Genomic DNA, 144,179 nt, shown 5'->3' on the forward strand with positions numbered 1-144,179 from the left:
GACTATGGTCTGTTATTTTATGAGTTGTTTCGTCACACATCTGTTGCGTCGTGTTTACGCTATATCACAACTTAACTTAGCAGTTTAGGAACCAAAGTCAGTTTATTTTTGCACGACTTTGCCTTCAATAACACAGACATGCCTTAAAATGAAGTAAGATGCAGTGTTTTTAACCTTCACAGATCACATAACTATTCTGGCATAGCGACAATACTGGGAGCGAGGAGAACAAGAGATGCATGTAGGGACAATAAACAAATAAGAGTCGTCCTATGTTGTGAAATTCAACATGAGTCTTTGTCCTTTGTCCTTGAGCGTGAGATAGTTCTGAGGAAGTACATGACAGAAAATGTTTGCAGTGACATAAAATAGAGAAGTGCCTTTTTTTAGGACAGCAGAGGTGTGTAAAGGAACGATATGAAAGCAGTAAATGCAACATTACGGATGCAAACTGCTGTAATAAAAAGAAAAAGGGAGAGATGAGTTTCAAAATGTGTGGATTTGTTTTGAAATGTTGGACCGTTCAAGAAATGACAGAAAGTGAGGGGTGAAAGAGAAGGCGAGGGTGTAACATGCAGCAAAGGCTCAATGTGGAAATCAAACTGGCCACATTTACAGGGCTCTGATACTCGAATACAAATAACTCGGGGGGGTCACGTGGAGCCATGGACTGCGAGAGATTTTGGACGCAGCCATAATTGAGGACATTATTCTCTGTGCAGTTTCACTGATTCCATCTAATAACAGTTTTAATCACACACACAGTAACAGAGTAAATGAACGGTGAGAGAGAGAGTTTGTACTCAACGCTTCACCTCTCTGATACGGTTTTGTTAAATTTCCCACTCACTGTCACATTAACGAGTCAAATCACCTGTGTAATATTGTGTGTGAAGAGTGAACCAACAATACACACAGATTACATTTGAATTTAAAGAGGTGCCAGGTTTCTTTACCTCCACCCCTCAAACACAGGCTCATGATGAGGAGACTATAGGACTGACATGCAGAGTTTATCGTGGCCAGTTTCCTCTCTGTTTTATTAATTTTAACTCCGTACACTCATGGCGTCCGACCCCCCCCCCCCCCCCCCCCCGGGTGGCACAGCTTGTTCTCTGTGCTGCACTTGTTTTGCTCAAGCCTGAACCGGCCAAGGACAGTTCTTCAAAGACACACGCTGCCCTCTGCTGTCAAACACGCAACATGCACACTCGTTCCTCAGTCTCTGCGCTGATATTAGTGAACATTAAAAAAGAGAAGGGAAAATGGTGGTGGGAGGATAACGGAGTCAAGTAGGCATCTCTGTTCTTTCTGTTGCCATCTCAGCTCTTTAAAACCCCTGATAAATTGAAAAAAAGAGAGAAGAAAACGTGCCTGCTGAGTGGATCTATCTGCCGTACCTCACAGGGTCAGGCAAGGATCGGAAATGTGGGGGATTACTTACTAAGCTGGGTTTGTTATCTAGACTGACAGTTCTCAGCAGGATGTACCTCTAACAAGGTGCTTTTCCTTTTTCTTATAAATTTAGGATTATACGGAAAATCTGGGGCCTGGAGGTGTTATTACAATTCTGCTCAGAAGCAGCATTTGGTTAGGAAGTGACTGCAGCCGCAGAGAGAAACAGCATTAGGGAAATATTTAAACAAGTCCCTGATCCACCGTTTAATTTTAGCTTTGAACCAGTTTAGGAAAGTGTTTTAAGAAGCGCGTGGTGTCTGTGACAAGTTTTATGGTTGGCCAAAAGAATCCCTTTGTTTAACATTAAGCCTGTTTGGACACTTACAGGACTTTGTGTGTTCAGTCTCACAGATCAGACCCCCCCCCCCCCATTCCCACCACCACCACCACCACTCTGCCCGGAACAGAGGCAAAGGAACAGGAACTGAACATGAGCAAGAACAGAGACAGGACGACAGGAAACAACAGAAATAGAAAGCAGCACTGATATAAAAAAGAAAAAAAAGAAAAGTCCTGTTTAATCACATACACAAAGGAGTGTGTGTGAAGAACAGACACAGACTTAATGAGAAAGACTATGTTAAAATGGTGTTGCGATGAAAGCCCATGTTAACTACGGTCAGATAGATGGAGACCAGTAGTGTGACTGTAGGCCAACGGGGGCTCAAATCTTGTTGGGATTCAGGTCCCTGGGTGAAAACAGAGCTGAACGGGGGGGAAAACCAGACTAATCAGACTTGTCCCCATCCTCCTCGCGGTGGCTGTCGACACCCTCACGTGACGCCTTCTCCTCCTTGGCCAGCTGGGCTTGGGAGGCCAGCAGGGAGGAGAGGGAGAAGAGACCGGAGGAGGTGGTGACAGCGGGGAGAGTTGGCTGGCTCAGGCCCAGAGGCAGTGGGGTCATGGGCAGGGCCAGGCCCTGGAGCTGAGACAGCTGGTGAGCCTGAAGCTGCTGCTGCACACAAGACAAAACACACACATACGCAGACACACACACACACAGTGATACTGTAAGAAATACTAAATCTGCAATTCACAGACGTGATATAAATCACAACTGGTGTTTAATATACGACACGTGAGGCGCTAAGAGCACAATGGAATATATCCTAGACAATCTGCAGCACACACAACTTATTTATCATAAATGCAAAACATCAGAGAAAGGGAAATAGCGGAGGGAGTAACATGGTGTTAAAATTAAAATGTCCATAATCCAGCAGAGGACAGACACGGCAAAATTGTGACTGACTTATAGTAAAGTGATAAGTCAATCGACACAAAAGGCTGCTATTGTGATCATTGATTACAGATTAAAACTTGAAGCAATAAAATAATATTAAATGCATAGCATTAATGCGCCAGAGTCACAAAAAAACACAGTGATTACTTTCTTTTAAATAAAATATTGGGTTGGGCCACATTGTGCATGTCAAAGGTGGCATATAAATGAGATTAATACAAATTATAATATTAAAAACTACTTGTATTCAACATAATTGAAGTACAGAATGTCATCATCAACATTCAACGTTTGTAAATGTAAAGACGGTCATTTAAGAACACTACAGAATGAATTAGAGCTGAAACAATTAAACGATTCATCAATTATATAATTATAAGATACATGTATTAAATTAGATTACTAAATTAATCGTCAACTATTTTGATAATCGGTTTAAAGCTTTTTTTTCATGATTAAAACAAGATTTCTGATTGTTTTAGCTTCTTATATGTGAACTTCATTTCTTTGCCCCACATAAATAAATCATTAGAACTGAATCATTTTGGTTTGTGGACAAAACAAGACATTCGAGAACATCGTCATTTCCAGGTTTGAAAAACACTGATCAAGTTTTTTTTTTTACATTTTATGGACCAAATGATTCATCTAGAAAATAACCGTCAGTTGCAGTTCTAGAATTTATCTGACCAATAACTGCACTATTCTACCCATCACAAAACTGCTGTGTTGAGGCTGCAGGCGGGAGCATCTTACCCTTATGATGGAGTTCATCTCCGGAGGGGTGACCTGCTTGGCCCTCTCTATGGCTGCCAGTACCTGCTGCTGGTGCTGGAGATGACGGAGGGGAGGAAGGATGGGGGGAGGGCACATGAGAGAAGGAAAGTGAGGGAGACAATAAAAATGAGGCAGAAACAAGGGGAGGAGGGTTTGTGGGGAGAGGGGGTTGAAAGGTTAGATCAATATCAATAGTTGCAACAGAGGCCCAACAACGCTCCCTAGTGATGCACACATACACACACACACACACACACACACACACACACACACACACACACACACACACACACACACGCACACGCACACACCCCAACAAACCACTCACTCACACCATTCAGCTATTCATCCAGACACACACACGCACAAAAAAGCCTTATGTGACACTGGTGAATGGATGGTCGGCTGGTGGGCAGTAATAGGTGGAGGTCAACCCCCTGTTGGGCAGATAAGAGCATGGCTTATCTGAATCACACAACCATTTATTACACTGACAGACACAAACACACACACACACACACACATATAAAGGAAAAGAAGAGTGGGAGGGAGGGTTAGAGGGAAGGGAGGGGAGTGAGACGGGAGGTCAAAATGGAAGAGGGGAGCACACTGAATATGGTCGAACGTCAAGGTGGTGGAGGGAGAGAGGAATAAAGAGAAGGTGATGGGGGAGAAAAAAATACAGGAAGCCACAGTGATGATGAATGATGGGTGGAGGAGGGAGAAGGGGAACGGGAGAAACTGAGCGAGGGGTCACAGAGGTGGAAAGATAATGAGTCAGGAATGAGGGTGATCTCATTCAGCGCTGTAAGGAATAGGGCGGCAGGTCAAGGGGTTAGTGATGTGTGTGTGTGTGTGTGTGTGTGTGTGTGTGTGTGTGTGTGTGTGTGTGTGTGTGCACGCGCTTACCTCCTGAGATAGGTAGGGGAGGATTTGTGCGCAGATCCCGTTCAATCTCTTCACTACCTCTGCCTGTGGGGGGAGATTTAATCAGTTTAAGGGCAATTATAATTCAATTTGATTGTCATTATCAACAAATCCCATGAAAAGTTCAACCACTGAGTTACAAGTCAATATAATTACATTTTTTGAACCCTATTAATTGCTTTTGTGTCTGTGTGTGTGTGTGATGTTACTTTTTCCGTGGAGTTTGTTTTAGAGCCCAGAAATCAAGTTTGAAAACTCTGCGGCTGTGTTTAAGTCAAGACCGACTCCATCTTTATGCATAAAGAGACTTACAGCTCAATCAGTCCCCCTTTACATTTGTTGCACATGCAAGGACCCGTATATCAACACCATTCAGCGAGAACAGAATCGAGCAGCGGCAGTAAAAGAGGTGCCAGATATGACGCTGAACTGCAGTGAAGTCGCTGTGGAAAAACCTTTTATTGTTTCACAGCTCTGATTGTTGGCAGACATCACGGGCCATTTTCTACTTGTGTTCAACAATGACAAGTGATGGAATGTGTTCATTCTTTTGTTATTATCATTATTATTATTATTATTATTATTATTATTATTATTATTATTATTATTATTATTATTAACAACAATGGTTTTGGAACGCGCAATATTTTTCTGATGGCAAACTGAAATGAAGTGGAAACCACACCCACAGGGGTTGACGAACAGCCTTCACTGCCTTTCTCACATAATACACTTTGACATATCACAGTAGAAAAACCAGTGGTGTAGATAATACAATCTACAATGGCTGAATTCACAGTTGAAGCGCTGCACATTGTGGAAAAACCCATGAATCGGAGAATATTCTTCTCAAGAAACAACAACCTGCTCTACGCTGAACTCTGACCTTAATGGAATATCTAGCCTGATACTGCCTACTGGGTTTCCATTGATTTTTATTTACTTTGTATGCTATATAACAAGACCTTTTTTAGTGTGTAAAATCTAAAACAGATATAGGAAACTGGAAACCCTCCTTTACAGTATAAACTGTGGAAGTACCATCCATCCATTATCTACCGCTTTATCCTCCACTGGAGGGTTACTGGGGGGTGCTGTGCCAATCTCAGCTGACGTAGGGCGATAGGCGGGGTACACCCTGGACAGTTCGGAAGTCCATCACAGGGACACATATAGAGACAAACAAGCATTCGCTCACACTCTCACACCTAAGGTCAATTTAGAGTGACCAATTCACCTGACCCCCAAATCTGCATGTTTTGGACTGTGGGGAGAACATGCAAACTCCAATGCAGAAAGGTCCTTGTTCCAACTGGGGCCTCGAACCTGGGTTGTGGAAATACCATGCTTTGAATATTGCATGTAATGAAAGTCACACAGTTGTCACACACTGGAGAAGAAGCAGGGCTGGAAAAAGGGATCATGTCCAGCATGCACACACACACACGCACAGACAGACACAACATCCACTTCATGTGTCCACAGACGAGAGCAATAATCCAAACAGACGACTATGGCCCAGCACATCCAGTGCCGTACAAACAGGCCTAAGAGAGCAGGTCTGTAGCCAAAACAATCTGAAGACTCTACAACCCAAGACTGACATTTTAACGTATTAGAAATGTACCGTCTTTTATTTATGTATTACCTTCAAGGGGTTTTAGAGCGTTATGTCATAGTTGTATGTAAAACTTTCTAAAAGTGCATTTGTTAAAAGCCATGTTATCATTTTAAAAGCATTTTCAAGCTGTGTGACATCAGAGACTAGAAGTCAGTGGTATCTGTTTGTACTATTGCATCAATTCTAGAGATAGACCGGTATGGTATTTTCAGGGCCGATACCGATTATTAGTAGTCAAGGAGGCCGATAACTGATATTTGGAGCTGATGCACCTTTGGCAGCAAAAGTGGAAATATTGGTGTCAACATTTTTTGAATAATACAAACACCAACACTTAACTTAATTTAAATGCCTTTAAGCCTATGTTTATTAAACAGCTTTTCAGATTTGCAACATGTTAACATCTTTATTTTAAAATTCTAGCAAAAATTGCAGGAAGCGCCCAGGGTCAGCAGCATCTCTTATAAAGTTAACTAAAATCTAAATAAATAAATTGATCTCTTATCAGTCGTCTGATTAAAAAAAAAAGGCAGAGTAAAAAAAACATTTTTAAATTGTTCCACGTCATTACATTTTCTACAAATCAATAATGTATGATGTAAAAAATGACCTTTCTGATTCCAGTGTCTGGATAATACTTAGGTAGCGTTGTGTAGTTCCCGTCATGACTCCACACACACACACAGGCTTTGTAAACATAGACGATGCTTGTTAGCAGAGTGAACGTATTGTTGCTTCACAGCAATCTCTGACTGGGAAAATATATTACCAGGCTCGTCTCTTAAATCCCCATTATATTAAAATTGACGTTCAGCGATTCGTGACACAATTTCCCTGGGATGAGGAGCGTCTGCTGTGACCTTTCTGAACCCGGGCACGCTCGCACGCACACACACACACACGCACGCACGCACGCACGCACGCACGCACGCACGCACAATCACGCTTACACATACAGTATATCAGCCATATCAGAAATCCCTTTATCACCTCATTAATTAAGTTGCTTGTACTTGATATGCTTTCTCGAAACTCTCGGAAGCATGCATGCACGCACACATATAGGCGTGCATGTGCACACATGCACACTACCCCCCAATCGTTCTCACATACGTCTATTATCACATTTGGTTGGTAATCATCCAATCCGTGTGAGATATGCAAAGCAGCAGTAATTGTGTTAGAGCCTAATTTGTGGCACGATGAGGAGAGAGGGGCCCTTGTAACAGTCATTAGGCATGCAGAGCACAACTTCCCATCAAGCGCTTCACTCTTATCCGCTCATCATCACACACACACACGCACGCACGCACGCACAGACACACACAGAGAGAGACAGACATCTCCAAAATGTCTGTACGTGACAATTATCTGGACATAATGCGGAGTTCGTGTCTGAAACACACTTCATTCCAAAGACTTTTCTGATTCTGCACTACTTCTCGTCTACTGGGTCAAGGGCAACTGTAGCATGGAAACATACGGTGTGTGTAAAAAAAAAAGGGGCCACAATGCAAGCGGTGCCACTCTATGTCAAAATATAGATGCAGGAGGAGGACCCATGGTTACAGGGAGTGAAAAGCAGAACTAACAAAGAGAACACAGCAACAATACAGCTCAATTCAACATATTCCCAGTTCAATCTACAGCTCAACTTTGCTTCTCCTCAACACACACACAAACACAGAGAGAGAGAGAGAGAGTGAACAGAATAGAGGGGCACTTTTTGAATTGAGTAGGACAGAGTGATCAAGAGGGAGCAATTGAACGCGTGAGCATGTGAGAGAGAGAGAGGAAGCGAGGGAAACAGAGACAGAGGTGGAAAAACGAGGAGGAGGAGGAGCAGTGGAGGAGGGTAGATCTGCACAATAGGCCTAGACATGAATGCTCCTCGACACTCATTTACACACATCCCCTTCAATTTCAACTCTCTAATGGAACACGCAACTCTTTGCACCCACTCATATTGTGCCTGTGGAAAGCATGTACACACACGCGCACACACACACACAGCAAATGGCCGAACTGAGATGAACACACACACATGCTCACACCACGTATCCTTGTGTGTGTAATTCATCACACCCTTTTTCCTTTATCTGACAGAGATAAAATTCAGTGTGTGTGTGTGTGTGTGTGTGTGTGTCCCGCATGTATCTCGGTGCCTGTGCCTCGTTTCCTACCTCAGAGTTTGTGTCGGTGCATAAATGTGAAGATCTTTAAATCATGGAAGCTGCTACTTCTTTCTGTGTGTGTGTGTGTGTGTGTTTCAATTTGTCATAGCCCACTCGGTTCTTCCAATATGGCTGTCAGCATGGGCCGTCAATCATAAGACAGTACGTGTGTGTGCGTGTGTATGTGGCAGAAGCAGACGAGGTCAGCGATAAGGGCTGGCCCTTCGGAGACCCATCGTTCTTTCCCTCCTACAGCCTGATCATAAATTACTTCCCCCTGCTTCAGCCACAAAAACTGATGTATGGGCACCTGCTCAAGCAAAGGCTTCCTTTTCTTTTCTGTTCTGTTTAAAGTGGCTCCACAGGATACAAGTGCAGTGTCGGCACAGGATTTGGGCAACCTTTTTGCACATTGGATGGCTGAAGTATGATGTTTGTTTGGCTGGTTTTCTTAGTTATAATACAAATAAATGTTCTAAGTAAATGAATATTGAATTGGCAAGCAATTATCACGTATCTGAGAATAAAAAGGTGTAAATGCATATGAATGTGACCAAGGCAAACATGGTCATTTTACTGCAAATGTTTTTATTTCCCAGAATTCTAAATAATAAAATGGACTGACTTACTGTATAAAAATGTCCATATTCAGTAGAAATTGAATACCGACTTTAACATAGACCAAAACTAATCTGAAAACACACAGAGCTGCAGGTGACATTGAAACATTTGAGATTATTTCTGCAATTCACACCTGCCAATCAGTGAGCTGCAAATGTGCAGAGGTGAAATTGGGTTGGGAATGCACAGCTGTGACTGCATCACAAAGTGTGAGAAGAAGTTATCTGGTTATTTATGTTCAAGGTTGTGGAAGTAAATGTCTTGTTTTTCTTTGCTTTCATAGATCATGTTAGAGGCGGGCAGCTGGAGCCCCTTTCAGGCAACAACACAACAACTAATTATGTTAAAGTATTAAATATGTAGCACATCTGTTTGAACCTGACTGAGCTCGACATGCGTCCTATGTATTTTTTGTCCGACCCGACCTGAACCCGGCATAGTTAGATTAAGCTGAAGCATACTCTGCCCCGCTAAGCAGGTGGTTGTTGGCCTTTATTTAAGGTTAAGACAAATGACAAACGTTGTTGTTGTTATATATATATATAGGAGGAACCAAACACCAGCCCCATGAACAAACACATGCACACACACCTCTCTAATTGAACTGTAATTGCAGATAACCATTGACATAATTCAAACAGAAACACTATCAATCACGCATCCGAAAAGTTGCTGTCCACACCACAATTGGTGCGCTAAAGGAATTGGTTTTTAATGAATGGTCTTGATTGTTTCTCCACAGTTTATATTGTCTAAAGGCAGACCTGGTAGACAGCTGCAAACAGGTTACAGGATGTTGTAAGATTGATATGATAACCATAAGCAAATACGTCACATTATCATTTACTGTTGCACCTTAGGCATGGTATGACGGGGCATTTTAGTGGTTTAACCTTGAATTTTTTCACAGTACACCTTAAAATCATTATCATGCCGAGAAAAGACCGATGATTTCCCGCTCACATGTTCAGAAAATTATATTATTATACATTTTGTGATTTCTCATATGAAGAGTGCAGTTGGAGATTGTCTGCTCAAAGCAGCAGGAAAATCCCTAGAACCTTCAGGTGAGGGGAGGCACCTGAGGTAGGACGCTCTCACTCGCTATACATTTTCAAGAGATTTTCCTGTTCTTTTACCATAGCAAAATAAAGTTTTTCATACATAACCAAGTCATTCAGGAGACTGATGTGGATTAACACACTCACCTGTTTGTGCATCTCGATATTAAGCCCGTAAGACATCTCATAGTACTGAAAAAGACAAAAAGGAAAGTTACATCAACAAATGTACCAAATCTTTATGATACATCAGTACAGTGTGACAGTGTTAACTCCATTATGGATGATAAATAATAATTCAGGATATTAATTATATGCTTGTTGAAAAGCAGAATTTAATAACCTGGAGATAATTTTGAGGATTTTCAATCACGAAGTGAGAAATAAGGTGATTAAGTGGAAACTTGGGCACGGGTAATTATTAACACAGAGTGGAGTTGCAACCCAAATGACACACCTTCAACACGGTTACTCGTTTAATCATTCAGATCGACAAACAAACGGAAAGGCACACAGCTACAAGTAGTAAAGGGAACTGTGTGTGCGTGTGTTCAGTGTTAATGAGAGGGCCACCCTCTAGGTGTCAACCCTGTTAATCACCCACTCTGTCTGCAGGGGGACTGGCTCTGTCTCTGGAAAACAAACAGCACACAGCTCTCTCACACGCGCACACGCGCGCACACGCGCGCACACGCGCGCACACGCGCGCACACACACGCACACACACACACACACACACACACACACACACACACACACACACACACACACACACACACACACACACACACACACACACACACACACACACACACACACACACACACACACACACACACACACACACACACACACACACACACACACACACACACACACACACACACACACACACACACACACACACACACACACACACACACACACACACACACACACACACACACAGTAACTGTTTGTGTCCATGTGGAAGCTCCCTAAAGCAATTACCGCACTGGGGAAATGGAGGTGCTGCCGCTGGCTGGAAGAGTGGGGCAACCTGATATGCTATTAGAAGACCAGAGGCAGGAGGGGATTTTTGTAGGGATACAAGGCTGAGCTTGCCACTGATGGAGTGGAAGTGCGATTAAAAGTGTGTGTGTGTGTGTGTGTGTGTGTGTGTGTGTGTGTGTGTGTGTGCGCGCGCGCGCATCTGTGAGTACAAAGGAGCAAGTGAACAAGGAGATATTGGTAGAATCCTTTTGTTCTTTTTCCGAAATCACCCACAAAAATGTATGCATTTTAAAAGACACACTTGCATTAATCACCATAGGGGAAAGTAAAACCTTGTTTGTGCCACTGTATCAAAGAACCAAACATTCAAATGCAGTGGACATAGTGCAATCATACAAAACTTTAAATCATTTGATGTCCAACCATTTGTGGTTGCTGCCTTGATTTGTTGTCATGGTAACCATGTGGGAAGTCAGCCAATACACATTCCTTGGCTGACTTTTTTTATGGTAGAACTGCAACTTGGAGTTATTTTCATTAGTGATCAACTATTTACTTGATTGAGTCTCTGGAGAATATACAATCTTCTGCAGCACCAATGTGATGCATTCTCATTTACCTTGAGTTTTGAGATTAGATCATTACTGATGGAATACTTTATTTATTCAAACACCAGCATGCTGGACTGAATTTTGATTTTTTAAGTCGTAGCCACAGCTCTCAACAATAAGAGTGTGTGATGTAAGCCTGTTTATCTCGAATGAGCCTCAGAAATGGAATCATCAACTACTCGGTAGGTTATACAAACACTCCAGGAGTGGCTGCTCTATCTGGACTGCTTTTGTATTTCCGTAAGGTGATGTGCACTAGAAACTGAATCCAAATACCAAACGCTACTGATGTCACTAATGAGAACTCTCAGTCTTCCTTTCCTTACTTTGTGATGATAATATCAGCCTGCAACCAAACATCACGCTGCACCATTTACCCAACCATCAAAGAAAAGTCCTTCTGTGGCGAACAACCAAATATTACTCATTGGAGAGGTCAGTAAGGACAGCCATAGGTCAAATGAATCACGGGTCAAACTATTTCAAAAGGTCTGTTGCTGTTTCAGACTGCAAAGATTGAGTGATTGATCTTTACAATTTTTTTTTTTTTTTAAACTTGCTTTTCCCCCCTCATGTTCAAGACAATGCTTGAATTTTTTGTATAAAAAGTGACAGTCATGCTGTCTTTGTGAGCGGGAACAGCTCCAATCAAACTGACAATGCTTGAGTGAGTATGAGCGTGTATGTCACACACACACACACGCGTGCAAGTGTGTGTGTGTGTTTGTTGTGTGTGTGTGTGTGTGTGTGTGTGTGTGTGTGTGTGTGTTTGCGCGTGTGTGTCTGCTGGCTGGCTAATGGTGGAGAGAGCAATGCGGTGGCACAGATTAGATGAGATTAAAGCCAGTCAGAGGATCAATTAGAGGCAAACATCAGACAGCTACACAGCCATGGCCAGCAACAATGAGATTAGTCCTGAGGTGGAGCGGAGAGTGGTGAGCACATCTGCGTTTTCAAATGTGTGTGTGTGGAGAGAGACAGAGCGATAGAGAGGAGGAGGAAATAATGGTTGAGAGAGGAACACACACACACACACACACACACACACACACACACACACACACACACACACACACACACACACACACACAAGTTTGTGTTGGGGGTGGGTGGGGGGGCGGGGTTTGTATGGATTAAAAGTTGAGTTAAGAACTGAGCAGAAAATAAGAAAACTCCAGGGTGTTGGTGGAGGGGGATGGGGAGCAGCTAAAAATTATTTATTTGCAAATAAACATCCATGGACGTCACAGACACACACACAGCTTACTTACCATGATATAATGGCGCTGCATCTCCGACTTCTCGCTGGCCAACTTGTCACATTCAAGCTTCAAACTGCGGAGAAAGGTTGGAGGAGCACAGCGTTAGACCTAGTTAGTCATCTTGACAGTCATCCTCCCAAAGTGCTGACACCTGATGACTTCTCCCCTCCTTCATCATCATTACCTCCACTTCCACCAACAGCACTGTCATCACTTTCATCATCACTTCAAGCCTCATCACTGCCACCACATTTAGCATCATCAGCACCACCTCCGCCGCCGTCATCCTCTCAGCCCCGATTACCGTCTTTATCATCACCACCGCCACCTCAATAATTATCATCATCATTACCATCGTTATCATCATCGCTTGTACTAGTCAGCAGCAACTTTGTCATCAAAACTTGGCCAGGCGTCAGTTGACAAGGGTCAAACCTGTTCCAAACTACAGAGCCTAAATCCTAGCTTTCTAATTCAGGGAAGAAGCAGTGAAGTAAAAAGTCTATATATAGCAGCGGAACGTTTCCTGTGACCCAGTCCCTCCAACAGCCATTAGCTGTAATCACGTCAGAACTGATGATATGTGAGGCGACAGGACAAAGGAGGACGCGTCAAAACGTCAACCTGATCGCTGAGTGAATAAGACAGAGATTGAAAGAAAAAAAACAGAGGTAAAAAAAAAAAATCCCCATGATGCCTTTGATTGAAACAGCCAGATACATCATGCAGGTCTCAGAAGGCAACATCTGATGAGTCTCATATCACCTAAAGATATGCACAGGCACACACCGGATACGTTTATATTTAGGGTAGGTCTGACAAACCTGTTTGATGATGTGTGTATATTTATGCAGGGATGTTCTCAGCTGTCTGCAGGAATGACAGCCCCATTACAGCGAGCGCTGCATGAATCTTCATCGCTGATAAGTCTTAACTGCTCGACTGAACACGACGCTACCAACAAACCATAATGTGAGCTACTATCTCGAACGCACAGTATTTTTCCAGGGGTTCTATAATTACTGCAGCTGCTGCAGTGTTGGCTGGAGTTAGCTTCAGGATTGGTCATCTCTATCTGAACTACACAGTTTGTCATTAGTGCATATGAAAACGATGACGCATAAATAACTGTGTGTTTTCCTTTTTGTGTAGGTGATGCATTTTTGTACTTTATTATAATTGAAAGAACTGATTCCACATTTACCAAATTGTTCAAACCATTAGAATTGTTTCCATTCGATTTATCAATACAAGAAAATCTTTCTGTTTTTGCACCAGAGATTAGCAGGAGTGTTAACTCTGTCACATCCCTGACCTTTGCGTTAGGTGTCATTAATGTACGTTTTCAGCAGTTCACAGATTACAAAAGGTCAACAGGTTTTTTTTTGGGAAGCACTAAAACAGCTAAAATGCACCGTTAAGACAGCAGGTAAAACGAGACACTCGGAGCGTGTGTGTGTTTGATTAGAGCAGCGTATAAACTGATATTAAAATGATTACCTAATTAATCTAACAGCACATGACATATTTTAGGGTTTGCGTCATTAATGATTAGTTACCTTCACCGAGGCATCAGGAAATTAAAAGCAAGCATTCTAAAGGATAACACTTTTTTTCAGTAGACGCTTGTCTGCATTTCAATCAAAGCCAAAAGATATGGTAAAAAAAAAAAATATATAAAAAAAAAAATATATATATTTATATATATATATATATATATATAAATATATATATATATAAATATATATATATATATATATAAATATATATATATATATATATATATTGCAGTTATTTTTATAGACATAATTATGATAATATGATCCACAATTGGTAGGATTGGTCATTTTTGCATCTTAACTGTCAAGTTCACAATAAAACACCATCAAATTCATGATGTTATGATGATTTTTGGAACCCGTCAGAGAGACTTTGGGCACTTTTGAATTCAGACCTGCAGAATTTCATCGTTACCCTAGTCTTTCAATGTGGGATATTGCAGAAGGCCGTATTGTGATTTTGATTTCTAGATATGAACCAGCTTTCCATAATTCAAAGAAAGCACTGAGAAAATATGTGTCCTGTCAGTTCAACTTACAGTTTAGGAGATTATGGCGGTTACAACATGCAACGGATACCCAACCTGATCAACTGCTCAGGAGATGGGACATGTTTTGTTTTTGTTTGTTTGTCGTCTGTGATGAGCGGTTTTTATCTGCCACCTTCTTCCTGTGTGTGAATAAGCAGCCTCCACTTATCCAAAACTGCCACTGCCCTTCCCTCCTACATTAAACCCTCTCTGCTATCCCTGTGTTCATGCGTAGGCTGTGTGGTGTGGTTGTCATGACAACAGGCCTCCCTGCTGCCAGCCTACCTGGGATTGGCTTTGTGCCTTCTCTGATTGGTGCTCAGCAGCCCCTGGGCCTGCACCGCTGCTCTCAAACGACACTTTGATGGAGTTTTATTGCCGAGTCTTCCGTCTCTAAATCGTTCCTGCTGTCATCTTTATTTTGATTTATGTATTCCCTGATCTATTTATGCATGTGAACGAGGGGAGGGGGAGGGGGGAGGAGGTGAAGAGGGGGGTGGGAGGAGGAAGACTGTGACAGCTACAATGCTTGCTACTATACCCGAGGGAACGCCTGCGGTACATTTGCCTTTTAAAGGCTTCAGCATCAGACAAGCACAGTACAGCGACAGAGCGCTACAAAGCCCCATCTGTAGTTCCCAAGCCCCCCCCACCACACCCCAACCTATCCCAGCCCCACTCCTGAGTCAATAGGCACTGTATGCATGTTCTGTATGCTCAGACAAAAAGGGTCTTCTTTCAACTGAGCCCTGCCTCTCTGAAGAGGGTTAAACGGTGCTGCTCATCGTTGTGGGAATTACAAAAACCAAAGGCAAGGAAAAAGACACACGGGGTGTTATTGCAGCTTCAAAATCCTCCACAAACAAGAGTGATCAGACCAGAGCAGGGATTTCGCACACAATATGCCAGGCTTTCATCTGCCTTCGCCTGTCTCTCAGCAGAGGCGAGCCTCTGCGAGGTTCTCAGAGAACAGGTACAGAAGAACAAACCCAGCTCCTCAGGAAGGAAAAAGGTCTTCAAAGTCTAACATCTTACAAAGACAGGATCTCTCACTGAGACGAAGACCCTGTGGTGTGGCGGTGTGGTGGTGCCCACCCCCCTCCTTTAATGTCAAAAAGATGAGTTACAATCAGATGAGGTACTTCAGTGGTGCCTCACCCTGCACTGTGGCGGAATTTTGGCTGTAAAAAAGATCTACAGCCACGGGTCACTGAGATTAAATTAGGTATGAGTCAATAAAATAAAACGAATAAAAAATAAAAAATAAATGTTTCAGTGTTTGAGTTAAAGTGAAGGGGGATAAAGGCAGCTTTTCTTTTTTATCACAGTCAACTGCTGATAAGCAACCTTTTTTTATTTCTATTTTTATTCATTTACAATTATAATTAAAGTATAATTTTCACAAGTTCTGAGAATAAAAGGCAACAGTTCCTATCCCGAGGAAATTCAATCTTCTCCATTTAAAACCAAAGCATACACTGATGATTCATTAGTGATTTATGAACAGAAACATATGTTACATTTAGAATTGTATTGTATTGTATTGTATTGTATTGAGAACTGACCACGATTTCATGATAAACTAGCCTACGCTGTCGGGGGCCGACAGCAAGGGGTATATCCGCGAACTTGTCCAATCCTCAACTTTCCAATATACCCAAAGTATACGCACTCGCACCTGCCACTAACTGTTTTAATTAATTATTAATAAATTCAACAAAATAACTGTTAAATATTATGATATAATGCTGACTACACTTTATACATGTTCAAAGTATCCATATAAACTCGATATTGAACACAGAATACCTGAACTCATAAATTTCTCTCTAGTTTTTAATAAAACAAGTAAACCTATTATACCTTGTTAAATACTATGAATATTAAAATGCTAACCACACCTGCCATATCTTCAAAGTGTCCAAATTTCATGAAAAAGCATACACTATGTTTATTAAATTTCATGAAAAAGCAAACTTTCCATTCCATTCAATAAAGAAATGGAGGCTTAACTATTTTTTATTTGATGATTAATAAATGTATATTATAATGTAATAGATATTATGAATAAGTGCTAAATAAACCCATGATATCCTCAATGTGTCCAAATGAGCTCAATAATAAAAAAAAATGCCTAAAAAAACTATTTTTTCTGTGTTCACTAAAGTTAACCAGTTAACTTACTATGTAACTAATACCAATCATAGCCAAAGTAATAATGATTGTACTTGTAGATAGTTGTTACATGAATCATTGTACAAAATTTGAAGGCAATATCTCCATCAGTCTGGAAGATAAAGCCGAAAATGTGTTTTTAGCATAATAAATTAATTAATTTGCTAATTAATAATAAAGCTACAAAGATAGGGATAATTCTCAGGGGGTATGTGATGCCCATGCAAAATTTGAAGCCAATGCCTGCAATACTTTGGAAGATACAGGCGAAAATATGGTTTTTATATCATTAATTAATTAATTAACTAATTAATAATAATGGTAGACAGCTCAAAATCAATAGGGATCATTTACAGGTGGTATGTGATGCCCATGCAAAATTTGAAGCCAATACCTGCAATACTTTGGAAGATACAGGCGAAAAAATATGTTTTTTATATCATTAATTAATTAACTAATTAATAATAAAATTTAATCTCAAACGCCTTTCCAGTTATCGCGTTAACGGCTAAAATCTGCGGACGCGCGAGATCGATTCCATAATACCCGCGCGCATTTCTCGCGGATATAATAATTACTATAATAAGTTGCTATAGCAAAACAAATCTTAGTAGGCTTGATATTCAGTATGAGTACATGTTGAGAAATTAAGCCTTCAGTATATTATATTTTCATTTCTGGCTAAAAATGTGGCAGGTTCTTGTTGCCATACTGCTGCTCATTTCAGATATTCAACTTCAATAATTAGGAGCAAAGGTTGAGCCAATTACGGCCTGGAAATATACGTGTTTCTTCAACAAAAAAAAAAGCCATGCTTATCAGGCTGCTGTCTGGAAAAAGCTTCTTGCGGTTATGCGTGTGTAGAAATAGACATGGGTGTTTCTGTTTGCACCTGTGGTATTGTGCTTGGAGGAACTGAAACTCATCCTTGATCCTGTCACACGAGTCAGAGGTTGTAAATTTCAGCTGCTGCGATGAAGCCTGCCAAAGAGAAAAACAGGAGAGAAGAAAAAGTAAGAACCCAGTGATGAAGTAATGACAATAATAAGGATTTAGATGTTAAATGTTTTCACACATATGACATGTTTTCTGCTTAGGTGGATAAATTGGTAATTTCTGCAGTTACTACCACAGTAATTGTCAAACAGCTAGGCCCTTAGCATGTGTGGTGCAGCAGTGAAAAGGGTCCCTCATCGAACACTGTTTTACTGCGCCACGTTCTGCTTTTTCATATACCGGTCAGAACAGATATAAAATGTCCCCGAATCAATGTTTTTATAAAGGCACTTTTATTTTGTTTACCTAGGCAATATGTGATATTGCTTTTATTTTATGCAGTTTATAACAGTTGAGACAATTCCATCTAAGCATGGATAAACATTTAAAACTTCAATGTCTCCATTTGTCATTCTGTCTTGCAAAGCAGACTGGACGAGATCATCCTTTGCACACCTTAGATTAAAGCAGAAATCAGTATGAATCAAATTGTTTTGAATCGAAAATCGATTTTGAATCGAATCGTAGCCCCAAAAATCGGAATCGTGAGATAGTAAAAAACTCCCACCCCTAGTATATTCGACATCATGTTAATGATGAGGCAGCGCTATCTTGTCGTATCCTGTAATCAGGGTTAGATGTGAAAGAAAATAAACAACATGAAACACAACTTAATCTGCAGTCTGCAGTTTTTAATCAATGCAATCTGCAATATTGTAAAGGCTGCAGTGTAATCTTTCCATTTTGGATCATTTTTGTATCAGTGTACTGTGTAGTGGTTACTTTTACATTTCCAGTCCCGCTAGGGTTTAGATCTATAACACAGTAGTTATTTAACGACAGTTTGCCTTAAATTATACATCAAACTGTAACAGCAATATCTGTGAGAAAAATCCCAATTACATATTTTTACAAAATATTGCCTAAAACCGCCAATAAATATAGTTTTTTTTTATTATTATTACTAATGTCCCTTATTGTAATCAGAACACAAAGGAAACTTAAATGGAATCAAAAACTCAAGGTGTTTAAATACTCAGATCAACCCTTCTACACGTTACTCTACAAAGGATGGACTTAAAACTGCTGATGCTAACCCATAAAAGCTGCGCAACATTTAAGAAAACCTGTCTCTGACCAAACAAGCAGGCATTTTGATGATGCAGAACACGGAGGTAGGAACGCCTACCCACCTTGAGAAAGCTGTGTATAATGAGCTACCATAGCCACCAGGTAGGGTTAATGTTAGATAAAACTGTACTAAACGCCACTTGTTTGCTTTCAGAACTTTTCTCTTGGCGTTGTCTGACCTGAAAATGATCCTTCTGCTTAGACTAAACGTTGCTTTTATAGCTCTTATTGTAATTCTGTCCACACAACTTTCTCAAGGCCTGGCTGTGTGCACACAGCAAGAATCAAACCCAAATAGGGACAAAATCTCATTATTTCTCAGCAGGCTGCATAATGGGTCAGGTGGGGGGGGAAGAAAAATCGACATTTTCCCACTATGATTGAGCGGGCATAAAAAAAAAAAACCCCATCAGAAATCTGATTGCAGCACTTACGGGAAACCAGCCTGCTGCTGTTAGGAATGACCTGTCACTTTGTACTCTGCTCCCCATGGCATGTCACACAGCTTCATTTTTAACTACAAACAGGCTGCTTTGCATTCACAGAACTATGTCCAGAGAATATGCAAAGCAACAGGATTGCTTCAGGTTGTAGTAATACACCTTTTTGAATTTTTTGACTCTTACATGCGTAGGACTGGGGGGATGAATTCCGACTAAATCTTCCCACGGTATAGATAAAAACACATATGTATGCTTGAAGAGATTCAGTAAAGGTTGTAGGAGAAAGGCTAACAATTGGAAGGTCATTCAAACACACACATGGTGACAAGCACGGTGACCTGAACCATTACACGTTCAATTATCGTGAGAAGAACTGACATATATCAGGCTGCCACCACACACACACACACACACACACCAACCTCGCTGCTGCTCGGAGACAGAACCTTGACCGTAAAACAGAATAACCTTTTTCCGTTATCTCTCCATCCACTGTGCCATAGACCAAACTCGGCAAACAACAGCTCGGCTATATGGCTTTGTGCCACACAGAGACTGTGTCAACACAAAACACTTAGCTACAGGCAGCCATGCAACCCACACAGCAAAAACTGCTCCTTTCCCAACGCCAGAAGAGGACTTTGCCTTCCATTTTTTTGCCCTGGTGAGTCATGTTCACTGTCACAAAAACACTGGAAACCAAAGTGTAGGAAAACAATGTGGGCAGAGGCAGAAAAACACAACATAAGAAAGCGCAATAAAAATCATGAAATAAGAGGAGGGTGGATACACCTCAGTCTTTTCCTTTAGTCCTTTTAAAATGAAAGAGGCAACTGAAAGATTTTAGGTTGGTGCTCGTCAGCATCTGATATAACGCAGAAAAAATATTTAATTTGCACATTCACCTAGGTGTGAAGTTTGCAAGATAAGAGATGGAGCTGATAAAAACCTGTCTAATGCCGAGTTATTTGACTCAGGAGTGAGTGATGACTGTCTGTCAGTCTCCAATTGCAGACAAAATCCAGATGTTAGCGTTATTGGGTTCTTAGACCAGTGGAAATATCTTATGAGCTTTGTCAACAAACAGGTTGCCCCCTGGGCAGGAGGAGGGTAGCGCTGGTGCCCTAGTTCAAATTTCCTCCCTGCGGAGTACAGAATGTAAAAGTTTAAAATACCAAAGTTTCTCTTGATCAACAGCCCCAGGTTGTGCACTGTGCCCCCTGGGACAAACAAAAGGAGGCAGAGGAGACAGAAGAGGACAAGGACAAGGGAAAGGAGGGCAAAAGAGGGATACGGAGAGAACTTATAAGCTACAACATCATAAACCAAATCATGGGATGTATGAGAGAATGCTAATGACTGTAAATCAGTTGGACTAGTACTGGCAATGGCTCTGTTCTGACCAAAGAAACATGCACTTCTTCACGGAAACTCTGACCCATACGTATGTGAATTAACAAGAGGGGGGGGACTGTGAATGCCACATTATACTTCTACAACTGCATAATGCGTTATCCAACTGCGTAACCACGGAGACCCCTCGAGTCTTCATAGTTCTCCGTCATAGTGCCGGATACGCACTGCAATTTACAGCCCGATCAGTAGGGATCGCTAGGCAAGGTTGTTGTGCTTCTGGCTACTGTGAGCAATGGCGTCCGAGAGAGAAAGACTGTTGCTGTTGTTGTTGCAGCAGCTGAATAACATTGAAACAGTGGCTGTTTCTCACCTGAAATTAATATTTTTCTGAGTCCCGGAACGCAGTTTTAAGATAATTTGAGGCGAGAAATTAGCCATTCAGAGTATAAACATGTAGTTTGTGTCTTTAAGTACGACGTATTTATAGTTTGGCAGCGGTGTTGTCGGCGGTGATCAGCTCCGCCTCTGTGGACGCTCGGTGCTCACAGTGGCCGGCACAGAGCAGCGTTAGCTCAGCCTGTCCTGAGGACCAATCGCAGCCCTTGCCGTCTCCGTTGTCCCTTGACAGAGTGACGGAAAACAATATTTTGTGCAGCCGGAGACGATGGAGACGCTCTCCGACAGGCTCTCCGGCAACGTAGAGGGTACTCCGTAACCTATGTAGAGCACTTTACGCAGTAGTATAAATTGGGCTTGACTCCGATAAATTGTTTAAAATGATACCTCTGACTGAATTATTACTGCTCACAAGAGGACTTTGTTTGCACAAGTGGACGAGAGGTGGACCAGACTAAAAGAAACCATGTGTTGATCAATGTTAATATCGCAGCTGTGACTACAAATAAGTTAAGGACTTAAAAGTCTTCTTCAATGGCACATGATGTCAACTTAGTAAACAGCTGGCCAAATCCCAAATCTCAGGTTCTTATAGAAGGAGTTCAGCTTCTCATGGGTGACTTCACAAACAGGCGCCACTTGGTTCAAACCTGTACTTTGAGCTGTCAGTGTGTAATGATCACTCAGAGCAGATGCTAATAACAGATCTGAAGGGGTCCATGTAATGTCAGACTGAGATGATGTTGGAGTTGTTGTCAGGACAGTTCACATGTTGTGTAGCATGTTAGTGACATACCAATGCCGTCTCTTCGACAGAGACTGTATCTGAAGAAAGTCTTAAAGGTGCATTATGTAATAAATCTAAAGCAACTGGCCATAAAAACATGTCACAGAGACTCAGGAGTAATGTTCATATAACATACTGAACTCACCAACAACAACAGTACAGCCAAAATATTTGCATTAAAAGAAATATTTTGAAATCGTGTTTTGGCATGTGGCGCCACCTACCACAGTCTACCAATCATTTCAGTCAATAGAGTCTCAGCTGCAGAGCAAACACGGGTTGGTTGCTAGTTACATCAGAAAACGAAACCTAAAAGACCTCGGTATTTTGAATTTGAATGTAGTAACCGTTTTTGGCCACATTCTTACATATGCCACCTTTAACTTGATTTTGTGAAATCAATAGCTAGTTTCTAATGAACCAAATCATAAAATTTGATTAAAAAAACATATCAAACTTATTTCCTGCAAACCAGTACTGACTTGAAAACAAATTAAGTCTCAACTTATAGTTTGTGGACTTTCAAGTCATCGTCATAACAGCTGGTAAAAGACCTTTGCTGTATTTGCTGTTGAGAAATTGCAGAAAATTGAACATTATGCAGAGCCTGAAAGCAAGTTTTACAACTGGCTATGAGGCCAAAACTAATCCTGAACAATTTTCTGCTACTTAAAGGCGCCATATGTAAGAATGTGGCCAAAAATGGTTACTACACTAAAATTCAAAATACCAAGGTCTTTAGGTTTCACTTTCTCTGCCATTGTAGCTCAGACGCAATTGGCAACCTGTGGTTGCTCGGCAGCTGAGACTCTACCAACTGCAATGATTGGTAGATGGCGGTAGGTGGCGCCACATGCCAAAACATGATTTCAAAACATAAACATGATTTGCGGTCTGCAAAAGATTTTTTTAATGCAAATATTTTGGCTGTACTGTTGTTGTTGGTGAGTTCAGTTTGTTATATGAACATTATTCCTGAGTCTCTGTGACATATTAGGAGGATTTTATGGCCAGTTGCTTTATATTTATTACATAATGCACCTTTAATGTATTTCATACATGTTTGTTTTATTCATTTTTATTGTATAGCAATATAGTTCATGCTTTTCTTGTGTTGAGTGGTAATGTGCCATGCCTTGTTAATACTACATTTAAATCTAACATTATTGCAATATCTCTCAGGAAATATCAATATAAAGGCATTTTCCCAAAATCATCACCTCTAGCTAAAATCTCTCAATAATTCCCTTGTGTCAAGCCGCGTTAGATTTTAATGTGACACGGAGTAGGACGGAGTAGGAACGAACTAAGAAGTCGTTTTGTTATTAAAAACATATCAAATAGAAGACTGACACGCAATAGCTCTCTTCGAACAGTGCGACTGTCGAATTGTTTTGCAAATGACTGGGAAAAAAATATGATTGAGATTCATCCAACAGCAATCCTTAATCTAGTTCTCTCGGTGGAATCCGGGACGCAACGTCAAGCACTGCAGGAGATTTAAAGGCAATTTTCACAGTGTTTCCCTGAATGTTTTCCCATTACACACACACACACACTCAGACTATGTGGGCCTCTCCCAACTCGATGCCACACACACACACACAGCTAACAATGTTTATTATCTCTCACTCTCTGTCAGTGACCAAAACAAGGTGCTCTACAGGGGCCGTAGAGCCCACAACAGATGGACGCCCATAATGTTAATGAAATACTGCCGTAATATTGTGACACATGCCATCTGCTGTGACAAAAAAGGTGCCTGCATGCTGCGAGTGTGAAAATGTGTTTGTGCAAGAGAGAAGCTCGGCCAATGTGTGTGTGTGTGTATATATATATATATATATATATATATATATATATATATATATATATATATATATATATATATATATATATATATATATATATATATATATATATACGACAGAGGAACAGCCTAGACAGTGTGAACGTGATGGAGAAAGAGACACAAAGGTGTGTGTGTCTTTGTGTATCTGTGTACAGAGTGTGTGATACGCCTCTATGTATGACTCTTGGCTGCCAGAGGAACTAATATTCACTGCCATGAATCATACACAATCATACTATAGCCCACAGACACTTTCTCACATGCTACATTTGCATAGTGGACGCACACATACACACACACTCACACGCCCCGTACACGCACACGCCCCGTACACACAAAGAACCTAAATGTAGGACAATCTCTAATTTGATTCTGCCCTGCTCCTTTGAGACGCAATTAAAGCATTAAAAAGCTTTGTGTGCTGGTGAGGCAATTGAGACAGTCTTTGCCGAATAAATGGGATTCATCGTTTCAGGAAATTGCTGCCCCACCCCCATCCCCCACCCACCACCCACCAACAGTCCTCATTACATACACGCACGCACACGTGCACTGCACACACACGCACACACACACACACACACACACACACACATACATAGAAGTGTGCACAGACAAACTCTTCCCCATCCTGGCCTCATCATCCGGTCCAATCCATGTGAAATCTACTGTGAAGTATAATGTCTTTTTTAAATAAGAATCAGGCTTAGGCTGTTTCTGCTATATATCTGTCAAAGGGGAGACCGGGGAGGTTGGCTTTACACAGACACATAAACACGTGCACACACACCGCAGTGATTAGACACCCGAACAATTCAGGAATAAAGTGCACATATTCAATGAAATATTAAGATACAAATAACACACACACACACACACACACACACACACACACACACAAACACACAGACCAGCACATTAACGGCGGGATACATCGGAAAATATCCTCCTCTGTATAAATCCTGCCTGAGGGTAGTTGCAGTGTGGGGATTGTATTTCCTGGAGCACTGCCTGACTGTTTACATCTCAGTCAGTGTGTGTGCTGGGGGCAGGGATTGAGTCTTGGCATTGTAACCACTCACTAATGACTGGATGTTATCTCACTGCCACTTTTAAATGAATGTAGAAGATCTACACTGATGAACAGTTGGCCTATTTTTCAATGCCAGCCCGTTTGTGTGCTCCATAGCAACAATCTCAAGGATGCCATTTGAGCGTCCGCCTCCTCTGTCCATCGCAGACTCCTCCCTGTGCCCAGTTTGAGTGGTGAGGACAGACGAAGACACATGATTATCGATTATTACTCAAGAATACTGGATTTCCTCAGTGACTGAAAACATGGGAGTTTTGTCTGCTGATTAATATTTACTTAATTGAATGAATGCATGTTAAAATAGTGTATTGACAATTTAAAACGAAGAAAAAACAACTAACAACAGATTTGGAACAGTATTTTTTGAGTCTTTGTCTCAATGTGTAAAAACTGGCCAAAAAATGCAAGCGTTTTTCCAACTCTCTCCTCTCTGGCGACAAAGACGCTGATTCTCTGGCTTCCCGCAACAACGCGAGTGAAATTACCGTAATAACCACATGTCAGCCTTGATGTCCAACTTCTCATCTTTCGGAAACAGTTACCATTTTTCCGATAGTGCCAACCGTCGTTTAAGTATTGCAATGCGGTGTTACAGGGTTAAATATGAAGCGTTAAGACACACCACAAACTATTTTTTGTTGAATATTTTCATTGTTTCTTTGCTCCACATAAAGAAATCATTAAAACTGTGGTCAAAACAAGACATCTGTGAACGTCATTTCCAGGTTTGACAAACCATGAACTTTCTGACATTTTATGGACCAAAGGATTAATCGAGAAAATAACCGACAGATTAATCGAAAATAATAATAATAGTTGCAGCTCTACAATATACACCAATATGAGTTTTAAGCCATACCGCCCCGGCCCTACTAAGACTATACACAAATACGGTCTTCCACAAATCCTGAGACATACAAACATCACAAAGAAAGCAATTTTCTCTTCTTCCGTGTTGGCTGTGCCACTGAGCAACAGCTCATCATCACTAGATCTGGACTCCAACTGTTTCTTCCTGTGAGAAAATTAATTCTGGTGCTTATTATGTATCCCCTTAATTGCATCACACTTAATATGAATAGTAAGGGTGTGTGTATGTGTGTGTGGAACGTATCCTCATTTATTTATTTGCAATATCGTGCTGGTTACTTGCATTTCCGTGATGCACTGTGGCCTCTACTGTGTTGGAATAATTCATCTCAACTCTGAAATGTAAAGTGTCAAAAAGGGAAGTTGCCAGTCTTTTATTATTATTATTATTTCCAGCCCATTTCCTCCCAAATATACAGTTCCTCCCTTGCAGAGCAGAATTGACACAATGAGAGAGGTTAATTATTTGAGAGAACAAAACATGTGGAGAATGTGTTTAACATGTAGACAAACGACTCAAAAAGAAAAATCCACCGAGCCAGACGTTGCAAGCCTAAGCTTCTGGCTAATACACCAGCATCAAACAAGATCACATCGTCCATCTAAGAATAGCTCCAACCAAACAGTTCCAACTAAATATCCATGATTAGTGTTTGGACTAAAGCCTGTGTGCCCAGTGATCTGAGAGAGGGATGGGGCTAACTGGCCCACATCCAAGCTCACCCTGGCCAACTCCGTCTGGGCCAAGTACACCCTGCAATGTTAGCTGATTTGTTTGTGTATGTGTGTGTGTGTGTGTGTGTGTGGGTGAAGGAGGCTAAGAAATAGGATTGTCTCTTCAGCCGCTCAGGACAGGGGCTTTAGAGCGCAGGGAGAGCATAATCCTGTTTGGGCCAGGAATTTGATTTTGATTATTATCTCTGACAAACCCAGCCAAGGTTTACCCCCATTTCTGCACTGTTATTCCCACAACACACACACACACACACACTGCAGACCAACAGATTTGACCTCGTTAAGATGCTTTAAAGAGGATTACGCTACTTTTATCACTTCGAGCGAAGTGCCCTTGCAAACATAGGCTTGGCGTGGCTCGCCCCCTCTGCAGGAAGCCAGCTGAGCGCACACTGCAAACACACCAGCATGACATTTCAGCCACTGAAATCGCAGATGCACAAAAATATGTAGCAGAGTCTGCCCACAAACACAGGCGTGTACACAAACACAAGGTGGGAGCAGGCATCCCATGACACAACATACACACACACACACACACTATCAAAGGGGGGAAAAGTGCCGAGATTGCAAAGCCAAGGGAAATGGGCAATTTGTCAAGAGTGGAAAGTGGTGAGGCTGACACGGCTCTGGGTTTGGAGACCATGGCTGAGATTAAAGCCAGCCTCACAGAAGGGGGGCTTTAAGATTACACCCAGTACGGTTGTGCGGATGATTGATGCCTGCTTGTAAAAACCAAGGTTATTACTTACAACACCCGGCGAACAAGGGAGGAGCGGGGAAAGGAAGGGAAGATTACTCCCAAAGTTCGCAACAAATAAGTGGATAATGAAAGAAAAAAGCTGGAGTGCTGGAATGTGGCCGACACCAGGGAACTTGTGTTTAATTTGCTTGACTGAGGTGACGGCACTAAAGTTCTTGTGTGCGCACGTGTGTGTATATACAAGATATTGCAATATTTTCCCCTGATTGCAGTCATTTAATTTTGATAATCGGCAAATAAGTCCCAATGTAATATTTACATTAAGCTATGATATAATTAAACGGCTGCATGTTCCAGACCCTGCTTAGACCTGGTGTTTACATTATACTGTAAATGTGTCTCATCTGTGGTAGTTTGAGGATGCATATGGCCATGTTTATGAGCATGAATGATCAAATCATCCTCAGGACCAATTAGAGCCTCCTTCACTGACATCTTCTGATCAGCACAGTACTGCCGCAGACAAGATTTCATTTTTTCCTACTTAAAATCATATTTTATCATACAGCAGTGTGAGTAGAGCTTTCATTCCCCCCATCGCTCCCCATCACTGGTGTAGACACGCACACACACACACACACACACACACACACACACACACACACACACACCCACAGAGACAATCACACAGGCAGTGGACACATCTGTTCATTCAGACTTGTTAAAACATAATTTTGCTCTTGCAAACAAACATGACGTCAGTGTGTGTTTGAATACAGGGCAGGGACTTCAGCGCTCACCTGAGGAGACGTGCCCAGGACGCATTTTATTGCCAGGTGTGAACAGCCATAATTAGCACTGTCCACATTGGATCAGGTCACTGAAGACAGAACAGGGGCATAAGAATGTCAGCGTTTTCCAATTTAATTTCTTTGAATGTTTTTTGTATCCTTTTTACTCCACTGTGACAGTAAAAATGAATATCTTTGTTTTTGACAAAACAAGACATTTTTGGAAGTCCTGATTTTCAATTATTGGGAAAGACCAATTGTGAAAATACAGAACAGATTAAGCAATAATGAAAATAATTGGTTGCTGCAGCCCTACACTGGTTGCACTTTAAAAAGCAGAGCGCCAACTTCACAGCAGGGTGATAGCAATACCTGCCAACGTGTATTTTGAATGCCCCCCTCCTGAACAAACACGCTAAGTGAGGGAGGTTTTCATGGTCTTGCTTGTGAATCCTCACTGTCTGAATGGGATGTTGGTGGTGATGAGGTGACGTATTGTTCCAGTAGAGGCCCCACTGTTCTCAGGCACACAAACACAGCAGCTAATTCTCTTGTCTGGACTGGTGCAGTGCCTTACGCTCTGGCAGATCTAGGGGCCCTTGTCAGGCGGTCCCAATCAGGCAGCCCCCCCCGTTGAGCTGCTTTGTTCCAGCCCATCGCACCGTTCTGCCCGAGGGAAGCACTAATACCCCCACCTCCCACACACTCCTGAATACTGATGCAGCTACTCCGCTCTCCACACACACACTTGCTCGCTCACACACGCTCTTGTGTGCCTGCGTTAAGGTGCATGTAAACACACACAAGCTCATTAATATTTTCCTTTTTTCTCCCTCTTCCACTGACAACATCCTTCAGTCAGCGTGTCTACACATACACACACACGCACACTCACACACACACACAAATACATTTTAAGATTATTATGCATAGACAACCAAAGGCCCTCCCACACAAACAAAGCTGTCAAATGTGTTATGAATTTATAACATGACAACCTATACTCCACCCAACCACCACTGTGCCTGTTAATGCTGTGCATAAACACGCACACGCACGCACACACAGTTAATCCCTAACCATAACTAGTTAATGCCTAACATAAACCATTGCAGAAACAAAATTAACATCTTAGCCCTAAACAATTCCTAAGAAATTAGGTTCTGCCTCATTAGGACCAGGACTCCTTGAGGACTACTGGTCCTGACAAGATTAGAAAGAGGAAACAAATACACAAGTGCACACACACATGCACGCACGCAGACATCTGTAGCTTTGGCAGACGGAAACACGACCAAAAACCTGATACAACTCGGCTGACATCTGTTTTTATTTCTGTTGTTTCTGGTGAATTTGCTGCAGTGCTTTATGTAGGGCGAAGTAGGCCGAAGAGGAAAACTGTGGACACATAATGAACATACAAAGTATAGCTTATTTCAAAGCTCAGCTTTATATCATTTACATTTTTCTCAAAACTGTTCTGTTTACATATCAAAATGTTTTTTTAATGCTCCTCTGGTATAAACAATGTGTGTGTGCTCTTCTGCAGCTACATACACTGAGGCTGTATAATGTGATGCAACAAAAAACATCAAACTTCATGAAATAAAGCTCCTTTGTGGAAAGTAAATCGGAATCATTTGAAAACACGCGGCTGTCCCATAAAAGCTTGTCAATATGATCCCAATCTTGTCATGTTGACAAATTACACTTGTTACGTTTACGACGTAAACAACCTCTCAATTTCTTCTCAGAGAGCCACTTGGCAGCAATGCAGTAAAACAGCTGGATCACATAGTCTCTCTGCGTGTAGAATAAAAAAACAGACCCATTTCACAGATCATACGCTATTTTTCTCCCAACCAAATTCAGGGGTTTGGAACGGGAACGTCTTAATATATTTGCAAGTTTACAAAACATGTTATCACAATGACTTGGAATGGGGGCGGGATCTATTCGGACCTAGAATAATGTTAACACAAGTGACATCATCCATAAGAATCTGAACTCATAGACATCACCTACAGCCAGGCATCTATTGGATGATAGCAGCTGTCAATCATACTAGTTTCCAATATATATGTGCCATACTTTCTTCTGAATGATAACGTAATTTACGACATGTTTTTTACAAGCCTGTCACCCCCTGGTGGCTAACAATTGATTGTTATTACTTCCGTGTTAGCTTAGACGTCCACTTTCCTATATAAGTCTATGGTTTCAAACGGCATATACAAAGGTAAAAACACACAGAGACTTGTGAAAATATTTTTCATTCATTGTGCATACTCAGCAGGATGATGGGTAGTCAGTCCCATGATGCATTTGGACTGTGTTGCGACTGTGAGCAAACACCAAATTAATTCCAGACAACCTTTCTGTCGAATAAAGTTTTGAGTGACGCATAAGGTAAAAAAAAAACAAAAAAACAGTTATCTGACACTTTGGCGATATATATCAATGCACACAATCTATGAAATAGAAGTTGACATAATAACGTTTGCAAATATGCCTATACAGGCTGCAAAACCTCAGAAAACTATCCTTGTATTATTTCTTGTTACATTAAATTATTTGATTATCCAATATCACATCACAATATTGCAATGAAAACATTTTATAAACACATGGCACAAATTGTATCCACACTGCCTTATGATAGCTTTTTATCTCATTCCTAACTACAGCTTGCTATCGTGACCGATTTCTTGAATCGATGCGATTCCAATTCATATGGTTCCGATTTGATTCAATTACGAATCCAACTTGATATTGGTTAATTTAGCGATATTTTGGTTTCTAATATTTTTGCTTTGTTGGAAAAAGAGAAATTCACAGAACTAATGCTGCAAAAAGTACAACATTTGGATTGCTAACCTGGTGCGTCACTTAAAATACATAGAATGTTTACTCAAAAGTAGTTACATTAATGCACATTAATTTGACCTCTCAGTGAAATTCTACAAACTCAAACGTGAAAACCTGTTGAAAAAATGAAAGCAATCCAGCCAAGAAGCGCATCAGACAGTTTGACGTCATTACCAAGTTGTGCAGCAGAGGGTGCTGTGAGCGCAACTTGGCCTGCATCCATGCCCTCTTTGCTCATTAGTAGACAACAGTGTTGTGTTGTGTTGCTGTGCCAATCGAGGACACAAACAAACTAAATGAGCAGACAATCACAACAACAGAGCATCTGAAAAGCAGTGTTAGGAAGTATTTCTGGTTCTACAACCACAGATTGCGATGTAACAGACAAATCTGCGGACTCAGCTGTTGGTTTAGCTGTTAGCCCCACTGGAGCTCACACAGATCTTTGCAAGACTTGAGCGTGATAGTACAGGACGTACAGGGGACACAGGGAATTGCATATAGGGCAGTGAGTGTATACAGACACTCAATGCAGTATTCACCGTCAGGTGAGGACACCGCCACAACACTGAAAATACATAGTCATAGGCTAATTGGTGCGTTACTATGACAATGCAGCATAAAAGCTGACATTTTAAAAAAATAAAAAAATCATGGCGCAGAAGAGTTTAAAGAAAATGTCTGCTGCAGCAGACAAAAACAGCAAAACACATACCGTGTACCTGCCATAACAAGTTTGATTGGCTTTTTCTTTAAACATGCTATTATATTGTCCTCTTCTGCCATGGTTTAACCTGAATATTTGTTATTAAAAAAGGCATTTTCACATTTTATTTGTGTGTTAATGCACTGGACATTTGGTTAACCCTTGCACAATGTTACTGATGACCTGTATGACAACTGCAATAGACCGACACAGGCTGAAAGTGGATAATCAAGTGGGTCCCCCCGCCCCCCAAATTTAAAAGTCGAGGTGGAGTGGGGTACAAAAGTCTGATATCTAAGGGAAGTTAAAGTCGTTTTAATGTGTATTCATGTATCTCCTTGAGTCCCAATCAGTGAGGGACTGTGTGTGTGTGTGTTTTCAACAAGAGAAGGGCTGCACCAGTATACCCCCCCCCCCACTCCTCCTATTCAACCAACCCAAAAGCATTTTGACAATCATCCACTGTGGCCTTCCACAAAAATCAACATCACCTGTGACCCACGGCCTCGACTCTGCCACTCAAAGGCAGGGCCTCCTGTAGGGTGGGAGTGTTTTGGTGGGTGTAAAGGTGGTGGGGGGGGCACTCTGTTTGTCATGCTAATCAGCTGGCCTAACCTTAACGACCCAGACATCTGCTGGCCTGCGTGTGTCATGCCCCACATTCAATTTGTTCCCTAGATACAAAAAAGCAGATAAGACCCTTGAGGCTAGTAAGAATGTCTCTGTGTGTGTGTGTGTGTGTGTGTGTGTGTGTGTGTGTGTGTGTGTGTGTGTGTGTGTGTGTGTGTGTGTGTGTGTGTGTGTGTGTGTGTGTGTGTGTGTGTGTGTGTGTGTGTGTGTGCGTGCGTGCGTGTGCGTGTGTGTGTGTCCTTGTTAATATATGGTTGAAAATGCTTTTATTTCTATGCATGAACTGGAGCAATACTTGCCAGTCAAGAAGAGCTCAAGTATGTGTGCGTGTTCAAAGCCATAACTTCTTCTATGGGTCTGTGTGTGCACTAATATTCAGCACATACTCAGGCAGGCATTTTGCTCACACACAAACATGTGTGTGTGGGTGTGTGTGTAGAGGTGGGGTGGAGGGGTTTGTTTAATGGATGAGACAGGGGACCATGTATTAAGCTCCCCCCAGCTGGAGGCTTTAGACGAAAGACTGGGGGCTGTTCTGTTAATTCAAGTGGGCTTAATAATGCCTGTGCACCCACTGCCCCTGACCCTCCCACCACTATAGCAGATCTGGGAGGAAACACATGATAAAGGGAGACAAGCAGCAGGAGGAGGAGGAGAGGGAGGAGGAGGGAGTGTGTCCATGTGCGCGCGTGCGTGCGTGTGTGTGTGCAACCTGTGGCCATCTCAAGCACAGGCTCAGAGGACTTGAGAGATTTCGCCTCCATATTCCTTGTGCTACTCTCTCTGGCTTTGGCACCGGGGCCTTTCTGTTGCTCCACTTTCACGCCACAGCCAGCTTTGTTGAGGCTGCATTAGGATTAATCAACACCCAAACAATATGGCAAAAGCCATCAACTGGGTCAGGCACTGTGCCACTTTCAAATGAGGCCCCCCCCCTTTGCAAACCAACAAACTGTGTCCATAACCTGCTGCAGTGGATTAAAAGCTGCTCACTGGAGGGAAAGACACAAGATTCCCAGTTTAATTTTAACCATGGTCGTATTTGTATCTCAGTGGGACTATTGGAGAGGAATTTGGTGATCAACCACGTATACTGATCAAAAAGCATGGGGCTACTATTTAATCATCACATTCTTAAAAATACTCTGGGCAGATGACAGTCACAAGGTAGTTTGTGAGATTTAAATCAACATATTTTTAATTTAAATATAAATAAGTAGCATTTATAAAAAAGTAAATGTAAATTAGATGCTGACAGGTGCTATAATTATTCTTTATCATTTGTATTCTCCATAAAACCGTACATCAGTTACATTAGATAAATATTGTAAAATGTCCCAGTAAATAGATTGTATGATTTCACAGAAGACACAGTGTTATAATGAGGTTACAATTAGATGAGAAGAAGGAAGTTGAGCACAAGTCACTACCACGCCCTTCTTTTCTTCTGCTGCTGTAACTGAGATGTTTCATACATGAGAGCATGCTTCATTGTGCATACCGTTAGGGCTGGGGGTCAAAATATCAATTGGTATGGACATACCCATATATCAATATTTTTAATAAACAAATGAAGGCGCTATAGAGTAAACAGTCCCTGCCAGTTTCACTCGCCGGGTTTCACCATTTCATGTCTCCTCGCGGCGAATGAGGGAGACTTGGGCAGAAATTACCTGTCTGAAGAAGAGGGCGTTTACAGCCGGATAATGGCAGAGAAAGCTGCCCCATCAACGTTCAATACATAGACTTTATGCACTTTGTTCTCTAGGTTGTGAATAAATGGAGAAATCTATGTATCCCTATGCGATCGTCTTGCAATATATCGATTATCACAGAATCGTCGTATCGCGGTATTATTGGTATCATGGACCATCTATCGTATCGTGAGGTACCCTGTGATTCCCACCCCTACACATCGTCGGTCTAGAACCTTAACAGTAATGTTACCGCAGTGTGAACAAAGCAAAGCATAACAAAAACTGATTGAGTAATGACTGAGTCCGTTGGAGAGAGCTATCATCTGTCATTATGACACATTGCCGTTACTCTCTCACCCTCCAGCTCCTTATCTTTAACACTCATATCTATATGGGTGTCACACATTTTCCTCGTCCTCAGACCCTGGTGACAGCAGTGGCAGCGGCAGCAGCAGCAGAGGAGGAGCTGGGATTGAAAATGGAAGCTGTATGTAGAGTGTTTTTTCTGTGTAAAACCATGAGTAGGGAGTGAATACACTGCGATAGAAATGGACACGGTGGGTTATGACTCAACCAGCTGCAGTACTTGTGAAATGATATGCGTGGAATCAATTCAATGAATGAAGTTCACGCTCGGTGGGGATATGCTCCACTTAAGCTTGTTGATATTAGGTGTTTACTGGTTGACCCATTATGTCCGAGAGGACAACTTTAGCTGGTCATTAGCATGTCCAGCACCGTTCCCTGTCATTCTACCATCAATTCACATCAAAATAAAATATGTTTCCAATGTGTTTTCAAAGCTCAGTTTTACTCCAATACAATGTTGTATCCAACATCACGTAAAAGTACTGTATGAGAACCGTTAAGTGCCATAAGTGCATTGATCTCAAAGTACAGTGGTCAATAATTAGTCAGCCCGCGCTTCGAGATGATCTGTAATGCATGAGATCACATTCCAACAGTGTGAAGGCAAATGTGCCATTGAGGGACAGCTTACACAGCTGACTGTCGCATATAGAATGTCTCAAACACCTGATACCGAATATCTGAATATTGGAGCAGTTGACAAAAACAAGCCACACTCCCCAAAGACACAACAGAAACTGTGTGTGGGGGGATCATTTTGAAAGAGCAGCAGTAAACAGCACTCACCAGACATTATTGTCACACTCACACTCACTCACGCATTGAATCAGTGGTGGATGTTGGGAGTTTGTACTAGGGCTAGAGAGTCCAGGCATGTCTACTGTGAACTGAGGTTCACAGTAGACATGCCAGATATGTCTATGAAAGTCAACTCAAGATTTCAAAAACTACATTTCCTTTTCACCCATACATTAGAATGTTTTTTCCACCTTGCATTGTTTGATTTTCAGCTTCCTGAGGTAATTAATTCTAATGAAGACAAAGGGACAACTGACAAGTTGTATTTAAAGAACAGGCCTACAATTGTAGCCTGCTTTTGGATTTGCAGTCAAATTCTTGAAATGAATTTAAAAAAAGAAACCTAAATATTCTCCAAAGGTTATCTATTTTAAAGTTAAACATGTGGTCGGCACTGTTGATACAGCTCGCTCTGCTGACAAGTGAGGTTGTGACCAGAGGTTTCAAAACACTCGCATTAACAGCAGCACAAGGGCACAGAACAATCATGCTGCCACACAGACTGGCCCGCCAAAGGGCAAACCATTCATGTCACAAAAGACCTTCAGGTTCTGGTTTCAGCAAACAATCTTCCCCTTTCTGCAGCAAAAGAACTACCGGTAGTAGTGGCAACAAGAACTTGCCAGGGAAAAGAGCAGAGGGCACAGTCCCTGGCAACAAAACAACCCTCTTGCTGTTGTGTTTACCTGTGCTACAACTGCTTTGTTATATTTGCTATTATCAGAGCGAGGTAGAATTTCAACCAATATTCACAGGACCATGCAAGATGGCGTTGCACTAAATTTATCATTTTAAGTCAAAACATACTTCTTTTTTTCTGAGTCCTTGGCTGACAGTCAATGAATGTAAATGTTTCACCGATGGGATGAGAGCTCCTGTCACTGATGAATGCATGCCCTGGACTGAGTTTCCGTTACCATGGAAACTTGAGATTTAGGGAAACAGGAGACTGCCCTTTCTCCGGTATTAAAATTCACCCACAGAAAACTGGTGAGCGTTTGCTGTAACAACACCACTACGTGTGCGGTTTTGCTTTTTGAGAGATGTTCTGACAGCGGTACGGATGATATATACCAGTTGTGTGGGGATGGACAGGGCATTTTGGGGAAAACAGCCACATGGGTAATAATTCAGGTCACATGCACTGTAAATGACCACATCTAAAGGACTCACATCAGATAATTCTGATGAGCATTAGGACCAGAGCTAGTCATATACACACGCATACAGGTAGATATGAGAAAAGTAACTTTACATGGTTTCCTCTAACAGCCAAATGGAATAATCTGGAAAGATGCTTTAATAGAAAAAGGGAAACTGAACGCACACCAATTCTTCCTCGAAATTAATAATTTGGTTTAAGGTGCTACATTTTGAATGTGCATCTAAGGTGCTTTAATTTAAATATTTCTGTTATGTCAGCCTTGATCCATTTTTACTTGATGATAAAGTAAATCAACTACATCATCAGAAATAACAATAAAAGACGAATTAGATGACAAAACCTGCCTCATATGAATCCACATTGACCAGGACCAACTATTAAAACAACTAACTTGGGATTTCTTTATGATGGGACCAGTCTCTGTGCTCTGTGGCCATGTTGTTGTGTTGATGCCAGTGAGACTTTTCATGCAAACGTGTAATGTACCAACCCATTAACACTTATATTTATAAGTTCTTATTTATAATACATCCAGAACGATGAGAACATTGGCACAAATATCAATACTGCATACGTTTGTGCATATGATTCATAGGACTACAATTATAAGACATTCTGAATTTTAACAGAATAGAATAATGACTTAAATGCCATCATCTGGGAAAAGTTGACACAAATACAGTCCGTTATAAGCCCCAGTTAAGATGCTGTAACATACTGTCAGAAGAACAAACAAATACAAGTTGCATGCATAATTTCCCTGCTTAACTAACCTGCCTTGATAGATCAGGTGGAGCAAAACACGCAGCTCATTTATTGACAAACACGTCAGTAAAAAACAACAACACTTACTGAGTGTCTTGATTGTGGAAACATCATGTCAGGTCCTGGTTTGTTGCTCTCCTTCACAGACACGGTTTACTAGTGTGTTTGCTCTGTGTTTATATTTTCCCCTGGCGTTGGTCCTTTGTCCACAGCAGCGAGCCCAGCCTTTAACAGGATCTGTCCACTGTTAGCCGGATGACTAGCTTACGGCAGCTAGCAATCCCCTTCACCCCCCAAAAAAGGCAAATAAACAAATAAAAAATAAAAAAAAACAAAAAAACAATATTCGCCGGACGAAAGTGATGCACTTAACGACGTAAAAGAGTCGGTGTCTCGCGTGTGTCCAGCTGTACCTGTCCTGACCCCCGTGTTTACAGAGCGTGTGGACAGGAAACCACCATCAGTGCCGCCGCTGCTGCTGCTAGCTAATTCTTCAAAAGCTCTCCGTCAAAAATTATTCATCGCCGTTGCGAGCTTTTCCGCCTCGACGAACCAGCGGCAGCGACGCGAGCTAAACGCGGGTGAATTAATAACGTCACACATCAACACATTCGCACACAGCGGTGTTGTAGTGTGGGGGGTGAAGCTAGCTGACGCAGCGACTGTGTGTTTCTTACTTCTTCTTCTTGTGCTTCCTTCCTCCTCAAAAAAAAAACCCTGTCAGTTTGCTTCTCTTCAGCCAGCTGCGAGAAAACTGACGAGGAAAAAAAAAATAACGCTCTAAATAACAAAATGTCTGCGGGTTTGTCTCAATAAAAATCCGGGCAACAGCGACTAATATTGAGTGTAGCCGCTGATGCGGTAACAAGAAGAAGAAGAAGAACGAGCAGAGGAAAACACTTCAAATGTGTCGATATATCCCTGATTGTGAAGGTTTATCCGTGTGCGCACAAGGAATCCTGAAGAAACTGAGTGTGTTGGTGAAGCCACAAAGTCAGTTCATTCCTGAAGAGAAGACTCTGCTTCTGCTGCTGATGATGATGATGATGATGCCGCCGCTGAACGCCCCACACAGAAACACAGCAGTTAGATCATGAGCGCTGATCTACACACCGCGGATCTACCGCAGCCAACGGCTGATGTGTGAGCAGCGAGCGCCTCCTGTGGACAGAGCAGTGTACTGCCTCACAGACAGTGAAAGCCCTATGTATGGAAAGCAGGTTATGAGCAAGGTTATGTATACATACACACACACACATATATATATATATATACGTATATATAATAATAGTTTGGAATTTTTCATGAGTTTTAGTTTGGACTTTTTGTTTTTAAAATGAGTTTGCTTAGTTTTTGAGATTTTATTTTTGTAAATGCTTCGTTTAGTTTTTTTTAATTATTATTAGTTTTAGTTTTATAGTTTGAGGTTTTTGTAATATTGAGTATTTGTCATGTGCAAGATTCAAAAAGATCATAATTACGGTGGCCCGACAGGGGCAAACGACCCAAAACACATGCAGAAGGAGAAATGATAAACGCGCTGCAAAAGCAAAATGATCGCCAGAAAGCTTATGGATATGTTTGAAAGAAACTTTATTAAAAGACCTGGTCATGTTGAACAAGAGGATAAAAGTTCTCCTCCCGTCTCCTCTGGTCCTCACGTGACCGTCCATCCGTCCATCCATCCATCTTTCAGACTTCTACCACTTTCAAGCTCAGAAAATAGTAGTTAAATACTAATTTTAATAGCATGCAAAAAGTGATCGGAATGTATTATTATTATTAAAAAATATAATAATAATAAATGTCACCTCTATAAAGATCAAACAGCCAAATGGACAATAAGGTGAAAAAGTGTCTCGAAACTAATTTTTGCCATACCTGAGCTAAGCCAATGTATTTTATACATAGAAAACTCCAACTCAGGTTACAAATGCATGTATAGATATGTATTGGTAATGGAAACAAATACATTTTGAGACACTTTTTTGTTCTTCCTGGAGGTGACATGCAAATGGCAGCGTTTATAATCCTGTTTATCATTTTAAAAAGTGCTGTAAAGCAGGGGTGTCAAACTCGTTTTCACTGAGGGCCACATCAGCATAATGGTTACCCTCAAAGGACCAGATGTAACTGTCATACAGAATAAATGTAACCAAATATAATGTAACGTAAAGGTAACTACTCCGTAAAATATTGCTAAATAACTTTCTGTATTTATTACTTATTCAATTTCACTCGTCACATGATGCATATACAATGATACACTGTGATCTAGTGGCGGTGCCGTCACTTTGCGGGTAACACAATCGCCATGCATTGTGGGAAATGTAGTTTATGGTCAACATACATGCCTTAAATCAGCATGGACCTATTTTAATACAATGATTTTTAAGACCAATTAATCACTCCCGGCCACATAAAATGACGTGGCGGGCCACATCTGGCCCCCGGGCCTTGAGTTTGACACATGCTGTAAAGGATGTCTCTGTACAGGTAAACATACTTGTATGAGAATGTGGGAAATTATATACTTATATACTATACTATACTATATAGACTAACTGTGAATGTTGTCCAAGTGTTCAAAAGTCATTAAAGCCACATCTGGAAGTTCTGAAATGTGTTAACCACGCTGCCATACGTACTTGAAATAATGTACTATAAAAGGTGAAAATAAATAATTATTGCGCAAAAGTCTTAGTCCACCAGCAGCTTTTGTGACCGTTGGCATTTAGAGATTGGAACGATGTGACCGAGAGTTCACAGCAGATATTTTTCAACATGAATTAGAAGGACAACATCTAATTCATGTTGAAAAAAATTTGCTGTGAAGGATTCCAGTGTGAAGAGAGCCAGGGTCGTGCTGTTGTTCAAGCGTAAGTGTAGGTCACACTAAATACTTGACTTTTAAAACTTGTTTCTTTCTTTCTTTTTTTTTACTGCATCCTGTATTTCCTGGATATGTTCCAATAAAGTGATTGAGAAAAAAAATTGCAACAAATTTCCACATTCACACAAGCAGGTAGAAATGGCCGCAATGCAATTCAGCACGTGATTTTACTGCAAATGCAGCTGAATATGCAGGCAGTAATATATACTCAACAAAAATACAAATACCTGTTGACTACAATCTCAGATTGAGTATTTCGAGAGTCATGGAGCATGGCAGAGTGGTGGTCAATATGTGTGACCAGTACACAGACACTCCTTATGGTCTGGTCAATAAAAGGGCACACCAAAATGTGGACTTTTGTCACTTGTCAATATGCCACAGATGTCACAAATCATGAGCGAGCGTGCCATTGGCATGCCGAGTGCTGGGTCGAGCGTTACAGCTGTGGCAACACAACTGAATGTGCATCATTCCAGGCAACGATCGACAACCTGGTGATGTCCATGCGTCGCCGTTGTACCGCTCTGCGTGAGGCTAATGGTGGACACACACGTTATTGAAGTTTGTGAACTTAGATCATCGACCACCATTGTGTTCTTCCTGCCATTACTCCAGGACTTCGGTTTTGAAATTGATCCTAATGCTCGCAAATTAAAGCCACTTTATTGATAAAGTAGTACCGTTATTTTTGGATAGTTACTCCGTTACGCTCTGCTTTTCTTTGTGCGTTTATATTTTTGTTGAGTGTACATAAAGTATACATGGTCATTGTTTGTATTGCTGTGGCAGAACAGTGTATAATCTGCATCATCAACTCTCGTTCTGTCGCCTGTTGACAAAGTCAAAAACACACAGATCGTTGAACATCAATAAAACCAGTCGCCTTATTTTAATGATGTGGCTGAAAACAGAAATGTACAGGGATGCAATAAGAGAGTATAGGAACATATTTTATTCCAATTCAAAACATTTAAAGGAGAAGGCTATGAAAAATCATTTTCATGTCTGAATGAGGTTCAGGCAACAGTGGTTGAAATGAAACATACAAAAGAGAAATATGGCTAAAATACAGTAAATCAAGAACCATTAAAACCCTTTTCATGAGGGTGTTGCATGAATACAGTATCTCACCCACCCACTCCCTCCCTAACCTGGTAAACACATGCAATTAAAATGACAGTTATTTTTAAAAACAGCAGTTCATTATTAATCTTCAATATAGAATAAAACTGTCCTCTTTTTTTGTTAATTAAACACATACTTATTGTTTATTTGTTTTAAAAACGGGACCATGAAATTCACAGGCCCTCTTATTTTTCACAACATTGGCACTTGTTAAGAGTCTGGCTTTACAAAGAAAGGGGATTGGCACACTCATTGTACATAATTTACATTTGGTATACTTAAAAAAAAAAGAAGAGAGATAGAGAGAGAAAAAAAATACATTACTTTCAATTTGTACACCACTACACAAAGTTTAACTCTTAAAAAAAAGTCTTTCATCTTAAGTGGTCCTAAATACACATGTTAAGGTGTGTCAACCTTACAAAAGAGAAGAGAGAAACAATAGAGCAAAGATAGCTTTTAATATCACCGTATGTCCATCCCTCTTACCAGAATGGATCTCAAGCATAAGCAATAGCCATCAAATGTGTATATACACACACGCGCACACGCACACACACCTTAGAGTACCAATAAGCGCGTTTGAAAAGGACGTCTAAGTTGCGTGAATGCAGGCCCATTGCAGCGGTGCAGTTTCAGTGCCTTCGACCCGGGGAAAGAATACACAGTCCAATCAAGTAAGGGAGGGGGAAATCAACGAAAAGTGGACGATAGTGGACATGTAAACGCGCTCCTTATCATAACCACCCAAACATATTATATTAATAGCCATTTCAGTACCTTCACTTTGAAATAATTTCAATAAATACATTAATACTGAGGCTCAACTCTCAAGCTTCATTTGGAAACAAAAAAAATTGGATTAAGAAAATCTGGGTCGAGCTACTCCAAATGTTTACTTTTGGATATCATTTCAATTGCTGATTGATTTTCTGCTTGGCACAGTGTTTTTGTACTGGATTGTCGTACAAACGTTCTCCAACTTGCACTCTGTGCAGATAAAGCAAATACAGTACAAATAAATGCAGAGGAGTTTTTCTTTTCTTTAAAACAAATGAACCAGCTCTGCTCCGCATTCAAACACTGGTAAGTGTACCTATCTGACCTTCTCTGTGTCCACTCTGGCGCTGGATTAACCAGAGAGGCAGCAGCACCACCTCCATCAGAGAGTCAAAACTATTACTGTTACGGAGCATGTCATCACACTGACACTGGTCACCTTTATCATCCTCACTGCAGTCATTCAAGTCAATTTGCTAGACGTCTAATCCTCTACATGAGAATAAGGTGTAAGGAGCCACACACTGGGTCTAAAGGTTCTAAAGCTGTAGTTAAGGAGATGCCAAGAAATTAAAGAATTAAAAAACACAGATGGACATCGGCACGTATTCATCTCCACACGTCGCTTAAGTCAATTTATTCATCCAACACTACAAAGGCTCTTAATTTGAAAAGGATAAATGGGCTGAAATGTGGTACACTAAAAAACAAAAACAAATTTGTTTATCAGGAAAGTGTGTGAACCTTACATTAGGGGAGAGAGAAGGCTTTTCAATGTCAAAAATAAAACCGTTACCTTCATAAGTCTGTTCTGAGATCATTCAAAATTGTGGCACTTAGAATAAATACATATATTTTATGTCCCTCAATAAAGTCTCAGATTACATTTAAGTCTAAATGGCATCATTAATATAACGTACATTTGCATGAGATTTGTGATCATCTGAATAAAGTAGAACAAGTGTAAACATTTTGGCAAACGATTTAAAATAAATAATTTCTATTAAGTTTAGTCTGAACGGGTTTAAAATCATTGCACCAGTTTTTAAATGTGCACGAGTCGAGATGTCCAAGCATTTCTTTTTTTTCTGAATCCAACACGGACGACGCCAAAAGTCAACCATGGCTACACTACCGATGAGAAGATGAAGCAAGAATGCATAACCACGTCGTAGAAATGATCGCAAAGCCAATAATGTCAGCACAAAATTTGTAAAAAAAAAAAGAAGACCAAAAGAAATGTTTAAGGTACAACAGCTGCGACACAAACAATGTGCTTTTGCACCTTGGGAAAACGCCATTTCTTTTGATACTAGTCATTGACCTTTTCTAAAGGCAACAGCGAACAAAGAGCTAAAAGCCAGCAAACAAACGCCAAAGTGGGCATCTGTGGAGCCCCGCCCCCCTCCCACTACACCTGTGTCCCTCATCCTCGGTAGGACGTCAAACACAATCTCACTTCTCATGAATAAACGTCACCTTTTGCCATTTACCATCTACCAAAGCCGCTAGAAGTAGCCCTTGTGATGAAAAAGTTATGAAAACTTACCTGAATTACATTGTGAAGACAAAAAATAGCCATCTATCAACGTTCAGCTTAATGGAATATTCAAACAACTAATCAGGCAAGAGACACAATATGGGATCGGTACCAAGAGCCAAATACAAATTCCAAAAAAAGCAAGCATCCTTGAACAGTAAATATTCAACCACTATGTTTTTTTTTGTCTGTTTTCATTTTCCTATTTGCATAAAGCATAAACCCCCGACATGGAAACTGTTTTTCCACCGTCAAGAATTTCAAAAACAAGAACTCCAACAACTTAAAATATTAAGTATCATTAGAAAGATAGAACACTTGTCCATAAAATAGTCTTGATATATTACAGCAGTATAAAATCTCCTTCCATCTCCGACAGCTGGAAAAACTTTGCACCGGAACGAGGGAGGAAGTCTCATTTACTGTTGACAATACATGGATTGATTGATAAATTAGACACACAAAAAAAAGAAGTATTTACTCCCGTGCCATCACTTACAGTTTATCAAATGTTAGTTGAATAATATGTTGGAAATTTGATGACAGAGGACGAGCCGTTTGGACGATCAAGACCCAACTTGTGAATGAGGTTAACTGTCAGCACGAAAGCTTTATTTTATCTACAAGCGACGACTGCACCGGATTAATGTAGTGTCATCGTTCACGTGTCGTGAGCAGGAGGATTGATGCTTGTGTGATTAAGACAAAACTGTCAACAGAAAAAGGAAATGCCACACAAAAAGTGAGCGGTTACGCCACCGATATCTGAAAGATCCAATCAATACTAGAAACATTTGCTACGGCAATGCCAGTTTCCAAATCCGTTTCTGTTGGTATCTCAAAATGACTCGAGGGATAAACAGGATACTGGCAATGTCATTATATTTACAGAACACGTGCGTGGTTTGAATTTGGCAATGCGGTAAAAAAATAACATGAGAGCTGATACTTAGTGTGTAAATACTTTTAAGTGCTGTGTCTCGATCCGTTTGTCTTGCTCGATTCTTTACATTGAGAAGCAGCGTATAAAGGAAAAGACTGTGACTCTTTCTGTAGGATAATCATCTTCGATTCAAACGTGAACAGGAGAACTATAAAAGCAACAATATAACCGAGAAAGTAATATAGTTGAGAATATTTCAAATATAGAGAGAATGTGTAGTTGTCTTTATCTACCCCTCACCTTTGTATGAGCACCACAAAAACTTTATTTACATTCAAAAGAGCTCCTGTGCTCCGGTTTGGGGCAGGTTTGCCAAAAGAAAATTGCAAATACACAACTAAAGAGACCGGAGGCAACTGCCTGATAATATATCCCTATTATCATAATTAGTTACCCTTTGCAGATGAGCAGAGTCCAGAGCCTGCAGCCTGGCCTCAATCCCTCATCATGTAGTGTATAGCATGCATGGGTTAAATAAGAAGAGAAAGCCCTTAGTCCAGAAAAGCTGACTCTGCCCAGAGAAGGCCCTCTAACCACCTCACATACACAAACACCGTGGATTATGTAGTGTCAAGAAAGAAAGAAATGTGAGCAACGACAAAGGCCAAAAGAGGACCACCTCCTCCCCAAAGAAAACCCGCCAGACCAAAACGACTATAAACGGGTGATAGGAGTGTTATAGTGTATGTTAGTGTGTTTTATGTGCGTCTGTGCAAGAGGAGTGATTAATAAAACGAGAAAACCATAAAAAAAAAAGAAGCAAACACACCACTGAAGAGGTATGTGAAAAGAGTAAAGTTGGTCTGGTTTAGTATAAAACAAAGCTCACCTCTATGCAGCTGTGTGTTTCATGTCGATGTGCGTGCGTGCGTGTGTGTGTGTGCGTGTACAGAAGCAGAGTTTGCTTTGGGTGTGTCTGGGTGGGGTGGGGGTGGCTACAGGTCTCTTGCTTGCTCGCCACTCCATCGCTTTCTATTTTCCTGTTTCTCCTTCAAACAAGGTTGTACTCTTTGAGGTTGAGCTGCAAGATGGTGTCTTTGACAGCGGCGAAGACGAAGCGGATGTTCTCCGTGTCGGTGGCGCACGTGAAATGGGAGTAGATGATCTTGTCACTGTCTGGGTTCAAGTCCACAAACATCTTCAAGATGAACTCGCGGCCAGCCTGGGCATCGCGCTGGGGACCTGGGAGAACAATAGACAAGTGTTTTTTTTTTTTAGCTTTTATGGAGCATCATGTTCATCTATCACTTTTTCACAAGGATAAGACGATATGTTGCTCAGTATCCATCCAACAGTGGGCAAAGTTACTGAATTGAATTAGGAAAAGGTAAAAATATGATTATACAACTTCATAAATCACAAATATAACGTATAATGTATGAAACCAGAAGTTGATTTCAATACCTTTTTAAGACCTTTTCAAAATATTTTAAGACCTTATCGACCACTTCAAGCTGTAATCAGCAACACATATTTAACTTACAAAACAGTTTTAGTTTGCAATTAAATCTATAGAGCACAACCATACAAAGGAACAAAGCTCGAAAGAATCAATTCAACCAAAGGCAAGGTTTATTAAAATAAACAAGCAACACTTTGACTTAAGTATTTAAGATTTTGGACTTTATTTTGTGCCATTTCAGATATCATTTCACACCAGGAGGAGCGCCTTCGCAAGATGCGCAACGTTTGTTTATAACAAACAAGGAGAGGAACATAAATATATTCATGCATACGTTTTGCAGTCAAAAACTATGGACAAAATTTAATAGCTCATTAAATCGTGTTTAAGACTTTTTAAGGGCCTTCATTTTCCCAAACATGATTTATGAACTTTTAATACTTTTTAGGACCCCGCGGGCACCCTGTGTAAGTGCTTCAATAGTCACAGACAATATCCTGTAAAGACGGATGTGCACCACCACTGTCACGTGACAAGGACATGAGTGAGGGGTGCAAATGTCTGCCAGTGGGAGAATTATTATTTTTTTTTTTTAAATGGCTGTTTATAACTTGCACACATTTCTTAGTGACAGCTAAATTGTTTAAAGGAGATTAAAAGACTGTAATGAATACTTAAGGTTGTGATACTGGTATCATATGGAGTATCTGGTTGCACTGACTGTAGTATATCATTATAACCACAAGGTGTCACTCTACAATCACAGTATAGGTGGATCCTCTTTACCCTTGCATTCAGATGAAACTGTTGGGAGAACAGCAACTTTGACAGAAACCAGGAAGTAGTATTTGAAAAACATAAAAGGATGATCAAATACCGTCAAACTCTGGAAAGTAGTCAACCAGGTGAGAGTACATGATCTTCTCTTCCAGCAGGTCCTTCTTGTTGAGGAAGAGGATGACCGAGGAGTTTTGGAACCAAGGATATGTGATGATAGTCCTGAACAGAGCTTTACTCTCCTCCATACGATTCTGACGCCAGCCGAGGACAAAACACAGCGTTAGCATGCGTTAGGTATGCAAGACATTTAGAATTCTGCTCAACTCCCTCTTCGTTGTGAATGTAATTCATTTAAAAAATGAAGGTTTCACTATTTATGGCCTTGTGCACAGATGGTACGGTCATTTACATGTATTTGCCGTCAATTTTATTAAGCACACCTGTTCAACTGCTTGTTCATGCAAATATCCAATCAGCCAATCACATGACAGCAACACGGTGCCTTCAGGCATGTGGATACGGTCAAGACGACCTGCTCAAGTTCAAACTAGGGATGCACCGATTAATCGGCCAGTGATCGGAATCGACCGATTTTCACGTGATCGGCCGAAATCGATCAGTCAGAATATTCCGATTTTGATAAGCCGATCAAAATGCACCCGCATCGCGCAGCATCAGCAACACACGTGCACGCGGCTACACGCACATGTAGTAGAGTGTAGGGCTGGGCGGTATACCAGTTCACACCTAATACTGTTTTTTTCCGTTATGATATGAATTTTTAATATACGGCCATCGCGGTGTATTTGATTACACAACATCCGCGCAGCTGTCTGCTTTGCGAGTGGGCGCTCTGCATGTAAACGTTTCATTAATGTTTATATATTTGTGTGTAGGTAATATGTTGTGAAATATGTTTAAACTTAAATAAACTACACATACAGGTAGTGATTAGTTTTTGTATTTTTAGTTGTATATTGGATGTGAACTGATTGTATTTCAATGTTAAAATGTTATATTAAAGAAAATATGCAAAAATATATATATTTCAGTATGCTGTAAAGTGGTTTAAAAAATTGAAATCGGCTAAAATCGGTATCGGCAGGTCAAACTTCTTGAAAAATCGGAAATGGCCCCAAAAATGGCAATCGGTGCATCCCTAGTTCAAACCGAGCATCAGAATGGGGAGGAATGTTGATTTTAGGGACTTTGTATCCAGTGAACAGCAGCGTCCTGTCTGTGTAGCTCAAAGTGACACGCAAGTGTCAGTTATTACAAAGTACACACTCGATTTCAATGACTTCGTCCTAGTCTCCCAGCATTGACTCGTCTTCATCGTGTCTATTTTACTGGTTTCAAGTCTATGAATCAGACATTGCAGACATCTTTTACTTTTGACATTTATCTGAATCTAATTTTGAATCTGTGGCTGATGAGAGCTATAAAATAATAGAACTACAGTTATTTTCAGCAAGTTGTGGGGTTTGTTGCCTTCTATATTTAGGTGGGTGGTGAAGGGACAGTAGAATTCATCAAAACATAAACACCAATCAAATGAAACCAACATTCAGCTTCTTTTTAAAGGCAAACATGACAACTGCAGAGCAGTTATTGGTGATTTATTCAAGTACATCTGCTCTAATGTGCGACTTCATCATATGATACGGTTGTTAACATCGCCAGCATCATATCAGAGACTGCATGAATGCATTTGTTAAACAAAGTGATTTCTCTGACATTGAAGGATCGATGAAGCTCAATGGCATCATGGCACTGCATCTGAATTAATGCGTTGCAGTGAATGCAGCATTGCTGAAGTAAAGCTTGAGCAATAGTTGAAGGGGTTAAACATGGGATTTTTCCTGTTAACTGATCCCAACATGTTATAAATGAAAGACTTGTTCCTCTATATAATATATATATCCTCATATGCTGTTAAATGCAACTCTTCCTCCTCTCTCTGATTTTAACTTCTTTCCAGCATCACTCCCTCCATTTATTTGCAGCAACTCATGATGTGATCCTGGTCAGACGTGACCCAATCATCGGGCTCCGACTAAAGTGTCCATCTCTGGTTATTCTCTGGTATACATCACCCAAGCAAACACAATTACTATGAAACAAACAGAAAAGGGATTCTGGATCCAAAACTGTATCACCAAAATAATCTATTTGTCTGTAGCCTAAATATAACCAAGTCCATTCCCAGAAGATTTCATGAAAAGCAGTCCTTTTTAAGCTGATCATGGACAGCCAAACAAAGACAGACACTGCTGAAAAATAACCCCCTTAGTGGAGAAAAAAGTAAATATAAAAATATATATATATGTACTTACATAAAGTTTTATTTATATAGCCCAAATTCACAAATCACAACACTATACTTATAAAGAACCAGTTCAAATGGTGCATCGTCTGTGTGATAATGTCATACTGTTGTGTCTCTTGTGTTAAATGACCATACATCACCTCGAGTAAACTGAAATTAACCAGCAACGGTGAAGTTATAAAACGTAGGAATGACCAGGTCTGAGAAAGGTTATTGGGGTGGAGCACAGGGCTGCAGGGGTTGATCACATTAGCTTAATTCTATCTGAACATTCAGGAGAGATAGAGCCTGATATGGGCAAATCTATGGAGTAAACAGATGGAGAGCTTACGCGACCTTGCATTTATCATTACGGTGTGTGTTTGTGTATATATGATTCAGGACGGCACCAATGACACACCTCCCCTCATCTGCATGTCATAAAAAGACAATTTAATTGTCCATGTCTTTTCCAAATGAAAGTCAACTGGAGAAGACAAATATCCCTAACAACGGTTTATCATTAACACCTGATTTACATCATTGTAAACTTAACTTAATATATCCTATTTCTACAAGTTAACTTAGTTCCCTGGTGTCCTAATGAAAATGTCTGTGACATCCTTTGGTCAAAAATACCTTAAGGATGAAGCACCACAGCAGTGCGGTGCGGAAGTCAACATCGCACGTTTTATCTTTGGTATTTAGACTGAGGAGGACCACAAAAACATGAGTCATCTTTTTTCACACTTTGCCTACTCATAGGGCCTCCAGAGTCTTAATAAGTATTAAAATGATTAAAAAGTTGTTTTGTATAATATGTCCCCTTTAATAAGGTATTTGTGAACTATATACCAGCTCATTAAATGTGAGAGGGATGATGAAAGAAAAGAAAAATGGGTCGATATCGAAAAGTCACTATAAAGCGATTTAAAGTTTTTACATTTAGGGACAATTTTGACCAACTATTTATTGGAACGTAAAACATGACTTTTTGGAATTATCCTGATCTGCGTGATGTTACCGTGAGAAGTAATTTGGTAACTTAATATAATTTTCACATCTTATTGCACATTGACAGCGTCTCCGACTCACCTCATTGTCGGACTCCACCAGGACTTGGTCGTACTCGCTGAGCGCCACCAGGAACATGATGGAGGTGACATTCTCAAAGCAGTGGATCCACTTCCTTCTCTCTGACCTCTGACCCCCAACATCCACCATCCTGATTGGAACATGACAGGAGATGAAGGGCCAAAAATAAATTACAATTAGCACAAAATTCCTTGGCCTTTATTTTCATGCATCAATACACCAACATCCCACTTATGATATTCAAGTCATTTAAAAGCCACACGAAAGGAAACCTCATGGTGATTTAGTCAAGGACAGACAGTCTGGTGAAGTACAGAAAAAGAGTGTGATTTTACAGTAGAAAATCCATCAGTGTAAAGAGGCATTTATCTTGCAGTGGTTGGGCCAAATTTTCATTTAAACCTACACCAATGTTTTGTATAAAATGATGGCCAATAAAGATATATCAAAGCCAATGTGGTCCGACTGATATGACAACTTTAACATAATATTTAAGGATTCTAGTCTCGTCCAAGCCAAATGTCCTTTTCAAGTAGAAAAGTAGAAAGAAGAATCCGCAGCAAAAACAGAGCAAAGCTTCCCTGAGGTGAATCCAAATATCTACAAGGAAGCATGCATGTACGCAATCCTCTTCATTCTATGCAAAGCAGATACTGGAGAGAACATGCAGGAGAAAGACAAAGAAGTTGCGACATATTATTCTTTCAAAGAGTAGTACTGAGTGTGACGGATAAGAGGAGTCACAGATTAAAGTTGGAGGAGAACAAAATGTCAGAAAGAAAGAAATAGGAAGAAATAGTCAATCAAACAAGGGCCTAAAGGACACAGGTTTCAATTGTGGAGATGGAGACCTAGATCGACTCACGGATCATCTAATGCTTTGTCACCCCTGTTCACCTTTTTATTTGTAGGAGTCAAATCAAAATTAAAATCAGGTCATCCTGCTGCTGTATAAGCACACATACAGATTGGTTTATTTGTCCATTTATCCGTCCATTGAAGACCAACAGAAAAAAAAAAACTGACTCACACACTGCCATGTTTACATCTCTGCTCTCCTCTGCTAAAATGAACAGCACCAGTGCTGGTTTTAAGCCGTCAAGAGTTCACTACACACTTCAAATCCTCGCAGATCGATCAACCTATCACAGAACTCGACAGGCTTAATATAAGCGACCCTTATAAAGGCATTTAAGAGTAAACCGCCGTGACACACACATTATTCAGACCTGCAACATTCTGACATGTTCAACTTCCTGATGAACTTTCCCTCCTTCTACTCCAGGGAATGTTTTGACGTTGCAGTGAAAGCAAGATATTATAGTACATTAGCCTTGGATTCTGCACTTGTAATCACTACACAAGCAGAATTTGTTGCCCGTGGGTTCCCATCACTCCTGTGCATGCTTTGAGCGTTTACGGCAGCGATCCACGTCTACCATCTCACGGGAACTTTGGCGATACGGTACAATGCTTCATTCTTTGCCTGTCTCGACTGTTTTGGCATCCTGGACAACAACTATCAACCATCTTCACTTCTTATGAATACAGCCGGGGAAGAGACTATCTGCCTGACATTTTGCCTCGTGTACATGCTATGGATTTGAACAGTGCGGCTTCCTGCCAAAATGGCTGTTTGGTTCCAAGTGTTGCATTACAACACTGCGATGTCAGCTGCCAGAGCTTTATAATTAATTCCACCAAATATCTAAAATCACCTACAGGGGAAACTGTAAATACATTACACAGGTGCACTCAGTCTTTGACTCTAAGGGCGGGCATTGATAAATGGAGTCCTCCGAACGAAGACTCCCAAAATAAAACTCCTTCACATCAGACAACCTCCTTTTCTTCCTCTAGCAAGGATGGGTGACCTACTTTGTACCATAAGCTCTCCTACGCTGGATAAGCCAGAATAAAATTACATTTTCAATTACTTCAAAAGCCAATTACAATAGAGGGATGCGAGCCTGACGTCTATGAAAGGCGTCCTTTTTTTGGCAACAGACCTATCAGCTGCGAGTAGAGGCAGCTTAATCCCACATGTCCTTGTTAAAAATATTGGGCTGAACGACTACGGCGTCCATTTTTAAATCACAACAATACAAAACGTACTTATTAATAACTAAATAAATTCCATAATCAAGCTCATCCTTCAATGAAGCCTGACACCGCATGTGTAGGCCCACTTCACATTCGTTTGTGAGTTGGTTTTTTTTGCACAATTCTACACATAATTGATGTCGTCGAGAGCATATAAGTGATTCATTATGAGCAGTATAGCTAAGCAGAATGGAGTCTATTGGCCAACAGCAGCAGGGCAGCTGGAAACCTCTTCAGCACAACGTCACTGCAAGCAGAGTTATTTCAAGCCTTGCTAAGCGTAGGAGAGGGCTGACATGATGGCTTCCTATTGATTTGCACTCTTCTGTAAATGCTCTCACTGCCTGGGCTGTATCTACAGCTCTGCAATCTTCTGCAATCTCTCTTTTTACAAATGGAAGCTCTGTTCTGCTTATTTGTGTCAGGTCCTAAGACTCTGTCTCTGTGCCAATTCCTGGGACCTGCGTCTCTGGGAAACACAGAGACTGGGAATATCATGTAAAACATGTCGTCTTGTCAGCATTTTTGGTGTCTGGACACACAAAGGAAGAGTTTGCATTGGAATGCATCAATATGATTGAGGGATGCCAAACTCTACACTGCAGTTAAAAGTCAAGTTGGCGATGTTGGGAAAAAAAACGAGCAAAAGTAGAGATTTTCAAAGTATAGTAAAAAAACAAAAACACCTTCATGCATCCCACCAAAGCCACAATTAACTGATTTGATGCATGATTGGACGAGCTTTTCACAGCAGTACAGTTTCTACAAATGAAGGAAATAATTTTGTTGTTAGAGGTTTGCATTTATTGACGACAGAGGATAAAACACATTTGTCTACGCTGCTTTAAGTGATTGCATTGCAAAGATGCAAACGGCATCCACAGAAGTAACATAACTCTACAATATTTGCATGAAATTTCAAAATGTTGGAAATGTATACTTCTGATTAATTTTGAATTCAGCCGTACACCTCCATCTTCCCAGAAATGCGGCAGTCATGGAACATTCACTGGGCCGTGCACAGCATGAATTCAGATTCTGGTCGTACTTCTTTCATCAACACCAGATTTGTTTGTCCATGCTGTAAATGGATACACCACTTTCACGGTTGTATTTCTAACCAAGTAGTGTTTTCATGTAGCGAAACACTTGCTGTTGCCATGGTAACCACAGGCATGGTCAAATCAACTAAAAATAAAGTCCTAATGTTGACTACTTTTAACATTCATGGTGTGTTTTGTCATTTCAGTTTCGGTAAAAACTACTACCTGTGCAACACATAACAGATGTGAAAAATATTCAGACACTCGGTTTGATTGTACAAATGGGAGATGAGCTGTTATAGGAAACACAAACATCTCGACTCAGACAGGGCCTTTTGGATTTTGAAATGATGATGATGAAAAAAAAAAAAGAAGAATGGTTCTTCTTCTACCTGAAAATGATGCTTTGCAAGTCGAAAGGGTATTCTATGATCCCAGTGGTTGGGATTCGAACCCTAAGCACATCTTGTTGGGTTGGTAGATAGGATGGTTCAGCAATACGATCCAGATCACTTAGATAGCTAGAGACAGGAAGGACAACAAAGACATGGGGAGGGAGGGAGGAGAAAGTGAAGCATAACAGCAGATACAGCACACCCCCCTCCAAAAGCAAGTAGAACAGTCCAGATATAACCAAAGGAGAAAACATTCCCAAGAGTTATGAGGGGATTAGGTGACATTTAGTACCACCACCCCACAAATGTTCTCTTAGAAATTTAAGAACATCCTTGATGGCAGCTCCCAAAGACAAAATAAGTTAGATCATTTTAAGGCAAGCAGGGACTTTAACGTTGCCTCCAGATGGATGATTTAGCACTTATGAGGCCACATTTGACTGCCTGAGAGAAAATACACGCAAGTGCCTTTCTGATGAGCCTTGAGAGGATGGCAGGGACCCTTTCTTGAGGCCAGTCTTTGAGAGTACACCATCAGGGATGTGTCACAGTGCCAAGTTCTGCTGTGCAGCACAAGGTAAGACGTGAATAGCGGCATCGACGGTTTCCAACTAACTGACTAACTGTCAAGCAGCTAGTCAACCAGTGATCAGCAGCACTTGACACTAGTACCTGAAGATACTATCCGCCAGGTCAAATGGGTACTCAATGATACCGGTGGTAGGCACTCGAACCCGCAGGACGTCCTGCTGAGTGGGCACGTACCCCGGTGAAGCTATTCGTTCTAATTCATTAAGGTAACTGTGAAGGGGGAAGGAACATATGGAATGCACATGTAGGCAAATCACCAATCTCAACTATATGAGACCACATGCACATTGACATGTCAAGTACAGACTCACAAACAACTGCTGTCCATCAAAAACCTACAAGTATAAAACAAATGTGAATATAGCCAGCAGCTCATGAATACAACAAAAATACAATGTATTAATTCTAGTAGTCCTACGCATCAGGACAATACATATTGGCAACAATTATCAGTCATTAATAAACCTGGCAACAATGATGTGCTTCACCACTATATAACAGTAGGTAAATAATTGGTTATTCATCAAAGACATACTATTTGGTTGAGTCTGAGAGCTGGTACTCCCTCCTGCGATCATAGGCCTCCTGGATGCCAGGGTCGGCCCACAGCATCTTTATCGCACCAATGTACGGCTGATCAAATGATGACACCTTTTCCACGTCCACCTCACGCACAAGCTGGGCATTATTCTGAGAGAAAAGCAACAGTGCATAAAGGACATGTTGCAATAATAGCATTTGAAATCAGATTTTGTTCAAAATTAAATTCTTAGTACAACATTCACTGAAGAGTACATCACCTCTCCCAAAATGTTGGCTACATTTGGCTGGAGAATGGCAGGTCACTGCCAGATTTTTGTTTACATTAGCTTGTGTGGTATAAAATGATGCACCATGATTTTTCTGACTGCAGCCAAAAATTTCAGAGATTGACAAAGAACTACGACTTCACACAGAGACAGAGTGGCCTCTCGTCAAAGACTTTACATACCAGTTAATATTCAAAGATAAGAGTCTGCTCACAAAATTTGCAGTTATACCACACCAAAACCCAAAAAACAAAAAATTAAATTAAATTGTATTTAATTTGTAGAGCACCAATTCATAACATGCATTATCTCAAGGCACTTAATATAGTATGGTCAACACCTAACAATTATCATAGAGAGCACACAGGAGCACAGTGAACAAGCACTTGGCGACAGTGGAGAGAAAAAAAACCTCCCTTTTAAACAGAACAGTGACAGAAAAGTGTCGACTGGTAGACATAGAGACCAAGAACAGTTATATAACAAGTGTATTTGAGAACGATATTAACAATAATCATCATCACTATCATCTCCATCATCTCGTTCAGGGTTTAAAATATGTTGTATGTGTCTCACAAACTGCAAATGGAACCTCATGTCACACATATAACATTTGCACAACAATACTTGAGTACACACCTTATTCTGTTCATACTTGTATGGGATCTTGAGGGTCTCAGTTGCACGGATCATGGCCTGCATGGAGGTGAAGATGTTCTGGTACACCAGTTTGGTAAAGCCCTTCTTGTCCTCGTCCGAGTAGCCTGAACCATGGATTATTCTCATCTGTTTGATGAAAGTGCTCTTGCCACTCTCTCCAGTACCTGAGAAGATCACATGAAGAGATAGTTAGCAAGCAATTTGAAAATGTGCAGCATTTTCATAAAGTAGTACAGTTTGGGGAAATACTTATCAATGACAATGATCATGAATAAAACTGCAGATTTTAAATATTTATGAAAATAATGACAATTTTTTTATTTTCAAAGGAATATCCCTGAGCAGTTTAAGAGTTATTTTCCATTCCTATAAAACACAATCAGCAGATCGTCCTAAATATGTCAAGTTCAGAAAGAAATTCTAATCGAGATTTAGGGGTGGCAAATTATATCTATAATCTAAGTGAAAAGATATTGTATTATTATTTATTTATTTTTTAAAGCAGTGTAGCGCAAGTATATTATCTACAGTTTTTTTTATTTTATTTTTTATCGTCTTTTGGGAAGAGTACTCATCCCACTTTTGTCATGGCCTCTGACTTGCTAACTGATACAAACAGAACAAGCTTGATATGAACCAGTTCCAATAATCAATCTGTATGTGCCAGTGTCTGATGTGCATCTCCATTTAAAATAATGTATTTGTGCACGCAAAGGGCAATACATGTGAACAGCCCATTACCATGGCACTGAAATTGTTAGAATGTCTATCTCATGTCAAGACATTAGGACAGTACTAGTACAACAAATGGAGGATCTACTGACATAATCATTCATAGTCCCCTCCTTGAACAAGCAAGGGAGTGTTTTTGTAAGTGAAAGTAAAACTGCATATTGAGGGTAGAGCATACCATTATAGCATACCATTATAGCAATACCATTTGGGATCAAAATATCTGCGAAACAAAATGTGTAATGCTTGATGAAACACTGATACTAATGCAGACCGACAATTTTTTTGCAGTGGCTCATTAGATAATAGAATGTGCTTTGTGTTAGAAAGTACAGCTGGTATCCTCAAGGCAAAGTAACTGAAATGTCTTCCAGGATGACTTGAGTCATGTTTGACTGTCACTGGCTTATGAGCACAGTTGTGTACAGTAAAGGAGTGCCATGAACATCGCCTGCCCTCTAACCAGACAGGATCTTACACTGCAGAAAGCAGGTCAAGCAACATTGGAGTTCCCCCCTCAGACAAAGTATGTCTTTGAGAGAGACATAAATAGCAGTTGTCAAGACAGCACTGGAGTTTACTTTCTCATTGACTAAAGAGCTGAACAGCTTCAGAAGAGATGGAGAAGGGATGTGTGGGATGGAGTAAGACAGAAAAGGTATCTAACCAAATTTACTGTATTTTATTCCCTCTTCCTCACTCAGTGTTGAAGAGCAGACAGCCAATTTAAAAGGACACGTTTAAAAAAAATCTGACTTGTGATCAAATTTGTGTGATGACAGTATGGGTCTGCATTAGGGTTGGGCATTGTAAAGGTTTTGTCAAGATAGTAGGAAACCTTATGTGCACCCTCTGCTGGATTCTGAGGGTTACTATTTCAATAAGTACTTATTAGATGGCAGCATGCATTTTGAGGAGATAATTACAGTTTGAACATAAACTTTACATCCCATGTTCAAAATAATATTAAATGTTGAATAACAGGCGACAGCTACAGTGTACAGGTGTTGCATAGCAAGCCCTGTGAAAGTGAAAATGGGCCCTGTGTGTTCAACCAGGAGCACCAACTGTACTAGAGAAAGAACTCAGACAGCACAAACCTCAGTGTCATTACACTCCCCTATTTTGCAAGAAATCCATTGTTTGAAAGAAAATCCTGAAACCTGCCAAGATCTAATCATTTATTCCTTGGATCATACCCCAGAAAATGTCACTAGTGCCACTACCACCCCCCAAAAAATGTTTGTAGTCCTGCCAATCAAAGCCATTGCATTTGGGGAGACAATGGTTTCACAATCAGTGAAGTTGTCCACACTATTATTTGTTTTTGATCAATAGATATATTTTGCATATTTTTGTGAAGTATACATCGATACATTCATATCAAAACAAGCAGTTTTACTTTGAAATTCTGTAAAATATGATCATGAATATCTTTATTGTGATATCATCAAGGAATATTGTATTTTTAATTTTAAGGTCATATTGTCCACTCGTTTTTTCCCCCACTTTCTTTTTTCTCATCGATAGACTGGCAACCTCTTGACCTGGCTAGTTGTTCCTAGAAGTCATTCAAGTTCGACACCCCTGCCATATTGACTTTGGTTTCCACACGTGCATGTAGACCAATAAGGAGGAACCCACCCATGAATAGTTTTATGTATAAAGAACAACAGAGTACAGTGATGTGTGTGATTTCCACAGCGAGTGATAAAGCATAAAGCACAATGTTACACAATGTCTAACATCGTTAGACACTGTATAGGGGTATTCATAAACAGCAAATCACCATGATGCACTGAAAGTAAGAAAGGTGCTGATATCAAGTACTTTGTTGCCCTGAGTAAAAAATTTAATTTGTTACTAAAAAAGAAACCCAAGTTGACATTCAGAGCTTGGAGATAAGGTTTGGAATGTGCGTCATGAATAACAGGTTCTGATCAATGATGATACCTTAATACTTGTAAGATGTGACCACCTCAATTTCAATCTCTTGAGTAGTTGAGATCTTTGGAAGATTAGATGGTACTTTTATGTCATTTGTAAAAAAAAAAACATGAATTAGGAGGTTTCTGGGTCCAAACATCAAAGGCCGACTCCAGGTATTCCAGAGTTTGGTTACTGAAGAGGATGAACAGTCGATTGCTGTATCACATGATGGCAGGCAGTATTTATCCTGTAATTGAGAATATTATCAACACATTTGTAATGAAAAGGGATTTGTTGCAATCCTAAAACTAATGTTTCACCTTCTTAGCACTAACACTTATTGTTACAGCTGTAGCTATGTTCATTACTGCAACAGGCCAGTAGAACTCCGCAAGCACCGGGCTGGAGCTTAAAGAGGCAACAGAAAAAAGTACTCTCCATGATTATAATATTCACAATTTCTGCCAAATTATTTATTAAATGACTGAAGTCTGTCTGTGTCATTTTCTGTCACATCGCTCAAGCTGGCTCCATTTTTACAGTACAGAAATAAATTGGTCAGGAAGACTGCAAAAAAGTAATATCCTAATTTCCACTTTCTTATTGATTTTAGACTGAAATGCTGATTATTTCTGCCCTGCGGCATATGCCGTTTTATTTGCAGTTTCTGCATGAACAATTAGTACTACAATTTTAATTCCAAGAATGACAGGTCTTGTAGGCATGATCAGCTTAATTCAACAGATCTCATTCTTCTGCTCGACTAGAAAACCAAGCAGAAGCATTTCTCACAGTCAAGCTAGTGTACATTCACTGGAGCTACTCCTGAGGGGTAATGTTAGTTCCCATGGCAACTCCTGCTCTAGACTCATAAATACATGGCAGAAAACACCAGCTGATAGGCTTCACTACGTCTTCACAGATCCAAACATGCAACTTTTAATCCCAAAACATAGCCACTTAGCCACTATTCAGCTCTCATCGCAAGGAAATTAAAAATAATTAAAATGCATATAGGCCTTATTTTCGATTGTGGAAATAAAGGGTGGACAACATGAGGAGGTGGCCTTGTGAAACGTACGAGGATATCTATAATAATTGTTTTTTTGCTTGGCATGGACAGTTGGATGAAAGAATGAATGAATGAATGAATGAACAAAGAATGGATAAAATCAGCAATATATCAAAGTTTAAATTACATGACTAGAGCAAATGTTACTTGGGACACCAACTCAGAGCACTAACAATACTTCATCATAACCATCACTGGCATTTCATAGCATAAACACTTTGGTACTGGATAATCTTCTGAAGATTTATTTTCAACAACGTGAAATGAACAGACAGAGAAGCTTCAGTGGCTTCATCAAATTTAAGACTTTTAGCCACAGGAGGTTCCCTTGTTCCTCGGAAGAGTAAAAAAGTTCATACTTTGGATCCACATTCCAGTCTTATTTGCGCCTGATGATCAAAACATTCCATTAAATCCTTCCACTTCAACCAACGGCTGTTATATCAACCCCTGACAGCACACATGATACCCATTTTCTAGAAGTGATATCATCTGTCAAAGTTGTTATGTCATGTCTGCAGTGTAAAGCTACTGATTGGAAAGGCCAAACCAGAAGTCTCTCACACAAAAAATGGTGGATGTCTACTTGCATGTTTCCAAAATTAATTCATTTCTAATCCTGTCCATCTCTTTGTTCAACATTTTTTTTTTGTTTGTATGGGGTCAAAAACTTGATAAATTAGTAGTTTCACAACATTATGGTACAGAGAATTAACACAGGCTTATCAGAAACTTTGAGACATCACAAAATCCCCAACACAGAAAAGCAGGGACCAGAGTGAATCCCAGTAGTCACACTGCTGTGACCGTTAACCGAAGCATAACCATGTCACTCTGCCCACACCATAGACTGGCTAGAGTATTAGTCATTCTGCTACACAACCATTAACCCACAAAGAACAGGAGAGTAGCTGAAACTCATCTGTCACATTAGTCAGAACTAGCTGGAGGGCATAGGAAACATTTTAGCCAAATTATCCTTTAATACTTCCCAAAGCACATCAAAAAGTAAGCTACATTCATTGAGCTCAGTATTGGGAAATGCTTGCTGAAGGCCTGTCTGACTGTACAGGCGTAAATAACTGATTGGCTGGTTGGCGACCTGTTTTGTCTGCAAAGGCATTTCCAAGGACATTTCTAGGAAACTACACACTTGTTTTGACTGCCAGAGCATAGTTCTAGGTATAGTTTCTGGGTCAGTTTCAACATTCGAAGAGATTCATGCTCCATAGTAGGGATGTTGACCATTAAAGACCTGTAAAGTGATACAAAAAACATAACTTCTGAATTTGTCAAACCACAAGAAAATGTGTTAGTAACCACCTCACTAAATTTGAGTGATTACAAAAAGTCACCAAGTGTTTAAAAATGAGGTTTTAAATCATGTAAAACCTCAGCTTCATTCTCTGCTCTGAGACTGTTGGGGCGTGACCACTGCAACCACTGGTGTGTGTGTGTGGACTTCTGGTCTTCCAATTCAAGTGGGGATCAGAGTCAGTGTTAGTAAGTGTTTGTACAATGTGTATGCTCCAATAACGTGTGGAGAAGCAACTTTTTAACCATTTTGGTGGTAGTTTAGCAACATAATGCACATAAACAGAGCTAGTGTAGCAGGAGTCCTCAACTGCACTAATATGCCAAAATATTTTTAATAAGACTACTGGAGATGTGATTTTTTTCACGCCATCAGTATTTTTTTTTTAATTTTTCAATTTATATGTAATTTCTCTGCACCACATACAGTGTAGTTCTGACCTATAAAAACCAGAGGGCACACATCAACCAAACCACTAATGTAATCAGCAGCAGGAGAGGAAGTGAAATTTCCTGGAATTGAAGTTGGGTTAGGGCTAGTTGAAACAACCCCTGACCTGCACCTTCACTGGGACATAAACCTGTAATTTGGGCAGAGGACATAACGGCTACAGCTATATCACTACTCTTCAACAGCCCTGAAATAGAAGTTGACCGGCAAAAAACAAATGCACCACGTTTCCCCAGGTTAATCGACTATCATCTACAAACTCAATCAACGGTCAACAAAAAAGCATTACATTTCCAACTCCATGACAATATTCAAATTATGCCATAAAGACATTTTGGGGTTGACCTCTGTAATGCTGAGTTTCACAATTGCTTCCTCTCGTTTAAAGCATTCATTCAGATAGATCACATTTTTCATCAAGTGCCTGCCCCTTTACACAATGTATTGAAGCATCAGCATTTGTTGCGTTAGCCACTCAATTACTCATATCATTATTTTGATGTGTCACCCATGTGTATGTTCGACTGACTGTAATTGAGGCAGGGGAAAAAACAAGCAGATCCCAACAGTCTGGTGTACTTGCTTTACAGTACTTTCAAGAACCATTTCAACTTACTGCTGGCTTCTTTAAATCAAACATCCAGCTTGCATAACAGTGGGCCACAAAACACACCACAAATGTACTTATTAAACAAAGGCATAACTCATCTATTGTTAGGCTTATTAGCCTTTCCAGTTGTTGAGATGTGTAATGAAAACAAACTTACATGAGAAACCTTCTAGATCCTGGGGCTAGTTACAGCTAGTCCCACATTGGGCCCTGAAACTATTCTATTGAGAGTCTCATTCACATTTGCATTTGCTGACTAAAACACTATTTGCCGACTTTAATGTATAAAATAACTGTCTAGCTGCCTTGGTGATGGCATCTTCATGCTTGGACTGCCATATTGATAAATGCTTAAGTTTATGGCTGCTATAGATACTGGATTTCCCCCTTTCTTGGGAAAAAAAAGGATGCAGGTGCATTGTGCAAGCAACATTTCTTTCACATCATTTTCTCACGTCACTGCATCCAACCCCCAACAAATCCTCCATTTTATATATATGAAAATAATAAAACATTTATAAATACTAGAGTATATGATGGCTGAATGAAACATGAATTCTGGTGTTCATTTCACATGTATCATCATATTTCTTTTCTTTTTTTCTTAAATAAAACCTGTATTTAGCTATAAACTACATTTATAGGTTTAATGTGGCTTATCACACCACTTGTAGAGTCAAATGTTGGGAGCCTCTTGGCATGATGACATGAAATTATTAATACCCGAGATCCCAGCAGCAATTTACACCTTTTTTATCATAAGAATTAAGGTAATACCTAGAAATATTGTAGTGATGGCATTGTGTCATTCGTGATATGGTGAACGTTTTATATGGAGTTTCTGACGTCACGTGAACAGGACCTGTGGTGGATTAAACCTGTCAGAGTTCTCGGAGCGCTTCAAATCCACACGATCAACCAATATATCGCAAAACTTGACTGAATATATCTCATCTCATATCAAAAATATATATATATCAAGTGAGTCTATGAGGGGGAGGGGTCTACACAAAGAGAGAAAACGCACATACAATATCCAAATATGTACAAGTTGTATGTGAGCTGAAATTTAGCAAATTCTTTATATACACAAGGACTCTGAGTCCCAGCCGTTATGAACCCAAAGACGAGCAACGTCCAAATGGTTTAATATAATATTATATTACATAATATAATTTACAGTCCGGTCACAAACGCTGAGTCGTGAAGGATGCGTTTTGCACCTCCCCCTGATAATGCTTTTTATAAGTTTGGAAACAGCCAGAGGGTCCATTATTCCAGACCTACAGTATCCTGACATCTTCAACTTCCTGATTAACTTCCATTCATCTTACTCTGGAGAGTCATTCTGGAGAGTTGACAAGAGCCTGGAGGAAAAGCAAATGGACGCAATATGGATTTGTGATGAACATTCAACTCTGGAGTCTACTGGCTAAAGATAGCGTTGTTGTCATTGGAAGGATAAGTGTCACAGTAGTATAATGATAGAATATGCATGGACAGTGTAATGTAAATAACTGCTGCGTTAACGTTGCTGTACCACCATCACTCCATCATCTGCTCACCGTGAGCTCGTTTCATAATGGCAATTCATCGTCGCCATCTCTCTGGATCTGTGGGGATCTGGTAAAATGCTCTCCCATTAGCCAGTGTCTGACTGTTTTGGCACAACAGCTATCAACCATCTTGTGCTGTTCTCCTATGACCTGAGCTAATAAGGCCCTATAGTCTTCATCCACATGAACTGTTGAAGGGGGTAGTTAGTTGGAAAGAAGTCCAGCATGACAACAACATCTTACCCCAAAAAGAAACTTAAGAAAAAAGGGGGTAACATTTAAAAAAAATGTAACCATAAGATAGTTTCAGAGGTGAAAACACTGCCTCAGGTCAACCGTCACATGTGAAACATGTCATACTCATCTGATGAGGGGAGCTCAGGACATGGAGCCTGGATCCCAAAACATTAGTATATTTACAATTTGCAAGTGAAACTCAGCAGTCAACAAATTTCCTAGCAATCTGCCTACCGCAGGTTTAATTGCTGAACGAGTCTGTGGTGCTCCACATTTTGTATGACCCGAGGACACCCATAACACCGACACTCACGCATCCAGTCTCGCCTCCCTTGTCTTCTCAAGCCCTTGGCTATGTGAGCAGGATAGCAAAGTTATGCTGTGGGTGTCAGGAGAAAAAAAAAAAACTTAAACTTTGCTTAAACATTACATCTTTAAATGGTATCAACTGGATATTTTGTTTGTTGGACCATTAAGTAAGATCTTAGCTTCAAGAGTTCCAGAATTGCAGTGCTTGGTAAGGCGGTGCTGTCATTTCCCTCCATCCACGCATGCATACTTGACGCCCAATATATACATGTATAAACATAAAATTAAAGTGTGAGTAAATATACCTTCAAAAAGGTGGGCATTTACTGCACTGGTCGTGATAGAGGCTCGTCACTTGTTTCTGACAAGCTGACAAAAGGGCAGTTTGTTTACAATAATGGGCAGCAGGTGCACTGCAGGGAAAAAAATATATAAATCACACCCGTTTGTTAAGGACTGTTACAAAAAGACACATTTAAATTTTAATAATAATAATTATTATTATTATTAGCCCGATGCCAACTATGACATACTGTACATTCAATCTGAGGTAATTTTAGGTGTTGTGCGTACGAGGCACCAGTCACATATTAACTACCAAGACTTTCCACCAGCTACCCTTCACATTTTACTTTTTCAGCTTCAAATAATAACCTCAAAAAGTTTCTATGACACATCATGTTCACTTTCCACCTTAAAAATAGTGCAATCGGACAGTCTCACCTTTGCTGCTTTTTGGATGTTTGAAGTAGGTCAACACGGGGTAAGGATACTATAGGAGAACATCTAGCTCTAAACTTGGAGATTGGAGGATTTATGGGGGTAAATTCCAAACTCTGCTATAACACAAATAATTGGGCTTAAAATTAAAGTGTGACTTTTTTTAATTTTGTCAAATCCATGTTTGTTGGTTTTTTATCTATAAATATTTACATTTTACATTTCAGCATTTAGCAGACACTTTTATCCAAACCGACATACAAAAGAGGAATAAGCTACATAGAAGAAGTCTTGGAAAGAACTCCACAAGATAGGAAAATATATGAAATCTATAAAATTTTGTGTAATTGGCAAATACATTCAATGACATAAATATGACTATCATTGCAAAAGCCTATAAAACAGGAACATTTATCACAGATACCGTATCACGGTACAACGATATCCAAAACGTAAGTCTGTGTCTTGACTCATGTTATGATAATATCATGACATGTAATATATTATAATATTAATATATTGCCCAGCCCTATGTAATAGGCTTGAGTAGTTTACTTATGAACACAATGAGGTGAAGTCTCTGATATCACACTACACCCCCGCCACACAAACAGTACTGCAACTTAAAAGATTGAATTCTTCACTGTATCAATCTCTTAAACCAGGGACAGAGTAGCTGCAGGAATAACATATGCATCCAGCCTGAAATGATGCAGAAAACATGAAGAGCCAAACCAAGCATTATGTTACAATCCCTCAATAGAGCTGCAACCTCCATTGTTATTTAATTTCCTGACTAAGTGATCTCTATGTCCTTTTCTAATTGAGCTTTTTTTTTCTCCTTCAAGTTGCATGCAAAGCACGCACCTCTTTTACACAACACACAGCTGTTGAAGTGACACTAAACTAATTAATATGGACACGTAAATGGTGACTTTATATTTATAAAGTCATCAATTGGGACAAAAACTGTCTGAAAGTCAAATTACAAGTTATGAGATTTTAAAGGAAGTAGATATATGCCAAGATAAAGCTGATTACATTGACAGGCAATTTAAATGGGATTTGTGGGGCAGCAGCAGCACACAATATGGGATTGCATACCAATATGAATGAGTTGACGGCTTTTGTTGTTCTCCTAACAAGTTCCAGTTAGTGGAAATGTCACTTCAAATTCAGGGTATTTGTGATAATATGGTAATTCTGTCATAGGTGTCTGTCTTGCTGATGTGGGTGTTACACTCCTCATTCTATCCCACCTGCCGATCGCCTAACTTTCTATACACAGACTAAACACAAACTCAACAGCCCTGCAGTTTGTGTAGCCAAATTCTTTACCACATCACCATTGCAGCAAGCCTGGCACCAGTCTGCTCCAAGTTAGCCCTGAATGTTCTTCTCAATTTAACTTAATTTTTTTCTTCTCGATCAACGCATATTTGCCTCTCAGCCTCTGCCAGCAACACCTGCTACACAACTCCATATCTCCTGTCCACCATTCTCAAGCTTCACTCAAGCTCAAGCTTGTTATGGCCAAGAAACATGATAAAAATAAATAGTAAATTAAGAAAAATAAATAAATAAATAAAAATCAGTCAATATTATGTTCATAATGCATGTCAGATATTTAAATATTGATTTTTGATCCCAGGTGGAAGCAGCTTTAAAATATATTTGTACACAGTGCATAAACATACATTTAACTTTTGTTATAGAGCACTTGAATATACATCTTAACAATAATAATGTGACAATTTAATGTGGGCCATACATTTCTCTCATAACAAGCTAGACAGGCAGTGACATGAGAAGGATTGGGCTGTCTTTCACAGGCTGACTGCCACATACCTGCCGAAACTGGGTGTGTCAACATCAGTTCGCTAAACCAACAGAACAGCCAGACAAACAGTGCAGAACTACAAACATCTACACTTGCCTCGACTTCGTACCACACTGCGATACTCAGTTTTTTTTGGGGGGGGTTATCTATGAAGTACAGTACAGATAGTATACGATTGAATACATAACCCTAAGAAAGAAAAGTTAGGATGGCTGACAGTACATGCAGAATTGCATTACATAACACAAAGTAATAAGTATTTAATGTATCCACAATGAAGACAAAAGGTTGCAACTAACTGGATCAATAATTGCAGTCCCATTTGTTATCATATACCTGATTATTGTGTGGTGTTATGGTGCCCTAGACTTTTTCACATGGAGAGCTTGTGGAGAGAAGTTGTTCTTAAGAGGATCTTTTAGCATGAGAGTAACATATCATTGTGAAAAGCCAAGACAATTCTGTCTATACGTAGCTAGCTAGTTAGCTAACAAGTTAAATATCTTTCCAAGACACAGAAATATGGAGTTGGCTAGCTGTTCTGCAAAAAAAACACTTATTTTTGGCAACTTAGATCATGTGTGATTATTAGTACTATCAGCATTGGCTGAGTAGGTCAATGTTTGTAGATTTACAGCAGTGGCTTGCTATTGTGTCTATGAGGATAGCAGGCAAACCACAGGGCAGCTCTATAATGGCTCACACCACTACTGTACATACAAACACTCTCAAAAGGTCTCAGAGGTCATTTTTCGTGTGTGGGTTGTTCATCTGTATTGTCTGAAAATTTGATATTTCTACAGACAAACCATGTCTGCCGTTACCTTGGCAGCAGCTAACAAGGATTCAAAGATGGCCAACACTGGGCTTTATCAGTTTGTAAGATTATTGCGAAAAAAAACACAATAGGTGTCGGTAGGCACCATGCATAAGACATCCTTGGGTGTTGCCAAAAAGCAAACACTCATTAACTCGTTAAATTTCACAGCACAGCACATACATGTCGATATAAAATAGGAGGACAAACACCAATTTTCCCCATAACATTAATAAGGGTTCTACTACGCTTTTAAGCGAGCTGGGGTGGGTGGGTGCTGTTGTTCAAGTGTAAGGGTAGTTCACACTAAATACTTCACAATTTAATTATTTCCGTGTTTGCCATAGCTTCTGTATGTGTTCCATTGTGATTAAGAAATACTTACAATGTATGGTCATTGTAGCACTGCTAAAGTACTGTATGTTGTATATCCTGACTCATTATGAATTCAGGTGAATATCCTTTGCTTAGTGTGTCAGCTAACTCATGTATGCAGAATATGCTCCTCTTATGGTGAATTTCAATCTGACTCAAACCTCTCCTCCGTTCTCTTTCTCCGTTGTCTTATGAGGTTTCACATGACAAATACTGCAATCATCAGACAGGCAGCATGAGAACAGGGTCAAGATAAAGTTGTTTGATAAAGTGAATGATAAAATATTTTCATATGCGACTTATTTTAGATTTCAGCTTTCCATTTTTCTGGAGTGATTCTTTGCACAAGCACTAGGGCTGTAACGCTATGCATATCGAAATCGAAATCACGATTCTCAGAGCCACGAACCTGTCTCGTGGCGTGAGAAAACAGAATCGCGAAACACCCTTTCTAACTCTATTTACATAACAGTATTATTTTGTTACAGAAAAGAGAGAAATCTTTGGTTATTTATTTATTCATGTTCAAATCTGTTCAGTGTTCCAAAATATTTGTTATTAAATGTTACATTAAGTTGCTATATAAGTAAATGTTGTTTACATAAAATGTTTTTAAATTTAAAAAAAAAATCATGGAATGTATCGGACCGTGGGTCAAAAATCGTGATACAAATCGAATCGTGAGTTTGTGTATCGTTACAGCCCTAACAAGCACACTCCTTAAAATATGACTCGCTTGATCATATTCATTGAAAGCCAATTCTTATTTAAATAAAACCAACATGATTAATATTAAAGTGAGACTTCGAGTTTCTGAGGTGTGGTTGAGTGAGATACTGATACTGACACAGTCAGAGCAGACACACCTGTACACCTGTCTACACCTGTGTGTACCCTCCAGGAATGGTAATGATTGGGACGGTCACTTTTTTACAGAACTCATGTTTGAATTAATATTATGGGACGTGTTATTCCTTCAAAGTTATCCAGATTTTCGCTACCCCTTACCCACGTGCACAAATGTGATGACATTATATTATGATTGCTATTATTCACGTGAGGTTGATCATTTGAGGTACCGTCTGTAATGCCTCTTAAGCTGCTGGTGAGTGCAGAGTTGTTGATTAGATTCTCATCTCCTGTAAGGAACCTGAAATACTTCAACACGTACCACTTTTCATAACACAAGCAACATTGTGAGCAGGAGGTTTTGTTTGTAAATTTTTACAGAAAAACCTTAGGTTTGGATGTTAACCCCCATTTGCAGAACAACAGAATCCCTGTCTTATCACATCAGTTTTGTTTTTAGTGGCTCTGTGTGTCTGTTTGTGCTTCCGCGCTTGCACTTGCCGATATGACCAATAGGGGCCACCAGAGGCTTGTTGCGTAAATGGGGTGAAGTCTGCCATCTCTGATTGTCTTGTTTTTCTGATTAATTCAAAGTGCAACCCTCTGCTAGACCACACGGTAATGATTTCTGATGGTGCAATGAACTTCCAAGCTGTATATTTTTTAACTCAAACAGAACTTTTAACAACAGGGTGACAGCAGCCTTGTGTTTTAAATGGCACACATAACTGACACCGTCAGGTCAGATGTTCTACTTTTTCAATATGAATATACTTTCACAAATTGTGCAGCACCGCATTAGTAGACGTTATACAGGTTTTTCCATTTCTACAAATGGCTTAGACATCAGTCAACATTGGATCCACATACTAAAGTGTCTCGCTGTCTCCAGGTCACTGTTTGCACACTGCCTCAATGCGTGACAAACTTTTCTGTTTCTTCAACACCCGTTCAACTACTCATTAAATCAAATATCTATTTGGCCTACCACATGACAAAAAATGTATTTAGGATGAAGCTATGATCAAGATGACCATGTCCATCCCTTTATGACCACAGTGTACACATGTAATGGCTACTTTCAGCAGGATAATACCATATCATGTAGCTCAAATATCAAACCTTAAACCTGACAGGTTCACTCACTGTACTGAAATGGCTTCAAAAGTCAGAAGGAGTCTCATTTATAAAGCTTGCACACACAAAAGAAGGTGTGCACCACTTTCAACGCACATTTTGGGATTAAAAAAACAACAAACATTTATGATCATCATCAGGACTGTGCCATTTACGATCAGTTTAATTGCCACAACTGAAGCCGAATGGGAAGGGAATAAAAAGGAATGTAATCACAATGCGCAAAGATGACAAATAGTTTATTTTGGCTCTGCTAGAGGATGAGGCAAAAAGAAACTTCAGGGAGAGAGAGATTGAGAATTTTAAGAAACCTGTCAGATCTGCTGGCCTGTGATGATGAATGGATTGTGAGCCAGTTCCGACTGCGTCTTGCTGGATCTCTTTGCCACTTTGGATCCAGCGTCAGCACGCACAGAAACCCTAACCCCAACTCCTAGGTATGGCGATTACTGTACGTACAAATCCAGTTTAACAAACAGTACTGTTAGACTTTGGCGACAAGACGACAGTGGATACATACGTCCTGCGTCTCTGATGCAAATAATTCAGAAAAGACGCATTTACCTCACCGTCGATGGGACGCACACTATCCCGTCCGTTCATTGTCCCACTCCTCCCAGTTTCTGCTAGAGTACAGTAATCGTGCTACCCCATTGCAACAGGGCCTATGCAGACCTGCCGCACTTTGCATAGCAGATACCCATTTTGACATTAAACTATTGTGGTACAATGTCTCACATCAAACTAAGCGAAAAGGGAATAGCGGCTTTCAGTTCATCTTTTCATGTGCATCAGTGCAGCAGCCCACAGGCTACAGTCTATGGGTTTAACTTTAGACTGCTGGAAAAAGGAGACTTCGACCAGTTATTTCGCTCATTTTCATCCCTGCGTCAAACACAAGTGGAGAGCCAGAGAGATGCCAAATAGTAAGTAACGATATCAGTTTTATCCGTCTCAGTCTTGCTAGTTTTCCACAGGACGGCGGTGCTGAAAACCGTTCCAACACCAAATAGAACGCATGCGTGTTTGTGTGTGTGCCTGCAGTTAATAAATATGACATCCGATGAGGATACTGACAGGGAGAAAGAGGGCAGCAAACCTGAACAGAAGAGAATATGTGCCCCTCAGAAGTAATGTCCAATGTCAGTTTAAGAGACATTTTTCAGTTATTTATGTCATGTTAAAGTGCTGTTGGAGGGACACAACACCGCCCTTTGTGATTTTCAGTTAGCTTATGTCAAATATTTTAAAGATACCATATGTAAGAATGTGGCCAAAAACAGTTACTACATTCAAATTCAAAACACCAAGGTCTTTTAGGTTTCATTTTCTGACGTAACTGGCAACCCGTGGTTGCTAGGCAGCTGAGACTCTACTGACTACAATGATTGGTAGACGGCGGTAGGTGGCGCCACATGCCAAAACATGATTTCAAAACATAAACATGATTTGCACTCTGCAAATATATACTGCATAATATTTTGGCTGTACTGTTGTTGGTGAGTTCAGTATGTTAAATGAATATTATTCCTGAGTCTCTGTGACATATTAGGAGGATTGTATGGCCAGTTGCTTTAGATTTATTACATAATGCACCTTTAAGACCTACATTTAAAGTTCTTAAAGGTGATAGAATAACACATACAACTGTATGGGTTTAAAATAAATGTCAAATAAGAATTGCCTTTTCTGAGTTCTCATGTTCTTCATTGTCTATTGGTATGCTGAATATCTGACATAGAATTAAGCATGAATTCCATCTATCAAAGTGACAAACAAAAATGTAATCGGAAATGGGATAATTTTTCCCTGGGACTCATAAAATGTCCCTGGGACCCATCTAAAAGACCACCCTTGGGTCCTGGGACACATTACATTGAAAACCTAGCAACATCACTGTAGCAATGACTACCCATTCCTTTTTCTCTCAACCCACAGTCTGGAACTTTATTACATTTGAATGGTATCAAACACTTGCTATTGCACAGGAAGCGAACACATGAGATTCCCTTCATATCCAAGAGTTCATCTGATGATTTAAATGAGTGACAATAATAGCAGTAACAGGTGTAACACAGTCACACCAACACAGATAATTAAGAAAAAACTTGTTTATTTTCTAAAGGAAGTTCAAAAACTGACATAGTAATTGCAGTTCACTAAGCTCCGGCTGTACACGTTTAATTACTTGTGGCTTTCATTAGCTACAGAGCAAAAGGCAGAGGACTCCTCTGGCCCTGGCTCTTCCTCAGCCTGCATGTCTTCCATGCATTAACTAACCACACCACTGAGGAAAGACAGCCTGTTGCTGATAAACAGCTGGAATAATTACCTCCACTTAAAACATCAGACAAAACCACCAGTCTGCCTCAGTAGGTAGTACAGACGAATTTCACAATCTATCAATCCGCAATATTATTACAGTAGAGCCGCTGCATTCAAATAAAAAAAAAGTGTGGGGAAATTGCAAATGGAAATTCAAGTAATACTAAAGCTGAAAAGATTAATCAATGAATCGATTATTAATAAATTACTAAATTAATCGCCAACTATTTTGATAATCGATAATCGGTTTGAAGCTTTTTTCATTATTAAAACAAGATTAATTATTGTTTTAGCTTCTTAAATGTGAATATTTCCTTGGTTTCTTTGCTCCACATAAAGAAATCATCAAAACTGAATCATTTTGGTTTGTGAACAAACAAAGACTTTCGAGAACATCATAATTTCCAGCTTTGACAAACACTGATCAACGTTTTAACATTTTCTGACATTTTCTGGACCAAACGATTCATCGATTAATCTAGAAAATAATCGACAGATTAATCGATTAAGTAATAATAATAATATTACCCAAGCTAAAATGTATATATTTGGTTACAGATATTATCCAAGCCCTGTACATGTATGAAGAATGGTACAAAGGCAAAACAATAAAAGAAATTGGGCCTGTTCACTAATAATAAACCAATGAAATTAGTTGAACATTGACATTAGCGGTAGCAAAAAACTGTCCAGGTGTCTCTGCAGTGTGGGATTCAGTTTATTCTTTCTATTGTGGTGGTTCTAAGCAAGGAGCATATGTGGATGAGCAGAACAGATTACTCCACTACCAAAATAATCATTATTTGCAGCCATAGTTATGTTAACAAAGTAAAAGGAAAATATTTGCAAAACAACGTATAATGTAATGTGTTGTTGCGCAACACATTTTAAAAATATAATTGTTGCCTAAAAATTGTGACAACAGACCAAGACCACAAGCTAAAACAAAAAAATGCCTTCATCAAAACAGTTTGGGTTGTGGAGGGAAAAGGGATGTCTCCCAAATCTGTGCCCTTCAATGAGTCACCAGGATCTCATCTCTGAGCAGGGAAAGCAGGACAGTATAGGTATCCCTGCTAGGGTCTGTCCCTTTTAATTTGAAATTCCATATTATTTTGAACATTAGCTGTAACGTTCACGGTCAAAATGCTGGCTGGCATCTCATAGGCGCCTTTTTAAGTAGTACCCCTTAGAATCCAGCAGAGGACACACGTAAGGTGTCCTACCATATCAAATGACGGTGTCAGCTATAAGCACAGCAGGCACAATATCTTAGAGATGCAAGCCCTACAGTACATGAGGGAGACTCCTCCCTCTCCTCTCTGCAGATAGCACCCACGGCTTTGATGAAGACGCATGGTGTGAACCGAAAACCTACTAATAACATAACCTGATACTCTCTAGAAGCCGTCTCAATATCTGTGTGTGCCAGGGACATCCGTGTGCTCTGAGCTTGTATTCTTATCAGCAGGCAATATTGTAAATAAAAAGAGAGTCCGATCAGGTTTTCTGGCAAATGTCAGAAATAAAGATGGGCCGTTCGGTTCCGTTTTAAAGTGGAACTGATTTAACTATTACAATCTAGCTGTTAGAGCTTCCTCCTGTTGTCTCCGATTTCCCTTTCCCTACTCTACCAAGTGCTGTATGTTATGAATACTCTACTGCAGGGGTCACCAACCTTTTTGAGACAGAGAGCTACCTTAAGGGTAAAAAATAATATGGAGGGCTACCATATAATATTTTTTTGTTTGTTTACCATTTAAATGATTAATATTATGCATTAAACTGCATACACATTCATTCCAGTGCTTACTCCTAACGATTACCAGTTTTTATAAACAATATCAAAGATATTTTACTGAGCGATCATACGGATACATGCAAGTGAGGTGAAGTGAAGTGAGCCCGCGGGCACCGTATTGGCTGCCTGCGGGCTACCAGGTGCCCGCGGGCACCACGTTGGTGACCCCTGCTCTACTGCTAGCAGCACTGCTAATGAAGTAACAATAATTGCATTTGTTAATCAAGTAATGAAAACGGTGACATTTGTAGTATATTAGGGGAGCAACAAAATTCGACTTAGTTTACTTATTTTGCACAATAAATAAAATGTATATGTATATCTACATATGCTGCAGCATGAGTATGCTATATATTATGTCAACTTTATGACAAAAGAGACTAAATGACCTACAGACGGTTGGGTGTGTGTGGGTGTGTGTGCATATATACATACACTGATATTTTGGGCATTGGTTATCACTCCCGATAGCCGCACAATGGATACTAACAAAAAATCCAATACAATGAAACCCTAATTTAGGTAGCATGAACAAACATTTATATCACGGTATTTCAACAGTTTCTTGGTGCCGTAGTTGTGTGTGTTGGTTAACGTAACTACATACATAGCATCGCTAGCATGCTTTCTGCTAAGGTGGTGAAGAAATCACTCAATGATGCAATTGCTACCAGAGCTACTTCTTCAGCCCATATACCGGTCAGGTGGTATACAAAATATTCATATCATAAAAAAATAAATACCAGTTTCCGGTATGAACCGGTATACTGCCCAGCACAAGTGTACAGTAAACAAAAGAACAACATTTTCAATCATTGTGATATTATAGTTAAAATGCTCAACAATGCTCTGCCAGTCTTCCTTCAAAATGTGTCTGTAGGTGGCATGGCCTATTCTCTGGAGAACAATTAATTCCGTGAACAGATAATTTTCCAGACCGTACACCAAGACATGACTGACTCCCTGGTTCCAGAGTTAATTATCGTCAACTTTTATTCATCATTTAAGCCATGGATTACGGTCAGACAAAACTATGATCATATAGAGGACAATTTGAATGAGCGGTGAATTGCTTCTGACTTCACCAGTTGCTTCTGACTCAAGTATTTTCAATAACTGTGACATGGATGAATGAGAATCTACACAGACGGCTTGTAAAAGAGCCTCAACGTAACACGTGAAAAGACATCAAAGACAATCTTTTCCTCGCAATTACAATCACTTCAAAATTTAGGGGATTAACTACATGGCTTGCCAAGTCTTTATTGACCTCAGATGCAAAGGCATAATATAATAAAGGGAAGGGGAGTCGTCGGGTTGTAAAACCAGTCAACAGCTTCTGTTATCTTATCCCATTTGATCGACTGTCGAACACATTTACAGTGTTGCCATCTATCTCACAGTCAATATCAAATAGCTTTTACATTAGCAATACAGGTAGAATAGAAACAAGAGGACATCTGAAAGAGGGGTGGGTAAAAATATTGTTTTGGTGACACCGTTTTCTTTCCTTATGCAATATGATAATTTAAACGCCAGGGCAAATATCAATATTTTAATGAAATGAAGCCACTTTAAAGTAAAAAGTCGTTGCTACGCTACTAGATGTCTCTTCCCTTGTTCTCCAAGTTGTAAGCAAACAGAGAACTCCTGCACGTTTAACTTTCTACAGATGTTTTTTTTTTTTTTTTAAAGTCAGACAGATCATGATGTATAGCTATACGATTGTCTTGCAATATATTGATGATCACAGAATCGTATTGTGATATTATTGGTATCATAGGCCATGTATCGTGAGGTGCCCTGTGATTCCCACCCCTACAGTGAATTGGTGACACATGGTGTGATCCACCTACATGGTTCATAAACGGTGGTACATGTACCACCAGTGGTACGCAAGCTTCCTCTGGTGGTACTTGCAGGAATATCAGAAATACTGTTCTACTGAATATACCAGGGTATGTAACTGGAGTGGAGCTGAAGAATTTAGACCCAAGTGCAGACAAAATGAAATAATAACAAAATAATAATAATAATACAGTCACCTTGTCTCTTGCTCAACCTTAATCTAATTTACCAGTGTCTGAAGTATATGTAAGGAAGGATGGTGAGATGAGGGAGCAAATTCTTATTGAGAATAAATCTGCCTCCTGTCAAACATCTGTAGCTGACTGTACAGGGTTTATTTAGACCACTGTATATTATTAATGTTGGTGTGAATGGTGTTACTTTGAAAGCTCAATATTTTCTCAGGTACTGGTACTTGGTATAAAAAGTTTGAGGACCACTGACCTAACTAATGGCTTCATTTAGTTATGCCATTTATTTATTCTGCTGTGGCCTCTGTGGTCAAAGATGGATGTTACAGTAACTACAATAAGAAACAAATGTAACCTGTAACTCTGTGTAAATTATATACAATTTAAATAATCAATCGTATCAGTTGTAACTCTCCCAACACTAGTTCCTGTTAAATGGGAAGCACAAATCTTGTGGTGACATGGGTCATGCAATTGTGCAGTTGTGGGTGCAGTGTTTTGCATGTGAAGCCTGTGCAATACAATCAAAACCATTGTGTGTGTGTGTGTGTGTGTGTGTGTGTGTGTGTGTGTGTGTGTGTGTGTGTGTGTGTGTGTGTGTGTGTGTGTGTGTGTGTGTGTGTGTGTAGGTTCTAATGAGGTGGAACCTAATTTCTGAAGCTGTGGTTAAAGTTAGGATACAGATTTTACTTGTGGTTAAATGTAAATATGAAGGTTTACCTATAACCTGTTATGGCTTTGATGCAGTATAAAGGTTAGAGAGCTTAGAGATGAGGTTTTGGTTAGGCTATCCAAATGAATGACAGTCAATGTAGTGTTCTATTAGGAATAGCTACGTAAAACCAGTGTGTTTGTGTGTCAGAGTTGTGGTGAAGCACTCGTATACAGTCACGCAAATGTGAGTCAGTGTGGATGCAGCGGTCTTACCCAGCAGAAGAAGCTTGAGCTCCCGTCTTGAATCTCTCTTGTCTCGCCGGATTTGTTTCTCGATCTCAGCGTTGATTCGTTTGGACTCCTTCGCCTCCTCACTCAGGCAACAAGCCATCATGGAGTCTAAAGTCATCACCACATGAGCTATAAAGCCCGTGAGACAAGGGGCGCCGGGCTACACCTCACACAAACGTATCAATTAAATAAGAAAACACTTAAGAGTTACGTCCAGACGCCTGTTAATCGAGTCCACTGGAGAATACGGCCGTTCCACGTCGAGGGTGAAACAGTATCAAATATTTGGCAGCTTAGACAACGTCTAAATCATCAGGCTACGGGGTCTGACAGCTGATCACAGAAGATTTGCAACACAACATGGCCATAAACATCTACGATATTTAAATACGGTGCAAATCACCATTTTATTTGCAGCACCTTACAAAGAGGCTGATATTACTTTGTGAGCTAAACGCAGCTAATGTTGCAAACAGGCTACCATGACAATAATGTATTTTTCCCCCTTCCCCGTGTAACTACAACACTTAACGACAACACGGTTAAGAATTTAGGAATACAAACTTCGGCCCCAGAGACAGTGGGACACAGTTGGCTGCCACTGCCACATTTGTACAAACACTGCGCTGGTTGCCCGGCCGAGCACAAACCTAGCCGCCCCGAAAGCAAAGCCTTACGCCCGCGCAGTGACAATGAGCGCCCGTCAAACTGCCCATCCACTGTACAAACACAAGGGCGAACTCCAACGTCTACAAATAGCCTGCCGAATAAGAACACGACTAAAACTACCACAGGACAGCGGCGTTTGGAGCTGGTGTCCTCTCACAGACCGCGGCTCCAGTAACCAGGATAGCTAAATGGACAGGCTAATTGTTACTCGGCTAGGTTAGCTCAGCTAGCCATCCCTGAATTTGCAACAGACTCGCTTTAAAACAGCAACGCTCGGGTTGGCAGAGGACCTCCGGCAAAAATTAATGGAGTTTCGCCCGAAACGGTTCACCTGGACTCGACTCGTAAACGCGAAAACGCCTTACTGGCAGTCATATCTAAGTCCGTGCATTTGACGGTTCTTGGTGATTTTTCCTGGTGGTTGGTGATCACTCCTCGTCACCCATTCCTAAACCCCGGTGTGGCGCTGCTGCTTCTGCTCCTGCTGCTGGTGACGTAGTTCGGGATATGGTTGATTGACGGAGGCAAATCGAATGAAATCAGAGCTTGTGGGCGTTGGAGGCGTGTCTTTGCTGAATGATTAACCTGTCATGTTTGGTTGAGCGGAAGGCTTCCTCTTGGAGGCGTGTCGGCGAGAAGCGGCTGACATTCGACTGGATGGACCACGCCCATCTCCTGTCAAAGAGCTGCATATGTTCACAATTGACTTAAACTGGATTAATTTATGTCAACATCACTCTGAAATATCAGCTATTAAAACAACATTTTTGAAAATTAAAATAAAAAAAAAAAATGACAAATACCCCGTGTGTGTCAATGTTATTGTATGTTTTGTACTGTTCGCACATGTCAATTAAAAAAAGTATCATACAAAACACATCATCAGTGATTCAGTAACAACTTGTTTAAGCTACTTTATTACATTGTTGTGTAGTCAACGGTTTAAGTTAGTCATTTGAATATTTGTTCATAATTAAATGCGTAAAATTATGGTCAAAATGTCAAAATGATACTTAAAGGTCCACTGTGTAACATTTAGCAGGGCTACATTTGTATGTGTGTAATAAAAAATAAAAAACATTTTTGTTTTTTATGGCTTATGAATATTTGTACTTGCTTTATGGAGGCAGCCATCTTATGCTGTCATGATGCTACATCAGCCCAAAAGGAACATCCAGAGTGTTCTGTTCTGCAATCTCATACATTACACACTGTATCTGGAAGTGAAAGTACTTTATTATCAGTAAAATGCTGAAGTGTAGTAAAGAAAGAAAGAACACCATATTATAGTCTACGATATTATCAGTTAGATACATTTTAGATAAATATTAGTTTATATATCAGTTTAGATTTATGTCAATCCAACAAGGTGATAGTAGTTTGAGGTGTCAGATAATTTATTTTTTTTTGAATGACTTTATGTACTTTTAAGAAGTCAAATGTAAAAGCAGTAACACATGAATGAAATAATGCGTCAAATGTATCCTGACGTAACATTGCACTAGACTTTACTTATTTATTTCCCTCTGTTCCAGCAGAGTTCACTGGAGCAGGAAGATGATGGTGACAGAAGGAAACAGTAAACTATTTCTTAGGCGCGTACTTTCATTTCATAGAAACTTGAAACTAAAATAAGTTACTCTGTGTAAGGTCTTTTCTATTGGAATGAGCTTGCACACAATGTTGTTGAGCCAAGTGACATCTTGTGGACACAGGATGCAGTTGCATGAGTAAGGTTCCATTTTGGAGAACTGTGGCAACAAGCATAAAGTCTTGTATAAAAGGGATCTTACCAGAAAATTACTTTGGTAAACGTTGAAGTCACGTTTTTTAAATCCAATCCAATCTAATGCAACTTTATTAATAAAGCACTTTAAAAACAACAACAGCTGAAACAAAGTGCTGTACATCAGAGATAAACAAATAAAACATACAAACGTGTGACCTAATAGACCAAAGAACAAACAATAAAACAACAAAAAATATTGTAAAAATAAGATTACTGAAGTACAACTCTTAAAGTAGATGACATTTACTGTACCTAAGTATCAAAAGTGATTTTCTGAATAAAATGTCCTTAAGTTTTAGAAGTAAAAGTAATAGTAACCATAGTATCTCAGTTGTCTTTCAACTGGAAGGTTGCGGGTTCAATTCCTGGCTCTGCTAGTCTATATGTGTCCATGTTGAAGCATGTGAATGGGTGAATGGCAAAACTGTAGTGTTAAGCAGCTCATTAAGACAAGAAAAGCTCTATATAAATACAGACCATTACCAACTCTTCTTCTGATTTATTTGGTAGTAACGAGTATGAAAGATAGTTAGAGGAAATGTAGTGGAGTAAAAGCAACAGTTGCTAGAAATATAAATAACAAAGTAAAGTACAGATATGTGAATGTATGTACACTCGTAGAAATCAAAGTGCTAAGTAGAACCATATAAGGTTCTTCGGCTTGTCGTCATAGAACCCTTTTTGGCTCCAGGTAGAACCTTTTTTATAAAGGTTCCAGGTGGAACCCAAAACCCTTTATTCAGGAAAGGGGTTTTAAATGGTTCTCTGGATCAAAATAGTACCAAGAACCCTTGAAAAACCCTTTCTTTTTTTTCAGGGTTTTTCAGAAGCAAGTTGTTCCAGGTAGAACCTCAGCCTTTGTAGAAGAACCCCTTTGGAACTCTTATTTCTAAGAGTGTATTACAACACTGGTGATAACTTTGTGTCCTTTAATCTGAACCAAATGCTCGTCCAAAAAGATGCGATCCCAATTTTATAAAATACATGCGTTGAGGCTCAAATCACATTCAAATGATGATAAACTGTGGCAGTCTTGAGTTTGATCTCCTGAAGACACACAACATAACTCTAAAGAACAAAGTGATTCAGGTGTCAACACAGTATGGTATGTTTGGTATGATCAAGAAAATCTTTAGTCGTGACTCATGAGATTACAGCCTGACCTGCCTGCCCACAGCTCACCAGGCTGCTGATCATACCAAGAGACTCCACCCACCGCAGGAGTGACTAACTGTGGTAAACGTCCACTAAACACCAAAGACGAAAACTCATCATGGCCTTCTTACATTTTGCATTTTTCACTTTACTTTTTAAGATGAGGATATGACATATTTCACACGTCATTCAAAGGGTCAGAGGGCAAAAGAGGAGGCGCTTGAGCGCCACCTGGGGTTGTGCACATCCATGTTCACAGGGTGTGACGCCTGTTGTCAGATTAATTATTGATCATCCTGTTTCCCATACCAGCCGCAGCAGGGGACAAAGTCTCTTCACTCTCTTCTCCCGTGGTCTCTGTGCCGCTGTGGCTACGAGCAGCAGGATTTTTTATCAGAAGGTGACTCGACTGTGTATGTACATGATTGGAAATGCTGATTTACCTCTGCTCTCTCTGGTGAAACACTATGACCAACTTACTGTAAACAGAAAGATGTTGTCACCACTGTTATGGGCAGTGATGATACAATAAAGATAAACCTATAATGTTCAGTTACACTCGGTCCACACCCAGCCATTTTTTGCAAGATTCCTCACTACACTCTGCCACCACACTGTCTTTGTATATCTATCTATCTATCTATCTATCTATCTATCTATCTATCTATCTATCTATCTATCTATCTATCTATCTATCTATCTATCTATCTATCTATCTATCTGTTATTCTTGTCATAATGAGGATTTCATAAAATAACATTGGAGACGCATACATTCAGAGGTGATAGGATGTGTGCTGCCGCTCATCTTGGGAGACTTGTTTACCTAAATGTAAGTCAAATATCACGCAAACAGGTTGGTGCAGCTGTTCCTTTTAAGGATTCACATCCACTTCCAGTCCCTTGGACAGCCTTCTTAACTTCTTAACTAGAACCAGTTAATAACCACTCTATAATCTAACCCTTTACTAGTACATCAAAAATCAATGTTTATGCCAGAAAACGTCACAAATACAACTAACACACGCATGTGTATGAAAGTTGTGATGACTTTCATACACATAATGCATTCCTGACCCCTTGCCCTATAATCACACAGATCTCAACTCTATGTCCAACCCTAACCCTGATTCTAACCCTAACTCTATAAGCACTGACACCATGAGTCCTGGGTTAACCCTGAAAAAGACGTTTGTGTTTTTAAGGACCAAGCAGTTATTTCCCTGGTTTTTTTTTTATTATTAAACTGTTACATACTTCATGGACTGTTCCAGAAAGTCCACGGAGACCTCTTTTTGCTCTGTCACCTAACTTTGTTACCATGACAACGCAGAGTGGGCGATCTCACTATCGAGAGACCAGGAAACCCTGGACAAACCGGTTCTGCTGGCTGAGACAAAAGCTTGACATCCAAACAGCAGCAGAGGAGAAGGAGTGACTAAATACCTGCTGGAAAACCAGATCACCTGCTGCTCTGTATGACATTCGACATTTTTCCCATGAGAGAATGACTTTCCCTCATTGTTGGGTGCACTTTTTTTTGTAATATTAACACATCTGTCATGGAAAATAAAATAAAACAACAAATATGACATCTTAATCAAAACTTAATAGACTCAAATTTGTATATTTGCCTCAGAAAACACCCTTCAAAGTTTCACACTTGGACTCCTGAGTGATTTCACTCGACTCTCCCACGCAGACGAAACTTTATCCGCATCTCAGCGCAGCGCACTCATTCATAAACCGACCTGTCAGACTAGACGACACACAGCTGACTTCCGGCTTTAGCCTTTCAAAATAAGTCACAGGGGTTACGACCAGACCTTGATAAATAATTCAACTCTGAAGTCAACATTTTGTTCAGAGATTATCTCAGTATTAAAAAAAATAAATGTATGAAAAATGTAATGACAAACTTATTTTTGACATCAATTCAATTGATCATGTGACACTTCTTTTTTTTTTTGCTTCTTTAACCCACATGACTGTATTTTTTTCAACATTTCAACAACATTCAAAACCACAGTACCCATCCACTTTTGATGCATTTACATCATTGTGCATTCATGCATTCAACAAACTGCTTGAGTCATGGAGCGGCTAATCTACTCTGAAGTCATGTCACTGGGGTGTGGTCAGAATCACCAGTGAATCATAGACGTGCAGAGCAGAGCTGTGACGCTCTGCACTCTATGGAATGCAATTGTTCAACATGATGCATCTTTCCCAGTGCATCCCATAAGAAGATTCACCAGGTGTGATTTGGTCTAACTTTGCAGATAGTTAGACAGATAGTGTTGTGATTAAATGGTGGTGGTGATTTAAAAGTAAACTGAGATTATAGTATTCGACACAGGTAGAACCTCTAGCTGTTGATCTTTACAACAAACCCATGATTGGAAACCTGGGGGTGATAATGGACTCTGATTTTAGGTGTTATAACAACATCTTCTTTCTTTCTTTCAACTAAGGAAAATAACCAAGGTTAAATTGATTCTGCCGAGGCACGGCCTTGAGAAACCCATACATGTCTTCACAACTACTCGACTGGTTTAATGTACCTTCATGTTGGCTTTTCCAGAATGCTGCAGCATGCCTTTTGACTAGAACTCAGAAAAATGAATATATTTCTCCCGCCACTGGCTTCCAGTTGATCCCAGCTCAGGATCAATTTTAAGTTATTATTGTTGTTGTAAAAGTGTCTTAATGGACTTCAGCTTCACACTTACACTTCACACATAGTAATAACAGAGAAACACCATATTTCTGTGCAACAAGGTGGAGCGTAACTATTTTATACTACTGTTGCACATTCTAAATATGTAAGAATGTGGCCAAAAACGGTTACTACATTCAAATTCAAAATACCGAGGTCTTTTAGGTTTCGCTTTCTGACGTAACTGGCAACCCGTGGTTGCTCGGCAGTTGAGACTCTACCGACTGCAATGATTGGTACACGGCGGTAGGTGGCGCCACATGCCAAAACATGATTTCAAAACACAAACATGATTTGCAGTCTGCAAAATGTTTTTTTTAATGCAAATATTTTGGCTGTACTGTTGTTGTTGGTGAGTTCAGTATGTTTTATGAACATTATTCCTGAGTCTCTGTGACATATTAGGAGGATTTTATGGCCAGGTGATTTAGATTTATTGCATAATGCACCTTTAAATTGTAACATAGAATATAATATGATCATTACAAATGTGTTCAGTATTACAGAACTATTTGCTCTTTCACATAATGTCCCCATGGCAAATTATCAGTATTTAAAAATGGTTTGTTCATTTAAAAAAAAAAAACATAAAATAAACATAAACATGCAATATGGCACAGTATGTTCAGAGGTAATAAGACACTTTAGGTAAAAGGTGATATTAATGGCAGATTTTTGCTTTGGGGCAAAATTATAAGAAAATATAAAGAAACCAGTAAAATGTAGTTTTAAGCATTCCCTTAAAGCTAAATATTAAAAACTTTTGGGATACTACATACATATACATATGTATGTATGTATATATGTATATATATATATATATATATATATATGTGTGTGTGTGTGTGTGTAGATATACACATATATATATATATATATATATATATATATATATGTGTATATCTACACAGTACATACATACATATACATACAAACATATATATACGGTGAAAAGATTTCTCAAAAATCAATGAAGTTACTCCCATTCTCAATCAAAGTGTGGTCCAGTTGTCACCACCTAAAATAGCAACATTGTGCTCTTATTTTACACGAGCAACGTCTGACTTCCGGCGCCCGCGCGGTATTTTGCCGCTCTCTTACCGCATGCGTAGCCGTGAGCGCATTCCGGTTACAGTGCGCTCACTGCGGACCACAGAGGCTGCGCATTCCTCTGTAGGCGCGGTGGACTTTCCCCGCTCGGTTGACAGTGGACAGGATTTTGTTTTATTCTCTTTTGTAAACGTCTTATTGACGTTGGATCAAACCGCGTGTGTCAGTGTGGGTCAGGGACGATGCTGGTGCGCCTCAGACGCTGCGGACACGAGACACGCTGAGAAATGGACCGCGACATCAAGCAATTAGAGTCTGAACCTGCTCGTTAACAGGGAGGGAGACAGACCGACTCCAGGTACGGAGCTTGTATTGTTTTCACTTTAGAACTCTCAAAAAGTAAACAAAAAGAAAAGAAAAGGAAGATTATAATTACTTAAGCAGATGATGAAAGTTTAAAAGGCAGTGAAGTGTGAGCGTACTTTTAAAGCTGAGCACTGACGTGTTGACGCAGGCAGTGATTATGTTTGTAGCCTCAAAGAAAACTTCCTGGGACCAGGTGTTATAACAAACTACAGGCCAACGAATGGGCACAGCACGGCGGCTTGATAGAGCGTTTATTGTCGGTGCTTATCGTTAGAGCGCGGATCATTCATTAACTGTCTCATTGCAGTTGTTTTGGCCATGGCCGGCTGCTGGCAGTGGTGCCGCCGCACCTGCATGTGCTGCCTGTCCGAGGAGGAGAAGAGGACCATCGCTGTGGACAAGGCCATTAAGCAGGAGCTCAAGCAGCAGAAGAAGAAGGAGAAGAGGGAAATTAAAATCCTCCTGCTGGGTAAGTGGACACACACACACGCACACGCACACACACGCACACACACACACACACACACACACACACACACCCTTACCCTAACCTTAATCATCACAACAGGTTAGGGATAATGTGTTTAACTATTGAACAACCCTCTTCTCTTTGGGCTTCCCTTCATCATGGCAATATTTTATCTGGTCAGAGCTCAACTTAACTTAACTTAACTTAACTTAACTTAACCTAACCATCTTACCTATTAAAGCACTTTGGTCAACCCTGGTTGTTTATAAACGTGCTATAGAAATAAAGACACCTCGTGGAGACGAGTTCCCATAAAGTTAAAGGGCCTTTTCAGGGTTAAGACTGGGGCTAAGGCTAAGTGCCTACCCTTAAACTTAAACTCCACCTTACAATTAAAAAAAAAACCTTAACCAGTTCCTCAGAAATGAGGTTCTGCCTCATAGCTAAAAGCAGTAAAGTGTTCCCAGGCCCCTTACCCTATAATCTTAATAATCCTAGCTACATGTCTTAGCCCAGTTCTAACCATTTAAAAAAAAAACCTTACAACTAACCCTTAAAAAGCACACACGCACAATACCGATGGCATTAATTGCACAAATTAAAGAAATAAAATTGACTTATGGAACACCCTGTATACAAATAAAAACTGCCAGGCTTGTTTCATAGCCCGCAGTCAAGTGAGAAAACAATGTAAGGTATGTGTCACCATCAGTAAGTATTTAAAGAATGGTCTCGATCTGGGGTTGGTTATACCTGAAAAACCACAGGGAGCATCGTCCAGAAATCTTCAGGTCTACTTCACAGCTGCTTTGAGGACCTGAGTGGCAGCAAGTGTGGCTTTCTTTGTTTAATGTTTCTTATTTACCAGTTTACTTTCCCAGAGTTGTCACAGTAACTGAGAAGGCATAGACAAATACAGTTAAGTAAAGCAAATGTTTCCATTTTGTCTTTCAAGGCAATAGAAATCAAATCTATTAGGAAACTTGGAGGACAAATAAAAAGATTTGTAAAGTTTTTCAATACTGACATGTACTAAGAGTAGTAGAAGTAGTAATACCTATATAAAAATAAGAATTTAATAGTTTTAATACACAAAACTACGTCTCAGAATGGAACTGTGAAAGTCACAACACAATTTATTTTACCCTTTTACCTTTTATAAAACTAACAACACTTTAAAATAAATAAATAAATAAATAACATTCTTGATATGACAATTGCATCTGGGGTTTTCCACAGTTGTGCAACCTTGCCAAATGCACCTGAAAACATGAATTAATAAATTAAGCTGGGGCACTATTTTATGAGGTAAATTGTAAAAATTAATGTTTGCTCATTTATTAACACATTAAAAGGATAATGATTCAAACAAATCATCATGATGGGCCTACCACTGATAAACAACTTCTTGGGGGGGGGGGGGGGGGTGGACCCATTAATGATACAGTAAATAATAATAGTGAATCTGTATGCTGTCTTATTTCCTCTGCAGAATTACTGAAAACAAATGTTTGTGAACAGGAAAAATACAGTGAATGGTAACGGTTGATTGGTTGGGGGCACAGATTACGTTTATGAGACACAGATTATGTTATTCCTTAAAGTAGGTGGGAAATGAGTCTACAGTTGGACAGGATTTAAGAAGCAAGGGGGTAATGGAATAATTCACATTCAACGTTGAAGAGACACATCTCGACAACCAAGGTGTTGCAGCTTGTTTCTGGGTCAAGATGATAAATGTCCCATGAAGGTTTTCCACACTGGATCAGCTGGATTAATAACCTTTTTAATGACAACTAGTATATACAGTAAGGGACCTGGATATTTCTTTTATGGTCTGGCACAGGGCTTGTCCATATATTCTTGAGTCTCTGAGTGGTGGATTTTTACAGTAAAAAAAAGCCCCTGAAGCCAATCTCCACTGGGTGGAAGAGTTGCTCTCCAGCCTTTTATGTTGTGCCTCAGATGCCAGTATCATTCACATCATCATCAGCATCATCCCAGGTTCTATAGTGTAAATAACACACAGTCTGTTTTACCAGAGTACTCTGTCTTTTGTCCCCGTTTCCTTACTAAGACACAAGGTGTCTGTTCTAGTGGTAGTTTTTTCTGTTAGCATAGCAGTACTTGGTTATGTCTGAGCCTGCGTTGGAAGACACTATAAACAATAAACAGCAAGACTTTATATGAAAATGAGCAAATATGTAACATTTTTAAATCAAGCAAACATAATATGTTGAAAAATTTTTTTCCTCATATCTGTAATCCAAGCACAATTACAGTGCAGAAAAAGCATGTATGTGTTACATATAACACATACATACAATATTGTCTAGTTCAACAGTATCTAATAGACGCTGTAAACACTCTTCATGTTGACTTATTTGAATTGAGCTTCATCATTAATCTTCCCTGTTTAATCAGATGAAACTAAGCACCATTGTGTTTTCATTAACCTATAAGTCACACGGGGAGTGGGACTGTCATGCGCCACCACCACGTTTCTATAGTAGCCCAAAATTGACAAACCAAAGTGTCACTGTGGGTTATACCACATTTTAGAAGGGTTAGTTAGGGTTAGTTTAGTGGTTAGAAATCTTGCTTGTGCAGCAAGAAGACCAGGGTGTGAGACCCAGTCAGAACAAGGGCCTTTCTGCATGGAGTTTAGATGTTCTCCCTGTGTGTGTGGGGGTTTTCTCCGGGTTCTCCTGCTTCCTCCCACAGTCCAAAAGATTTGGGGATTAAGTGAATTGGTCATCCTAAATTGACCTTAGGTGTGAGAGTGGGTGGTTGTTTGTCTCTATGTTGGCCCTGTGATGGACTGGTTATCTGCCAGGGTGTACCCCACCTATCGCCTTATGTCAGCTGAGATTGGCACAGCTCCCCCTCTGACCCTCATGTGGAGCATAAAGTGGTAGAAAATGGATGGATGGGTGGGTGGAAGGGTATTAAATTAGTTGTAACTCGCAAGTTTGCCACTTTATGCCTCTAAACCCTACAAACAGTCACTTCAGTAAAAGTTGTTGCAAAGTCTGTCATGGTGCTAATTGCTAAAGCTGCTAATTGCTTGTTGCTAAATTAGCTTCTCTGCCATGGAGTACGTGGCTGAACAGCCTCTGTGGCATCATTGTATGTTTTTGACTTTTATAATATTGAGCTCCAGGTGTCACATGACTCACTGGGTTTGGCAGCCATGTTGGCAGGAAATGTTTTCAAGCCATCAGCGTCTTGGATGTATTATATGAACTGGATAGAGCACCGCCCCCTCTGCCTTGAAGACAATTTTTACATGGTGGCCACTGTGGGTACTGCAACAGAAAACCCCATGGAGCCCAAAAGCAATTTTCCCATTGACCGCAATAGTAAAAGAGACGCCTGTAAAAGTGTCCACAGGACACCTCGAAACATGGACATGGGCTTTTATAGAACTTTATATGGTAGTGACACTACTGTGCATGCTCTATTGGCCCCATAACCCGGAAATAAACGCGGAAGTCAAAAACTTTTTTGGCATATGCGCTGGGTGAGCAGCTTCATAGGAATGAATGGAAATGAAGGGACGGAGGTCTATCCAGTTCATATAATACATCCATGATCAGCGTTCACTGTGCGCTTTAACCATATACCTGCTGAGAGATTCTAAAATCAAAAAATTACAGAAATGCGGGGGTTGATTTAACGGCTGAGATGTGGCATTACAAGTTGCAGATCATGAATAAAAGATGTGGGCTGAATGTGTTCTCACCTGTTCTCACACACCCTGAGAACATCCTGATTAAACAAATTGAGAACCTGCTGAAAAAATGCTGTGCTGCTCACCTGCCTGCCTGTATTTTTGAAACTTAATATTCTCCCCATGTGTTGGCACAGGGACCGGGGAGAGTGGCAAAACAACTTTCATCCGACAGATGAAGATCATTCATGGGCGAGGGTTTTCTGAAGAGGAGAGGAAAACCTTTGCCAAATGTATCTTTCAGAACATCCTCTCGGCCATCAAGGCCATGACCGGAGCCATGACCATGCTCAGAATCCCCTACTCCAACCCAGAGAATGAGGTACAACTGGCACAAACTCATGCACGTATACTCAGACCTTCACCAGCACAATGACCAATGGACACACCCAGTCACACATTAACACTGTCTCAGGAGCACAGATGTCAGGACCGGTGTGTCGAGATAACTGCAAGATAACGCAGCTTAAATTAATGCTGACATTGAAGGAAACGCACAAATCAAACTAGCACAAAAACACACTCACTCTTGCAGTATTACAATTCATACATTAAAGGTGCATTATGTAATAAATCTAAAGCAACTGGCCATAAAATCCTCCTAATATGTCACAGAGACTCAGGAATAATGTTCATATAACAAACTGAACTCACCAACAACAACAGTACAGCCAAAATATTTGCATTAAAAAAAAAATCTTTTACAGACTGCAAATCATGTTTATGTTTTGAAATCATGTTTTGGCATGTGGCGCCACCTACCGCCGTCTACCAATCATTGCAGTTGGTAGAGTCTCAGCTGCCAAGCAACCACGGGTTGCCAGTTACGTCAGAAAACAAAACCTAAAAGACCTCGGTATTTTGAATTTGAATGTAGTAACTGTTTTTGGCCACATTCATCATTCATATGGCACCTTTAACTGTATATTATATCTTGGTTTAATGTTATTTCATTGTCACATTCACTTGAGTGTCTTTATATGTGGACATCCTCTAATAATTTTCTTTTTTTTACTGCCTTTCAGATGTTTGCTAAATGGCTGCAGGACGTAAACACAGTTCAGGTCAGCCAGTTGGAACGGGGCTATGTTGAGGCGATCCGCCGCCTATGGGCAGACCCGGGCATCCGCGTCTGCTACAGCCGCCGCTGTGAATACCAACTACTGGACTCCACAGAGTAGTGAGTAGCTGTTCTTCGTAGCTACAGTCCAAGCTCATTACACTGCACCACGCCCTGGTTTAGGGTTAGTGCTGGGAATCTGAGGAGGGTCACGTGATGTTGGTGAAAGTTACCAAAGGCGATATCGCGTTACAGAAATCTGTCATAGGCAGCAAGCACCGCATCACAGTGAGTGATCAAACAGCAAAAATCATATAATACTGTCTTTTTAGCTACTGCACACTTTAAAAACAAGCCCTACCTATTGATCTAATTGTTTATTTATGTATTATGGCTATAGATCAGTCTGTACTATGTACTTGTGACTGGACGGATGGATGTTTTGTCTGTTAAATCAGTCAATTCACTTATAATTTCAGCTTGAATTCACAAGTTGTTCACAAATGACTCAAAATTCAATAACAACATCTCCCTGTGGAAACAGTGTCCCTGTCACTTTGGGTTATGCACTGTGAAGAGTTCCTATAGGAAACGATTTGATTGGTTTTATAAAAAAAACATAAATAAACAATCAAGCAAAGTAGTTTCACTGTTGAGGTGGGGGCTTGTCATTTAATTGGGGAAACTGTTGCGATGCGATGATGCCAAAGTTGGGATTTTTCAAACCTTTGTGAACCCATTGTCCTAAGTACACAAAGGGATGTGTCATCATTCCACTGAAATATTAAACTGGAATTAAACAACAATTGAATACCATCTAAAAAATGTTTACAGTATCATTAGAGAACATGTGGTGGTGACATAGGACTTTTGTACATAGTACATAATCTCACAAATGTAAAAGCATCAAAGAAATACTTATCAGCCCGAGTTTACTGTTTCTCATTCAGCATGTTGTTATATTGACATCAAGCGAACACAGTCTTATTTAGGCAAAGACGTTCTGTCAATTGCCTAAATAAGAACAACTATTTTCAAATGCTCATAAACAAAGGATGTTGATGAAGATCGGTTGCATTTATATTGACCTTTTTTAATATTTTTTTAATCCCTTTCAAAACAATATTGCCACATCATAGTCTCCTGCCTTAACGTGTTATTTTGTGCTCTGACCAGTGGAGGGAGCTGATTCTTTGCTGGCGAATTGCTTTAATAACGTTTTAGTCATTAAGGAAAACAGAGACAAAGTCATACAAGAGTGGCTTCATCAACCATCGACCAGAAATGAAATGATAACCCCACAGAGCGACACACAGTTCCCGTCAGACTACAAAGGCCAAACACAGAGTCAATGTGAGGCTCACGCTCAAAGTGTCTGATGTAACAGAGAACAAAGCCTGGCCTCAGCCTTCCTCTGTTTTCTCTCTTTTCTATTGCTGTTCTGTGTTTACCCTGCAGTTCAGTCATCATGGTGTGCACGCGATAAGAGATGGCCAGTCAACATTAGCTAATGACACCTTGTATCAACACCCGCCATAAAGCCATAATCTGTACACGTCCCCTCCTTCTTGTATTTTTAATGACTTTTTTTTTACCGTCAGTAATTCGTATACTCCATCACACTTCAGTGTGTTTTCCGTCAGTGAGGCTGGATGTGATGTAAAAATAGGGGGGAAGGCGTTTTACTCACCCTTAGCCTCAGTGACACTAGTCAGCACTGCTGTAAAATGTGCTTATCATTTCCCACCATCCTCTCTTTCAGCTACATGAATGATCTGGAGCGAATCTCGGGCCAGGACTACATCCCCACAGAGCAGGATGTGCTACGAGTTCGATTCCCCACCACGGGCATACATGACTACGCCTTCAACATCAAGACCATCACACTCAGGTGGCCCGTCCTCAGATTACAACCTCTTTTGTAAAACAATAAAGGCAAAAAAATAAAGGCAAACCAAACAAACACAAAACAAAACACAACCCCATACCTTTGACTCCTACAAAGGCTTTGTCTGTTGATGTCTCTTATTAGGATCACATTTCCAGCTGCCTCCATACAGAGCTCCTACTGGGGAGTGAAGTCTGTACATTTTTAGTTTTGACCATTGTTTCTGCCTTCGACCAGAGGGGGCTCTGACAGAGCTCAGCAGACAAAGACCAAAGTTCACTCACAGTAGAAGGGACATTGTGTCACGATGTGAAATGACACCTATTCTTACAGTAAATCACCAGGTAGATCCCAGAATCCAAACAGACAAAAGCATTGAGCTTCAGTTATTGTTGAATATTTGAAAGACATGGAACTAAAGTAACACTTTTCTGTTGCTTTAGTTAAAATCCTATTATTTGAACCTGTAGTGAACTTAAAAGTGATCTTTAAAAGTCAATTTAGGAAGATAATTGGTAGAAATCGAATGCAGTACACATAACTGTGTTTCTATTAGTGAATCATTACTTTAGAATAAGATGTGTGTGGTTTTTGATGCCTTACAATAAGCAAGGGCTTATTGCATGGACTTTGCATGTTCTCCCTGTGTGTGTACATGGGTTTTTCTCCAGGATTCCTCCCACAGAGGTTAATAGGACACTCTAAACTGCCCGTACTGTGTGAGTGTGACAGTGGATGGTTGTTTGTCTCTGTGTGGTCCTGTGATGGACTGGCCATTCGCCCTATGTCAGCTGGGATTAGCTCCAGCAGCCCCCACGACCCTCATGTGCAGGACAAAGCGGGAGACAGTGGATTAGATGTCATAAAGCAAGGTTCTTGTTTTAGGTTCCTACATTAGTCGGAACGGACAAATCAGTCAGTGTGCATTTCGAGTGAGAAGAGGGAGGAAAAGGCAGGGATAATGGGAGCGTTTAAGTGAGGGAGTCAGTCCATTAGATGTCACTATTTCTTATATAGTGAAGCTGTAAATATCCCAGGTCAGTGCAGTACATATAGAAAGCACCTGAATAAGAATATTAATTTATGTACTGTATAACACAGCATAAACAACAGGTACAACATTGAATACTATGTGGAAAGATTCATTGATGAAGTATATTAAACAGAAAAAAGATTGTTACTAACTGTTGCTCTACTGTGATCCCTGACAGGATCGTGGACGTGGGCGGTCAGAAGTCAGAGCGTCGGAAGTGGATCCACTGCTTTGAATATGTAACGTCCCTCATCTTCCTGGCCTCCCTCAGCGAATACGACCAAGTCCTGGAGGAGAGAGAGACCATAGTAAGAACATGTGTGTGTGTGTGTGTCTTGTTTGATCTTTACTTTGAGAGTGCCGATGGAGAAGTATTAAGAAGGCCAGAAAGAGTTGCACTGTGACTTTGTTGATATAGTAAAAGCTTATGATCGGGTGCCAAGAGAGGAGCTGTGGTGTTGTATGAGGAAGTTGGGCGTGGCAAAGAATTATGTATGAGGACAGTGAGACAGCGGTGAGGTGAGGTGTGCAGTGGGAGTGACAAATGGGTTCAAGGTGAAGGTGGGATTACACCAGGGATCAGCTCTGAGCTTGTTTTCTTGCAAAGGCGATGGACAGGTTGTCATATGAGGACAGGCAGAAATCTCTGTGGACTATGTTTTTTGCAGATGATATTGTAATTTGTAGTGAGAGTAGGGGACCGGTGGAAGAAAGCCTGGAGAGGTGGAAGTATGCACTGGAGAGAAGAGGAATGATAGTTAGTAGAAGAAAGACAGAATATCTGTGTGTGAATGACAGTTAGGCAGTTAGTACAGTGAAGATACAAGGAGGTAGCAAAAGTGGATGAGTTTAAATACCTGGGGTGCACAATAGAGGTGAAGCAGAGAGTACAGGCCTGGGTGGAGTGGGTGGAGATGAGTGTTGGGTCATGTGTGATAGAAGGATAGCAGCAAAAGTGGAAGAGGAGGTCTACAAGACAGTAGAGATAGTGTCTGAAAGACAGGAGGTGAAGCAGACAACAGCTGAAGATGCTGAGATTTTTGTTGGGAGAGACCAGGACAGACTTAGAAATGAGCATATTTGAGGGACAGCTCGGGCTGAAAGGTTTGGAAATAAAGTTGGCAAGCTCAAAAGGCAAGGTTGAGGTGGATACTATCTATCTATCTATCTATCTATCTATCTATCTATCTATCTATCTATCTATCTATCTATCTATCTATCTATCTATCTATCTATCTATCTATCTATCTACTTACCCACCTACCTACCTCATCATCAGTCATTTCATTTCTCCACCAGCAGGTCTCACCCTTGTACAAGAAAACATATCTCTCCCTCCTTCTCCCCCCCAACACACACACTCCACACATCCACAGCCGTCCTTCTCCATCTGTCCACTTCTTCCCTTCTATCCTGTCACAAAGCTGTTCATTCTATCATGTTTCCATGATAGAATGTTTCCATACATTGTACCACTGTCATTATTGTTATTATAACAATAATAATAATAATAATAATAATAATAATAATAATAATAATAATAATAATAATAATGTAATACTATTATTACCTTGCCTGTAATATATCACAGTGAGTTCTGCGCGTCTTTTAACCCCAAGTGGTTTTTCCCTTTTTTTCTACCTTTTTTTTTTGGTTGGGCGTGGGGGGGGGGGGTTTATCTCATGTACTTCACCTCACCAAGACAAAGAAAAAATTTATTTGATTGAATGTGATTAACCTCCACTGTGGCCTAAATGCCTAACACCCCCTCTTCCCATATAAGGAACCACTTCCTTCCTCCCCCCATGCGTCATCCTCAAGTATCTGAATCTTCAAAGCCCTCCCAGAGATCTCCTGTTTTTCACTCACTTGAAGTTAATTTCAATCACTCGAAACCCAACATCAAAACTTCAGAACAATACCGATGCTGTTTCTCTTTCTTTAGAACCGAATGCAGGAGAGTCTGGCTCTGTTCTACACCACCATCCATTCCCCTTGGTTCCGAAACACCTCCATTATCCTCTTCCTCAACAAGACTGACATCCTGGCTGACAAAATCCAGACCTCTGACCTGAAAAAATACTTCCCCAGCTTCCCAGGTAAGCTGTTAGTTTTAGTTCAAAGTGAAGTTCAACAGAAGCGGTCGTGTCAGTTAAATGAACTACGTGTAAATCAATTAGCTTATTAGCCTGGTAAAAATAAAATAAAATGTGATGTGGAGTTTTACTGTTTTTATTGTGAAAATAGCTGAAAGATCTGTGTGTTTTAGGGAACATATGATAGACATTTATTTTATAGACACTTAAAGGTGCGATATGTAAGAATGTGACCAAAAACGGTTACTACATTCAAATCCAAAATACCGAGGTCTTATAGGTATCGTTTTCTGACATAACTGGCAACCTGTGGTTGCTCGGGAGCTGAGACTTTACTGACTGCAATGGTTGGTAGACGGCGGTAGGTGGTGCCACATGCCAAAACATGATTTCAAAACATAAACATGATTTGCAGTCTGCAAAATATTTTTTTTAATGCAAATATTTTGTCTGTACTGTTGTTGTTGGTGAGTTCAGTTTGTTATATGAACATTATTCCTGAGTCTCTGTGACATATTAGGAGGATTATTATGGCCAGTTGCTTTAGATTTATTACATAATCAAAATTTGTTTCCACCACGAGTTCAAACGCCAAGCAAGTTTTAAACTTTAGTGAATTTCAAAGTAGGGGATAAAACAAGAACAAACAACACCACGAACAAGAAACACGTCATAGAATCATTTGGCTGTGATGTTGATGCTGTAAACATGCATCTCATTACATCCGAAAACATCTGATGCAAATAATGTTTCCGGACTGTTGAGTGATTTCTGGTGCCGCCTAAACTGGAAAGGTCCTCGTGATGTCAGCAAAGCCAGAAAAGCAATCACATTTTTAATCATTATTTGTTTGTTTTGTTGTTTGTTGATCTTCGGCTTTCCTTCTTCTTTACTTCACTTCGTACACTCGCACACAAATGAGCGACTTCCAGGTACTTGGTTGCACTTATGGACTGATGTGGCTGCAGCGTGTAGCGTCTGTGTTGAGCGGTACCCAAACAGTGCCCACCCTCCACACCCTCCACCTCGCCTTCTCTCGCTCTGTTGCCCACGGCAACCACAGACAGACACTGTGCTTCCTAAAAGCTTGCTCCTGCTGCAAAACCCCAGGTGTACATGTGTGAGGTGTGAGTGAATATTACTGTGTGTGTGTGTGTGCTTTGCCCACTGTGTTTCACCATTAGCTTTAGCAGCGCATAATAATGACTCACACAGGGTCAAGCTCATTGATGTCAATTTAACCCTCACGCAAACTGTGAGCTGCTCCAAACACGCGCTGCTGTTTGCTGCTACTACAGCCACAGATGAAGGCTACGGGTGTCAATATGATGAGTCAATTAAATGATGAGTCACAGGATTCTACAATTTGAGCACAAATTCCCGTCATTGCTTCCAGCAAATCAAGTGAAGGATCTGTTTTTAATTAGTATGACTGACATTTACAACTAACATTTACATGCGCAGATTATTTTGTCCTTAAAATAGTCATTTGTTTTGACAGGATGTTTTATATGACTACCACTCCAGTGACTAAAAAACATTTTGAGAATTAAACTACAAAACAGCAACCAATTCTGAACCCTTTAAAGGCGAACGTATCACTGACAACATGTTTGCACAAGCACACTTTGTATTACTGGAGTTATGCAACATTTTGTGCTATCTGAAAACTCCCAATGGTTTCCGAGAAGTTGCACTTCAAAGCCAACATGTGGTTATTGTGGTAATTTCACTCGCGCTGTTTCAGGAAGTCAGAGAATCAGCGTCTTTGTCGCCAGAGAGGAGCGAGCGGGAAGAACACCTGGACATAGTTTCCATTTTTTGGCCTCTTTGCACATTTGAGACACAAAGAAACATTAAGAGAATCTGTTGTTCGTGTACAACTGCGTTCGTGTTTTTCTAAATTAACCTTTTTGTTTTTCTTCATTTCAAATTGTTAAAACAGTTTTTTAACTAGATATTGGACGTTATTCTGGAAAAAATGGGCAAAAGCACTTAGTTACAGGACAGTCTTTGGTCCTTTAACGGTTAAATAAGCAAAAAAAAGACAAAGGGTTAGTGTTACAGGGTTAAAATCTAAAGCAGCTGGACATAAAATCCTCCTAATATGTCACGGAGACTCAGGAATAATGTTCATATAACAAACTGACACAAACAACATTACAGACAAAATATTTGCATTCAAAAAAATATTTAACAGACTGCAAATCATGTTTATGTTTTGAAATCATGTTTTGGCATGTGGCGCCACCTACCGCCATCTACCAATCATTGCAGTCGGTAGAGTCTCAGCTGCCGAGCAACCACGGGTTGCCAGTTACGTCAGAAAACGAAACCTAAAAGACCTCGGTATTTTGAATTTGAATGTAGTAACCGTTTTTGGCCACATTCTTACGTTTGGCATCTTTAAAATTATAATCCAGGAAGCTGGACCCAGCATGTTCTTGGTGTTTACCCTTTAAATAAATGACTGAATTATTAACTGATTGAATCTCAAAGTATATTTTGTGAATCATCTTATCAAATGATAGACAATAGTTGATATTAATCTTAGTTTTTTTTAGTTTTTTTTTTTTAGCATTTTACACTTTAATTGTTAAAAATGTATTAATCAAAGATAGTTTAGAATAAAGGAGTGTGTAAATAATTATTAGATGCAATGGTAATAATTTGGAAGTCCTTCCATAATACACTTTTGGCTTCTACAAGAGCCGAGGGGGCCAATTGGCTTATAATCTGTCTCAGAATGTGGCAGCGATGTTGCTCGGAGTCATGAGAGGAGATGAAAGCCAGAAGTATGTTAATGAGACTATAATCTAAGATGCGGACGAGTCTTCTCGACTGAAGTTAACCCAAAATAGCCACTTAACCAAATCTGTATTTGCCTTTCTGTCCAACCCCTCGTCTCCTCCTCATCTCTGCAACAGGTAAGAGGCAAGATCCCGAGGATGCCAAGAACTTCATCCGCAAGATGTACGAGCAGAACGCCATCAACCACGACAAGAAGGACGAGTGGAAGACTCTTTACCCGCACTTCACCTGTGCTACAGACACCGACAACATCCGCAAGGTCTTCAGCGACGTCAAGGACACTGTGCTGCTCAAGTCTCTCATTGACTATGGAGTCATGTGAACTTTTACTCCGTGGAGGAAAACAGAGGGGAAACACTTGGATTCTTGTCTCCGTCTGCTATTTACTTGGAGGAGTGAAAAGCTCTGATGAAGGTCCAAGATGTCACATTAAGATTCTTCCTGAAGCCTGAACAATCGTGTCTGCTCCTCCTCCTCCTCCTCTTCTCCGTCATCAGGTCTTGATGGTGAAGCAGGTGGAGAAAAGATTGTACTTCTCCCTCGCCTCCACCACAATCACTGCACGCTCTCCTTTTTCCTCTCCAGGAGAAAACACGAATGAACATTTCCGGAGAACTTAACACATGTAGAGGCATAAGCAGCGTGAGTTATGTCTGTTGATCAGGGAGTGAGGAACCAGGAATCACCCTCACTCCCCTCAGACAACAGCTTTTTCCTGCATTTTGATTATGATTTTTTTTTTTGAAGAATAAGAAGTGTTTGAGTCCTGTAGTGACTGAGCTGATCCACAATTGGAGCAGGAGCAAAGATGCTACGAAGTGTTGTGCTGCCATTTTACAGTAAGAGCAATGACTTTTACGAGTGGAGAAAGGACCATGCATGGGAGCGCTGCACATATTTAATTACATATTTGCACACGTCAACAAAACACACACACAAAAAGGCTTCCATTACTCCCCTGTGTAAGGTAATGCACGACAGTGACTGCACTCTTTATAATGAGACACCCAATTTCCTTTATTGTCTTCTTGATTATAGTTATCGCTCACATTGGCTGTACTTCCTGCAAATATTATTTGTGTTTAATACGATAACATTTTACGTGCATGGTTTCTGCCAGCGGTTACGTGTGGATCGTCATGTGCTACGCCCACAGGTGGAGTCTCTCTGTGAACATCCTTACCTTTATTCTTGTGGTTAGCAATGGTGGCTCATAGTCTTGCTTCAAGTCCTGGTTCAGATTGGGTTTTTCCTGTGTGGCGTTTACATGTTCTCCCTGTGTTTGGGGGCAGATACACAGATTAAAGTTTGGTTCACTGGAGACGACGTCCATACTCTTTTTGTTTTAATTTGAACAAAGTGTCTTCAGATCAAAACGATCCGCGTCTAGACGAGTATTTCAGCTCCTTATCAGAAGTAATCTGCGTCCATACTAACTCCATACTAAAAAACACCAATGACATGACAGGTACACTTCTTATGCACACACTAGGTGTAAACAGGAAGCAGATCCTCTCCTCTGCAGTTGTCTGCCTAGTTTTGGAAAGTACGACTAATAAGAAATAACAGTGGTGAACTGAAAGTAAGTGTTAAAGAAGCTATGGAAGACCAAACCTGACGTAATTATAAATAAATAAATAAATGCACAATTAAATACAGGAATTAATACATCAATAAATGCATACATAAATAAATAAATACATGCTTTACATTTATTTCTACATTTCTGTTCCCCTCCATTTATTTATTTATTTATTATTACCTCAGGCTTGGTCCTCCATATTTTACAGCTGACAGTTGCGCCAAGGCCAATGAGAACCAGTGTGGGTTCTGGTTCTGGGTCTGAGTTTCCAAAGTTCTCCGTTTCTGCCTGTCCAGATGGACGGAAACCCATCTCCACTTCCACTTGAAAAATAAAAATGTATATAAGTAAGTCCTTATGAGATTATCATGAGATGTTAAGCCATAATTATGAGACACTAAGTCATAATTACCAGATAGTAAGTCATAATTATGAGATACTAAGTCGTAAATACGAGATACTAAGTCATCATTTCGACATAGCTTCTCATTATTATGTTATAGCATCTCATAATTATGGTATATTATCTTAAAATTATAACTTAGTATAAAATTACATACAATTCTGACTTGGTTATGCATTCTTTTTTTTCTTTCCTATTGTGGAAGAAACAGTTGAAAACACAGGCCTGGAGTTTTACAAACACTTTTGTCAACGTAGTCTAAATTGTGAACACACACACACGCACGCACGCACACACACACACAAGCCTCAGAGATGAAATGGTAAAGACGGTAAAGATCATGGACGAATGCTGTGACCGTGTAAAAGTTTTTACAACATAACAACCAGTTAGCGTACATGTGGACAGGCCGCAGACTCTGTGAGCTCAGATGGAAAAACGAAAAAGCAAGTCAGTAATCAAAACAGAAATGACATAGATGAGAAAATTAGTGCAGTTAAGTAGTTAATCATCCCAGTAATATATTGTTGAATGAATGAACGATTAGCATGTCTTAGACATTGATGGTTGAAGCGCACTGTGGAGGCAAATACGAGGTCTGTGATTTGGTTGCATCCGTTCTGCTGAAATGCTGCTTGATGCTTTTGTATGTTTTTTAAAGGTTTAAAGCAAAACTCAACAGTTGTTCATCATTATCTCAGCGGTAGAACATGGACATGTTCCAGAGCAATGGAAAAAAAAGGGGAAAAACAATACTTTTCATTTCTTTTTGTGTTACATATTTTTGATGCAAATTGGATCACAAACCCACAGAAAATTATAACTCAGCTTTATGTCACTTTAAATCAGTCATTGTTTTGGTTTCACGACATCAGCTCAAAAGGCACCGTCTGAGACTTTTGTGTTTCCAGTCAAACTCCAACCTGTTTGCAGCTGTCACTAGTGCTGCTGCTGCTGCGTCCATCTGTTTTTAAATCACGTCTTGTGTGCAGTGTGGGAATGTTGCAGAGTGAGATGCGAGAGACTTGATCTCAATCTCTCAGTTCATCAGAAAAACAGCTTGTCATCGATTCTGAAATGTGACCGTGCTCCTTTTAAGTTTCTACACAGCATCAAAAACCAGCAGCAGCTTAATAGTAGGAACTTCTGCGACGGTCACAGTCGCAGGTGTGTGTCCTTCTCCATCTGTGGACAGTGAATACACACTTCTTGAAATCAATATCATGAATTCAAGCACAAATCACATTGGGTGTTTTAAAAAAGGTCACGAGAGAAAAGCAAAAACTGTGAGAATAACAGCTCTATTCATGCTTCGTGTTCAATCAACAATGATGGGGGGAAACTATCCGACAGGTGCTCTGTTCTGCTGGGGAAAGGGTAAAGAATATTAATATGAGGTAGCAGTGAGATCTCCTTGTGTGTCCTATTTATATCAGAGTGTGGAGAGGGACATTTTTAACTGATCAGAAAGCGTGAGTTGCGCCATTGTGTGCGTCACTGAGTGTCAAGTACGTGGAAACCAACAATGAAATGGAGTAAATGAACTGACCTCGATGGGAAGCTAATATTAGTTCACACTGTGCCTGTCATGTGGTTTTCTCTGCTGTATTTTATTTTATGCTTTTCCTTTTTTAATGTTTTGATCTCTACATTTGCTACTTGATGTGTTCAAACACACACGGTAGCTCCATTGTTGAATCATAACAATGACACTTTATAACATGAATGTATCATTTAACTGTACATTTATTGATGACTACTATACTTTCGGTTGATTTATAACTGCTGTATTTGTAATATTGTTTGCCAACAGCCTTTACACTGTGACTAGAGAATGCATTTACAAGTGAACCTGTTGTTTTTGCATTGGGAGTTCTCCTCTCATTTGGTGACAGTGGGTCATTTTTGTTTGTAGACTCCGGTGACGGCAGTGGACAAATATGTCTTTTTTCTAGGTAACATTAAAAACTTTGAACATTGCCTCTTGTTTTGTTTTTCCTGGCAAATATTCCATAGTCTCACCCTGACATCACAGTGTTGCAATCACACACTTGATGCGACAGTTACAGCTTTACAGTAACATGGCAGCTATGTATAAAGCCGGGATGTGTATTTTAAAATGACTTTAATGATATAAAAAAATAGACATATTTAGGACTATTAGGGCCAAACTGAAGAGAATAAAATAATATTATGAGATTCTTTTTTTATCATTATCTATCTCATTATCTAATTATTATTAAATAGCAACAGAATGCAGATGTAACCAGTGCCTGCAGCCATTTCTTCCTCCACAAAAGAGATGATTTTCTCCCAAGTCTGTGTTTGTGATTCTTTGCTCCAGACTCATTATGCTAAAGATAATGTGGTGCTGATGTGCCAAAAATATTAAATATTTCTTTATCTGTGAAGATCAAATCAAAATGTAACTTCACAAAATGCTCCCCGTTGCTCATCTTGACACAGGTTGCAGCTGATCCTCTGAGACTTCGCTTGAATAATAATTACGACTTTATTCTCGCACAATTAAGACTTTATTCTCTGACTTTAAAAAAAACATTTAAAAATTCTGCAGGTTGGCCATAATAATCCATCGTACATGTTGTCTGATATATACCATACTGTATATTAAAATGAATGAGCAATCATTCAAGGTAATCAGTCTGTAATATTGGCAAACATAAATGCTGATAATATAAGTAGTTCATTCATTAATTTAGTTTCTACCAATTTATCCTCCACATGAGGGTCATAGAAAAGCTGGAGCCAATCCCAGGTGACACAGAGCAAAAGGCAGGGTCCACCCTGGACAGGTCGCCTATCCATCACAGGGTCAACACACACACACGTACAACCATTCACTCTCATGTCCACCTCTACGGTCAGTTTAGAGTGTCCAGTTCACCCCCCCCCCCCCGTGCAGCAGCTACATTACAGGCTGGCTCCATGCCATATTTACATAACATTATGCAAATAGAGAGACATCTTTCTCTCTCTCACACACACACACACACACACACACACACACACACACACACACACACACACACACACACACACACACACACACACACACACACACACACACACACACACACACACACACTACTACTACTACTGACCTTTACCTAACCTTGACATTTACCTAACCATACAAAATGTCCTCGCCTTAAAATGAAATGTCATTTACATTATAGGGACTTGCTTTTTGTGCCACTTAGGAAGACAAGTCCACATATTGTGACTGTGGAAACAGATTAAGGTACACACAACATGAGTAAGACTTGGCACAAACACACGCAGGTTTGTGCAGCTATTCTTCTTAGGACACTGCATTGACTTCCATTCATTTGAACGGCCTAATGAAAGTGTCATCCCTAACTTTAACCCTTAGAACACAGAGCATTGAGGCTGCTTTTTTTCCATTACAATGTTAAAATATATTTACAGAGGTGATAAGAATGTGCAGTATAAAGAGTATAATATCCTTTTTGTCAGCACAACATAGGCAATCTGATGAAAAATAATACTGTATATATTTTTTTTCATTTTCACCAACTATATAAACACACCTGAGCAAAAAGTACTAAAAACTTTTTAAATCGTATATTGAATTTGTGAAATTTGTAAAATATGTCAAAGTTCATTTGGGTAATTTTTTAAAGAAAAAAAGGGTCTATTTTGTAACTTTTGCACAATTATCACTATGTTTTAACTTTTAACTTAACTATGACACAAAAACACATGAGATAAGCCTGAAAATGTGACCTATAAACACACACCCCAGGATGTCCATATAAGGAGTTGTGTATTCATCTTACCAAGGATGCACTTGCGGCACTGATTTGTGCCGTGTGAGTACTAAGGGTTAACTATAAGCAGTTAATGTCTAAACCTAAAACTTAAACACAATTTAAATCTTAGCCCTAAACATAACCAGTTCCTCAGAAATGAGGTTCTGCCTCATTAGGACTAGGTTTTGATTTCCATGAGCACTACGGGTACTGACATAGTCCGTGTGTATGCCAGAAAATACAACACACACACACTTGAGAAGCACTCATACTGCTTTAACAGCCCTGGTGTGTGTGTGTGTGTGTGTGTGTGTGTGTGTGTGTGTGTGTGTGTGTGTGTGTGTGTGTGTGTGTGTGTGTGTGTGTGTGTGTGTGTGTGTGTGTGGCACCCTGTCCTTCTGTGGGAGGACAGGGTGCCATGTTAGCGTGGTCTCATCACTCAACTCCTGAAGCCCATTCCGCCTTTCATCACCTGTGCTGCCAGTTTCACCCTGTAACTCATCTCACCATCACTGATAAAAGCAAAACGCTGCCATTTACCTCTGACATGAAAATAAGAAAGAATCTCCATTCATGTCAATGGTTACCCCCATTTACTTTGTAGGCACACAAATAAACATGCTAACTCGGGTTGTTGCATCACTTTTGTGTAACAGGTCATCAACCGTAAGTTAAACAAGAAGTGTAATTTATGTTTCTATAGCTGACAGAAGCAGAGGTGGAGGCTTTAATGTATGCAGTTTATGCAGTGTGATGTAGTGAGGAGTGGCCTGACCTCTACATTAGTGAAACCAAACAGCCTCGGATGTCACAGCACAGAAGAGCCAGGCCTCAGCTGTCCACCTACATCTGAAGGACAACGGACACTCTTTTGAGGATGAGAATGTTCACATTCTGGCCAGGGAAGACACGTGGTTTGAAAAAGGAGTGAAGGAATCCAACTATGTTAACCTGGGGAAACCATCACACAACAGAGGAGGTTGACACCCAACTAAGAATCAACAAGCGAACACATAACATCGACAACAGTGAAGTCCACACAATAGTACCTTGTCTCAAGTGAAACCAACAACCTGAAACTGGGAGGGGCGAACGATCTGCATGGTACAACTTAACAACTCTCTCGACCGGTATCATCTTCCCACAGCTGGTCAGAACCGAAGAAGCCTCTTGGATGAGAGGGCAAAGTGAATTCAGCTCAATTCAAACAAGTCCAGTCGCCCCCAGCTAACTACTGCAGAAGATTATGACCTGGAAGACTGAGAACTGTCACCAACACCTTAACGTGAAAGCAATTTGACAAGTCGGAGATTGGGTTGAGGGTAATTCATAGCTTCTGCATCTGCCATTTTTGCTGAGGCTCATGTTGAACCTATTCATGTTTTTTTTTTGTTCAGTTTTTGGCACCAGATAATCATATTGCGTGAGACATGATTTCAAAATATTGCATTATCAATATGCTTTCACAGTGGTGTGTCAGAGCTTTAGCACAGTGAGAAAATCTCTTGAGTCTGTCAGGGATCTTCAACACAACGCTTAATTATTGTTGCACAAAAATGAAATATTTATTAATTTAAAGGTGCCATATGTAAGAATGTGGCCAAAAACTGTAACTACATTGAAATTCAAAATACTGAGGTATTTTAGGTTTCGTTTTCTGAAGTAACTGGCAACCCATGGTTGCTCGGCAGCTGAGACTCTACTGACTGCAATGATTGGTAGACGGCGGTAGGTGGCACCACATGCCAAAACATGATTTCAAAACAAAAACATGATTTGCAGTCTGCAAAATATTTTTTTAAATGCAAATATTTTGGCTGTACTGTTGTTGATGGTGAGTTCAGTCTGTTATATGAACATTATTCCTGAGTCTTTGTGACATATTAAGAGGATTGTATGGCCAGTTGCTTTAGATTTATTACATAATGCACCTTTAAGTAACTTGAATTTATAGAAAATAAAGATGCAACGCTCATCAATATCATTCATATGCTAACATGCTATGCAACTATGTGGGGAGGTTTCCATCATAGAACATGGAACATTTTCCATGCAGTGTGCTCACAAACAAGATAAGTGCTCACAACAGCTGCAGGAAGCACATAAAAATAGTTATTTTGTGTTTGGTCTCCCTTTGTTGTGTGCAGTTTCTTAATTGCTTCACCAAGTTTGGAATTCCTTTTGTTTGCAGACATTTCCACTGTAACCGAGTCCTCTGATCATTCTCAGAATGAGCTCCAGTTTGGGACAGATCCAGTTTTTGCATGGCCGACGTCGAAAACGATTGCTTCCACTGACACTGGACTGTGTTGTGGAAGACAAGAAGGTCCGGCAGCTTGTGTGATCAAAGGCATCACGGAGCAGACCTGAGATGTATAGCACAAATTAACCTGGTCTGGTTTCCTGCTGTGTTGCTATGGACTGCCTGTTGCTGATAAGAACCACTCAAAGCTTCTCCTCCCCTCTATGTTTTCAGTATTCTTAAAGCCAGATATGCACCTGCAGGGCACTTATCAAACATACGCGTACATACAGATACACGCGCAGATTGTCGAGCAGCTGCAATCACAGCAATAGCCTGTCAAGATTGGGGTGAAAAAATAGAACCCAAACACAAAGCCCTGCAGTAAAGTGAAGCTCGTATTATTCTCGCAGGTGAGTATGTTATGTATTTTTTTTATGGCTGTGGTTTGTGATGTTGAATCGGATGTTGAATAAGTGTAAGAAGCTGCTGTTATTGTGAGCCCTTCCTGTTTCCTGAGGGAGACTCTTTTCAAAGCCACACAGCAGCATACGGACACGGAAACAAAATTAATCAGTTTGCTGGCATGAATCACTCCTCGCTTTCCCAAAGCAGCTCCAGCTTTTGTAGCAGCAGGTGACCACAGGTTGCGTGGCCCCCGTCACTGTGCTTCATCAGCCTCTCACTGTTTCAAACACGTCGCCACAACTGAGAGGAGTCAGAGTGCTCAGAGCGACAACTTCAATAATACATCTGCACTTCATAACACAGTGTGAATGCCCTAATGCAGCGCTGCCGTCTGCGCTGTTAAAGCTGAATCTGTTTTTATAGGCGCTGCAACCAACAATTAGTGTCGATTAATGTGTTTCCTCAAATAATTAATCAGTCGTTTTTTATATAAAATGTAAAACAATAATTGGATGTTTCTCAAACCTCATATTGACGTCCTTGTCTTGATGCTAAAATCTAAAAAAAAAACACTCAAATTGGTTAAACAATTATAAAAATAGTTTGCAATTAATCGTGGTTTTTATGTTGCAGTCCTAATCAGTATTACCTCAACATTAAAGGTGCATTATGTAATAAATCTAAAGCAACTGGACATAAAATCCTCCTAAGATGTCACAGAGACTCAGGAATAATGTTCATATAACAAACTGAACTCACCAACAACAACACCAATCATTGCAGTCAGTAGAGTCTCAGCTGCCGAGCAACCACGGGTTGCCAGTTACGTCAACAAACGAAACCCAAAAGACCTCGGCATTTAGAATTTGAATGTGGGAACCCTTTTTGGCCACATTCTTACATATGGCACCTTTAACTATTGTTTGACATCATTCTGGCGCTGGTAGAGATATACTGTAGCATCACATCTGATTATGCAGCTGCAGACAACAGTGGAAGGACGGGGAATATAATTCCACTGATGAGAGAGTAATGATGTACGAGGATGAGGACAAATGGCTGATGAAGAGGAGGAAGAAAAGTACTCTCTCTTTTCCTCGGTGAGCGCCGACCGTGGCCATGGCTGCATCTTGTGCATTAATGAGTTTTTGAGAAAAATCACTGTAGGGCTTTGGTTTATTAATGTGAGCAACACAAAATGTTCCCAATTACAATGAAGATGAATCACAGCAGTGGGTCTGCCCATTGTGGCTCTACTTTTGTAAGGGTCTCTAAATCTGTGCCACAGCGACAAGTCATTACGCACCAGCGGCTGCTTTGGTCCTACATGGTCCACAAGGAGGAGGAGAAAGAGGCTGGATTTTCGATGTTCTGAAATGACTTCCAATTTATCACTTACTACTAATTTATAAATGAATTTGTGAACGTGTCGTGAAAGACATGCCGCACTCTTTAATCTTATGTCCCCCGGCACTCTTCCAGCACAATTTTTCCATTCACAAGACCAAATGCACAGGGTTTTCTTTACATTTTATTAAAACGGGTTTAATGACCAACATCAAATCACCAAATATCTGATTTCTGGAGTTATTAATGCTACATAAATCCGATCTAGGCTCTAAGAAGTTTCCTTGATAGCCAGTCTAATTTGGTATAAAATAAATTATTCATTATTGTGCACTTAAAGTTGACTGTTTCCAATAGATTTGTAATGTAAACTACATAATCTGCAGTCTATGGTGTGTGGATGTGAGGCATGTTTGTTAAGACAACAGCTGTGTTGTTTTTAGTACATGCACATGGAAGTCAATTATTTATAACGGCATAATCATAGTTCTCTATGTGTTTAAGAATTAATTGCAAACAACAGACAATAATAACTATAAGAAACATGACCCTAATCCGTTTTAATCAAAAACTAAAATGAATAATTTACATCACGACTCAAAACATTACAAAGTGTTTCACTGAGGCAAAGAAAACCCACTAACGTTTACAAAACATATTGTTGTTTTTCCTCCACTAGTCCAGACACTCAGACACTGAGTTACATGCTGTTTACCCCATTACCGTCCCTGACCGCTGACACCAAGTCAAATGGAAAAGTACACACTTATATATAGTATAGCCAGGGGAGACACTGACAAGATATGAGATTCACATCAGGGCAGGAGCTGTGGCACTTTCCTAACAGTAGAGGGTCTGTCTCAGTGGCCTGGTCCTCTCCCTGAGGGAATAGAATAACTGGTCTGGTCTGGTTTAGAGCAGCAGCAGCTCAGTCTGTAAAATGCTTTAAAAGCTCCTAATTGTTGTAATTTAAGGGGAGTAACCTGGTTATTCTGCAGTGCGGGTGAAGGAGACTGTGTGAGATGTGCAAAATGGGGTTATTTGAAAAGGCATGCTTCTATACCTGTTTTCTGTCACGATAAGTGGACTTCAATATGCCCTCCGCAAATGCATACATGTTATCATGCTGAAAGCTTGAAGCTGGAGCTACAGTTGTTTTTCTTCAGCCTCTTTGTGACCTCAGAAGCACTAATCTCATTACATCTCAGTCGTCCGGTTACTTGTATGTTCAAGAGCGTAGATATAGGCAGCTGGACTTGCTTGAGTTTTGTGACACTCTCATTTATGAAAGGCTTCTTAAATTCTGGTATTTATTATGGAGATTTCCATCAGTCACTCAGAACTGAACAAGCCATGCTGTCGAGCCCATCGAGGAGAGGGACAGTCAGTGTGTTTACATGCATGTTAAAAGTCAGATTTGAGTCTGACTAAGACAATAACTTTTTTTTTTAATGTCCTGTTAACACATTCGTTCAACTAAAATCAAGCTAGTCTTAGTCGGACTAACATACCTGGATAATGCCATTCATGGTAAATTACGCTATGCGCATGCACCAAAATGTCCACACCGATCTTTGACCCGGAAGTGGAAGGAGACAACGTATAAACTGCAGCAACAATCAAAAGAAAAGATCAACAGGAAACTGATTCAATATGCATTAGCTTATAGAGAGATGTAGTGCCAACTATGGACCTAATAACTTCTCCTCCACATGTCTACTCAGACTCAGCATGTTGTCCGATTGCCTGTCTTAGTCAGACTACGGTCTTAGCTCGATTAAACTGGGCATGAAAATGTACTGGTTGTAATGGAGAAGCAGGGGCTGAGTCTCAGTCGAGCCTCTCTCATGTGAAAAACATCCTGGAGAGGAACTATCCCGATGATGAAGATCAGAAGATCACCATGACGCCCTAATCTCAAGACTGGAGATGAGATATATACTCTAACGTACTGCAGATATAAGCAGAGAAGACACGGCACCTAGTTGCACTGGAATAAGTACTATAATCTCACACCTACAGTATGCCTCTATGTTCAACGCTGTGCAGTCTAGGCCATAGTGACTCAGCCTCAACAAGCATTTTGAATAAGACAAGGATAATATAAGTAAGTTTGGTCTTCTTGCAAAACTCCCATCAGCTGTTTTGTTCACATGCTGAATCTGTTTTAGAGATTCAAATTCACCCCTGAACTTGTGGGGTGACACTCCACTTGTGATCAAATGATTAAGGATCAATGTTAATACCAGGTCTAAATGGGGTCACCGTGCTAACCCCCATTCTTTGTACACAAATTCAGTCTGGCCAAATCCCAGACTGAAGTGTTACTCGATGTGCCTGCAGCTGCTAAGCCGCTACTCGCACCCCTGTTCAGCAGATGTTTTGCCAATAGTCAAATAACTTGTTAATGCAATTTTAGCTCGTGTCCCTGTGCAGCAAGCTCAGGTTTCATCTGCCGAAGGATACTCGGATTATCGGTTTCAAGCTGCTGCTGCTCATTAATTTTTTCGCACCTTACTTGCATTGACATGAAACCAGCGGCTGCCTGACATGATCCACAGTGTGAGAGACAGTGGACACAAACTTACAAAGAAACAAAAGATGGGATGAATATTTGGGCAAATATGCACAGCAGAGGATTGACCTTTCTCTTGCAGATTACAAAGTATGTAAGAGAAAGCCCTAGGCGTGTGTGTGTGTGCGTGCGTGTGTGCGTGTGTGAGAAAAAGAGGTAGTACAGCATCACTGTTGAGGTGACATGAAACCACTTCCTGTGAGCGCTGTTGCACTGGCTCCTGCCATGTGATAGACATAATTATGGCATTTAGCAGTGTATGAAAAAAATGCATAAAGGGTGACACAACTCACCAACTCTCCATATAATTGCAGGTCGAGGAGACTGTGGTTCATGAGTGGGCAACTCTGGTTGTTCAGAGAGACATACTGTACCTTAGCACTTATACTGTATTTACCAAAAACAGAACAGATAATTGACTGGCGACCTGTCCAGGGTGTCCCCCACCTTTCACCCTATGTCAGCTGGGATTGGCATAGGCGGTACACAATTTCTTTTTTTTTCTTTTTTTTTTACGAGGAAACACTTATATTATTTTTTTTAAACATTTCTCAAAAAAATGACTAAGTCAAACTTATATTACCAGGACCATGGACATTTATGAAAATGAAGAAAATAGGAAAATGAATATAATGTAAAAACAAACACGTACCACAGGGTTGTCAGGAGGTCAAACCTCATAGTGCATTCGGAACATAGGGCTTTTGGAACATAGGGCTTTAGGAACATAGGGATTTTGGAACATAGGGTTTTTGGAACATAGGGCTTTTGGAACATAGGGCTTTTGGAACATAGGGTTTTTGGAACATAGGGCTTTTGGAACATAGGGTTTTTGGAACATAGGGCTTTTGGAACATAGGGCTTTTGGAACATAGGGTTTTTGAAACATACAGCTTTTGGAACATAGGGCTTTTGGAACATAGGGTTTTTGGAACATAGGGCTTTCAGAACATATGGATTTTGGAACACAGGGCTTTTGGAACATAGGGCTTTTGGAACATAGGGCTTTCGGAGCATAGGGCTGTCCCCACCATATATAACTGGACAGCTCAGTGGTTACATGACTGACTGACTGGTTCAGGAGACTGGCGTTCACAGTTAGGGCATGTACAGCCCTGAGGCAAGGTCCTTCATGCTAGAGGCCTTCAAACTGAGTGTGATTTGCTCTAAAATAAAACTTTGCTCAGGTCAAAAAGAATCAACGTCGGTACAAGGTGATGCTTCACTACAACATTAAAACCTTGAGGAGCAATAAACTCCATGGGAAAGGCTAGAAAATGGAGAATATATATTTATATATACACATATATTATATTTGGAAATAATGCATCATAAGCACCAGGAAAAAAAAAACATTTTAGAATGTTCAATGATGCGATCAGCTCTTCATCAGCTGGTTTGGTCTGCCCTTCCAGCCGATCGTCTTGTTGCTCTTTCTTCTTCACTATTCTTTTCTCTTCCTGCCTTAGTTCTCTCAATCTGCTGTCATGTGCATTCTCCTCCTCATCCAACCATCACCATCACCACCAGTATCTGTACTAAAGGCAGTTTCCTAGTCACTTGTCTTGAGCCCAGATACAGTATCTCCCCCCCCCTTGGTGCCCAAGCACCAAAGACTCATTAAAGTCTGCCAACAAATGATTCTGTTTAATAAGCACGTTATTTTGTTCAATCTGTAATTAATTCATTCATCCACTTGTCTCTCCTGATTGAAATATGAAGTAATAATTAGATTAGATTAGATAAGATTAAAATCCTCAATTTATGCACCCGTGGGAAATGCACGGTGTTACCGTTGCAAGCAAAAACTACAAAACAAAAATGGGTTAAAATAAATCATTAAAAGAGAAACAAATAAAAATAATATTTAGACAGACAGAAGTATGTATGGTGTAATATGTCTGTGTCTGTGTGTGTGTGTGCGTGCGTGTGTGTTTTCTGCAGCTAGAGACAGCGTTTGAGGTTGTAAGCCACAAACTTGGATCCCTGGGCAACAATGTTCCTGAGCACCACGTTATTGCACTGTGCCAAGACGCAACACTGTGGCTCCTCATACAGCAGCAATGAAAGATGATAACAAATCCTCGATATTTACAACAGCAGGGATAATGTATGCATGCTGGAACTTGATGGGAGAGATGGTGTCGTGAGTGTGTTAATCTCATATCTTAACTTCATTTTGTCGTTCGTCCTAACGTCTTCTTGCCAGCCACACGTGCACAGCGGCTCAGAGCCTGTAAATGTAACACAATGTCATTTAAGATCATGAACAATTACATCATATAGCAAATTCAAGAAATTCAAACCAAGCACCAGAAAGGCAGATTTACTTTGAACGTGGCCTGGTTGTTGGCGCTAGATGGGTCTGCTCTGGATATTTCAGAAACTGCTGATCTCTGGGGATTTCTGAGATAATGGATTGAAGTAATACTTTATGAATTTACAAATATAGACACACACACACACATAACTGTTTGGTCCTTGATTTTGCAAAGCACACTGTACACACTGGAGCCATCACTGAGCCTATTTTATTTTTATTTTATTTATTTATTAACAATATTTAACCAGGTAAAATCCCACTGATATTAAAACCCTCTTTTCTAAGATAGGCAGCATCACATAAAAACACAAATAGACATAGATGTTTAAAACACAGAATAAAAACAATCACGGATAAATAAACATAGATATGTAGATAAAAAGTAATATATACATGCAATGCAATCAGCCTCAAAAACTCTCAACTGCTCAAATGGTGCAGAATGGTCAAAAGCCCCTCTACCTATTCCAGAGCAAGCATAAGGACAAGAGAGCAACAGATAATCCTGGGAACAAAAGCAGTAATGGCCAGTATTTGCAGTGCAATTAGATCACACGTATACTTAGGCAGTCGACCAATAATTGCCTTCAGGGTGTACCAGTGGCTCAGGCTTCGGGTGGTCAGAGAAGTCTATCCCACCCTACCGTATAACTCGCAGTGATGTTTCACAGGCTTTGTAATGAATCTCAGTGAAGCATGGTAAGCAGAGTCCACCATACCAAGACACTGAGGAGCAGGAGCATTCATATAAAAAAGACCACCATCACAGATAAAAACAAAAGGCTGCAAATTTCAGTTTCGGCTTTTTCAGGATTGCAGATATTTAAACATGTTTACCACCTCTAGTTCTGACGGGATAACCGCGGTAAACAACAACATTAGTTTAGTTCTGTTTCTGCATTGAAAACAAGCTTCAGCTGAACTAACAAATGCTGGACTTCAACAAAGGTTTTCTGCAGTGATTCAGTGACCTGAACAAGGGTTGATCCACAGCTGAAAAGACAATCAGAACAGGGATGATCATGTCTAAAGCTCTTAAGTCCCAATTAAAGGAGTAAGCCTGAAAATATGATGGTCAACGGGGTGTCAAACGCTTTTGACAAATCATTCAAAAGTGACACACAATGTGCAACCGATTGACTCCTTTACTTGATCCCCACAAGAGCTTTAAAACCTTTGGCCCTGCAGCACAGACATATTTGATAAATACTTTGTTACATGTACTCACCCAAGAATGTTTGTTTGCCCTTAAGTCCCACACAGCCAAAAACAAAAAGAAAAGAAATGCCATTGTCCACAGTACTCAGCACTTTTCAGGCCTCCAAATGTGGTGAAGCTTCAGCAAGTGCAGGCATCAGTGTGGTGGGAAAAAAAAGCTCCATTCTGGTCAGATAGGGTTAAGTTTGGCTTCATATCCAGGCTACATGGCAGCAGGATAAGCACAGTATTGCTGACCTGCTGTCTTGGTCCCATGTAGCTGCTGCAGATCTATAGGCTAAAGTCAAGCCACGATGCAGCAGGGCCTGGATCCATCAGATTAACTCCAGCACAGGCCTCAACGCAGCTGCAGATGGAACAGGCCAGAGCACATGGGGCAGCTCTCAGAAGTTGGTGAATAAAAACCCAGTCCCATTAAAATGTATAAATCACTTAAATCACTGTTAATCCGCAGCATAAAATAATCAAAGAGCACTTAAAACAGTTCAAAATGATTTAAAAACAGACAAACAAATGGACATGCTGCCATCTTGGATCCACACCCATCAACTGATTATCCTGGTTTTTTTTTTTTTGGTTTTTTTTTAAAATGGCAATGTGCAATGTTGTACGTCAGCTGAAAACACTTCAACAAAGGTTTCTAATCTTATATCAATGTTCGATTGTAAGCCCTCATCACAGGTTGAGCTCTGGGGTTAGGGTTAAGTCAGTTTTACTGGTGTCTGGAGCCACTGCTACACATAACCATGGTTCATGGTAAAGTGCCTTCCTCACTCAACTCGATTTTGCAGCATTGCATCAGGTATACTTTTCACTCAAGTTCAAATATTCAAAGTTGACAGACTTTGTCACCACATCATTCTATTGAATTGTCATGTTTGATATGAACACAACTTTGATATATACATCAGGTTTCAACCAACCAAAACATTATTCTTATTTAACCAATATTTAAAACTGTAGTAAATAACTTTCAGAGACAAACAAATGTCAATTATAGTCAAACCATTGTCAAAGGAGTTCACTCTCTCTGCACTTCTATGTGGTCTTATGTCAGGTCTGATAGTTTTGCTTGACAGAGCAGAGTTTTCAGATGAAGGATGTAGCATACAAATAATGTTCCACTGCTGTTTATGAAGACTAAACAGAGGCAGAATAATAACAACAAAATCATCAAAAGTTAAATATTGCAGCTTTAGATAATTTATTATTTTTGATAATAAACAGATAATTCAATAAAACAGGAAAGCACATGTTACATTATTTGTATAGAGCTCCCCTACACAATGGTTCAGGAAAGCAAAAATTAAATTATAAACATGGTGCCACCCAGTCTTTCCAGAGGACAGACTTCTAATCAAAGGTACATGGCAGCCTTTAGAATAATAACTTGCACCCACTCATCCCTTTAGTTTTTCATCCTTGTCCACAGCTGCAGGAGCAAGAGGGGGAAGGCGTTATGAAATAATTGTGCTCTGGTGTGGTGTGGCAGTCAGAGCAGGAGTACAGTGTGCAAAATGATGTGTCATTAGAGAGATTCAATAATGGCTTTGTAATTGGCGCAGGCGGCATGACGGCAGCACTTTATGTCAATCAATTCTCTCTCTCTCTTCCTCCTATCTCTCTTTTTGTTCTTTCACTCCTTCAGCACCTGTTTATCAGCATCTTTCCATCTGTCCTCATCGCTGTTTTAACCTCCGTCTCTGTTCCTGCCATCTTTCTCAGCCTCCTTCACTGTGTCATGACGAATGAGGAACGAACAGATGAGGGTGATACATGAACACCAATGGGGGGGAAAAGGCCTAATGGCTCTCAAATGAGCCATTGTGCAGGTAATGACATTTACTGAACTGGCAATGCCAGGAAAGCTGAAGAGGCTGTGCACAGTGACAATCACAAAGCTTAATTTCTGGCCACCTACACAGTGTGATGATGCATACACACTCTGAGGTGTGAGCCAAAGACTAGAAAGAAGCACTGGATTACACAAATGCCTTTTATCACTCAGTCCATCTTTTGCATGTTTCAGAGTTTCCTCCGCAGGGACACAAGGGTGAGGAGCGTGGACTTCCAGAGGAAGCTCAGGGTTGAGCTGCTGCTCCTCTGCATTGAGAGGAACCAGTTCAGGGGTCTACAGGCATCTAGTCAGGATGCCTCCTGGACGTCTCCCTGGGGAGGTTTTTCAGGCATGTCCAAAAGGAAGGAGGCCTCAGGGCAGACCTGGGACATGTTGGAGAGATAATTTCTCTTGGCTGGCATGGGAACCAAAGTGTCCCACTGCGGAGAGCCTCACTGCTGAGACTGCTGCCTCCAAGACAACAGAAAACAATGACGATGACGATTGGCTTCAAACATAAATCTACACTGTGGAGGGCCATATCCTATATACATCAATCAAATCACATTTTTGTCTTATGCAATTCAAGAAGAAGTCTTTTTTTCCTCCATAAAAGAAAAGCCAGGAATGATCAATGCTCTGTGGTGGAACTGAAGATATTTCAATTTCAATGGTAACGCACAAGGCAAACGTGCAGTCAGCTGCTGAGCCTGTGATCTCAGAGACACACACTGACATGTATTTACTGTATATATAATCTGTACAGCATCTGAACCGGATCATAGCATTTGAATACATGGATGAATGGAGGGGTTGTGAGTAGTGTGTGTGTGTGTGTGTGTAGGTGCAGAACTAAGTGGTTGATTTACATTTTGTACGCTAATGGATGTTTGATTAGATGACGCTGATGAGCCTGACCTTTTCCTTTTTGTTTGACAGATCTGATGAGGCTGCTGCCACGCCGTTGAGAGGCTTGTGACAGACTCAGACATTTGTCATGTCTGAAAGTCACATAGATTGAATTCCCTTTCTGACAGCTTGATGAGGTATGAGGTAAAAACAAGAGTAGCATACAGTATTCAACACAGAGACAGACATAACCTTAGGTATATTGGACGATATGTCATCTCATGTCCTCATTCACAACATCCATGAACCTTCTCTGTGGTCTTCCCTATGTCCTCCTGTCTGGCAGCTCCATCTTTTGTCCATTCTTTGTCCGATATAATCACTATGTCCTCTGCATGTGACCAAACCATCTCAATCTTGACTCTTTTACCTTATTTCCAAACTGTTTAACCTCAGCTGTCCCTCAGATTGCAGATGCTCATTTCTAATCCGGTCCATCGTGGTCACACCCAACAAAAAAATCTCAGACACCTCCAGCTCCGCCTGCTGTTTTTTAGACAGTGCCACTGTCTACAAACCATACATCATCGTAGGTCTCACTATTGTCCTGTAGACAATTGCATTATTGATAACTTTTGCAATTAAAGCTACAGTGTGGAACTTCTGTCATATAAAAGCACTGACAGCACCTCTACATGACTAAACCCCACCCCTCTGTTATCCAGTTACAATGAGAATATATACCATTTAAATGTAGAATTACCTTTTATTCTTTTTAGCACTAAAATGCACTTCTGAAACTTTAAATTGCCACTTATTTGCAGTTGCAGCCATCTTGCTTTAGCAGTGTCCTGTGTGTGTTAGATGTTGCCCTGCTCCAACACGTGATACAAATGGTCAGCTCATCATCAAGCTCTGCAAAAGCCTGATAATTAAGCCATTCATTTGAATCAAGTGTGGTGAGGGCACGTTCTCCACCTCCCACCCAGGCCTTTCTCACGTTCGACGCAGCAGCTGCGGCCTGGAGGAGGTCCTGTAGGGCAGGCCCTGCATCAGATTGATGGACATGATTATGGAAGACCTCCAGAAGGCTAACATCACCCTGGAGGACGCAGAAGGTTTGGACACAGGACACAGCGATGGAGAGCACTGCTCTACACATGATGATGTCTCTGGTGCCAACAACCAGAATGACCCCGGACTCATCGAGCAACAGCAATAATAGAATGGAAAGGAAAGTGCAGTGAGTGTACTTATTTGCTCACCAACGTCTTTTGCTATGGTATAACCAAATGAATTGCAGTGTTACAGTATAAAAAGGCAGCATTGTCTGCAGTATATACAGCACATGACTGAGGCACTCAGTGTTCCAGCAAAAGCTTTTCATTTATATCCTTTACCTCACAGCAAACCAGCCAATCATCCTGTTCATATTCACATGGTGGTTAGTTTCCTCTGATGTCACGTTCAAGGTGGTAAGCTCAAATGCTGCCATTAATATCTGATTCACATGGAGCTAAAGTGGTTTTTCATTTGAGAGTAATGAAAAGGAGATTGCAGCAGAGGCAACCGTCTGGCATCTTTCTTTCCCACCCTCTTGGCTGTTTTAATTTTGTTGTGCTCCGCCTGCCACAGTGAAGACTGCACACCGACAGCACTTAGATCAGGGAACAGGCAGGCGATAGACAGACAGACAGCCTATTGACATAATTGGCATAATGTTGCATAAGCCTTCACATTTACATTCGGTAAATGATGGAACATGGTTTGGTTAATGTGATTTGTGATCTTGAGGAGGCACAACTCATTTACGCTGGGACTATCTGGAGGAGAAAAGTAGGAGCAACCGAGTGCCACTTCCCTGTTGGAGGGACATGCTGATTCCAGCTTAAACCAGCACAGAGAGGCATTAAGAGACAGAGAAAGGAGCGCTTGATGCAGAGAATAACACTGTGAGATTTCAGGAGTTAAATGTACTCTCGAACTTTCAAAACAAGACATTATGAGGCACTTACCTGTGCAAAACAACACTGTGATAACATTTTCCAGGCAGCTGTGGGTGAACTGCATGGATGTGACCGTTACCTTATGCATTTGATTAAAGAATATTCATGCATTTTACAACACCAGAGCAGTGCCCATCCAAAATATGATGGGCTGATTGCTCGGTGTTGGCACGCAAAACATACCAGAACAGAAATATACCGGATGGACCAAATTACAGCGCTCCCCTGAGGCAGCAGGCAGAATAAAAAAGAACAATTTACGTTTGAATGTGTTGCCTCTTCACAAACATGTATGCACTGTTTATTAAGCGTGCTCTCTGACTCCTCCATGAGATTTGTGAACCGTGCCCTTGAGGCCAAACGCTCTAACAACGTGAATTATGAGAGACAATAAAATTATTTTTTGCACATTGAGAGGAAGGAAATATCCAAATGCACATAAACATAACATAAATCAAGTGCATGTGCGAGTCCACCATAAAGCAATAACTGAAGCTTACAAAACCTGAATAGTCAACCTTTTTGACCTACTTAGCTGCCATTGTGAAATCAATCAAATGAGTAGGAAAGAAAGCAATACACTCAGACACACAGGGATTCAATAGATGTCTGTATAAGTGCAGTGTTTTACCATTAAACTATATATGGATCGCATTAAAACTGGTTTGCATTTACAGGATGTGCCTGCTCACTAACACAGGCATATGTTTACTACGTTGTTTATCTCATTATTATACTATCATTATTATATTATAATCAATCAACAAATAAATCAGAACAATTTACAATACCTGCAAGATACTTCACATAAAAAGTAAGAATAAACAAAAGAGTAAAATACACAATAAAACAGTAAGGAAAACTAATTAATAAAATTAGATAATGTACAATTAAGCACAAAAGGAAAGTGTCACTCAGCTACTGAATTTTAAAAGAATTTAAAAGCTCTAACACCTTCTCTCCAAAAATAACGATGGCTCACTTTGATCAATGAACTGTAGGAAACAGTGGTTCTTAGGCGATAGATTGTGACACAGTGGATTCTGGTGAAGTCAGACTTCATCTGTCACTGAATGAGCAAACACGGGGATGAATCTGTCCGTTGTGCCACTGTGGTAAGGAATGTGACAGGAAGACTATAGATCCTAACCAACCAACACACTACAGGTGTTATACAAAGATGATCAATCAGTGTTTATGGACACCAATAATCCAACTATTGACTGAAATATGAAGACATTAATAAATGAACACGATATCCAATAGGATGTTATAATCTAACTGACACATCGACAGAATGAGACTAAACATCAGAATACTCCACAGGCTAATCTCATTATTGCTTATTCTAAGAGTGAGCTCATTCTGGTTTGAGTAAAGTGTGATTTACATGGCGATGTCTTAACGTGGTTAACATCAGAACATTTCTGTCCACGTAAACAGTCAACGCCACAAACTCGAAAACACATCTCGTCCTTTGAGAAACCGTTATTATAGGGTAGGAAGCTGGTTTGTTTTTTTGGTGGAAGGAGCTATTTGAATCCTAAAATGTTAGAATGTTTTGTTTTGTTGTTGTCTTTAAAAAAAAACAAAAAAAACAATTACCCTCCTCTGTCCTCAAGGGCTGCGTTTGTTTTCGCAGAGTTCCTCTCTGTTGATGAAACTGGTGAGTTTGCCGTACAAACAGAACAGCTGATGAGTTTCACCACCATCAAGACAATGACTACAATTACTGCAGTTGTTAAAGAGTGAAATCAGCTGAGAAACAACACACAAGTCATCACTATGTCTTCTTAATACTAATGTATTTTAAACTAAGAGTGCTTCTTTTCTTGATATCCAAAAGAGAGCTTTATTTTTTTTGTTAGAGGGCAGGACAAATTGAGTTTTTTTACCTGATGAAAGCCCTAATTGTGTAGACTACTAGATATTGTCAGTACCTGAAATGCATCACGTTTGGAGAGAATCTGTCATGAACAAAACTAATGTTCACTCCAGATTCTACACAGACACTAGTCATGTTTTCTAGAGCACATATAAAAACAACTAATGTTGACCTAACAGTCACAAAATAAAATAGTTAAAAGGTCAAATCTAGATAGAAGTATCCAGGTTGACTATTCCTATCATGAGGTGAAGGCTAAAGAGAAGAGGTGAGTCTTTAGAAGTGATTTAAAATGTTCAAACAAAACAGAAACAATGAGAACAAACAACACCTCTTCATTTTCATTTCAACTGTATCCATCATATACATTCTCAGTTGTATCTATGGTGAAACACAAGAGCATTTTGTTTTAACAGCAAATCAAAACAATGACACAAGAAGCTTCATTGTCTTTGTGCTGCAGTGCAGAAACAACAAGACAGATTGAAATCCCTGAGTTGTAAAACAGCAGGGAAACCAAAACAAGGACAGACACGGTCATAGAAATAGGAAGAAAATATAAAAATGTTATTATTATTATTATTGCATGCGATTTAGTAGTAGTAAAAGTGTCAGTGCTGTCAAAATATATTCATAGAAGACGGCCACACACTCAGCTGTTTTGACTTTTAAACATCCTACTGGTATTATGGCCATTATTGCTAATGGAATAGCAAAATAACCACCGAGTGCTGTCACAGGAAGAGTCATGAGTGCGACATCCGGCACGAGGATCAAACCAAACAATGGCGAACTGTAGGTCAGTTAAAAAGACTTAAAGCGGAACTAGACCGGAAGTTCCTATTATCACTGTTTTTTTTGGTGTGTATCTGCGTCATTACCTTGTTTATGAAGCCTGACGGTTCGAAACAAACAGTTCAGCCATTGCTGAGAACGTTGTGTTTTATTGTAATCTCGGGGCTCAACGAGATCACTGAAAATCCCGTTAACGTTACGTAAGCAGCGGTTCTCCTGAACAACCGATCGTCCTGCTCCGGGCGGTAGTCCGGGCACATCCGGTTGCGTACATTGAACCGCAGAAGAAGAATAACGTCCGTTGTGGAGGTGTTTCACGAGCAACAGTGTCTTCTGACTCTGGGTCTGACTCCGGTTTAAAGTCATAAAGGGACTGCGGCGGGGAGTCGTGACGAAGCTATTTTTAAACATTGTTAAAACAATGTTTTGATAATGAGTAGCAATGCATCCACCGCTCCAGAGAGGGAGCTGTGCTTCTGAGAGCTGACGTGATAGATTACGTCACTTCCAGATACCTGGCCAATCACAACACAGGTGGGAAGGCTCTACGCTGGCTGGCCAATCACAACACACTCGGTCTTCTCGGGCGAGATTTATGGCTGAAATAGCGCGACTGACAAGCGCTTCGAAAAGGACAGATTTCAATCGACTCGTTTACATCAACTAGGAGGATTTTGACCATAAAAACAACTTAATATATGTAAGTAGACCTCCATAACTAACATATATGTGCAACAGGACCACTCTATGTGACCTTTAACAAAAAAATGAAAATGAGCGTTAATCTCAAGGAAATGTCTAAAATCTCAATATTTAACAGAGGAGTCTGGTGTATTTTAACCCTGCCGCTGTATTTCAGTTCACTGACTGTGTTGTCTGTGCTCCGGTCATGCACGAAGTGCTGAACACATCTTTTTAATTAACTGATTGTAGTGGGGAAAAACACCATTAGATTGTGCGGTCTTGTAACGTAAATCAATGAGAAGGGTGTGCAGGAAGAGAGGGGTCACCAATGATCTCGGAGGCTCTGCTCTGACGTCTGGACATGCAGATGTCCTCCACTCTTCCGCAGGCAGTTGCGTGCCATTGATCTTTTGTGCTATCGTCACAACGTTCTGCAAAGCCCTCTGTTCCTGTTATAGTGCAGCCACTCAACTGTGTTGTTCTGTTTAAGGTCAGTGCACGCTCTACTGTGCAATGGGAGAAGTTGAGGAGGAGCTTTTCGTGAGGGATACTGTTGTGACTTACCAATGACAGTGGAGGTGAGTCCGGTTAAAGGGGACATATTATGCAAAATAAACTTTTTAATCATTTTAATACTTATATTTGGAACTCTGGAGGCCTTATCAGTAGGCAAAGTGTGAACAAAGATGCCTCAGTCCAAGTACAGGAGATAAAATATGCGATGTTGACTTCTGCACGCAATCTTCACGCAGAGTTCACATTGTGCAAATTCTCGTGGAGCTCCGCTTTGTCCCTAAAAACCGCAAGAGTGCGGGCGAGGGCAATAGTATCCGGAAAAGCGGAAGTCTGTGAAGTGTTTCATTCTTGGCTACACAGTGCAGCACAGAGTTCGACACAAACTTCCAGCCTCAGAGGATTTACGTGTCCAGTGGAGACATTTTATATATGACGGCAATGTGCCTGCGAGAGTCGGCAAATGGTCACTTTTCCAAATGCTAACTGCTGTAGCTGTCGGCGCCTCAGTGACGCTGACGTAGTTTCCCGTGTCTTGTTTGCATTTAAAGAGAAAGGCACTCAAAACCGGGCTGAAAAGGGCTGTTTTGGCAGGGTGATTGAACTGCTGTGGTGCTTCATCCTTAAGGTATTTTGACCAAAGCATTTCACAGACATGTTCATTAGGACACCAGGGAACTAGGTTAACTGAGGGTATAATTTAACTGGAGTATAATACGAGTCCTTTCAGGCTCAGGACTTGTTCTTTGTTTCTGAATTCCATCAAAATTCCGTCTGTCTGGTGTTGAAGATGAGGTTCCTGGTGCAGCACTAATGTGTGTCTGTTCTCTGAATTACCAGGTTCTTTGTGACGCATTTTCACACAACTGCAACAGGAGAGGGACAAAGTTGAGACACCAACAGCAGTGTCTACATGAAGAAATGATCCAATATGAGCTGGTAAGAATATTTTTGCTCTCACACTTTCATATGTCGGCTTTAGGTTATAATGGTTCATATTTCACCCTTAACCATGTTCTCTTTTTATACTCTCTCGCCAAAACTGACACTTTCCTGGTCTAATCCTGACAGTCTGCTCCTGCTGCTGCCGCAGCGGCTCCAAACCAGAATGACATTAGGCTTTTAGAGATAACAAGGTTTCCCCCCTGCTCTCCTTCATCATCTTCGGTGTAATTAGACAGGTAATGGAGAGAGGAGCATCCCCAGGCCCATCCTTCTTAATCAAACGAGTCATAATAATGCAAATACTGACTCTTCGTCGACTCTGACGTTTAAAACACTGATCTAATGTTCAACTTTTAACACGTGGAAGAGACACCGCAGCACAGACAGGGGGGATAATGACATGCACTTCTTAGATCACAGGGGGGAGTCTTGAGTTGACTTGGATGAATAAAACGGGTAATAACATTTGGAACGAAGGAGCAATTTTTGGCTTCGCTCCCCTCCACCTCCCACCCTGCTGCTGCTGCTGCTGCACCTTCTTCAAAGCCACATCCACCCACGCCTTCCATTTCTCTCACGAAATGGCACAGACTCTCCGCTCTTTCAGTGTCTTAACTTCCCTCCGTTGTCCTCTTTCATTTTCTTTTCACCTGCAATCTCTCAACCTCTCTCTCCCTCTGTCTCCCCCCCCCACCCGTCTGTCAGTCTGACTCTCAGCGTCTATGAAACAGGCAGTGAAGCATGTGGAAGCTGTCTGTGGTGAAGACAACAGCGGGGGGAGAGCAGGGCGGTGAAATGCAAGCAACAGAGACTGAGTGGTTGAATTAAGGGCTTTGGAGTGTGATAAAAAGAAGGGTTTTTAGACTTAAAGGGTGGACATTACAAGGTGAGGTGTCACAGGAGTGACAATGGTAAAGCTCTTAGTGAAGGAACGATAAAGACGATGTGAATGAATAAACTGCCTTTCTCAACTTAAGAGATCCAGTGTGTAGAATTAAGGTCAAATTGAAGATACAATAATTACACGGTGATTTTGTATGTGAACAAAAAACTCTGATTCCTACACTTCACCTGCAACCAGGCTTCTATTGGACGATACTTGCTGTCAATCACACTGCTGTCCACATCTATTCTCCTCTCAATGGGGAGATCATTGACAAAAGTGACTTCATGGGTTATTGAAGAAGACCTGACAATAGAGAATGAGTCCATTAACTGTTCAGGAAAATGTTTACTGACATTATAAATTAAGTGAGAATAGAAGCTCGTTTTCCAGCAGACTTCCCTTCAAACAGACATCTAGATAGTTTGTTGTTTCTGTGTTGGTCTCACAGAGGATCATGGACCATGTTCTATGTTTACCCTCATACGACTCTGCACTTAACAAAACCTGAACCATCACCTTTATGTGTTGTGTTAGTAGGTCAGTTGAGTTTGGCATTTGGCTTGTGTAAAATTCAATTTCTCTGTTCTCAGAGCTACATTTGCCCAACACTCATACCCACCCAGAACAGAATACCAGGTCCTTTGTGTATAGTGAATTGTATGTTGTGTATTGTGTCTGGCCTGCACCTTCCTGCCACACCAGCAGGGAGTCAGCTCCCCGATGCCTGCAGTGGACAAAAAAGTGTGAAAGCACCGTCTGATAAGGTAGAGTCTTTGTCTATTGGAGGAATGTGAAAGAGGTGCTGCCTAGCTATGGCCTGGAAAGGCAAACTTCTTGTCTATTGGAGGAACGCAAAAGGGGAGTTGCTCAGGTATAAATGTGGAGGGCTCACTTTGCTCGAGGTGTTTCTCCAGCAAGGATCACTCCTGTGAGGATCGACCTTTTCCTTGCAATGAAAATAAAACCTTGTCGGCCAGGAGAAGTATTTTATTCTTTCAGCAGCAGAGAAATTTCCAGCTTGTTAATCTGTTTGTTTCATTAACAATTCTCTTCACGTGTGACCTCTTTGTTAAGACACTGGGTCAAGGAGGAAAGACTCCACAGGAGAGTAAAATCAATGTCCTTTAAAACGGTCCAAAGTCAGAACACAGAAGTCAAAAACAGGTCAGCAAAAGTATGTAAAGGGTGACATGCAGTGGGCAAATTACACAAAACAATTAGGGTCATTAACATGAACAGACAGGTGAATGGCAAATGGGCACAGGTGTAAAACATTAGGGCGGAGCAGACACTTATTAAAGGAGAACAGAAAACACAAAATAAACCAGAAAACAGACAAAACCATTAAATAAAATCCAAATATAGCTCAACCAGCACAGCAAGGTGTGACACTCTTTAACTTGCCCATAACAATTAGGTCTGTTTTTTTAAAACATTTTTGCTAATGTATTCACAGATTTGTTTGTGTTTGTTTTATTTCAAACTCTAACAGTGACAGCTCGAGCTTCCAGCCCTTGCCATGCAGATTACTTTAAATCATTTTAAAGCCCAACGCTAATACGCTGTTAACTGATAACGAGAGCTGAGCTGGTTCAACACAAGCAGCCATAAGCTTAAACACAGCATTACCATGGCAACTATCAACAGTGGGCCTGTGTGTGTGTGTGTGTGTGTGTGTGTGTGTGTGTGTGTGTGTGTGTGTGTGTGTGTGTGTGTGTGTGTGTGTGTGTGTGTGTGTGTGTGTGTGTGTGTGTGTTGAGAGGTGAAATTATAAAGGGGATTGTGGGAGAAGATGGAGAGATATGGAGTAAAAACGGGGGGATAAGGTTGAGAAAGCAGAGAGATAATGCTCTCTCCTGGGAGAGGAGGCTCAGGGTAAGGATGCCTGCGAAAGTCAGAATGACGACCAAGTGAGAGACAAGCATTAAATACTAATGAAAAATCTGCCTGCAGGTATTCGTCATATCTGCAGACCTATATCATTTCACCAGTGACAGGAGAGCACTGATGCCTTCAGGGAACATGTTTTCTTTAACACATTTACCACCTGTTGCTTTAAAGCCAGTTTGGCTTAAGGCGACTTCAGTATTCACAACATACCGAGAGAAACTTGTGTTTTATTAGATTCTTGTGAGGAGTGGCTGAGCTAATGTATGGTTTGATATTCATTTGCAAATATCCCATCTCAGTCTGGTCTTATGTGATATGAATTTTAAAGCCTACTTTTGATTCTGTTACTTTTGATTCTGAAAATCATATTTTCACAGTCACGCGTACACAAATGTGACCGTGTCAAACCTTTGCCTCTCTGTGTGAGATGAATGAAACAGTCACTTCCTGTGAACTTTGACTGCTGACATCACAGCCTCAACCATTAACAACAGTGGTGTGTGGTTGATCCTACTTGGCTGTAGCTTTCATCATTAGTTGAGGCTGGAGAACTGGATATAAGCTGTGTAAGAACCAGCTGGTGCAGTGAAACATCATCTACAAAAACTACTCTAACAACAAATAGTGCAGCCTCAAAAAGACTACAGACTACACCACTGATTTCTGTGTGCACCATATTCTGCATGCAATGATGCTTAATTTGCCTCAGCAGGAGATGATCTTATACCTGCATTCACATGCTATGTGAACATGCCCTTAAAACACTTTCTGTTATTGCTGATGTCTTTTCTTAAAGGTCCCATATTATGCAAAACCTACTTTTTAATCATTTAAATCCTTATATTTAAAGGATATATTGCCAACTGATGGGGACTCTGGAGGCCCCATCAGTTGGCAAAGTGTGACTCACTCATGTTTTTGTGGTCCTCCTCAGTCTAAGTACAGGAGATAAAACATGCGATGATGACTTCCGTGCTCCTTGGGTCGTCACAATGCGCTAACTTCCTGGAATTGTTGAGCTCCGCTCTGTCCATAAAACACGCGAGAGTGCTGGCGAGGGCAACGGTATCCGAAAACCGGAAGTCCGCGAATTCCACGGAAAGTTCTATTATTGGCTCCACAGTGCAGCTCAGAGTTCTACACAAACTTCCAGCCTCAGAGGATTTATTTGTCCAGTGGATACATGTTATATATGACGGCAATGTGCCTGCTAGAGCCTGTAAATGATCACTTTTCCAAATGCTAAATGCTGTCAGCTCCCAGTAGCCTCTGTGGCTTATGTCATTTCCTGTCCCTTAAGTTTTGTTTTACACCTCATTTTAGTCTTTTAATTGTTCATCAAATGGTGCTTCTCCAATATACAGATCTGGCACTAATTGACGCGACTCAATTGACACTGTTTTCTTTGCTTTTCAATTCGGGATAGTACCTGGTACCTGGTGTCAGTTCACCTGAACTGACTTTCTGACTCGTCCTTTACACCACTCTCACATCATGAGAGTGCAAGTTGGTGTTTTGATCATTGCTCAGTAATAAAATCCTGCCACGCTCCAGTGACTCTCCTACAGCGACCCTGTCAGCTGGACACCACAGCTCAGAATGTGGGAGCAGCACGAATCCTCGCAGAATTATAGGACTTTGCATTAAAACACGGATTAGGTCATGTGTTACACCATGGTTTTTGTTGTCGTTGTTGTTGTTGTTGTTGATGATGATGATGATGATGATGATGATGATGAAAACTAGTGCAATGCCCGTAGGAAGTATGTATTCCTTTCGTGGGAGCTGAAGAATATTTTTCAGTTATGGTAATGCATGATAAGGAACGAAAAGGCTAACATAATACAATTGTGTTGTGCCCACTGTGCGAAATACAGGGGGGTCTGGGGGGTTAGACCCCCCTGATTAACACTCAAGACCCCCTGAAATGCAAAATTTGAGGGGGGTCTAAACATGTTACAGGAAAGCTGTATTTTTTCCTAAAGATTTTTGTCATTTCAGTTTTACATATGATATACATACATAATACACTTTGCATTCTTCCTTATCCTTTTTAACCAGACAAAATGTAAATTATTGTATTGCTAATTGTGTATTTTTAATGTTTTAATAATTGCTTTCCAAATGGCGCTGTGGAAAAGGCCCACACAAGACCACATCTGACAGGGAAGATAGCCAATACTGCAGGGTGGCACCTGGGGTGGTGAAACAGTATTGCGCAACAAATGGGAGATGGGACCCCCCGATTATTAATGGATATTTCGCACACTGGTTGTGCCTAATGAGGTTGTACAGTGTTTGTATTATGTTAGCCCTACGCTAATGCTAATTGTAGCCTCACTAGCTTACCTTTCGCCAAGTTAGCTGCAAAATATCCGCAAGACTCGCTGCCTGGTAGCATGCATGAAAATTAAAATTACTCCAAAAAACGTAAAAATCAAGGATGCACACCATCGGACCATGATCAACCCATATCCAAAAGCTTAGGGCGATCTGACTAACAGTCAGCGAGATATGCCTGTCACAGACAGGCAGACAGACAGACACAACTTGCTTTATACTGTAGATAGATGTGAAACATTTCATAATAGAGCATAAATTATATTTATAAAAAACTAGTTTTACCAAAGTAATGTCGCTCCTGAAGTTTGTACTGCAGAGCAGGATTTGTGGTTAGGTAACTTCAGGTTTACAGTTTTCAGAGTTAAAAAAAAGGTGTTTAAAACCTCTAACCAATGACTACTCACTGATTCATTAAAGATCAATTGGAGAACAGTCTCTTATGATCATTGGTGAACGTCTCTCTGACTTCGAGTCAATTCCCTCTAATGAGATGTTCACTTAGTCTGTAATAATCATATGATGTAATTCTGTTTAATAGCATCCCAGGACTTTAATATTGATGTGTACGCTGTACAAATGTGGTCAGAATGGTCTCCAGAGCTGCCACCAGGGTTGGTTGGTTGGTTAAAAAATCCCCTCCCATCCAATAAAGAGCAAGCATCATTATTGCAGAGTGACAGATCCTCAGCAGGAGTATACTCCAGTTTACAAGAGCCCCGGCCTTTCTTTCTCATTTCATTTTTTCCCTCCTTTTGCCTGCAGGAATGTCAACGCCATTTCATAATGCAATTACACACTAGTCCTTAAAGATGGAGTTAGATTAATATATGGATATAGAAGATGGGGAATAAATGGCCAACCATCCTTTAGGAGCTGCCATTGTGCTGCTTTTTATTCTGGATTACCTGTTTCTCTTTCTAATAGCTTGTTCGCCCTGTTTGAAATAGACATAAGTGGACATAGTCTTTTTTGGAGTCATGCGATTTGGGAGACGAGGGGAGTTGGACCCAATCCAAGCTGACACCGGGTGAAATGATGGGGTACACAGGTCACACAGTTCACCAAGTCCATCTCAGGACCAACATGAATAAACCATTCACTCTCAAATCTATGGTCAGAGTTTCCACTTAACCTAATCTGAATGTTTTTGGACTGTGGAAACTCTACACAGACCACCATGATCAGAAACAGTGACCTTCTTGCTGTGATGCAACAATACTGGCCACTGCACCACAACAACCGAAAACATCGTCATGCCATGCCCAACTTCTCAGGAAAATGTTTACTGATGTTATAATCAAGTCTGAAACAGACTTATTTTCCCACAGACTGCCATTCAAACCCCCCTGGTGGCCTTTTCCTCGGCTGTTTGGGTCGACTCTGCCTGTGTTGCTAAAATTGTAAATAACACCTATAAAAGGGTATTATAAATAGCTTTAATTTAGGATTCTAATAATGTTTAATTATTCCCTTTGTATCTTGGAGTGGACATTAGATAACAAATAAATCCAGCAGTAGTTTCAATGAGAATGATGCTGTATATAGAGTTCAGCCACTGTGAGGAAAGACTTGTTCTGTGGTTGAGTGAGTGCGCTTGTGTTGTGTGGAAAAGGTTGACCAGGTCACTTGAACAACATTACTGTGATCATTGAGCTAAATTGCTTCACTGTTGTGGCCACAATGGCTTTATTGAGGCCATGTTAGAGTGTTAAACTTGTCCATCATATATAGTTCAATTCTCTTGTAACAAACCACCACTTTCTACTGGATCTTCAACCTCTTGGCTCCATCTGTGAGATGAGTTTCTTGGTTGGACTTACATTTAATATGGAATATGGTCATCACATTCACAGAAAAAGGTTACATCGATCTGTGACAGAAGTTGACAACTATATTCCTAAATCTAGTTCTTCATCTATATTATGATTATTATAGGATTATTGTTGTGGTTGACCAGTTAGAATGTGTAATGTTGCCAACAACACACAGGTTTTAAACTAGATGCGTCTTAGGCTACGTTTACACTAGCTGGATATGTTCTTCCCTCCGTTTTCCAAAATAACTTTGTGCACACATCATCGATTTCAAAAAAGTTTCCATTTATATTAACCCGCATAAATAAGCTGTCGAGAGCCATCATAACTACGCCAAGCCTGTGGGTGGCAGTGTAGGAAGAAGGAGAAAGCCATACAAGCCAATCACAATCCTCATCGACAACAACAACAACGACTGACCTCTCATCCTCGATGTATGGACGTAACTATTCAAGTGACAGAGTGACAGCAGCGATGATCGCAACATCCTAAAATTGTCATGCCACTCCTCCGGGACAATAACCTCATTCTCAAAGTTCTCCCACCAGACAGCAGTCCGCCCAGGTGCCCTAACACGTCTCTGCTCCTCTACGTAATATAGGAGCTGTATTTGCAAATGCAAACATGTAAAAATTATCATAACCAAATGTAAAAAGGTTGCATTTTTGGAGCGTAGATTGCCTAAAACTCTGTTTTTCTCAGTTTTTCTCCATTTACATGCAAACGCGAAAACTGAGTTTTCTAAAATCTCCACTTTTTAGTTTTTAGAAAGAATGGTTTTCAGAGGCGAAAATGGCCGTTTGTGTGTAAACGAAAGGTACAAACGCAGGTTTTTAAAAAATCACCGTGCTAGTGTAAACGTAGCCTTAGTGAATTTAAGGTGGTTTTATGTTGCGATACTATGATGAAAATACATTATCTTTCCCCAGATTTAACCAGGTGTTTTATTACTCATGAGCTATTACTAAGTTATGCAGATCATGCTGTTTTTCTTTGTGTACTCTTGGTCCCTTTTTTACGTCCACACAAAAGAGGCCATACCTCACCACAGGTGAGCAAATAAACATCAGACTGATTCCCAACATACTGTAAATACTCAACAGAGCTCTGTGTATGTGAAAAGTTTGACCTAGAGCTGCCCCACCTGCACTCTGTTTTTATTCTGTTAAGCCTTTGCATTCATCCACGATGAGTGTCTAAGAGCTGTTTCGAATGACACTTCATCAGCACCACTCGTATTATTTTGGGCGAGAGGGAACATCTTGATCTCGTGCGCGTGTTTAAAGGTGACAGATTTTACGAGCTCTACACTGCGCTCACTTTTGTGTCTGCTGTTTAAGGAGCTCGTAGCCCTCAGCTCTGCTGAGAAAAAGCAAACCAAATCTCGAGGTAATCCCCCCATCAGTCTCCTAAATCTGCAGGCAGAGACCGTGCGACCATGTGAGGCTGGATGAGAGAACAAAGAAGGAAGACAAATAAGGAAGCGGCTGAATGGAAAAGTGTAGACAAAAGCAGGTGAAGTTATTTCAGGATTTTGAAACGCAGACGTGACTACAGTTTGACTGTGTGGATAAATGTGGTGGCAGTTCTTATTTTAGTGAATTGAATAATGCTCTGATTTAACATAACATTAGTTGATTTGCAGTTTTTGATTCCTCTTCAACCTCCACTTAGATTAGGCTACGATCAGATTTGTGTCATTGACCAAAATCGCACAGTTGGTGTAGTGGTTAGCGCTCTTGCCTTGGCAGCAAGAAGACCTGGTTACGAGCCCCGGTTGGAACAAGGGCTTTTCTGCATGGAGTTTACATGTTCTCCCCGTGTGTGCGTGGGTTTTCTTTTGGGTTCTCTGGCTTCCTCCCACAGACATGCAATATGGGGATTTGGTAAATTCATCAGTCTAAATTGCCCGTATGTGTGAATGTGAGAGTGAATGGTTGTTTGTCTCTATATGTGTCCCTGCGATGGTCTGGCAAACTGTCCAGGGTGAACGCCTATCGCCCTATGTCAGCTGAGATAGGCACAGCGACCCAGCACAGGAGGATAAAGCAGTAGAGGATGGATGGCTTCCGTTTCTGAATTTCCCAATAGAGCCCCAGTAGCTCTCATAGACATTATACTGTATAACTTAGCACATCCATCCATTTTCTACCACTTTATCCTCCACATTAGGGTTGTGGGGGGAGCTGTGCCAATCTCAGCTGGCGGGGTTCATCCTGGACAGTGTGCCATCCCAGGGCCACATAGAGACAAACAATCATCCACTCTCACACTCATATGGTCAATTTAGAATGTCCAATTTACCTAATCCCCATATTGGATGTTTTGGACTGTGGGAGGAAACCAATATTACTGGTATCCTGGACCATGGATCACATCATATGAGGTACCCTGTGATTCCCAGTCCTTAACTGGTAGCATACAGTGTATAGTAGGCAATTCTTCACCAGCTGTATTCATAAATGTGAAAATGTGGATAAGAGCAAACGCAAGGAAGGAAAATTTTATCAAGTCTCAAAGATCCCAAGAGAATGCAGAGGTGGATCACTGCCATAAAATGCACTTGAAACGAGAACAGGTGACAAAGTGACAGGTAATGGATTCTGCTTGTGAAGCGATCATGTCATCAGGTACAGAATCCAACGCTTATCTGACTTCAATAGCTTGTATATCTTCAAATGCTTTTATTGCAGTGTGTAAGTATTCTCTGGAGTGGGATGATGGGGAAGAGTGTGGAGTAACTGCTGGTTTCTCAAGTCAACTCCATGTGCACTGGAACATCATTTTACCATGGGGTGCTATATAGTACACAGCATGAAATACTCAGTACGTGTATGTGCCAACACATGTTAAGAGCTATGACACCAGCAACACACTTTAATGTTAAACAAACCCATTACAAGGCGATGGACATTATTCCATTTATCAACATATTTAACGACGCAGGATAAAAACGTCACGTTCTGTCATTTCTCTCACATCGCGCTATAGGGTTCTGATGCTCAGGCTCCTGCACATCTCCAGAATTTAAATGCAAAACATTCAAAATTCATGCTAATAATTATGTCCGATTGTTACGTTTGACTAAGCAACTGCACCGGTGCACAGGGCAGCTGCAGGAAACAGGCTAACTTGCAGGAAACTTAATTAAAATGTTCTCATTAGAATCTCTGAGCTGACTCCGTGTTGATCCAGAGAAAGAAGAGACAGCAGACAGAGCTGGAAGTGGAACAACAACAACAACTTGTTTGTTTGTATCTATTAGTCCACTGTGTGTGGTTCTGCTGGATAACTTCAAGGCCAAACTGGACATCTTCTCATCTTGGCACACAGCAAATATTCCTATCGATATAAATAAAGTAACCTGACCTGACAGAGGAGAGTTATGAAAGAAGAATCAAAAAAATAAAAGAACTGTTTACAAAACGTGACCGGTCCTGTTGGTTTATAACTTTGATGACAGTTAAATATAAACACAAGTAGGTGGAACTTGAATGTGAAGTGTGCAAGGGCTACGATTCACAAATATGAAAATGTGACATTGTCTACTTTTAGCCTCAGTTTTCACAATCAAATTTTCTGTATTCTAATGTTTGTGTGTACTAAAGAAGAAGCACACAATATCCCGCCTAACAAAATGTCTGACCACACCTACCTTTAAGGCAAGTACACCCATGGGATAAGTGTATTTGATATTTAAACACCAAGGATGGCAGACCTGCTAAGACACCAGTGTTGCACTTGGCATCACTTCAGTGAGGATTGTGCAGTGTCTGCCTGGAGATGAATAGAGTGGTTTGTATTTATACAGCACTTTTCTCACCCTTATGACAACTCACAGCACTTAACACTGCAGTTTTGCCATTCAACCATTCACACAATGCAATCTTGTGCAGAAAGCTTTTCTATCATTCATGCTGTTCCAGGCAGGACATTTGGTGAAATGTCTCCACATTAATCCACTTAGACCTAGACCGGAAGTTTCAATTAACGCTGTTTTTTTTGGTGTGTATCTGCGCCATTACGTCGTTTATGAAGCCCTGAAGGTTCAAAACAAACAGGTCAGCCACTGCTAAGAACACTGTGTTGTATTGAAATCTCGGGAGGTATGGAGGTGTTTCACGAGCGACAGTGTCTTCTGACTCTGGGTCAAAGTCATAAAAGGGACTGCGGCGGGGAGTCATGACTAAGCTATTTTTAAACATTGTTAAAACAATGACTTGATAATGAGTAGCAGTGCATCCACCGTTCCAGAGGGGGGAGCTGCGCTTCTGAGCATTGGTGTGCTAATTACGTCACTTCCAGGTATTGGCCAATCACAAGACAGTTGGGAAAGCTTTCGTTGGCTGGCCAATCACAACACAGTCTGTCTTCTGGGTGTGAGAGTTCAGTCTGAAACAGAGAGCTTCAGTGAGGAGAGATTTCTATCAGCTCGTTTCCAGCAACTAGGAAGTTTTTGACCATAAAAACAAGTTAATGTATGTAAGTAGACCTCCATAACTATGTGCAACAGGACCACTCTATGGGAGCTTTAAGGTTGATGAATATATTTCCAAGTCCTAAAGTTCAGCAGGCGTAACATTTGGTCTCACCTGGATTACACAGTGACAAGGTTTGGAGAATGGAGAAGGCAAAAAGCCCCAAGTGAACAATGATTCACGACCAATGATACCAAATACAAGAAAATACTGCAAGGCATCTCAGTCTTGGATTCACGCTGAATGTGGTCGGAGATGAAGAAAGACCTCTCTGTGTGTTGTGTCTCAAAACATTGTCAGGGGACAGCATGAAACCTAATACACTGATGAAGAGACACCTGGAGACGTTTCAAGAGGAAATTTTGTGAATATACCAAAAGTAGGAAAGTGGTTTAAAACAAACTGCCGGTGTAAACAACTAAGCACAGCTAACCTCCTACAAAGGCTGCATACAGAATTGCACATTCCAAGAAACAACACACGATTTGTTTCTTCCCATAACAGAGTCTTAGCTCTGACTTTTCACCGTTGTCGTTTCTTGTTATTAGCACATTCTCAGACAAATGCAGGGGAAAGAAACAGCTTCCTGTGCATGACCTGTGTACATGAACAAGGGCTTGGACCTAATTGCACGACTCAGGAGACAAAGTGAAAAATAAGCAATCCTTTCTTATGAGAGTGCAACTAAAAAAACCACTCAAAAGGAGGAAAAAAAAAAACGACTTCAGCCAATAAACGAAAAAAAAAACACTCATGAGAGAAACACTGCTCGGAAAACAAGGGCTTGACAAAGAATCAAAGAAAAGTACCAAACCTGACGAGACAGGGGCATGGAACAAACGCTGATGAAGCCTGACGAGACGATGGCACGGGGTTACGCTGGTTCTCAGGTGCACAAGACAAGATGAACTGGCAACAGACAAAGGCAGACCATATATACAAATACACGAGACAACTACTAAACAACCAGCTACCATCGATCCCTTATGAAAACCAACACAGCTGCTTTGATTTTGTTATATTTTTAAATACATGTTAAATGTTTGAAATTCACCTCAATGAAGAGTGTGTTTGTTTTGCCAGGACTACACAATATTCACACTAAACAACACTAATAAATTATGTATTCATTCAAGCAACTGAGGGCAAGAAAACCCTGAGAGCTGCTCACTCATACTGTATATCAAACACAATCCTCAGCCATTGCAATCAAAAAGAGAATTTAGACAGCAATCTGAGACCATCATCATCACTATCACTTTCAGCATCATCACGTATGGTCCCCAAGTGCAGCTGAAGATCTGATTCCTATCAGTACCTCCCCCGCCTCAGCTCTCTGACAGATCAATACGTCAACGTAAGAATGAGTAAATGTACTCAGCTGCTCATTTTCCTCCTGAAAAACATGAAACTGGCTTAGCGGGAAGAAGGCGGACGACCATCTCTTTGTGTGGGCACTCATGGAGCAGGAGCTGCCGATGTCTGAAGAGAGCACGTCATGCGGCGTGAGACGCACAACAATCCTCAAACTCCGAGGTCGTGTGTGTTTTTTACGACTCTTGCTCTTGCCGCACATCTGCTGCTTTAACTTCCACACAGCTGTGATTCTTGTGCTGCTCAGTGTGAAATAACGGGGCCTCCTGCAGCAGACATCTACTGACTGTAGATCCATTAACACTCACACATAGATTGCCATATAAATTTGCAATATGCATTTTTTTTCTTTCAGGTTCTCCCTCGTGTGACCCTCAGATTTGAGATTATATTTTTTACACCAAACGTCCTTCCTGACACAACCCTATTAGGTATTACATAGATTATTATAAAATGAGTTGGCACAAACCTATGACCCAAATTGGTTACAGGTGCATTATGTAATAAATCTAAAGCAACTGGCCATAAAATCCTCCTAATATGTCACAGAGACTCAGGAATAATGTTCATATAACAAACTGAACTCACCAACAACAACAGTACAGACAAAATATTTGCATTAAAAAAAATATTTTGCAGACTGCAAATCATGTTTATGTTTTGAAATCATGTTTTGGCATGTGGCGCCACCTACTGCCGTCTACCAATCACTGCAGTGAGTAGAGTCTCAGCTGCCAAGCAACCACGGGTTGCCAGTTACGTCAGAAAATGAAACCTAAAAGACCTCGGTATTTTGAGTTTGAATGTAGTAACTGATTTTGGCCACATTCTTACATATGGCATCTTTAAATCCCCATATAAAACGTTTTGGAAACTCGATTGAGTATTTTGAGTAACGAAAACACATCTTGGAAATTCTAATCATGATGAACCTGCAGTGCAGTGAAGAAACTATAGTAAACTATTGTGTAAAATAGAATTCAAGCCTTTGACACTTAAACGTCTTTTGCTTATTTTAACCATAAAAGGGCCAAAAAATGTCCTGTGAGTAAGTTCTTTTATTCATTTTTCCAGAATATCTTTCAATATCTAGCAGATATTTATGGTTTAGTGTGTGTTAAAATAGTGCATTAACAATTTAAAATGAAGAATAACTAAAAGTTTTAGATTAGGGTACACATATTCAGCATTAACTAGGTGGTTACTAACATGTATAAGTAGCATACTAACCCTTTATTAGTAATTCAGCACATATTAACACCTTATTCTACCTCTATTACGACATGAATTCCCACAGAAGGTGTTAATACATGCTTAATGGTTACTAATAAATGGCTAGTATGCTACTTATATGCATGTTAGTAAGCACCTAGTTAATGCTGAATATGTGTTCCCTCTTCTAAAGTTTTATTTAGAAAAAAAAAAACACTGCAGTTGTACACAAACACCAGAAGTATTTAACATATTTCAAATAACATTTGTTTGAGTCTTTGTCTCCATGTCCAAAACTTTATACAGCTGTTTCTATAAACCTCTCTGGTGACAAAGACACTGATTCGCCAGCTTCCTGCAACAGCGCGAGTGACATCACCGCAATAAACACACGTTGGCTTTGATGACAACTTCTACTTTTTCCAGATCAGCAAAAAACCATTGCGTAAGTACTGCAACGCAAAGAGGGCTTGTTCAATTGTGTCGTCTGCGACACGCTCGGTGTTTTTACAGGGTTTTAACAACAGGCTGCACCTGCAACAGTGCTGTGGTTCTGTGATATTATGTGATATTATAACTGCTTCACTGTCAGTTTCAATATCATTACACCCATAACACAAAGTCAATCTAATGAAGAGATTATTAATTTAATAACTGCCATACTAGTGTTTTCCCTGGACTGGTAATAAGACCACTAGCCATTTCTAATTTGCAGAGCTGAATCTGAAATTCTTACAGAGTGTTTCAGAGTGAAGAAAAAGAACAAGACTGTTTACTGGTCTCAAACAAAACAGGTCTCCAAAAACACAAGGCAACAAAAGACACAAAATACAAAGTAGGTCAAAAGGCTACAAGTAAAATCTTGAGATAAGGACAAGGACACTTACTGGTGGGCAGACAAGACGAACTGGCAACATACACAGGAAACATGCAGGTGGACGGTTAACGATGAACAGGTGAAACACATCAGGGCGGGGCAGGTAATCACAGAGGAGGGAAACTTCACAGGAAGCAGACTGTGAAATGAGAGGCAATGTTAATTATTTCAAAATAAAACAGGAAACAGAACACAAGACTACTCAGACAATCAGAGTTTTGACATTGCAGCACACAGCTCATCTCTCCATCCCCTGCTGCCTCCATCGATTATTTCGAATGTGTGATTTTGTGATTTTGGGGTTGGAAATTGTTCTTTCAGATTCACCTACTTGACACAAACTTAAACAAGGCAACAGTAGACCAGCAGCTCAGTGTCCCAGTGAGATAAATATGGCCGTTTTCTTTATGGACTTTAGTGCAGTATGTGCAAATGGTGCATATGCATTATGCAGTCATTGTTAAGTGGTGAAGATCAGTCATGTTTTCAGTGAGGGTGAATGTCAGTTTCCAGTTCCTGGGGAAGGTGGTGGAAGGCAAAGTCAGTGTTAACTGGTGTCAGAACATACATAGAACACTTAACACAACACTAATTTACTAAACGAAACTCACTCATGTGCCCTGAATCTCTCCTGTTCTTGATGGTGAGTTTTTCTTATCCCTATACCCCGGTGTGAACTGCAAACATCATTACACACCACACCTATCCTCAACGACAACAACAGGGAGAACACACATGGCGAGTCCACAATTGATAACAACATTTTTCTCAGAAATGTGTGTGGACAGTGGAATCCACTGAGATAACTTGCTGCTGTATTTGGCTCCAACCAGTGAATGTTTTTTTTAACAATAATAGCGATATGCATTCACACTATACAGCTGACGGTGAATAGACTGCCATCAGTGGGAGATTTGATCACATTTTCCTTGGTTGAAATTGCTGTTTGCTGCACCTGCAGGTACAACATGACAATCAAAACAGAGTGAGGCGAGCGTCGCTGCAGTCTGACAGTGAGAATAAAGCAGCTATGCTGAACTACATTCTTCTATCTGTTCTACTAAAGATTCTTTTACTGTGCAGATTGAAAGGACTACATCATAAGACTAAGCTTTAAATATGTCATATAAAGAGGCTAAACTGATTGTAAACAATGTGTTGATTGTAAGAAAAAGCTCTCTTTACTATGTCTGGAACATACATTTCTGTGAAAACCTTCGCTAAGTGGGCACCAATCTGACATTTCCTGGGACACAAAACACAAAATTAACTATTTTGCTTGTAGAACACAGGCTTATTTTCACACTTTTACAGATAGATAGATAGATAGATAGATAGATAGATAGATAGATAGATAGATAGATAGATAGATAGATAGATAGATAGATAGATAGATAGATAGATAGATAGATAGATAGATAGATAGATAGATAGATAGATAGATAGATAGATAGATAGATAGATAGATAGATAGATAGATAGATAGATAGATAGATCAATTTGTCATCAAGACTAGAAAAGTGCTATATAAATACAGACCATTTAGCATTTAGAATCATGCCATTTAATGCCAAAACTGCAAACATTCACTAACTAACATTCAGCTGATTAGGTCACAACTCCCTCATCATGAGGGTCAGCATGATTAAATGTTGACCGTAGACTGTGGATTTAAAAAAAAAAAAGAGCACTTTTGGAGACAGTGACGTCTATTCTCTTGAACGGCCATCGGGGAGAAAGAGTTTGTATGTAATAAAAAAGAGTCGCTGTACTGACACGGAATGTCACTTTGAAAAAAAGGTGCTCGTAAAGAATAAGCAATAGTTTGACTGTTCTCTCAAGAAAGAAAGTCTATTAAGTGTTAAGTGGCAGTCCAAAACAAAGACACACCAGAGACAATCAATAGTTTTCATCAAGTGAAAGTCTTTTAGAAACTGTCTATTGATTTATAAAATCTTCTTCCATACATCATGATGTACACATTTTTCTGTTCTGTCTATATTTTGGCGTCTTAATGATGAAATAATAATGTGCTTTACTATTTTTTTCCTGCTTCTATGTATATTTAGATATATAATAATTTTGACATAATCATATTTTAGCAATAAAAATATTAGTTTGCTTTTAAAAGGCTTCTACATACTGGTATGTTAATTGTTACAGAAGCATTTATGTTTTTATTTTACCTTTATTTAACCAGGTAAGTCAGTGGAGAACCAATTGTGGGCAAGAGGCAACACAACAAGGGGACACATAAACAACAAGAACAGAAACAACAATAACAAACTATATTAAACAATTCACAACAGTTACGTGTTGAATAAAAATGCTTAAAAGCAGGTGCAACAGTCGCAAATTGTTGCCCGCACTACATTTTTAAAAGAAGAAAGTGGAATGAATGAACTGATCTTTAGTGTCTGTTGCAGATGATTCAGTCATAGGCAGCAAAACAACTGAAATGATGAACGACCGAAAGTAGCACGGACTTTGGGGATAAGATGGATGTAACAGAAACATAAATAAATTATTTCGATCATTACCAATGCTGTTCATTTAGGGCAGCTGTGGATTTGGGTGGTGGTCTAATACATGTTGTGTCTAATGCAAATGTTACATACTTATACTACTGTTTGGGGTCACTTAGAAATGTCCTTATTTTATAAGGAAAAGCACTTTTTTTCCAATGAATATAACATTAAATGAATCAGAAATACACTCTACACATTGTTAATGTGGTAAACGACTATTCTAGCTGCAAATGTCTGGTGTATGGAATATGTACATAGGTGTATAGAGGCCCATTTCCAGTGTTTATGGTACATTGTGTTTGCTAATGGTGTTAGAAGACTATTGGATGATTAGAAAACCCTTGAAAACCCCTGTGCAATGATGTTAGCACAGCTGAGAACAGTTTTGCTGGTTCTTTGACCAAAGGGCAAAATGATTACTATGAATAAAAATCATTATTTCTAATCTTGTCAATGTCTTCACTATATTTTCAATTCATTGTGCAACTCTTTTGATGAATAAAAATGTGACTTTTAATGAAAACACCAAAAAATTGCAAAGGTGAACAGTATGTATTTGATCTAGTTATTGTTGCAGCGTCTTTAAATCGTGTCTGAGTGAGTCAGTAACAAATTAAAACTTGTCTTGTGGACACAGAGGCTCATGTTGTCACCGACGCCGGCGAACAACCGCAAACACGGATCAAGCCGATGTGGATCAGCCTCAAATGTGTGTCTTCTCCTTGTCGCTCTGCATAAAATATTCCACATGAAGGATCAGGTTGCATAAATGAAAGTAACCCTTTCACCCCTTCCCTCCGATCCTCTCCCCTTTCCGCTCATATTATTGTCTCTCTATCCCACACCTGCTCATTTGAAAGCTAATTCGCTTTCATTTTATGGAAGTAGCATGTTGATAAAGGGCTGGAATAACGCGCTGCATCCTGCACCCGTCCTGCTCTCCCTCCCTACGTCTCTAATTAAGATCCTGTTGCTGCAGCACTAATGTTAATTCACAGGTGTCTGCTGCCTGCCAGTCACCATGGCAACCGCAAGGTATGCCACCTCATCCATAACACACACAGACAGACAGGCACACGCATGTGTATTTTTCTTGCTCCTATCAACTCTGATTAATCTGAACAACAAACAATGCTCGCTGCGGTGTGTGTGTGTGTGGACAACCTGGCGCTGATTTTTTCCCTGAACAGGAAATTGAGGTTGACTCATAAAAAAAACACACACATCTTAAAGCGCATAAAGGTTTGTTGGTGAAAGAGTCCGATTAGCTGCTTAACTTCCTCGCTTGTTTATTCAGGCTTTGAGAAGCAAATCTCTGTAAATGTGAGTGTTAATCCTGGGTCTCAGCACAGGCAGCTGTATGAGTCAAAAACCTGTCCAAATCAATCAGCTCACTGCTGTGGGAATGCTGAGCAGTTTAATTATCTGTCCACATCCATTTCTTGTTGTCTTCATTAACCATTTTCAATTCCTTCTGTGTTAAATTCCAGAAAAACTAATTTATATACTCTACAGAAAGGTCATGAATGATGCAGCTTGTTACATCATTTAGAACTAGTACACACAAATATTCATCTTACGACTTGGGAGAAGTGGACACCGCAATTGTTTGCTTATTTTAACCATAAAAGGGCTATAAAATGTCCTGACTAAGTGCTTTTGCCCATTTTCCCAGAAAAAAATTGCTGCATGTTAAAATAGTGTTTTAACAATTTAAAATGAAGAAGAAAAAAAAAAGGGGGGGGCAGCTGTAGTTGTACCAGATTTTGCGTGTTAAGTTTGAAACTTGAACGTATAAAACATATTTAAAATAACATTTGTTTGAGTTATTGTCTCAATGTTCAAAAACAGGCCAAAAAATAGAAACTTACACTACCATTCTAAAGCTTGGGGTCACTTAGAAACGTCCTTATTTTTGAAGGAAAAACACTTTTTTTTCAATGAATATAACATAAAATAAATCAGAAATACACGCTACACGTTTTTTAATGGAATATGTACATAGGTGTATAGAGGCCCATTTCCAGCAACCATCTCTCCAGTGTTCTAATGGTACATTGTGTTTGCTAATCGTGTTAGAAGACTATTGGATGATTAGAAAACCCTTGTGCAATGATGTTAGCATGGCTGAAATCAGTTCTGCTGGTTATTTATTTTGAATAAAAATCATTATTTCTAATCTTGTCAATGTCTTGACTATATTTTCTACTCATTTTGCAACTCTTTTGATGAATAAAAGTGTGACCTTTAATGGAAAACACAAAAGAAATTGTATATCTGACCCCAAACTTTTGAATGGTAGTGTATGCACAGGAGTTTTTCCAGCTCTCTCCTCTCTGATGATAAAGATTCCTGAAACAGTGCACGTGAAATGACCATAATTGGATGGATGGATTTGACGCGCAACTTCTCGGAAACGGTTCAAATGTTTCTAATGCAAAGTGCACTTATGCAAACGTGTCGTCTGGCAACACGCTCGGTGTTAAAGAGCAACAAGAAAACTGTTCTAATGAATAGATAATTAAGAACTGGGATGTTTGATTTGTCTAAATGTACAGCAGTCAATAAATCCATAATAACCTTTCAGCATGATGTCAATCAAACCTCTCAACTACATCTGTGGAGACCAGGAAAAAAAAGGAGAGTCAGACAATAAACATAATAAAACATGTCAACGTCAACAGAGAGTGTGAGAGATTGAGAGATCGGCTAAAACGAGCTTGTGCGTCTGTGCTCTGCTGATGAGGAGCTCAGGACAAAGAGCTTGATCTGGAGCTCCTGTCGACTGCAGCTTAAACAGTTTGACATTTTAAGAAATGCACTCGTTCACTTCCTCGCAGAGAGTTTGCACGGCACATGTAAAGCTACGGTCGGCCGTGAGTTAGCGCTTCATTTGTCGGTGCAATTTGATGTTCCATAAAAATGGACGTGTGGCCGTGCAGTTGCAAAACAAAAAATAGATGTCAATATATCCTGTTAGTACACTCTTAGAAATAAGGGTTCCAAAAGGGTTCTTCTACAAGGGCAAGAGGTTCTACCTGGAACCATTTGCTTCTGAAAAACCCTTTTCCCGAAGAAATAGTTTTACAAGGGTTCTTGGTAACACTAATGGTTCCAGTAAGAACCATTTTGATCCAGAGAACCCTTTAAAACCTCTTTTCTGAATAAAGGGTTTTAAAAGGGTTCTTGGTGGAACCTTTATAAAAAAGTTCTACGTGGAGCCAAAAAGGGTTCTCCTATGAGGACAAACCAAAGAACGTTATATGGTTCTACTTAGCACTATATATGTATATCCATTAGAAAGAATTTTTTTAACAATACTTACTTTTAAGAACATGGGAACCAGGGGCCTCAAACTCTAATGATCTGAGTCTGGTCAGGAAGGGAATGACCTAGAGAATAAAAGTGTGGGGAAAAAAACAAAAAACTAAATTATACAATATTCCATCATAAACAGCAAAAAAGATATTCATGATGATGTTTCACAGAACTCCAATGTTAAAGTGTTTATTTTTAAATGGAATTATGTGTATTTACAAAATATGTCTATTAATATCAAAAACAGAGAAACAAATCAACTGCAACTAAAACACCAAACAAGCTTATATATGTAATTTAATGTTGAATTACAACCAAATTACTATTATAAAAATGTTGCTTACAGATTATATTTAGTATTATAATGCGTCGGTGTTTAAAGGAAGAGGAGGTCGCGTGGGTCATGTTTTCATTATAACATGATATTAAGTGGTGAGCCGCATGTTTGACCTCTGACCTAACGATCCATTTAAAGAGAGACCAAAGTAAAAGATGGAAAATACCTAACCATCATCACTGAGAGCA

At 40.2% G+C, this 144,179-nt stretch overlaps 3 protein-coding genes across 5 annotated transcripts; 1 reads left to right on the forward strand and 2 right to left on the reverse strand.

Moving 5' to 3' along the window:
- Nucleotides 1-2,185: 2,185 nt before the first annotated feature.
- tle5 (TLE family member 5, transcriptional modulator) lies at nucleotides 2,186-37,277 on the reverse strand (the record flags this gene model as incomplete). Its single annotated transcript, XM_083887844.1, has 7 exons — nucleotides 2,186-2,413; nucleotides 3,458-3,532; nucleotides 4,388-4,450; nucleotides 10,030-10,074; nucleotides 12,758-12,821; nucleotides 17,905-17,993; nucleotides 37,251-37,277. 7 exons carry the CDS (start codon nucleotides 37,275-37,277, stop codon nucleotides 2,186-2,188), a joined length of 591 nt encoding a protein of 196 aa, XP_083743970.1.
- Nucleotides 37,278-43,454: 6,177 nt separating this feature from the next.
- On the reverse strand, nucleotides 43,455-76,809 carry LOC310925830 (guanine nucleotide-binding protein G(q) subunit alpha-like; the record flags this gene model as incomplete). Of its 3 annotated transcripts, XM_083887853.1 has the most annotated exons (8): nucleotides 43,455-45,629; nucleotides 46,727-46,880; nucleotides 50,033-50,162; nucleotides 53,571-53,699; nucleotides 54,246-54,374; nucleotides 54,700-54,854; nucleotides 55,613-55,797; nucleotides 76,674-76,809. In XM_083887853.1, the coding sequence occupies 8 exons, from the start codon at nucleotides 76,807-76,809 to the stop codon at nucleotides 45,439-45,441; spliced, it is 1,209 nt and encodes a 402-aa protein (XP_083743979.1). In that variant the 3' UTR covers nucleotides 43,455-45,438. The 3 variants fall into 3 exon arrangements, with proteins under 3 accessions (XP_083743979.1, XP_083743980.1, XP_083743981.1); XM_083887854.1 differs by lacking the exon at nucleotides 54,246-54,374; XM_083887855.1 differs by lacking the exon at nucleotides 53,571-53,699.
- A 7,941-nt stretch (nucleotides 76,810-84,750) lies between these two features.
- Nucleotides 84,751-97,850, forward strand: LOC310925475 (guanine nucleotide-binding protein subunit alpha-14-like; the record flags this gene model as incomplete). The annotated part of the gene is made up of 7 exons (XM_083887440.1): nucleotides 84,751-84,907; nucleotides 88,778-88,962; nucleotides 89,666-89,820; nucleotides 91,463-91,591; nucleotides 92,800-92,929; nucleotides 94,567-94,720; nucleotides 97,645-97,850. The coding sequence occupies exons 1-7, from the start codon at nucleotides 84,757-84,759 to the stop codon at nucleotides 97,848-97,850; spliced, it is 1,110 nt and encodes a 369-aa protein (XP_083743566.1). The 5' UTR covers nucleotides 84,751-84,756.
- Nucleotides 97,851-144,179: the final 46,329 nt, after the last annotated feature.

This window comes from Microchirus variegatus (assembly GCF_963457635.1).
Source record: "Microchirus variegatus genome assembly, chromosome: 4".
NCBI classification, from domain to species: domain Eukaryota; kingdom Metazoa; phylum Chordata; class Actinopteri; order Pleuronectiformes; family Soleidae; genus Microchirus; species Microchirus variegatus.